The sequence below is a fragment of the Panthera pardus genome, unplaced genomic scaffold (genome assembly GCF_024362965.1).
Source record: "Panthera pardus isolate Hobbes unplaced genomic scaffold, ASM2436296v1 HiC_scaffold_11, whole genome shotgun sequence".
NCBI lineage: Eukaryota > Metazoa > Chordata > Mammalia > Carnivora > Felidae > Panthera > Panthera pardus.
Window position 1 is genome coordinate 84,534,805 of NW_026526666.1, and position 115,893 is coordinate 84,650,697.

The 115,893-nt window shown below is 44.2% G+C and overlaps 2 protein-coding genes and 1 pseudogene across 6 annotated transcripts; 2 read left to right on the top strand and 1 right to left on the bottom strand.

The window, feature by feature from the left end:
* The first annotated feature begins 19,575 nt into the window (after positions 1-19,575).
* KHDRBS1 (KH RNA binding domain containing, signal transduction associated 1) lies at positions 19,576-59,405 on the top strand. Of its 2 annotated transcripts, XR_002075164.2 has the most exons (11): positions 19,576-20,150; positions 31,956-32,080; positions 33,650-33,766; positions 36,264-36,410; positions 39,070-39,203; positions 39,921-40,122; positions 40,631-40,698; positions 41,460-41,518; positions 44,101-44,293; positions 46,918-46,977; positions 59,096-59,405. XR_002075164.2 is itself a non-coding variant. In XM_019429842.2 (9 exons), the coding sequence occupies exons 1-9, from the start codon at positions 19,769-19,771 to the stop codon at positions 44,196-44,198; spliced, it is 1,332 nt and encodes a 443-aa protein (XP_019285387.1). In that variant the 5' UTR covers positions 19,577-19,768; the 3' UTR covers positions 44,199-45,463. The 2 variants fall into 2 exon arrangements, 1 of the variants encoding a protein (XP_019285387.1); XM_019429842.2 differs by lacking the exons at positions 46,918-46,977; positions 59,096-59,405 and having other exon boundaries at positions 19,577-20,150; positions 44,101-45,463.
* Positions 59,406-68,320: 8,915 nt separating this feature from the next.
* On the top strand, positions 68,321-86,756 carry TMEM39B (transmembrane protein 39B). 4 transcript variants are annotated; one of them, XM_019429919.2, is made up of 9 exons: positions 68,321-68,484; positions 70,135-70,269; positions 70,779-70,998; positions 71,603-71,686; positions 72,006-72,160; positions 79,026-79,362; positions 80,299-80,486; positions 84,767-84,887; positions 86,304-86,756. In XM_019429919.2, the coding sequence occupies exons 1-9, from the start codon at positions 68,336-68,338 to the stop codon at positions 86,544-86,546; spliced, it is 1,632 nt and encodes a 543-aa protein (XP_019285464.1). In that variant the 5' UTR covers positions 68,321-68,335; the 3' UTR covers positions 86,547-86,756. The 4 variants fall into 4 exon arrangements, with proteins under 4 accessions (XP_019285464.1, XP_019285466.1, XP_019285465.1 ...); XM_019429920.2 differs by having other exon boundaries at positions 68,381-68,484; positions 70,143-70,269; XM_019429921.2 differs by lacking the exons at positions 70,779-70,998; positions 71,603-71,686; positions 72,006-72,160 and having other exon boundaries at positions 68,357-68,484.
* A 14,958-nt stretch (positions 86,757-101,714) lies between these two features.
* LOC128776043 (U2 spliceosomal RNA) lies at positions 101,715-101,862 on the bottom strand (annotated as a pseudogene).
* Between the last annotated feature and the right edge of the window lie 14,031 nt (positions 101,863-115,893).

The following is a 115,893-nucleotide window of genomic DNA, read 5'->3' on the forward strand; positions in this document are numbered from 1 at the left end:
GCACAGTACTTAGTGCCCAGGAAGTGCTCATTCAATGGTAGACGATCATACTACTACAATTATGGAGCCATCAGCGCTCACTCCAGCACAGACACTGTGGTGAGGCAGAAAGGGTGGGACCTTTAGGACCATGCAGACCTGATTTGAGATCCTAGTTCGATTACTTCCATTACGTGGCCTTGGGAGAGTTAATTAACTGCTCTGAGCTTCCGTCTCCCGCTCTAAGAAGACACTGATAATACTGGCCTGATCCACGGGATAGAGTCAGCCAACCCCCGAGCCCGAGCACACAGAAGGTCCTCAGGAAATATTAGCTGCATTGGTATAGACTCATCACCCTCTTCCAGCATCCTTCACCTTGTCTGGTAGTTTTTACTGAGAGGAAAGTCTGCTCAAAGTGATTTACTTTGGGAGAGCGTATTGATTTTCTCAAAGCCAGTGGTCTCTTGCCTGTTGTGATTCTTCTTGCCATCTGTGTACTACTTGACCCTGGTCTTCACCTCTGCCTTTTTTGAGACCTCCTCCCTCTCCCCAGTGGTCTTCTTCACTCTTTGATCCCCTGATTGATGGATCACTCGGCCTCTCTCTCTCCCCACCATCTGCCCCTCCCTCCCTCTCTCCCCCCTCTTTCCTAGGCTTTTCATCCTCCTCAGATTATTTCTCTGTCCTTTGCTCTCCACATTCTACCTGCTTGTCCCCAGAGAAAGGCCACAACACAGTCACCAAAAGCAAACTCAGTCTGTTCTGGCTCCCGATCTCAAAGCTCCTGGCCACCCACACACCAAATTCTAGATGCTGGTCTATTTCTTTCCCTCTCTTTCTGAGTCCAATCAATTGCCAAGCATCTCTATTTTTTTCTTCAAAACATTTCTCACTTCCGCCTCCTTCTTCTTTCCCATCTTTCCTCTCGTCACTCTAGACCAGGTCTGATCCAGGTTTAATGGCTAATTCCAATCCATGGTGAATACTGCAGCCCATGTAAAAAAAGATCACTTTTTAAGCATGCCAGATGTGCTCCTTCCACCCGCTCCCATCTCCTTCAAAGTCCCTTTAAGGCCTGTTCTGTGAGATGTTGAGGACATTCAAGGCCTTCCATCTCATTTTATTATTTATTTATTTTTTTTTTAAGTTTATTTATCTTTGAGAGAGACGGACAGACTGTAAGCGAGGGAGGGGCAGAGAGAGAGGGAGACACAGAATCCGAGGCAGCCTCCAGGCTCCGAGCTGTCAGCACAGAGCCTGACGCGAGCTGTCAGCACAGAGCCCAACGTGGGGCTCAAACCCACGAACCGTAAGATCATGACCTGAGCCGAAGTCAGATGCTTAACTGACTGAGCCACCCAGGCGCCCCCCCCCATCTCATTTTCTAGATTTGACTTTCATTCCGTGCATGCCTCACCCACACCCATCTCCTCTTTGCCTTTTCTGCTACCTCCCCCTGGAACACCATTTCCTCCGTTCCCTCCTCTATTCAGATTCAATCCATCCTCTAAGGTCTGGCTCAAAACTCAACTCATTCCTGAGGCCATCCCCGCCCACTCCGGTCCAAGGTTATCGCTTCCTCCAAGTTTCTTTGGATGATGATGTGGTGGTGGGCATGGAGGGCCGCGGGTGGGAGGAGCTGGTCAATTGCCTGCCACACTCCTGCCTATACCTTCTTCACCTTGGACCTAAGGGCTGATTTGCTATCTCCCACATCCTCCTGAATAACACAGCATAGTGTCACCGTGTCACAGTGGTTTGGAGTTGGACGGGCTTGTGTTCAAATCCTAATCTTTCCCACTGGTTGCAAGGCCTTAGCAGGTGACCCAACCTCTTCAAGTCTCGCTTTCCTCATCTGAAAAGCAGAGGTCACAGTGGCCTCATAGAGTTATCGGAGAGATTAAATGAGAATGTGTGCACATGGCTTTGCACAGTGCCTGGCACCGAGTCTACATTCAATAAAAGGTAGAGATTATTATAGTCCCTGGCACCCTGCAGTCCCAACATTACTTATGCAGCCCTGCTCATTTGCATAGCCAAACAGGAATTTCCATAGACTGTGATATTTTACTATAGGTATATCTGCTTTCAAAACAGCTCTCTTTTTCCAACTTTCCATTTTTATAAATGGCACCACTCTTCCAAAGTCTCTCCCAGACTCCAACGTTGGCAGTGGACTCAGCTTTTTCTGTGCTTTCATGGGCCAAACCCGTTGGCACTTAACCATGGGCTGTCTCTAGAATGTCTTAACTCCCCACCGGGACTGTAAATGCTCTGAGAACAGAAACTCTCTCCTGCTGCCTTGATATCTAGTACACTGGCAAAGAGCAAGGATTAGGTATATATTTGCTTTCTGACAAGATGCTATCAATGAGTTAATTTACAGGCGCAGGTGTGAAGGAAGAACTACAACAATCTGAAACAAGGATGAGATATTCTGTGATTATGTTTTTTTAAATGTTTATTTATTTTTGAGAGACAGAGCGTGAGAGGAGCAGAGAGAGAGGGAGACACAGAATCTAAAGCAGGGTCCAGGCTCTGAGCTGTCAGCACAGAGCCCGATGCGGGGTTCGAACCCACGAACCTGAGATCATGACCTGAGCCGAAGTCGGAGGCTTAACCAACTGACGCACCCAGGCGCCCCTGTGATTATGTTTTATTCTCTCTCTCCTCTTTCTCTACTCCATGAATTCCTCCTACTCATTCCTTAAGACCCAAATCAATATCCTCTTTTCTGAGATCTGCCATAACCGTTATATCCTCTCTTTCTTTCACTTATACTACGTATTTAATTGCATAGAGTTTTACCAATTTTTTAATCTAATGTTTAATTGAAAAACAATGTAAATGACATAGAAAGGAATAAAGTGACGATGAAATTTTATTCTCCTATTCCTATTTCCCAGAGGTAACAACTGGGAACACTTTGTTGGGTATCCCTCCAGATCTTTTCCTGTTGCACTGAGAATTAATATCCTAGCCTAAGACACAATATGAAAATAAGCTTTTAAAAATAAGTGTGTTTCGGGGCGCCTCTCATCTCCCATCCTTCTAATTGTGTTTTTTGGCTTGATTTTTTTTTGTGGTTTTTTTTTTTCAAAAATTTTAAATGTTTATTTACATTTGAGAGACAGAGAGAGACAGAGCGCAAGTTGGTGGGCGGGGACAGAGAGAGAGAGGGAGACACAGAATTGGAAGCAGGCTCCAGGCTCTGAGCTGTCAGCACAGAGCCCGACACACACGGGGCTCAAACTCACAAGCCATGAGATCATGACCTGAGCCGAAGTTGGGCTCTTAACCAACTGAGCCACCCAGGTGCCCCTGGCCTGATTTGCTTTAAAAAAAATTTTTTTTTAATTAATTTATTTATTTGGAGAGAGAGAGAGAGAGAGAGAGAGAGAGACAGCACAAGTTGGGGAGGGGCACAGAGAGAGGAAGACAGAAATCCCAAGCAGTCTCCGCACTGCCAGCATAGGGCCCCATGCCGGGCTCAATCCCACAAACTGCGAGATCATGACCTGAGCTGAAACCAAGAGTTGGAAACTTAACCGACTGAGCCATCCAGGCGCCCCTTAATTTATTGTTCAATAATAAACAGGTTTACTTTGAAAATTCTGCATCTCACCTTTAAATGGTTGATCTACCAGTCAGGGCCTCAGCAGAAAACTGAAACTCAGTTTCAGATGATTCAAGAAACTTCAATGAAGGGACTATTCATGAGATGTGGGCACAGTTGGGGGAAATGAAGAGGGGTGTTGAGGTCATTGGAAACTGCCAACAGAAGCAAGTTATTATCATGCTTGCTTAAAAAGACAAGGGGGGGGGGGTGTGCGGAAAAAGAGAAGAAAAGACAAGGGGAAGGAAATGGGAGTTTTGTGAACCCAGTGAGACCCTGCGCCATGGCAAAGGGGCTGCTGACAGGAGCTGTTGTCTTGGAAGGAAGCAGTCACTGCCAGAAAATAAGAAAATAGAGCACAGAGCGGAGGAAAACCTCAAACTCTCTCTCCCCCTGCATGCCAGTCTCTTGCCAGTGCCTCCCACCGGCAGAATCCAAGAGAGCAATGGGTCCAGGTGATATGGTCCACGGAGCTTACCTTCCCAGGGCACAGAGCAAACAAGGGCAGAGAATGAATGAGCGTGGGCCACACAGGCAAGGCACCAAGTCCGTCAGTTACCAACCACCTTGTAGTCAAGCCATGTCACCTCAGTTATCTCTCCAGCTGGAACCTCCACTGTGACGTTAGCCACCACCAGTGTTTTTCATGCGAGATGGTAAGGAAGTAGGGGAGAAGGAGAAACAATGAATGTCAGATATCCATAGTAGCTACAGACCCTGCCTCAGCAGGTGGCCAGGAGGGCTAAATGGTACTCACGGCTGCCTTCTTCCATTATCTATTCTATGTTCCTTACTTCTGCAAGCACATTGGCTGGAGGAGATTCTCTGCTTGATGGCATGACATACACCTTCATTTCCACGGGATTCAAGCGTTTAGTGTTCCTGTCTTTACCACTTTGCTATAATTTCACATTGATGGTTATTAGGAATGGAAGTACTAAGAGGTATTCTGGTGAATCCCCTGGGAGTGGACAGAGTTCGCCTTGCCCCTGTTGGTAGCAGCAACCTAATTCCCGCTAGATAATCAGGACCAATCACCCTAGCCAATACTGTAAACCCCTTTTCTGCCATTGGCTGAATAGATGAGGAACCCAAAATGAACAGGGGGAAGTCTCAGCTTCCAATTTAATGCAACCAGATTAATGTCTGTTCCCTGACAGAAGCATTCCTTGCGAAATAGGACCTCCAAACCCAGTGAATCCAAGTTGCAGGAACAAAAAGTAAAAATTCTTTTTTTTTTATGTTTATTTATTTTTGAGAGCGAAAGAGAGAGAGCACAAGCGGGACAAGGGCAGGGAGAGAGGGAGACACAGAATCTAAAGCAGGCTCCAGGCTCCGAGCTGTCAGCGCAGAGCCCGACGCGGGGCTCAAACCCACAAATTGTGAGATCGTGACCTAAGCCAAAGTCAGAGGCTTAACCGACTGAGCCACTCAGGCACCCCCAAAAAACAAAAATTCTATGGGTGAGTTGTTAAGTATAAATGTGAGAAAGCTCACTCCCATTTCCACTCTGGACCCCTGGATTCTGACCATAAAGAAGGTGGCACCATACATTCGTTGCTTATTTAAGGCATATACCATTTCCTTTGACATCACCTTAACTTCACAGGTTGCTATTCCTAGATGGCATTCCCAGAAGTCACCTGGCTGTGGTTTGCTAAGCTATTTCTATGCCATCCAGAATTTGTCTTAAGGTGTGACATCTGAATTGGACATTTTTGCTGGTGGGTGGTCTTACCATCTCTTGATGAAAAGGATATTTGGGTTGAGAACACCTTGTATCTTCCTCACCCAAACAAACAAAGCCAAGAAAATAAAAAATGCTCTTGTTCTATAAGGATCTTTTTAGATTCTCCAGGCAGATCCCACCTAAGATACTTGGCTTTTGCCACGCTCTTTAGTGCCTAATTGTCACTTATATCTCAGCTCTCATTGTCTCACCCCCTCTACTAGAGAACATGTCCACTATGCCTATATCAGCCATTTTCACAGAGATGTTTTAGATATGACAACCTGGTAATTCTGTGACAGTCATAAAGTGTGATATGCTCTGTAACACATCAAGAAGGTGTCAAGCAGGCCCGGGGTTGAAGTCAAGGAAGAAAGCTAATGACCCCCAGTGCTTCCCATTTCACATTTTGATCTGATAACTTAGATTAAACTGAGAAGTAGTTTGGGATGAAAGGAAGATTTGGATTTGTTCAAAATTGTAGGAGAAACACCCTCATTATAATAATCATTTCAGGGGCGCCTGGGTGGCTCAGTGGGTTGAGCATCCGACTTCAGCTCAGGTCACGATCTCGCAGTCCGTGAGTTCGAGCCCCGCGTCAGGCTCTGAGCTGATGGCTCAGAGCCTGGAGCCTGCTTCTGATTCTGTGTCTCCCTCTCTCTCTGCCCCTCCCCCATTCATGCTCTGTCTCTCTCTGTCTCAAAAATAAATAAATGTTAAAAAACATTTAAAAAAAAATTTATAAAAAAAAAATCATTTCATACATTTAAGTAAGTATCTGTTTCTTGGAGTCAGTCTCTACAGCTAGTTTATAAGTCTAAGAGCTTGGACTCCAAAATCAGACAACCCCAAGTTCCAAAACTTTAACTCACCACTTATGTAATCTGGACAAATTATTTAAACTCTCTAACCTCAGTTTCTTCCTCTCTGTAAAGTGAGCATAACTATACAGTCCTTTCTCTTAGACTTAAAGGCTTACACAGAGCCTGGCATATATTAAGTTATTCAGTAATTGTGATTTGTAGTAGGAATGTATTAGGTATTATATGCTAGGCCCTAGGGTGAATGAAATCTTTTAGAAGTCTCTGTGTGTAACAGGGAGATTTACCAAGAGGAAAAGACTCCAACCTAAGTTTCCTTTTGATTGGTTTTTTAGAAGATTAGGTCATTTCCCCTCCCTCCTCCTGCTATCCCCACTCCCAAAGACTTGATAAGCTTTAAGAAAGCAAGCACAGGGGTACCTGGGTGGCTCAGTTGGTTGAGCATCTGACTCTTGATTCTGGCTCAGGTCATGATTCCAGGGTCGTGGGATTGAGCCCCGTGTCTGGCTGGCATTGGGCTGAGGTGTGGAGCCCTCTCCCCCATGCACACTCTCTCTCTCTTTCTCAAGAAAAAAAAAAAAAAAAAAAGCAAGCACAATTGCTTAACGTGAGAGTTATCATGGCAACTTAATATCATAGCAATTTAAAATTAAAATTAGGGGCGCCTGGGTGGCTCAGTTGGTTAAGTCCCCAACTTCAGCTCAGGTCATGATCTCATGGTCTGTGAGTTCAAGCCTGCTGTCAGGCTCTGTGCTGACAGCTCAAAGCCTGGAGCCTGCTTCCGATTCTGTGTCTTCCTCTCTCTCTGCCCCACTCCTGCTCTCTCTCTCTCTGTGTCTCTCAAAAAAAAAAATAAAATAAACATTTAAAAAATTAAAATTTTCAAATTAAATTAAAATTAAAACTTAAAAAATATAATCGTTTGAAAACGAATTAACTCATTTAGGTCAACTTAATGACAGAAATAAATTCTGTTTTTATGGGTTGTAAATGTTTTTGTAGCCATTGATATATGATGGCTAATACCATCATATAATTACTGAATTAAATATAATTACGCCCAGGTCACCTGGCTGGCACAGTAGGTGGAGCGTGCGACTCTTGATCTCAGAGTCCTGAGTTCAAGCCCCACGTTGGGGGTAGAGATTCCTTTAAAACAAATAAAAACTTCAAAAAAGTAAGTATTCAATATAATTATGCCCAAGTTTATAGAACTAGAGGGCAAAATATAATTTTAGGGGCTTATGATCATATCCTTGTATTTTATTCCTAAATTAGTCCCACTTATGGTGTAGTGCTTAAAAATTTGAATCTAATTACCTGGGTTCGAATCCCTGAGAACCTTGAGGAAGTGGCATAACCTCCCTGTGCTTTTATTTTTTCAACTTTAACATAGGAATAACAACACCGGCTTCGTAGGACTGCTGTGAGAAAAAACTGAACACATGTATTGTTGGCTATCATGGTCTTTTTTTCTGTGATTCTGAGTCCCTAGTAAGAAGTTAATCGTGGAGAGAAGTAAAACAGTTTCTCCTATCAAAAAAGGTATCTGAAAGTCATAAGTGCTCTAGTGAGCTTGTGTCAAGGGAAAAATCTGATCGCACAGGTAGTAAACCACTACCCAAAGAAACAGAGACCAACTGTGCCACTCAGGAATCCGTTTTATTCACGACTACCCTAGAGGTTAGGGACAAACCTAGCAAGTCAGCTTATTGGAGCAGAGAATCAACTGACTGGTCCCATCCTTTGACTAATAGAATTTTTCAGGACTCCATAAAAAAGCTTAAGGTAGGGGCGCCTGCCTGGCTCAGTTGGTGGAGCATATGACTCTTGATCTTGGGGTTGTAAATTCAAGCCCCACGTTGGGTGTGGAGCCTACGGAAAAAAAAAAAAAATGCTTAAAGCAGGCACTAAGCTTCTTTAGCACACTGTCCCCCTGGGCTGTGGCCTCACGGATGGTTGGATCTAAGTTGTCTCAGTTTCCCAAGTAGGTCTTTTCCATTACTCAGGGAGTAGTGATTTTTCCCTCCACTGTGCCTTCTCAGCCAGTTAGAGGAGAACAGAGGTGTTCAACCAGCATGCTTTGTGCTTTTCGACACTGAATATATTATCAGGTTCAGAGTTACAGCTCAACAGATTATTATTAAGACTGATCCAAGGAGATTAGGGAGAGGCAGTTGAGAGTTGGACAGGCCCCTGAATTATGTTATTCTGTGCCGAAAAACTTTGAATACCTTACCCACACAAATCCAAAAAGCTTGTACTACAAAAAACAAAAACAAAACAAAAAACTGATTTATTTTTTACAGGACACATACCTCTAAGATCCAGCCATGCTGAACTCACTAAGTTTTCCCTCTCCTCTAAGCCTCTCAATGCCTGGGATGCCCTTCCATAGCCCTTCACCTAGTTGACTCCTAAGGTCCTTCAAGGTCAACTTAAATGACATCTCCTCCAGGAAGCATTCTTAACCCCTCAGACTGGGGACTGTCCTCTGCGTTCTCATGGCATCTTGTACTTACCTCAGTCTAGCATTTACCACACTGATAGGCAATCACCAGTTTTCTTGTTCGTCCCCCACTATCATCAGCAACCTGAGGACAGGAACCCAAATCTTATTCACCATTATATCCCTAACATCTAGCACAGTTCCTGACATATAGCAGATACTCAAAAACTATTTGTTGAATATTTAGGGTGATAGCCTCTTTGTCTTGCACTTCTGTTCTTCCCCAGTTTTTTTTTTCATTTTTTTAAATGTTTATTCATGTTTTGAGAGAGAGAGAGAGAGAGAGAGAGAGAGACAGCACAAACAGGGGAGTGGCAGAGAGAGAGGGAGACACACAATCAGAAGCAGGCTCCAGGCTCCGACCTGTCAGCACAGAGCCCGACGCGGGGCTTGAACCCACGAACTACGAGATCGTGACCTGGCCGAAGTCAGCAGCTGAACCGACTACGCCACCCAGGTGCCCCGACCCCCAGTTTTTCCACAACAGCCAGGGAAAATTCAGCTCCACAGCCTGCACAGCTATACAGGATTCTGATCCCACCCACCTCACCCCATCTCACTTCTATAACTACTCTCTGTGCCCACTTTATTCTCCAGCCATATGGCCTTTCTTCTGTTCCTAGAATTCACTCAACCAGCTCCTGACTCAGGGCCCCTGCACCTGCTGCTCCTTTTTTCCAGAGTGTTCTTCCTCCAGTACTTGCTATGGCCAGCTTCTTCTCTCTCATCAGGACCCTCTCAGAGAGACCTTCCTGAACTATCCCCACATAAAGTGTCCAACTCCACCCTTCTCAGTCACTCTTGCACAGTATCTGGTGCCATTGTCTTTCTAAAATGTATTTTGGGGCGTCTGGGTGGCTCAGTCAGTTAAGTATCTGATTCTTGATTTCAACTGAGGTCATGATCTCACGGTTCATGAGATCAAGCCCTGCATCGGGCTCTACACTGACAGCACAGAGCCTGCTTGGGATTCTCGCTCCCTCCCTCTCTCTCTGCCCCTCCCCTGCTGGTGCTCTCTCTCTCTCTCTCTCTCTCAAAATAAATAAATAAACATTTTTAAAAAAATTTTTTTAACGTTTATTTATTTTTGAGACAGAGAGAGACAGAGCATGAGCAGGGGAGGGTCAGAGAGAGAGGAAGACACAGAATCTGAAACAGGCTCCAGGCTCTGAGCTGTCAGCACAGAGCCCGACACGGGGCTCGAACTCACGGACCGTGAGATCATGACCTGAGCCGAAGTCGGCCGCTTAACCGACTGAGCCACCCAGGCGCCCCAATAAATAAACATTTTTTTAAAAAACCCTTATTTTGACCTGGTTAGTGTACTTGGTGATTATCTGCCTCCCCACTTTAGGAAGTACTACCGGAGGTCCCTGGGTGGCTCAGTAGGTTAAGTGTCTGAATCTTGATCTCAGCTCGTCATGGTCTCAGGGTCGTGAGTTCAAGCCTCACATTGGGCTCTGTGCTGGGCGTGAAGCCTACTAAAAAAAATAAATAAATAAGTACCACCAAAGCAGGGATCTGTCTATTTTGTTCACCACTTAACACAATGCTTGGCATCTATTAGGTAGGTATTTAATAAATATTTATTGAATGGATGAATGCATTTATGCACAAATTCCATACTTGAAGGAGTTGCTTTGGGTGGGTGTGTCTACCCTTGTTCTGACGAGCCATCATTACTCAAAAATATTGCAGATGTCATCTTTTAGAATTGACTTCAGGATCACTTTAAAAGTTATACACGAAAATCATATTCACTACTCTGTCTTTATACCTTTTTCTTTAAAAATCTTTCTCCCCAACTCAATTTCTTTTCTTTTTTTTTAGAGTTTAATTTATTTTTGAGAGATAGAGAGACAGAGTATGAGCAGGGGAGGGATGGAGAAAGAGGGAGACACAGAATCCACAAAGTAGGCTCCAGGCTGTGTGAGCTGTCAGCACAGAACCCAATGCAGGGCTCGAACTCAGGAACTGTGCGATCATGACCTGAGCCAAAGTCAGACACTTAACCAACTGAGCCACCCAGTTGCCCCTCTTCTCTTTTTTTTAAAGTAGGCTCCATACCCAAAGTGGGCTTGAACTCATGACCCTGAGATCCAGAGTCGCATGCTCTACTGACTGAGCCAGCCAGGGGCCCTTCCCCAACTTGATTTCTATCTTATTCGGTAACTTTGGCTCTGAATTATTTGTTTCCCCAAATTACAGTCATCCTCAAGAATAAAAAGTTGTCACCTTTGAAAATATTCCGAAGAATGGACTTTAGGCTCTGAAGACAAATTTGAAAAGAGGAATTCAAAACTTCTCATTTCAATGTGTAAGTTCTAGAATGTTGTGTTGGTCTCAAACGACGACCTTATTTTACATTGAAACTCTTTACACTGGGACAATAGTATTTTCACCCCTGGATTGGTTTTGCATTTTAGTTGTTTTTGAAACAGTTCCATTTTAAAGAATGTCTTTCTAGGGGGAAAAAAATCCAATGGGTTTTAGGTTAAAAGGCAGCCTAGGGTCTAAAAAAAATCACTTCCTTCTTTCCTACAAAAATCTCTCCAACCCAATATTTCACTATTCCTCAAACATCTCACACCTTCTCACCAGTGCTTCCTGTTCTTTCTTCTGACTAGAATGGACCTTTCGTGCCCCAAGCCAAGCCCTAGCAAAAAAATGTTTAATGTTTATTTTTTGAGAGAGACAGACAGAGTGGGAGCAGGGGAGGGGCAGAGAGAGAGGAAGACACAGAATCCAAAGCAGGCTCCAGGCTCTGAGCCGTCACCACAGAGCCCAATGTGGGACTTGAACTTGCAGACCATGAGATCATGACCTGAGCCAAAGTTGGACACTTAATCGACTGAGCCACACAGGCGCCCCAACCCTAGCAAAATTTTATTCTTTTTGGGCCCAATTCAAATGATTGCCTTCCAGATGTAAGACGCCTGTCAGATTTTTTATTTTTATTTTTTTAATGTTTATTTATTTTTGAGAGACAAGAGTGCGAGCAGGGGAGGGGCAGAGAGAGAGGGAGACACAGAATCCGAAGCAGGCTCCAGGCTCTGAGCTGTCAGCACAGAGCCCGACGCAGGGCTCGAACTCACGGACTGTGAGATCATGACCTGAGCCAAAGTCAGCCGCTCAACTGACTGAGCCACTCAGGCACCCTAGCCCCAGCAAAATTTTATTCTTTTTGGGCCCAACTCAAACGATTCTCTTCCAGATGTAAGACTCCTATCAGATTTAATCCCATCATCCTCTGATCTCCCAAACCACCTAGGTATAAGCTGAGTCAGAGCTTCTCCATAATTCTAACTCAGCACCTAGCACGGTGTCTGACACATGGTAGGTGCTGAAAATATATTAATTGAATGAGTGCTTCTCTACTATCTAGCACATAATATCTAGTTATTTCTCTCCCACAAGACTGTCAATTTCTTCAACAGTAAGGATCTTACTCTCCTTCGTCTTTTATCTCTTTGTTGACAGGAACAGGGCAAAGGTGAGCCCTGAAGAAGTTATCATTTATCTTGCTAAAATTCCAAAGTTTCCATTCACTTACTCCCAGCGCAGCCAGGATCAAGGTAGATTTCCTGCTTTGTTTTTATCTCCCCTTTGGTCCCCAAAAACTGCTGACGGCGCCGAAGAGAGTCTCTAGGTTCTGAAGCTTATTCCCCTCCCCCACCCCAAGCCTGGGCCAGACTGACTGGATCCGGACGTAATGTCCCTTAGGTCTAGGTGTCTCCAACTCCCATGTGAACTTCCTTCTCTCCCTCCTGTTCTTTCCCCACCTGTTTCAACCAATCAGTCCCTCTAGAACTGGGTCACGAACTCCAATGTTTAGTCTGGTGGGGAGCAAAAATGCCCAGGAAGTTAGAGGCAGTGCCCTCTAAAGGCAGAACCTAATTATTGCTTGAAGAAATACGAACCCAAGGTTCCTAGAACATCTGATGTTTCAAGAAAAACTAGAAACCCAGAAATTTTTTGTAAAATGTGGACTCTCCCAATGTTTAAGTACCGGCATCTCTTTCATTTGTCGTGGTGGTGGTGGTGGTGGTGCCGGAACCCGGGATCAAATTTCATTTTTTAAAATTAGGCAGGCCAATTAAAATATACGCACAGGCCAAATGTAACCTGTGAGTCACTGGTTTCCTTCTGGACTCTAGATCTGTGGCCACGTCACCTCACTGCTCTCTGTAGGCATTCTATTTCCTCACTTGAGCGTCAAGACACCTTTTGAGCCTCATCTGCCATTTTTCATGCACGCTCCCCCTCCCCCGCTCAGTCTAGGTCATAGGACGTGACTTTAAACCAGGGACCCATGCCAAGGTTTGTAATGCTTTAATGTCTCTGTATGTGCTGTTGCTATTTCTATTTATCGAGCCAACAAATCTTCATTGATCGGCCAGTCCAGCCCAGCACTCCGCTGGGTGCTAGGGACATAACCTTAAACACCACAGGCAAAATTCTTGCCGTCATAGGGCTTACATTCAAGCGGCAGAGGTAGACATTACTCAATCACACAAAGTAAATTTAAAACGTGACAGGTTTTAGGAATGAGCCATGAGAACATGTAACAACAAGGGCTAATCTGACCTGCCATGGGGATCTGGAAAGGCTTTCTTAAAGAAGTGATATTTTCATATATCTGGAATTATAGCACCCAAGGAAAAGAGGTAGTAGGGAAGGGAGGGGCTGGGTTGGGGGCAGGAGAGCAGTGACTGAAGTTTTAGGATAAGGAACCAGAAAGAGTGCATTCTGGGGAAGGCAGGAACTGAGGAACTGAAAAAGGCCAGGGTCACTGAGCACAGGAACTGAGGAGAAAGGCATGAGATGAGGCAAGAAAGCCAGGCGGCGTTAGCCATGTGGGCAGGGTGGAGCCAGGCGTGTTAAGGGTTCTGGTCTTTAATCCTGAGGGCAATGGGAAGTCGCTGAAAAGATTTTACAAAGGGGGGCAGGGGAGAGAGACAGACAGGCAGGCAGGCAGACATGATCAGATCCGCATTTTGAAAATATTATGCTGACTTCTGGGTAGAGAATAGAGAAAGGGTCTAGAAGTTCAAATGAGGGGGGCGCCTGGGTGGCTCAGTTGGTTGAGCGTCCGACTTTGGCTCAGGTCATGATCTCGCGGCTGGCTCGTGAGTTCGAGCCCGGTTCAAATGAGGCATTACAGCATCTCAGATGGAGACAGAGGTGGTGGAGATAGAGAAAAAAGGATGGGATTTGCAATATTTTTGAGGTAATATTTAGGCATGTGTATGGTGGGGGTGAGGCAGTGGAGAGCAGTTATGGATGGCTCCCAGATTTCCAGCTGTGCAGTAAGTTAGGGGCGCTGTTCTCGAAGATGGGGGGCACTGGAGGAGGAGCAGGTTGGTGGTAAAGAAAGGCAAGGGGAGAATGGCAGTTTAATTATTTTGCAGATATTTACTTTGTCAACATACATTTATCCAATGCCTGCTCTGTTCCAGCCCTGTCGGTGTATACAAAGACAGAAATGTTTCCTGCCCATAAGCTGCTAACCTTCTGGTTGGGGGGACAGGTAGGAAAAAAAAAAAGATGATTATAATTCAAATATCATATAGGCTTCACAAGCCTGTGGACTCCAACAAAGCCACAGGAACAGCAATCATCATCCTGAGTTCCCATTGTTGGCCCTGCAAAGTCCCCTTTAAGTATTCTTGGGACACTTCTAGGGACTTTTCACAAGTGGCTGTCAGATAAAGCAGTGGGTTAAGTTATGGGGCACACTAACCCTGCTCTGATCCCCCACTGTCCTTACCAAATGAGGCACCGTCTGTGGGAATGCCAAGAGCACCCTGGGACTAGAACGAGGCAAGCAAGGAGGAGCATGGCCTTGAGAAGGAATGCCTCCTTAAGATTTTCTGGCCCTGGGCTTCCAAGGTGCTGGATCAGGCCTGGTCCTGGAAAAAGGAGCTTATTAACATTAAGTCATCTGGGCCCTGAAGCAGAGCTGCTAGGAGCTGCGGTTTGAATTCTGTCGGGAACACGTGGGGTTGGAGGGGGTCTCTGACACAGCCAGACAAGGACGTGCCAGGGGTGCAACTGGCTATCTAGATTTGGAACTCACACGTTTGGGCTAGAGATCTACATTCCAGAACCATGAACGTGAAAAAAGGAGAATAGGCACAGGGACCAAGCTCTCCTAAACAACCAACATTTAAATGCCCTGCCCCCACTCCACCTGGCAACTTCCCAAAGAGCCAACTTCCTTAATTCATGTCTGTAGTTGGTCAATCACCCTTTCCTGTGCGTTCCTACAGCTCTTTGTAGTCCTCTACTGTAACACTTCTCACTCTACACAGTAACCTTGGTTTTATTTGTCTCCTTCACTCGGCAGCAAGCTCCTTGAGGGCATGGAATTCCTTTATTCCATGTTCAATCCCATGCCATTTTCATCTACCACAGGCAAAGGCCAAAAATATGGGGGGATGATACTCAGAATTGATTGAGGAGAAGGGAGAAGAGAATGCTGCCTCCCCTGCTGCTTGGTACAGTCTTTTTAGGCCATTTCTAGAAATATTGAGATTTCTAGATATATTGATACTAGTGCACAAAAATGCTGTCCAATGATGCTCGTTGCATTATGATTTGCCATACTGAAAAGGTGGAATCACCTTTCCACATTTCCAAATACAGGCACCAGACTTACATTTCTATCAGAAGGGAACTGGTTAAGGGCGCCAGGGTGGCTAAGTCAGTTAAGCGTCCAACTCTTGATTTCGACTGAGGTCATGATCTCATGGTTGTGAGATTGAACCCCACGTCATGCTCTGCACGGACAGCATGGAGCCTGCTTGGGATTCTCTCCCTCCCTCTCTCTCTTTCTGCCCCCCCCCTCCTGCTTTCTCTCTCTCAAAATAAATAAAACTTAACCAGTTCCAGTTCCTTTCTTCTTTTTTTTTTTTTTTAAGAGGTAATCGATGGTATACGAAGCAGCCATGAAAAGTGAAACAGATTTATATATGCTGAGAAGGGAAGATGACCAGAATATTTAAAATCAAGTACTAAAACTGTTCGTGTAGAATGCTGTAATTTGTGTTTAAAACAACAAATAGGGGTGCCTGGGTGGCTCAGTCGGTTGAGTGTCTGACTTCAGCTCAGGTCATGATCTCACAATTCATGAGTTCGAGCCCCGCGTCGGGCTCCATGCTGACAGCTCGGGGCCTGGAGCCTCCTTCAGATTCTGTGTCTACCTCTCTCTCTGCCCCTCCCCTGCTCATGGTCTCTCTCTCTCTCTCTCTCTCTCTCTCAAAAATAAATGAACATTTTTTTAAATTAAAAAAAATAAAAAAATATAGACTTGCATATAGCTGTATTAAAATGTCTAGAATGCTACACAAGCAACCATTGGACAATGCCCTTTGGAGACGGGGAGTCAAGGCAACAGGCAAGGTTATGGGGGGAATTTTACTTTTCACTATGCCTATCTTACGGTTGGATTAAATATATAAATTTAAATCTATATATTTCTATAAACACATATTTAAAAAATATATTTTTAAGATTTTAAGTAATCTCTACACCCATCATGGGGCTTCAACTCACAACCCTGAGATCAAGAGTCACATGCCCTAGCAACCGAGGCAACCAGGTGCTCCGAGCATGTATTTTTGTAGCAAAAAAAAAAAAAAAAAAAAAAAAAAAATCTTAGAAAAAAAGTTTTTTAATGTATCTTGGTCTTTCTTTCTCTTCCACTCTCCACATATTAGGCACCAAGTAAGGTGTTTAAGATTGAACAGATGAACTACACTCTTGGAAGAGAAACTCTCCTGTTCAGGGCTGGAGTCCTTCCCCCAGGCACTGGCTGCAAAGCAGGGGAGGTAGGCAGGGCTTGCAGATCCCCCATTGGTGGAGATTACACAGCAGGCAGCTACAGGCAAACTTCCATCTTTCCCAACCCATCTCCATTAGAGACTCACACAAAAGTGAAAGTCATCAATAAGGTACTCAATAAATGTGTGTAGTAATAATAACAATGGTCACTATCACCTCTCAAGCGCCTACTAATCGCCAGCAGGGGCTGAGTGCTTTAATCCTCACGGCCTGGAGGTAGGCATTGTTCAGACTCCCGTTTTATCAAAGAGGAGGGAACAGAGGCTGAGGAAAGGTAAGTAATGTGCTTTCAAGCATCCAGCAGTCAAGAAGAGCCTAAATCCATCTGAATCACTACGCTGTCAATTACTCCTGCATCCTACACCATAGTAACTGGATCAGGGGAGGCAATAGGGTAAAAGTTACTTGGTCTTTTTGGAAACTCCCCCTCCAAAACACAGTCTAGTTATACTCAGTGAAAATGAGACAAGATTCTAGAAAGCAGGCCTTTCAGATCCACAACCAACATGAAGCACCCCAAACTCTTCACTGGGCACTAAATGGCCATTAATTAGTTCTTTCGCTCGTAAGTTCTGCTGTCAGGAGGTTTACACTGGTATTTGCCCCCAACAATTCTGCAAGGTAGATATCCTTACCTCCACTTTACAGAGGAGGAAACTAAGACCCAGACAGGTTGTGCTTTTCCTAATGACATACAGTGAGGACAAGGCATTGCTGGGTTTGAATCTGTCTGCCTCACTCCAAAGTCAGTTCTTTCCACAAGGCTATACCGTTAGTACCTTCAGGTGAACCCGGGGGGGACGATGTGATATTGTGGTCGATACAAAATCAGCTCCAGACCTCTGGGCTTTCAAGACAGGAATTACCCTTCTGGCCCCCGGAGAACCCCACCCCCACCCCCCAAGCTCCTGCCACCAGCCCTACCCCCCACCCCAGTAGAAGGCTGCTGTTATCACTTACTTTGTAAGTACATCACAGCCTCACAACCTATTGCCTCAGAGATTACCTTTTGTATGTCTCACCTGGAAGAAGAGTTCAAATCTCCCTTCAACCCCACCCTTTTCAAGTTAAGTAAAGGTTTGGCAGCCATCTGGAAAGACTGGTGATTCTCGTCTTAGAAACCCACAGATACCACTACCCAGCTCCTTCTCAGACACTTCTTTATCAAAGTTTCATTAGCCTCAGCTCAAGGTACCTCCATCTGGGCATCTCATTACAGAGCAAGGACACTTCAGCCATTTGTAACACCACCCCCACCCAAGCAGGATTTTCAAGGACAGCAGCAGAAATGACTTTCAAGAGAGCTATAAATCCATCTTGCCCCCTCTCCCCTCCTCCATGCATTTGCTCTCTCAACCTATTTCTTCAGTCTGTAACTGGTTTACTCCTCTTCCTTAAACACATCTCTGACATTTTCATCTTGAATGTTCCATTTGTTCATACTTCCCTTTGCCTGGAACTCATTCTCTCCTGGCCGAAATCTATCTCCTGCCTTGAAGTCCAATCTCACTTAATAGTCACGTATCTTTTGGCACTGGTCACATTACATTCTTTATTACAATTACTCAAAAACATTTTTTCTCCTACCTATAAACTATACCTACGTGAATTCAAAGTAAAATACTGGCGGTAGAGGGAAATACAGAATACATACGTGATGGTTTATGGAGATATTTGTGTTTGTTCTCATTTCTGTGGATAATTTCTTTTCCCCACCCCCAAGAAAGTAGTCAGGCCTTAAATGCTCCCTACTTGAAGGTTTCTAAGTTTCAGACCCAAAAATCAACAGTTTTGAGCAACACAGAAGACAATGTTCAGAAATGGTTTTGAAAAGCACAGTCTTACTAGGGGAACTGATCCAAAAGGAAAAGGGAGGAGAGTCCTTTGAATGGGGGAAGCAAAAATCTGTGGAGGGAAAGAAAGGTTAGAGAAAGCACCAGGTTTTGAACCAGTTCATGTTAGAGACCTATGCTCATTTGCATATAGCATCCAAAGATGAGAAGACTGCTGTGGGAGACGGTGCACCATATATATATATATATATATATATATATATATATATATACACACACACACACATACACACACACACACACACCTTGGACTCGAGAACAGTGGCAAAGGTCTTTCTGAGCAAAGCTGGAACGATCCACTGTGAAGGGTCCAACAGAAGCAAGGGCATTAGCACTCATATCAATAGAAGGAGCCATCCTAGTGATACAACCATCACGGATTAAGGACCTGGCCTCTTGCTCACTTTTTTGCGGAAGAAACACTGAACTCAGCAGAAAGCAGCCCTATATGTAAAGAGTTAAAATGCTTCGTCTTTTAAGGCGACTTCTCAGACCAACAATGGCTAACGTTTTAGAGCCTACTATATTGGAAAACGGGACACGACTTCTGGGGTTCCGTTTCGGTCGGGCGCCCTTTTCCTTGCTAGATTTCAGTTTTCCAATCTAGTTCAAGTTCTCCAGTCTTCCCACTGACCCGTCCTTCCTGCAAGCCCCTCATCTCTGAGTCAGGACTCTTCCTGAATCGTCCCTTCTTCACCCCTAGTTTCCCCCGTGCCCTGTCTCTTCCCCCCCGCTGTCCCCGTTCCGGCAGTCTCTCCCCTCTCTTCCTGCCCAGACCGCCTCCATTCCCTCTCCTTTCCCTCCCGCGACCCCCCCACTCGGGTCTCCTTATATTTCAGTGAGCCCCCCTCTCCGCCCCACTTTCCCCTCCCTCCACCGCCACGGAGCACAACCCGCCCGCCCCCAGCTCAGCCGTTGGCGGGGGCGTGGCCCCGCGAGTAACAGGTCTCCCGCCCCACACTCCGCGGGCCCGCGCGCAGACAAAGACATTCCACAGCCCCCGCCCCTCCGCGCACTCGGCCAGAGGGGGAGGAGACACGTGTCCCGCTAGCGCCGAGTCACGTGGAAAAGAAAACGAACGAAGCCCGCGGCCACTTGCGCACGCGCACAAGGCTCTGGCCTGGCGGGCTCCGAGGGAAAAGGGGAGCGGGGAGGCGAGTTCTTCGGGCTCCGCGGCGGTGCGCAGGCGCCGTGGCCCGACTGGAGACTTTGTTCTCCGCGGAGAGACCCAAGGGCGGTGCCTGTGGCTGACTGCGCACGCGCGCCGCCTCATTTCCGGTGCTCTCTTTCGCTGGGTCGCTCGGGTCGGCTTCGGTCGCTGTCGCTCCCGCTCTCCCACCCCCGCCAACCGCCGCTTGGGCCTCTGCCGCTGCCGCGTTGCTTCCTCGATCCCTCGATCGTACATCCGCCCCAATGCAGCGCCGGGACGACCCCGCCGCGCGCATGAGCCGGTCCTCAGGCCGCAGCGGCTCCATGGACCCCTCCGGTGCCCACCCCTCAGTGCGTCAGGCGCCGTCTCGGCAGCCACCGCTGCCTCACCGATCCCGGGGAGGCGGAGGGGGATCCCGGGGGGGCGCCCGGGCCTCGCCCGCCACGCAGCCACCACCGCTGCTGCCGCCCTCGGCCACCGGTCCCGACGCGACAGTGGGCGGTCCAGCGCCGACCCCGCTGCTGCCCCCCTCAGCCACTGCCTCCGTCAAGATGGAGCCGGAGAACAAGTACCTGCCCGAACTCATGGCCGAGAAGGATTCGCTCGACCCGTCCTTCACTCACGCCATGCAGCTACTGACGGCAGGTAAGCCGGGTCCCTCTGGGTCGCCTGGCCACTCGGGGGCATGGGTGGCAGTGGCTTTGTTCCTCCCGCTTCCCGCCCCCTCGGGGCCAAGGCAGTCGTGAACTCCTCTTCTCTTATCCTCATCCTGGGGGGATGATGGGGATCCTGGATTCCGCACCTGTCCCGGCCCACGGTGTGAGGGAGAATTTCTAGGCTGCAGTGGAGGCCCGAAGGGGACTTGGCGATCTCTTAGCGCAAAGATCTTGATGGATAGCGCTGCGCTCCCCGCCCCTTTGCCGACCCTTCCCCCTCCCACTTCTTGCAGCTGCCCTGCCCTCCGAGTGTTCAGATTCTTCCAGAAATGAACCTTTACCTCCCCCTACCCTAAAGGGAAAGGTTTCTTCATTGCGGGTGGAGGTAGACGCCTCTACTGAGGGTGTAGGAGGCGAAGCCGGCCCGAGCGGGGAGGGACCGTGGGAGGGAGGGCCGAGGTGAAATGGGGTGAGGCCGGAGTGCCCTGTCCAGCGCGCCGCGGTCGCTGGGGCCGGGTGGGACTTAGCGGTAACAGGAGCTTAAGTTGCTCGGAGGCAGAAGCAACCTGTGGGAATCGGAGCTTGAGGTTTTCCGAATCAGATTTACCACTTCGGCCGGTAAAGTGGTGATGGCTACAGAGCCGGAAGGTCGGACCCCTTTATTTTACAACGTGGTGTCCACCAGAAGGGGGAAAAAATAACTCTCGTGAAATGGGATAGGAGGAGGTAAAGGGTGGTGTGCAGGACTTTCTCCAACAAGATGGACAAAATTGAGAGAAATGGCAGGATGCTTGTACCTGAAAGACTCGGGTCTTTTGTTTTATTTTTTACTTTTTGCTTCAGTAGTGAAATAGATTAGAAATAATAGTCTTTGTTCGCTGTCTGTAGACCCACGCTCCTTTCCTGCCCTGGCCAATCACCTGGTCCCTCTGGTTTCTCCCGAAAGCCGTCCGTTTCGCCCTCACTTCTAGTTACAACGTTGTTTTAATAAGTATTTCTTATGATACCTGAATTTTATTAATCAAGTAGAAAGTTGCAGTCTTCAACACTAAATGAGTAGGTGGACTCTTTGGCAAGGCTGATAGAATGAACAGATAGTTATGAAAAGATCATTTCCCTCCCCTTTGTTCTCTAGCACCCTACATTGGTGAGGGGTCCTTACTTTTTAACTCAATGAACAAAGCTGGCTGTGGTCAGGAATAACATTTAGATGAACTGCTTACATTTTCAACCTGATGCTTTGCTGTTTTTGTAACACAGATTGTTTGAAACATTACTGCTCATTGTGTGCCTCTGGCAATCTTTCTGAAGGCCAGGAATGCCTTTTTTTTATCTTTATATTTTTCATGCTGTCTTGCATATAACAAACACCAGGTGTTTGAATCGGAAAGCAAGCACATGGGCAGATTTCAGAATGTCAGGCTAAATTCTGAAAGGTTGACTGGTAGTCTAATTTTTATTTTCTCTAATCTTTAAGCAGTCCATATTAAATGCAAGAGAATAACAAACTTTAGAACTTTTAGGTGTTGGCTTGGGTTTGAAATTCTGACCCTTAACTAGTTACCTATTCTTGGGAAGCTTTCTGAACCTCGGTAACTTTATCTGTAAAGTGGGATGGTGAGTTGAGAGAATTAAATGACATGTAAAAGCACTAGCACCATTCCCTTTGGTCTGTAATCAGGTAATGACTTGTCACCACAGTTTTCTTCTAGTTGTAAATCCAGGGTACTGAATATGGTATGAAAGCAAGATATTTTTTGCTTAACCACACCAAATGTCTAGTACAATGTTTGTCTTTTAAGTAAAAGATGGTTTCTTAGGTTGATCATCAAAAACTGTTGATCATTAAAAGTTACTTACAGGGGTGCCTGGCTGGCTCAGTCGGTAGAGCATGGGAATCTGGATCTTGGGATTGTAAATTGGGTGTAGAGATTCCTGAAAAATAAAAATATTTTTAGAAACAGTTACAGTTTTCACTCTTCTCTCACTGCTTAAATTCTGTTACAAGAGAGTGCTCTTCAATCTTATTTTTCACTTGGACATTTTGGTGTCTTTCTTTCTTTCTTTCTTTCTTTCTTTCTTTCTTTCTTTCTTTCTTTCTTTCTTTCTTTCTTTCTTTCTTTCTTTCTGTTTTAAAATCAATTTGAAATTTTAATTGGAGAATTGGGGTTGAGGTAATGCCGGCTCATTGAAAGAACAGTCTTAGAACGGTATATGGATGCTTCTTAGCATGGGTAAGTCTTGATATATGTTGGACCTGGATCATTTTTGAATGATCTGGGAAAGGGAGTGTGAAGTCCACCAACTATGAGGAAGTGAGACTCTGAGAAGACAGAATAGTAGTATTTAAAGTCTGATAAGGATACATGTAAGAAAAATAATACTTAACACTTACTGTGCTAGGCACTGGTCTGAGCACTTTTTATATCAAATATTTAGTCTTTGTGACAATACTATGAGGAAGTTACTCTTATCCTCACTTTTACCAATGAGGAAATGAAGGCACACAGAGATTAATTTGCCTACAGCAACAAGATTTGTAAGCAGCATAAGTAGGATTTGAAGTCAATCTGAATCTGGATCCACACACCTAACCATCCCCACCCACCCCACCCCTTACTGTATATAGTACCTGCAAAAAATTGTACTTTGAAAATATTTTGTACTACTTGTACAAAATACTGTAATGTATTTGAACACATTGGAGTGGTAGCTAACATGACAGTAAAGATAATAAGGCCAGAAGAAAAAGAAGGAAACCCAGAGAGCAGAGCCTCGCTCTTGGGATTAACACTCCTCCAGGCACCTCTGCTCATTTCCGAGGAGGTGCCTCAAGATCCAGCCCACTCTTCCTTCAGCAGTCACATACCTCTTCCTGTCCCTTTCCCAGCTTTACTTTATTTTGCACTCACCAGCATCTGATGCCCCATTTATTGTAGTTATGTATTTAACCACACCTCTTTCACAGCTAGAATGTTAGCTCTACCAGGGCAGGGATCTTTTGTCTGCTTTGTTCACTGCTGTATCTCTTGTTCCTTGAAGACTGCCGCACAGAATGGCCTCTTACTAAATATTTGATGAATGAGTATTCATCTTCATTGCATAATGGAAAAATATCAACGTAGTTCTGAGGAATTTACATTTTGAATATAGACTTCTGTGTTAGCCAAGTTGACATTCAAGCTGTGATGACAATTAAATGCATTAGCAGACATGCAAGGAATCAGTTTACCCATGCTTGTTTTCTAAAACAAAAATAATTTATTTTGTGTTACATATTTATATAATAAACAAAATGCTTTTATGTGTCTCAGTGTTTTTTATTCTACTTTGTACAATTAGGAAAATATAAGTTAGTGTAAATGACTCAGAAGTAAGTAAACATTTTGAAGAGATTAACAGTCCCCAGAAGACCTTGAAAGTATACTTAGAAATCCATGTTTCAAAAGCACCCAGTGGACATTTAAAGACAAAGTCTGTTGAAACTTCGAAATACTTAATTCCTTTATTTCATTCACAATATGTCACAGAAATATATCCATTTCATTCTACAAGGCTAGCAAAACCTATTAAAATCAGAAAGTGGAATTGCAAAGGAATTCTAGACCGAATATGGGTGTAAGTATCAATAGTAGGATAAAAAGGCAGAGGTTACAACTATTTGCAACAACATTGTTGTTTACTTAGGAAAGTGGTCAGTGATGTGGCTGATTACAATATAGAGATGTACAAATCAGTAGGTTTCTGATACATGAGCAGGACCCAATTAGAAAAGAATTGACAAATCTCATTTTTAGAATAGTACCAAAAAATTAAAAAAAATTTTAAAAGAATATATCCATTGCTTTGAAATTAGCAAGAAAACACTCAAAATGTATGTAAATAATCATAAACAATAACATTAAATAACATTTAGAGCATGTAATATGTGCCATGAGATATGCTACTCATTAATTCTGTCTCCTGGCCATTCTGTAAGGCAAGAAGAATTTTTTTTCTCAATATTACAGAAGAAGAATATTGTGATCACTTATTGTCAACTTAAAATTTTACTGAAGGTGATAAAGGAAGATCTGAATGAAAAGACAAATAAGCCTTATGTCCTGGGAAGCTTGTGGGAATGGGGGGAACTAGTGTTATGATAGGACTTTTAAGTGGACATGTTGATTTTTAACTAGGTCAAACAAGACTTAGGGCTTGAGAGGATGAGAATTAAAAGGAACTCTTTTTTTTTTTTTTTTTTAATGTTTATTTATTTTTGAGAGAGACAGAGAAAGAATGCGAGTGGGTTAGGGGCAGAGAGAGAGGGAGACGCAGAAGCAGGGTCCAGGCTCTGAGCTGTCAGCACAGAGCTCGAACTCACGAGCTGTGACCTGAGCCGAAGTCGGATGCTCAACCGACTGAGCCATGCAGGCGCCCCTAATTAGAAGGAACTCTTAAACATTGTTGGTGGAAGTGTGAATTGATACAGACACTCTGGATAACAGTTTAGCATTTCGTCTGAAAGTTGAACTTTTAAATTTCTTAAAATTCAGTAACACCATTCCTAGGAATATGCCCATAGAAACTTTTGCACATGAATGCCTCATTCATAAAGTGGTGCACCTTGTTCACAAAATGGTGCGACTTGTTTCACCATTGATTGAATACTGTGAGATTTTCAAAACAAGATCATTACAAGGCAGTGAAAATGAAAACTTACAGCTACAAGCAACAACATGGAGAAATGTTGGAAATCTAATGTTAGAAAAGTAAGTCCCATAAGGCTAGATACATACACAGTACAATACTATTTTTACAGAACATAATACTAGCAAGATTAAGCAAAATATTGTTAGCATACATTTTTTTCTGATAAAGCAACTTTCTGCAAAACTAAGCATATGTTTACCATACTAAGCAGTTGCAGTTTCTTGGGCATTTATCCCAGAAAAATTAAAACTTAGTTTCACACAGACCTGTGCCTGAATGTTCATAGCAGCTCTATTCATAATAGCCAAAAACTGAAAACCATATGCCTCCAATAGGTGAATAAACTGGTGCATTCCTACCATGGAATACTACTCAGTAGTAAAAAGAGATAAATGTTAACAACTTGAGTGGCTCTCAAGAGAATTAGGCTGAGTAAAAAGAGCTAATCTCTAAAGGAAACATAATTCCATTAATTAAACATTCTTGAAAATACAAAACAGTAGAGATGGAGAACAGACAAGTGGTTGCCAGTGGTGAGAGACAGTTGGCTACAAAAGGGTGGCATGAGGAATCCCTGTGATAGACATGCTTTGCATCTTGACTGTGGTGGTGTTCACGTGACTGATTAAAATTCATAGAACTAAACACACAAAAGTAGGTGTAAAACTGATGACCTGAACAAAGTCAGTAGATTGTATTAATGTTAATTTTCTAATTATGATGCTGTCTTGTGTATATGCAGAGTATTATCATGGAGAAAACTGGGTGAAGGGTATATGAGATCTTTTATTTCTCACAACTGCTTATAAATCTATAATTATCTCAAAAAGCTTTTTTAAAAAAGAATTTAGAAATTCTAAAATGTATCCTAAGAAAGAGATTCAGGAGACCATGGTCAATATACCATAATAGGGTTTGCCACTATCTTGGAGTGTGAGAATTGAGCCCCTTAGAGGGCTCTTAACTCAGGCTTTGGGGGATTTTTCTGAACCAGTACCCACCCTCAGTCTGTACTGTATGTGAAATACTGTGTTATCTTTTCCTAAGGAGATAATCTGTAGCTTTCATCAGATTCTCAAAGGGGCCCATGACCCCAAAAAAGATTAAGAACCTATTGGTCTGTGCTCTTGCTTAATATAGTAAGTAATTTGATAAATAAAAAGAACAGATTTTTTTTTTTTTTTAATACAAAGGTAGTAAGCATATACTGGAATTGGGATTCCAAAAGGTGGTACCAACAAAAAAGGTATAGGGCAGAGAATTATAAAGTTGGGAATAATAAAGTCATGAATCTCTAAGGAAAGTGGAGGGTGTTAACATATGTTTCTTTCAGTAAATATTTATAGATGCCTATTGTGTATTAAGTAATTTACTAAAAATGGCAGGTACACAGTTTAGTGATGGAAGTGGTCTGGAAATCATTAACAAGAGAAGGAGTAGTGTGGTTAGAAGAGCAGAAATTGAGAGCAGGGCATGACCCCTGACCTTTTGGAGCAGATATTCTATGAATCTTGCCCTCTTAGAAACACTATCATTGGATGCCTTAGAAAATGTTGACCATTGTCGTTGCTTATGCAGCCTTTATCAAATGTTCAATTAATGAAATGTACATGGTAATCTGTTTTTACTTAAGCCAATCCAGATGATAAAGTTTGTGTATAATTTCCCCAAACTTCTCTAGTATTAACATTTTTGCATTTATTAAATCTCTTTTTTCTTTTTTTATTTTCCTCCTTTTTAAAAGTAAGCAGGGAAGACTAAGAGAGAGGTTGGCTTTAAAAAAAAAATTTTAACGTTTATTTATTTTTGAGAGAGATAGAGACAGAGTGCGAGAGGGGAAGGGCCAGAGAGAGAGGGAGACACATAATCTGAAGCAGGCTGCAGGCTGTTAGGACAGAGCCCAATGCAGGGCTCGAACTCACAGACTGTGAGATCATGACCTGAGCCGAAGTCAGACGCTGAACTGACTGAGCCACCCAGGTGCCCTCAAGAGAGAGGTTTAATGACTTGCTCAAGGTCACATTCCAAGCGTATAGCAGAACTGGGAATCAAACCCAGTTCTGTCTGGCTTTAAAACTCTTGCTCATTCCTCTGAGGCATACGTTTAAGAAACAGTTCTCATCCTTTAGAGTTTACAATCTGATTGTGGTAAGATCTACCAAAAAAGGAATGGTTAAGTTAGAGTAAGAGAAATGCCACAAGATTTTGAATTTGCTTCAAGTGTTGGAAGGGAGTAACCTGGATTTAAGTACCTGCTCTGTCCCTAACTAGTTTTGTGATCTTGGACAAGTTACATAACTTTTCTGAGCCCAGGTTCTTTTCACCTGCTAAATAGGGATAGTCCTGGCTGAAAGACAATGAAACAATACAGAATTTCTGATGTGTAGAGGCACTAGGTGGAATGTGATTATTGTAAGCACCTGGCTAAAAAACAAGTGGGTCACCTCTCTGTGTTGTTTACATTTTCACTTTTCTCTCTTTGGCTCTGGGGACATCCAAGGTCTCCAGAGGCACAAGTGAAGATCACTTAAATGAGTTAGTTTCAGAAAGGTTGTCTAGAAAGTACTTATGCCTGAGGGTTAAACCATTTTTAGGAAGCTTCTTGACTTTTTTTTCCTTCCCAATACGGCCTACTCCCAGCTCTCCAAGAGAAGTGAAGCCAAGGAGAGAAATACAGAATTGGAAAAGAAAAGCAAGATCAGGCTACTGTACATCTGAAGCACCTACAGAGTCTTTTCATTGCCTTTAACCTCATGACCGTCTCTGAGGGTAGAACTGTACTTCCCAACATTTTACACAATCAACTCTTCCTTGCGGAAAAAAAGTGCCCCGCTCCCTCCAGAAACTCCTCATTGAGAGGCAGTAATAAAAGTATGAGGTTTGAAGTTAGACAAAGCCTGGGTTTTGAACTATATTCTGATACTTTAATAGCTTTGTGACTTAGAGACTCTTCTCTGAGTTTGTTTCCTCATTTGTAAAATGGGGATAGTACCAGCTACATCACTGAGTTATTCTGTAGGATAAATGAGATAGTATTTGTACAGTATTTGATACATAGTAGACAGTGAACTAATATTCAGTCCTTCCCCTTCTAAACATGGAAGATGGCCCCTCTTAAAGACATAAAGTTGCCTCTTTGTGTTTTTCTTTCAAGGCTAAACTTCCCTGACTCTTTTATCTTTTCAGTTCTCAGTTTTATGTAAATAACTTATACTCTCTTATAAAGAATTCTTAGAATTCTCTAAAAATGCCTTAATATTCTTTTTTTTTTAATTTTTTTTAACGTTTATTTAGTTTTGAGACCGAGAGAGACAGAGCATGAACGGGGGAGGGGCAGAGAGAGAGGGAGACACAGAATCGGAAGCAGGCTCCAGGCTCTGAGCCATCAGCCCAGAGCCCGACGCGGGGCTCGAACTCCCGGACCGCGAGATCATGACCTGAGCTGAAGTCAGACGCTTAACCGACTGAGCCACCCAGGCACCCCCTTAATATTCTTTTTTTTTTTTTTTTTTTTTTAATTTTTTTTTAACGTTTTATTTATTTTTGAGACAGGGAGAGACAGAGCATGAACAGGGGAGGGTCAGAGAGAGGGAGACACAGAATCTGAAACAGGCTCCAGGCTCTGAGCTGTCAGCACAGAGCCCGACGCGGGGCTCGAACTCACGGACCGCGAGATCATGACCTGAGCCGAAGTCAGCCACTTAACCGACTGAGCCACCCAGGCGCCCCCCCCTTAATATTCTTTTAAAAACTGTGAGATAAACCGGACAAAGAGATTCTAATTAAGATATGGCTATTACAAAATAAAACAGAAAGATCCTGTTAGAAATTCTCAGGGTGCATTACATTGCATAAGAACAAATCTTTCTACTGGTTTCAATTTTTGCAACCTTGCTTCCTATAGGAATACAACAGATCAACAGGCTTTGAGTCTTATCTTCTTGCACTGGCCAAGTAAAGTTTCTGGAAAGTAGTATAAAATACAGCAGAAGGGCCTTACTAGAGGGTAGCAATTAGGACATAGACAAAATGAGGCGTGTAATTTGTTCCACGTTTTTAGAAGCTCCTCGGTGATGTTTTCAGATCACAAATATGGCGTCTTTGTTCCTAGGACTTTTGAGGATTGAGTACCCAGTTTTTCAGTTTTGGAAATTCAAGAAGAGAAGTATTCAAAGATGGTAGGCTCAAAACTAGTGGCTAGAAAAAGCTAATATTAGCAGTAAGTGGGAGGAGGGAATAGAGGTCAGGATATATCAGCAGCAAAACAACAAACAAATAGGGTGTTGAATGAAGCATTTAGCCTGTTAATTGTAAGGCCAAATTTGTTTTCTCTTCCAAGCAATGGAACATAGGAGTGTGAAGAGCACTGTTGTCTATAGTTCTTCCCATAGGAGTAAAGGTTTACTTAATATTTATAGTATGGGGGTGCCTGGGTATCTCAGTCAGTTAAGCGTCCAACTCTTGATCTCAGCTCAGGTCTTGATCCTCAGGGTCGTGAGTTCAAGTCCCATGTTGGGCTCCATGTTGAGCATGGAGCCTACTTTAAAAAAAAAAAAAAAAAGATTCACAACATGATTAACAGTTTTAATTGTCAGAAAGCAAGAGAGTATGTGTTCTTGGGCATAAGCAGGTTAGCTCACCCCATACTATAACATCTGAAATTAGGCTTTTTAATAAACGGAATACTTTAGTTTGAAATTCTGAATTCTTACGAAGTCTGTCAAAGTGACTTTTCTTCATCTATATACTTCACAGCTGGACTTAGTGTAAACAGTATTTTTCTTTTTTTTTTTTTTTTTTTTTTTTTTAATTTTTTTTTTCAACGTTTTTTATTTTTTTATTTTTGGGACAGAGAGAGACAGAGCATGAACGGGGGAGGGGCAGAGAGAGGGAGACACAGAATCGGAAACAGGCTCCAGGCTCCGAGCCATCAGCCCAGAGCCTGACGCGGGGCATGAACCCACGGACCGCGAGATCGTGACCTGGCTGAAGTCGGACGCTTAACCGACTGCGCCACCCAGGCGCCCCAACAGTATTTTTCAAAACTGTTAAAGGTATGGGTTTGAATAATGTGTTTGAGGTAGTATATCTTTTTTTTTTCCTTGAGTAATCTCCACACCCAATGTGGAATTTGAACTTAGAACCCGGAGATCAAGAGCCCCACACTCCACTGACTGAGCCAGCCAGGTGCCCTGAAGTAGTAGTCTTTATATTTTAAACCAGTGACTTTCAAAGTGTGGTCCCTAGGTCAGTAATACCAGCATCACCTGGTAACTTGCTAAAAATGCACATTCCTAACACAAATCCTAGACTGGGGTTGGGGCCTAGCAATCTAGTTTAATAAGCCCTCTGAAGCCATTCTGATGCATACTGAAGTTTGAGAACCCTTACCTTAAAATTATGGAAGATAGAAACACAGTGTTAGAATAGTATATAAGGAGAACATTATGTGTTATTTAGAATTTTCTAATAATTTTAGGGAGTATAATTTTTTTTTCTTACTCTTTTCAGTGGGCCACATAACTTTTTAGTTGCCTGTGCGTACCACTCCATCTCTGTTAGTACTCCTGTCATAGCACTTTATCTGTCCTTCATTGCCAACTTCACAGACTGTACTAACATCAGCGTATAAATATAGTGGAGGTGGGGATCATATCTGACTTGTTCTGTTGTATCTCCTATATTTTGTAGGATAGATGTCTGGCCCTTATTAAGTCTTCCATAGTGGTTAATGATCATCCTGTATTTCTCCCTTCATCTGCCTCTCTATAGGAAGCACTCAGACACTTCCAGTGAGTGAGTGAGTGAATGAATGAATGAGTGAATGAATGAAGTTCCCTAATGATAGGAAATCCTTTTGAACGCTAAGGTCATATCTGATGAAACTATCTTGACCTGTGAATTGAAAGTGCCTTGGTGCATTTTTTCTTTTAGGACATTGAATTTGGACTAATGTTGACTGTATATTAAGCACTTCCTAGGAAATGTTTTTTTGTTTTAACGTTTATTTTAGAGAGGGAGACAGAACGTGAGCAGGGGAGGGTCAGAGAGAGAGGGAGACACAGAATCCGAAGCAGGCTCCAGGCTCTGAGCTGTCAGCACAGAGAGCCCGACCTGGGGCTTGAACTCACAAACCGCAAGATCACCACCTGAGCCGAAGTTGGATGGATGCTCAAAGTTGGATGGATGCTCGACCTCTGAGCCACCCAGGCACCCTCCTCCCTGCCCCCCCAAAGGGTTTTTGTTTTTTTTTTTTTAATTTTTTTTTTTCAACGTTTTTTATTTATTTTTGGGACAGAGAGAGACAGAGCATGAACGGGGGAGGGGCAGAGAGAGAGGGAGACACAGAATCGGAAACAGGCTCCAGGCTCCGAGCCATCAGCCCAGAGCCCGACGCGGGGCTCGAACTCACGGACCGCAAGATCGTGACCTGGCTGAAGTTGGACGCTTAACCGACTGCGCCACCCAGGCGCCCCCCCACCAAGGGTTTTAATTAGCATATGTACATATGTTATTTTACTCTGTCTTTATAGCAACCTCATGAGGTGGATATTGCTTCTGTTTTACAGATGAAGGAGCCAAAAATTACAGCAATTGAATAACTTTTCAAAGTTCACAAAACTAGTGAGTGGTAGACTAAGAACTGTGTCTTTCAAACTCCTAAGGACTATCATCCAAAGAACTACTTACTGTCACAATGAAACTTTAACAGCGCTCTCCATTGTATGTTTAAATTACTGACTTTTGTATTTTCATCAAGATACGACTTTGTGCTTTTTCTTGATGCAGACTTTTTTTCGTTCATTTATCCCTTTTTCCCCATCTCTGTGCATTGGTTTTGTTAAATCCATTTATTCTAAGGAAACATTTGAACAGCTCTGATGTAGCAGTTTCAGGTGGGGGTGGAAAAGCAAACTGCTTTCATGCGAAGCAGGCTTTGGGTTTCCTAGTCAACTCCACACAGCTTTGGTGCTCTCAGCCAGTCTCTGAAATTAACACATTCATCTGAACTGTTTGGTCTTCGACTGTTACTGCTTTATGCAGACTCGGAAACTTGCCTTTAGTTACCAGAACAAAACTAAATTGTGTTTGTCTTATTCAGAAATTGAGAAGATTCAGAAAGGAGATTCAAAAAAGGATGACGAGGAGAATTACTTGGATTTATTTTCTCACAAGAACATGAAGCTGAAGGAGCGGGTACTGATACCTGTCAAGCAGTATCCCAAGGTAAGGCAGAAAAGGCCTCACTTCATCATCTTTGTAGGTGTAAGAGTCACGGGCTGCAATAAAGACTTCTGGAGATTATGACACATCAGATACTTGAGCCTGTGAAGCTTCTCTTCCAAATACTGCTTTTGGTAGTATTTGTTCCTGGCAGTTGAAACATCTACATCCATAAACTAACAGCATACCTATAGCCAGGAAGGAAATATAATCAACTTTATTATCAAAAAGAGTTTCTTTCTGAAATGTTTGTTCATCCTCCAAGTTCAAAGAGAAAAACTGAAGAGTTGTCCTCTGTCAAAAAATTGACATAGGGGATACGACATGAAATCTAAGTATAGGAAATTTAACACAAATCCTTGACAAGATGAAGTTAATTTTATTTCTTAACATTTTGCTTTTATATAAATGCTTTCTTGTTTTTCTCCTCCTCTTTCCCTTTTTAAAATTTTTTTATTTTTTAATTTATTTATTGTTTAATTTACATCCAAGTTAGTTAGCATATGGTGCAACAATGATTTCAAGAGTAGATTCCTTAATGCCCCTTACCCACTTAGACCATCTCCCCTCCCACAACCCCTCAGCAACCCTCTGTTCTCTATATTTAAGAATCTTGTGTGTTTTGTCTGCCTCCCTGTTTTTATATTATTTTTGCTTCCCTTCCCTTATGTTCATCTGTTTTGTGTCTTAAATTCCTCATATGAGTGAAGTCATATATTTGTCTTTCTCTGACTAATTTCGCTTAGCATAATACTCTCCAGTTCCATCCACATAGTTGCAAATGGCAAGATTTCATTCTTTTTGATTGCCAAGTAGTACTCCATTGTACATACATACCACATCTTCTCCTCCCCCCCCCCCCGCTTTTTTTTTTTAATTTTTTTTTTTCAACGTTTTTTATTTATTTTTGGGACAGAGAGAGACAGAGCATGAACGGGGGAGGGGCAGAGAGAGAGGGAGACACAGAATCCGAAACAGGCTCCAGGCTCCGAGCCATCAGCACAGAGCCCGACGCGGGGCTCGAACTCACGGACCGCGAGATCGTGACCTGGCTGAAGTCGGACGCTTAACCGACTGCGCCACCCAGGCGCCCCTCCCCCCCCCCCCCCCCCCCCCCCGCTTTTTAAGGAAAAAGATTAGTTATATTTAGTTTACCTAACAAGTACTACAAAAGAATGTCATTTGTCTGTTCTGAGGTTAGTCACTGCATTACCAATATTTATGTGTGTTAAAATACTAAGTGTTGTAGTGTGATAATATGGAAAGAGCACCAGATTACATTAGGAAACCCAAGTTCAAGTCTAGGAACTGCTACTTCCTAGTTGTATAATCTTAGATTATTCACCTTTTCAGTATATCCTCAGTATATCTTTCAGTAAAACGGGAATGGTAACTCCCTATTTTACAGGGTTGTTGAAGACCAAATGAGATAACATATATGGAAATGCTTTATAGGAACATGGGTATTTAGAAGTCTTTTTTTTTTTTTTTTTTTTTTTTTTTCAAATTTTTATTTAAATTCTAGTTAGTTAACATATAGTATAATAGAAATCTGTTTTTATTTTCTGTCAGTTCAATTTTGTGGGGAAGATCCTTGGACCACAAGGGAATACAATCAAAAGACTGCAAGAAGAGACAGGTGCCAAGATCTCTGTTCTGGGCAAGGGCTCAATGAGAGACAAAGCCAAGGTAAGCTCACGTGAGTGAGGCAAGAAAACATACCTTCTGGAAGCCAACACTTGTATATGTACAGGATGCAAATCCTTTAAATTTGCCTTGGATATAAGAGATTATAGACCAGGTTAATTTACTTGTTTGGCAACCCAGAAGAGCCTAGGTGTGCCCTGCTGGTTGCGTGGTTTTTTTTTCCTTCTGGTTCTTAACTGTATAGTGGTAATAGAAGCAGCAGTAGCAGTTTTCATGTTAGTAAGCTTGTCTGTGAAAACTTGGAAGGGGGACTGGATGTACTAAAACTTATCCAGACTAAACACACTAAAATGTGAACAGCACATTCCCTTTCCGGTAATATGGAAAAGTGACAGCAATAACGTTGTGTCTGCAGGCGAGTCTGAGGACTGGTTGTTTGGGTTTGCTGTTGTGTTTTTTTTTTTTTTTTTTTTTTTTTTTAGCCAGCTGGAATGTGAAGCCCACTAAAAGAATTTGGAAAGGAACCATGAGTAATCCTGACAACAGAACCTAATGCTTATATGTTTTTCCATGTTCTAGCCCCATAGGCTTTGTGTTTGTAAGTGCTAAAAAAAATTCCCACTAAAACGGTATTATCTTCTAGGGTCAGCTGTTTGGATGAGACATAACCAGGGTACAGCCTAAAACTTAGTTATTCAGGGCTCCTTTTATGTAGCCTGAATTGACAAACATTGTTTTCTCAGAGCCTCTTTTTGTCCCCTCACATTTCTCACTAGATGAATACAGTTACGGTTGAAGTGTGTTATTCTAGCTAATGAGATTTACATGAAATTTCTTCACTCTATCCTGATTTCCTTCCTCCCTTAGAACTCCCCAGACCATATAAGCAAATAAGAAGAGCTTGTGCTGGGACACCTGGTTTGCTTAGTCAGTAGAGCTTGCTACTCTTGATCTCAGGGTTGTGAGTTCAATCCCCACATTGGGGCTACAGATGACTTAATAAATAAAAAAAGTTAGGGGCACCTGGGTGGCTCAACCAGTTAAGCATCCGACTCTTGGTTTTAACTCAGGTCATGATCTCATGGTTTGTGAGTTTGAGTCCTGCATCAGGCTCTGAGCTGATAGTGTAGAGCCTGGCAGCATGGAGCCTGGTTGGGATCCCCCCGCCCCTTCCTTGCTTGTGCTGTCTTTCAAAAATAGATAAATAAACATTAAAAAACAGAGCGGGGGGAGGGGGTGGTGCTGGGTGGCTCAGTTGATTAAGCATCCGATTTTTTTTTTTTAATGTGTATTTGTTTTTGAGAGGGAGAGACCCAGAGCTTGAGTGGGGGAGGGGCAGAGAGAGAGGGAGATGCAGAATCTGAAGCAGGCTCTAGGCTCTAAGCTGTCAGCACAGAGCCAGGTGTGGGGCTCGAATGTATGAACGGTGAGATCATGACCTGAGCCAAAGTCAGATGCTCAACCGACTGAACCACCCAGGTGCCCCAAGCATCCGACTCTTGATCTTAGCCCAGGTCATGATCTCATGGTTTCATGAGATCAAGCCCAACATTGGGCTCTGTGCTGACAGCGTGGAGCCTGCCTGGGATTCTCTCTCACCTCTCTCTCTGCCCCTCCCCCACTTGCACTGTATCTCTTTTTCTCAAAATAAATAAACATTAAAAAAACTTTTTTTTTTTATAGAGAGAGGTAAATTTTTTTTTTTTTTAATTTTTTTTTAACGTTTATTTATTTTTGAGACAGAGAGAGACAGCGCGTGAACAGGGGAGGGGCAGAGAGAGAGGGAGACACAGGATCTGAAACAGGCTCCAGGCTCTGAGCTGTCAGCACAGAGCCCGACACGGGGCTCAAACTCACAGACCGTGAGATCATGACCTGAGCCGAAGTCAGACGCCCAACCGACCGAGCCACCCAGGCGCCCCGAAAACTTTTTTTTTTTAAATAAAAGTTAAAAAATGAAAAGCTGGTGTTTAACGGCTCTACTTGGGATTTAAGAGCAAATGCTTGGCAATGAATGGATGAATGAATGCATGCATGCTTGGCAAACTGCTATATCTGAATGGAGACTGGAATTAAGTGAGTCTCTTCTATACATCTAATAAGAGCTCCAGTGAATGCACCGAATTCATGACCAAATATTGAAAAGATATGCAAATGGCATTTGACTCAGTTCTTCTCTCTTGTGAAGACAAAAAAGTGACCCTATTTTTGCATCCATGACCAGAGCCTCCGTTTTCCCCTTAGAACCACTAACTGTACCAGAGAGGCTTCCTGGTACAGTAGGAAGAGCACTGGACTGGGACCTTTATCTGTGTCATCTTGGACAATGCACCGAATTCAGTTAACTGTTTAGCAGACCGATTATAGGTTTAGTATGTTGTGTGAATTACTGTTCTCCAGACCTTGTTTTGCTTTCTTCTTACACTTTTACTATTTCTCTCACCTGTTTAGGTTATTTTTTGCCGTCTCATTGGACTGGAGGTAACGGCATCATTTTCTCGCATTCACGTGATGATGTTTTTCTGCATTTTTTCCATAGGAAGAAGAGCTGCGCAAAGGTGGAGATCCCAAATATGCCCACTTGAATATGGATCTGCATGTCTTCATTGAAGTCTTTGGACCCCCATGTGAGGCTTATGCTCTTATGGCCCATGCTATGGAGGAAGTCAAGAAGTTCCTAGTACCAGTAAGGAATCCCACATTCTATATCTTTGAGCAAGAGAGAACTGGGATCTAGTGTTGTTGCTAAGGCAGGGGTTCTTAATCATGATCTCTGCATAATCATGATCTCTGAAATTGCATATCAAATTCTACATTTATGTTCACTTTTCTGCGGTAGTCTGTTAGTTGTACCTAGTTCTTAAAGCACTGTGCCCCAAACCCACTCTATTCTTTAATATGGTTTTAGTTATATAGCCGTATCTGTTGTCAGTATTTTGAGTCCACAGTGTGTCTGGCATTTTAACATCTGGTTAAAAAAGATTGAACAGAGTCTTCACTGAGCTAAGTGTATTGATACTAGTGTGGAACTGGGAGGTGATGATGATAAAATGGCTAAGATAGTCGTAAACCCCCCTGTACTCAAGGAATTATGTTCTAGACTCTAGAGGGTTAACTAACAGCAAGAAGCTTCTAACATCCAGTGTTAGTGGATTAAATTTTGACCTAGGTACATTCAGGACTCTTTCTCCTGGAGGAATTTACTTACATAGAGTTTGATTTGAAAGAGGCATGATTGTTAACAGGCTCGACTATCGATGATATTAAACACATGGGTGTGCATCTCCTTCTGGAATGTAACTGAGGCCCAGGAAGAGTTGGGACAGACCAAGTTACCTGTCTTGGATAATTATTACCACCTGGTCAGAGGGTCCATTCTTTGAATAAGTAGAAAATGGTGTGATTCTTGCCTTTCAGCAAGTCCTGCTAGTTGTCAGAGTTAACATACTACAGTTGAATATTTAATGACCAAGGATGAATCTGGAACCTTAGGAAGCATTGAAATACTATTAACTAGAATTGGGTAAGCATCACGTTTGCATCACTAAAACTAAGAGGAGTTGGAGATACAGTTCTTGGTTTTCTTGTGTACGTAAAGTGAGGAGTTGGAACTAAACGTGGTGTCAGCAGATGTGAGAATAAGTAGAGCAAAAATTTACAGGCAGTGTGTACCTATAATGTTGAGCTCCACGAAGTCCAGCCCCGTCTCAGATGTCACAGCAGCGGCTTTGCTTCCAAGTACCTCCTCTTCGTTAGAATGTTTAAACACGAAACAGCTGATTTAAAATATCTGAGAGAAAAAAGAGCCGGTAAATTTTCCCTTGATGGAGTTCTTTTTACTCGTTTTGAGGTGTTCTATTGAAGCATCCTAGCCACCCGGTTTCTGAAGGAATAGGGGGAATGCCCGTCTCCTCTTGATCCTTAGTCTCAGCATATTTCTCAAAAGGGGTAGCTTTACAAGGCTTTCGTGTAAGTGGATCTTCTGAAAAGATGCCTGCCAGGCAGATCTGGGTTTCCTCAGCCAGAAGAATCTAGGCACGTGGGCTGTCATTGGTCATTTGACTCTCCTCTGTGGGTCTCAAGCGTCAGTAATGTGTAAGGTAGGAAGGAGGTGAAGATTAAGCGGGGGGCATCTCTGTGGTAACTAGAATCATCTATTCTTGAAGCTCTGTCCACCTGGGATATATAAAAAAGCATGGAGTGTTAAAACTGAATGGCTCTCATCAGGAAATATTGAAAAGATATGCAAATGGCATTTGACTCAGTTCTTCTCTCTTGTGAAGACAAAAAAAGTGACCCTATTTTTGCATCCATGACCAGAGCCTCCGTTTTCCCCTTAGAACCATTAACTGTACCAGAGAGGCTTCCTGGTACAGTAGGAAGAGCACTGGACTGGGACCTTTATCTGCATCATCTTGGACAAGTTATTATTTCACTTTTCTGAGCCTCAGGTTCCTTGTTCATCCCAAACATTTGTTAAGTATCTGGTAGGTGCCTAATACTATGCTTGGGTCTGAAGTTACAAAAATGGCTCCTTTCTCACAATCTAGTGAGAAAGACAGACAATTCTAAAATGACGTGGTAAGTGCTTGGGTAGGGAAAATACACAGTGCTCTAGAAAAAGAGGAGGGAGTGGGGGTAGCATCAAAGAAAGTTTTTCAAAAGAGGTAGTATTTTAGATTAAGTCTTGTAAGAGTAAGTTTGAGTGTTTCAGGTGGACAAAAAAAGGCAATATAGTCTGATGATTCAAAGCCTAGATTTGGGAGACAGGTAATTTCTGAATTCATATTGAGTCTGCCACTTACTAGCTCTATATCCTTAGGCTGGTGGCTTTATATGCCCTGATTCTGTTTCCCAACTGTAAAATGGGAAGATCTGCCTACTTAATTCAGGGTTACCTTGAAGATTAAACTGCAGAATCTATAGAGAGCTTATTATAAAGTGCCCAATGCATAGAGCCTATCTAATGGTAGTGGCTTTTACTGTTCCAGGAAGAGGAAGCTATTTGTATGGATGGATGTACAAGTATGCCAGGTTCTGAACTACAAGTTATTTTACATGGCTTGAAAGGAGGTTGTCCATGGAGAGTGGATGGAAGTGATCTTGAGAGCTAGGTAGGGACTGATGATGAAGAGCTTCAGCTGAATAATGAGGGGGTCTGCCATCAGGACTTTCCTCAAAGAGGTGACAGGTAGGGTGCCATTTGACTTCAGAGAGTGCATGACCTGAGTCTTCATCCAGGCATTCAGATCTGGTCTTAGGATCCAAGGCTTATGTGGGCTGGACGACTTCTCAGCAGAAGGTGGAGATGTAGCACAGTACTCCTCATTATCTTTCATTTGCAGGATATGATGGATGATATCTGCCAGGAGCAGTTTCTAGAGCTCTCCTACTTGAACGGAGTACCGGAGCCCTCTCGCGGACGTGGGGTGCCAGTGAGAGGCCGAGGAGCGGCACCTCCTCCTCCACCTGTTCCCAGGTAAAAATAATGGAGGTGACTAGAAACAGGATGTAAATTTGACTGCCAGTAGCATCTCTCTCTTAGTGGTGCTCCAGCTTAGAAGGGGGCCTCAGGATTTGTACCATCAAGAGTGGAATAGTAGATGTTGGCACTTTGGTCACAGTCAAGTGCAGCTGTCCTGTTGAAACTTCTGCTTTTTTAATTTTGGACAGTTCTAGCATTTTCAAAATGGTCTCTGACTTTAGAATTTTACCTGTGACTGACCTTTAATAGAGTGTTCAGACTTCCCAAAGTGGTAGTCCGCTGATGAGACATTCACAGGTCCACAGTGGGACTGGGTCCTTTACCCACCCATACATTCCTGTGTGTTGTAATAATAGTTGATTTAAGGCATCGTGAAATCTGAACATTAAACTAACCTATGTTTTAAAAGCTCTATTTAAAGTAAATTTTCCAGGGCGCCTGGGTGGTTCAGTCCAACTGAATGTCCATTGAATGTCTGACTCTTGATTTCGGCTCAGGTCATGATCTCACAGTTTGTGAGCTTGAACCCCATGTGGCCCCATATTGTGCTGTCAGCACAGACCCTGCTTTGGGATTCTCTTTCTCAGTCTCTCTGCTCCTCTCGTGCCCTCACGTGTGCGCTCGCTCGCTCTCTCTTTCTCTCTCAAAATAAATCCTTTTTTTTTTTTAAGTTTATCCTTTAAAAACATAAAAATAAATTCTCCTTTGCAGGGGCCGTGGTGTTGGACCACCTCGGGGGGCTCTGGTGCGTGGTACACCAGTGAGAGGAGCCATCACCAGAGGTGCCACCGTGACTCGAGGAGTGCCACCTCCACCTACAGTGAGGGGTGCGCCAGCACCAAGAGCGCGGACAGCAGGCATCCAGAGAATACCTTTGCCTCCACCCCCTGCACCAGAAACATATGAAGAATATGTAAGAAGTTTGAACAATGTGCCATTTCCCAATACCTAGAAGGTTGCCAAAGGCAGTTGAATGACAGGACCTAGGCCCTTAACATAGGTGGCAGGGACTGCCTGTAAGATCTGGAGTCTGCTCTCTTGTAGTGACTGTTACACTACGAGAAGATTTTTCCATTTTAAGCATGGTTTACTATGTGTGAATAGATTAAACAGGAAATAGGCTGTGCCTTGATATATACAGTGTTTTACTAAGGGGTTTTTTCACTAGTTACTACTGATAATGCTGAAGTTCAACTTTTTACCTTGTTTCCTGCCCACATGTTTGGTTGGTTGGTGGTCCAGTTTTGTTTCATTTAAAAAGAAAATAACCCTTCCTCTCTCAGCCATTCCACAGTGGGTGTTAATTTTGGAGGGAAATTCCGCATTCTATTAATCCAGAAGCCTGCCATACTCCCATGGGATGTAATTACCTCCCCTACTCTGTGTGATTCTGACTTTCGGTATCCTTTTATTTGTTCTAGGGATATGATGATACATATGCAGAACAGAGTTATGAAGGCTACGAAGGCTATTACAGCCAGAGCCAAGGGTGAGTCAGGCAACAGAAGTGCCATTTCGTGTCCTAGGGATGGATGGAGGGAGCTGGAGCAACAGAGATTTAGGAAGCACACATCTAGGGAGCGATGTGGCTTCTCGTTGGAGGGTATCTCCTTTGCTTTCCATGTCAGTAAGGCACACGGATATGTTTCATTTAGATAACTGTGAATCTTATGGTGTAGAATCTGGAAATAGCAGATGGAAAATTCCTGAGCCGTGACCACATGGAAATAAAGGGAAAATGCCTTTAAAATTGTTTTGATTTATTATTTAAAACTATCACAGCCACATTAAAGGTGCATTAAAGTTTAAAAGGAAGCTAGAATCCCACTACCATAAGTGAGGTTATTTTCTGCACTTTTCTTAAATAACGTTTTTTTGTGTATATGCATCGTATCTGTGATTGATTGTAAGTGTCTCATAATTCTACAGTGGGGACAGAACAGCATGTTTGTGTATTCTTTTCCAGCGAGCCCTATAAATGTGTGTTTGTGTGCACTGTGATTAAGATGGTCAGTTTAGAATTTTGGTTTTTCACTTTAAATTATGTGGTATCCATTTTTCTCTGCTATTGTCATTTTTTTATAAATGCATAGCGCATACATGTTTTGGAAGTATTTTCTGGTTTGGTGATGGAGCAGAATTAGCGTTTTCCTGTATTATACATGTAGTAGAATGACTGAGATGTGGGGGAAGTGAAACCAAAACAGACTTAACTCTCGAGCTCTCTAACACTCTGTCTTTGACTTTCAGGGATTCAGAATATTATGACTATGGACATGGGGAGGTTCAAGATTCTTATGAAGCTTATGGTATGTCTTTATTTCCATGGTGGGCAGAATGTGCAAGTAAGTGCCAGGGAGAGTGCTGGTGACTGGATTATTGGGGGTCCGCCAGTCACCCACCTAAGGAGAAGACTTCAGAAAGCTGAGATGTTGGAGATGTGACAATAGCAGTGCTGCTCTTACTTAAATTGTGTGGTGTGCCATAGAAAGAGGAGCTCTTAAGGTGAGATGGGGTTACTGTTACTCTTGGAAAGCTAAGCGGATGTCTTTTTTTTTTTTTTTTTTTTTAATTTTTTTTTTTCAACGTTTTTTATTTATTTTTGGGACAGAGAGAGACAGAGCATGAACGGGGGAGGGGCAGAGAGAGAGGGAGACACAGAATCGGAAACAGGCTCCAGGCTCCGAGCCATCAGCCCAGAGCCTGACGCGGGGCTCGAACTCACAGACCGCGAGATCGTGACCTGGCTGAAGTCGGACGCTTAACCGACTGCGCCACCCAGGCGCCCCTAAGCGGATGTCTTAAACTAGGGCCCAGGTCCAGCTTGGCCTGGTTGGAACAGCAGACTTTTAAGCCAGTGTTGATCGTTTTCTACTTCAGGTCAGGAGAGATGGCTAGGCCTAAGTCATGTTGCAGGGCCTTTGCTGCTGGTGCTTAGGCCACATTGGTAGATAACAAGAACTTCATCGTATCTAGCTTTATTCTCCAGCCCCGCTTTGTTTTTTAAGAACAGTTTTAGCTCTCATCAAAAAGAATCTATGTAGAGGAAATGTTAGTTGAAGGGGAGCTAGATGGCAAGTAGCTGGCCAGGGCAGGTTGGATGCAAGAATAGTGCCTGTCAGTCTCAGATCTGAGGCCTTATGGGCTGGAGCCAGGTCAGGGCAGTACTGGCACCAAGCTCCTTACTGGCTTGGAGACATGTCAGGTCAGTCCTTGATCCCAAGAGAGCTATAGAGGCTGGAATGGCAGCAGGACCAAGCTGTCTTCCCTGAGGTTTAGTTGAAAACACATTGCTCAAGAGTGTCCTCAAGAGCCAGTTATGGCCCTGGGTTAATGGGCCCCATAGGGAGTGCCATGTGGCAGTGGGTGCAGAGAGAGCAGCCTTTGAAATGCATGTATTTTCAGCATACCTGAGGGAATTCCAGAGTCCTTGGCAAGGGGCTCCTCAGTTGACAGGTCATCTTAACAGACTAGTTAACAGTCTCCCCTTACCCCTGGTTGAAAAGAAGGGGTGGGGAGCCTTTTCGAGCTGAGACCAGCTGAGCTTAATTCCTCAGCACAGTATGTAGTAGCCAGTCAGCTGCTTGCCCAGGGAAATAGTTTTTTACCAGTTCTCGTTAAATGGTACTGGACAGTTGCCATCGGTAACACTGCACCGCTCTGCTCGCATGCCACTATTTAGAAGGGCGGTGGGATTGCCCTAGGGTATTTCCCTCCATCGGCGAGACAGTACAATGGGGCCTCTGTATGTGTTTGACTAAATTACATTTCTGTTTTGCCAGAGAAGAGACTGGACTGAAAGAGGCAGGCTGCCTCTTTTGCTCCTGGTATGATGTTGCCACAGTTAATCTGTTACGATTTCTGCGTTTATAAACAGAATTAGAAAAATAAACCGTCTTGTTGGTACCAGAAGCCACTTGGAAAGTGATGGATGTAATATACCTATTACACTAAGGGTATAAACAAGCTTAGATAGGATTCTTTGGGACTTTAGATCCACATAGAGGTTTGAGACCTATAGTGATGGAGGCTCTTATTTGTGAATGCAGGCAGCTGGAGAAATACTTCAGGGATGAACTGGCTTGGGTAAAGTATGGGGGCGAGTGGGAAGAATAAGCTCATAAACACAACTCTTTTTCCTGAAAGGTCAGCTATAGAAGTAAGTGATACCTCCCTCGGGCTTTTCCCTGTGACAAAGGAAAACCATTTGAGGATGTCAACCATGGTGTCTGGCTTGTCTGGGCTATTGCCTAAGAAAGAAAATAGTGAATTCTCTTCATCAGTGCTATAAACGCATTCTGTTGTATTTCCCTCCACCAGAGCAGTGGACCAGCTCTGTTGGTGAGGAGGCCTCATGAAATGTGGCCCTTGTTTGCTTCTCCCAGAGAGCCAGAGGACACGCCTCAACAGGGAAACCTGACTTGCTGTTGGAAAGGGAGCTGCCTACTTCCATTCTGAAAGACTTCCCAAAGTTGCCACGTTACCTGAGGCTTTCTGCCAAATTCCTTTGGGAACAGGAAAAAGGGCGTCGTGGACCCACTGAGACTGATTTTTGTTTTACTGTCTTGAGTAAGGTGTCGGGTTTATCCAGGTATTGGGTTATCCTGGAGTAGAGATCATGTTGCCTGTGGAGAACCTCTTTGCTGTAGATGACTCCAGGTCTTTTCTGAGCTGTTTCTCGTCTGCCCACTCCAAATTGCCCTACAGCTGGAAAATGAACTAAACTGTTCAGGAGGTCCAAGCAGAGCAAAAAAGCAAGGACCACTGGGAGGTGGCATGACACTGGAAGCGAAGCAGTGTTTCTGGTGATCTTTACCATATACTCTACTCCTGCTCATCCCAAGATGCCAGCGGCACGTGGTTTATTAAACTGTTCTTGCTTTCCCCACAGGCCAAGACGACTGGAATGGGACCAGGCCGTCGCTGAAGGCCCCTCCAGCTAGGCCAGTGAAGGGAGCATACAGAGAGCACCCATATGGACGTTATTAAAAACACACATGAGGGGAAAATATCAGTTATGAGCAAAGTTGTTACTGATTTCTTGTATCTCCCAGGATTCCTGTTGCTTTACCCACAACAGACAAGTAATTGTCTAAGTGTTTTTCTTCGTGGTCCCCTTCTTCTCCCCACCTTACTCCATTCTTAACTCTGCATTCTGGCTTCTGTATGTAGTATTTTAAAATGAGTTAAAATAGATTTAGGAATATCGAATTAATTTTTTAAGTGTGTAGATGCTTTTTTTCTTTGTTGTTTAAATATAAACAGAAATGTACCTTTTATAATAAAAAAAAGAAGTTGAGTAAAAAAAAAAAAAAAACACCACAAACCTGTTAGTTTCAAAAGTGACATTGCTTGCTTTAAAGGTTCTGAAGTTTAAGGCTTGTTAACTTTCTCTTAGTTTTGATTTGAGGCATCCCGTAAAGTTGTAGTTGCAGAATCCCAAACTAGGCTACATTTCAAAATTCAGGGCTGTTTAAGATTTAAAATCACAAACGTTAACGGCAGTAGGTGCCACCATGTAAAAGTGAGCTCAGACGTCTCTAAAAATGTTTCCTTTAAAAGCACATGGCGGTTGAATCTTAAGGTTAAATTTTAATATGAAAGATCCTCATGAATTAAATAGTTGATGCAATTTTTAACGTTAATTGATTTAAAACAACAGCAACAACAAAATTAGGTTTGTAAAACTGACTTTTTCATTATGTGGGTTTTGAAATCTAGCCCCAGACATACAGTGTTGAGAGATACTTAGCGGGGAGTACGATTTGAAGAGGTTGATTTGGGGAGAGGGGCTGGCCACCTGGATTGAATTTGATGCAGAGCTTTTTAGCCATGAAAAACCTTTCAATAGTAATACTAATAATTAAAATTTCAGTATTTAAAAAGACAAAGTGTTTTGTCCATCTGAGATTCTGCACTCCATGTAAAGCTCACTTGGACACTTAGAGCCACAAGCTGATGATTTTTTTTAAGTTGACAGTTGTCAATATTGAACTGTTCCCAAGGTAGTTAGTGAAGTATGTCTCAACACTAGCATGATATAAAAAGGGACACTGCAGCTGAATGAAAAAGGAATCAAAATCCACTTTGTACATAAGTTAAAGTCCTAATTGGATTTGTACCGTCCTCCCATTTTGTTCTTGGAAGATTAAATGCTACATGTGTAAGTCTGCCTAAATAGGTAGCTTAAACTTATGTCAAAATGTCTGCAGCAGTTTGTCAATAAAGTTTAGTCCTTTTTTAATCAAAGTAAATGTGATGAATTGTCATTTTTTTTTGGGTGGACAATAAAATAGTTTTCTCTTTCAAATAAACTTAAATTAATTCTAAAGTTAATGGGCTTGTTAAAAATTTGGAGACATTCTTAAAAGTGGTGGGGGGGATTTTATTTTAAGTTTACCAAAAAAAAGTTTATCGAGTTGTTAAGTTTTAGTTTAAAAATAACCAAAGCTTTTTCACCCCCTGGAAGTTGTTGACAGCAGTTTTATCCGTCCTATATCACAAGCTCTAATTTCTGGAGAGAAAAAACCCAACTGAGCCGAAACTTGGATTGGTTTCCACACATAGGCCTCAGTATTTAAAGTGCCAGCCACCCTCGCTTGCACCTTCTGTAGAGCCCCCAGGTGGCCCTAAGAGTGACACCAAATAACCTCTGTGAGCTTGGAAAGAGATAGCACCTGCCTTTAGATACGACAGTTCAGCAAACCCTGGGTGCCCTTAAGGGTTTCCCTTCCAGTCCCAGAAATGCTGTTGACAAATCAGCTGGGCTGGGGCAGGATCTGGCATGTTAGGCTGGCTCTGAACTCCCTCCTGAGAGACCAAGAGAGGAAATGATGGAATTGGTTGGCCCTGTTTCCACTCCTCTGTTAATTCTCGGGGTTCTCATGCCTTCCCTAAGGGAGCCACCTAAACTGCTCGGGGGTGAAAAATCCTCTTGTATGAAGTGCCAAGCTGCCTGCAGCAGTGCATGATGGACATTTTTTTTTTTCTTTTTAAAACACACCAACAAAAAAATGTATTTGTAGATTGTGATAAAGTGTAAATAACTGAATTTTCAACCATGGTTTGAAGTCAGCTTTCAGGGCATTATGTCTTGTTTTGATGAAAAGAGATCACTCTATACCCCCCTTTTTAAAGGAAAATTATCGCAAGAGAATCAGGATGTGTAAAGCTAACATGCATCGCAAAAAACCAAAGGTAACCTAAATGTCTGATTTTAATAGCACATATTTCTCTTTTACATAAACTGTGACAGCAACTTGCATAAACAATTCTTTAGCTGTTAATTTTAATGTTAAAACTTTGCAAAACTTGTTTAATAAAAATAGCTGTAAAAAGAAAAACCATATGCTGCCGCATAAATTAGCCATAACTCTTAATAATCCTGCCCATCACAAGTGAACTGTAATGTAACCTGGGCACAAAGTCTGACATCTTAAATGACACATTGTAAAATTTCAATGAATGTAGATTAGACCTGCTGCTCCCCAAAGTCAAGCTTTCTGCTCAGCTATTTAAAAATGTACAAGGATGAGCCCCTATAGGTCCCCATATTGATATTCACAATGAAATGTTACTTAAAATTTCTTTAAAGTTGCATGTTTCTCTCCTGTAATGTGTAAACTGCATGCAGGATCTCTATCTTTTATTTTGTATGTCTTGAAAACTTCCTCTTCAAAAGACTGACCTCTTACTTCTCCATTTTCAGGTGATTGAAAACTCCTGAGGCATTTCCTGGAGTAGAATGGGTAGTGAAGACCCATGTCAGGTAGGTTAAGGTGATTTCTGCTAAGGATGTGGGACTTTTATCCTAAGTATAAAATAGTTTTGCCAGGCGGTGGCCTGGAAGGTGATCAGTGGGCACACTTTTCTTGCCTGTCATCCGTACGTATCCTATTTACAACACAACTATGTTTAAATGTTGGTTTACGATCCATACTGAATTTACTTGTTATGATCGTAGTGTCAGCTTCTATTTATTAAATCCCACTCTATCCTGTCAATAACTTACGAGGTGGGGCACTGTTTCATTTGGAGTTCATTGGTTATAAGCAACAAAGTGACTAGATAATGTAAATAAAAGGGCACTTATTAGAAATGTGTTAGGGGCTCCAGATTTAGTGTGAAGGCTAGAAAATCTGGCATGGGAACCAGATTGCAGAGAACTGGGACAGCAGTGGTAGATCATTGGAATGTTCTTGAAGACAGGACTAGCTATTTAGGTGCTATTGCAAGAATGAATGAACTCTAGCTGTGTTTGTTTGCTTTCTCCCTTGAGATTCAAGTTCTAGGGAGGGAATGTCAGACTGTATTAGCTTGAGTCACATGTTCATTCTTTACCAGGATGTGGGAAGAAAAAACTAATTATGCAAAAGGAAGCCAGAATGTTATTAGGAAAAAGGAACGGGTACTGGGAAGCCAAAAAACAATTGTCCAGTAATATTTGTATATTACAGAAGTAACTGAGACTTAATGAGGTTAAGTACTTCCCAGAGTCATATAATTAGTATGGCTAGTAATCGAGCCCAAGTTTGTTGCCAGAACCTAACATCTTAACTCTCTATATTATACTGCTTTTAATCTAAGGAAAGAGGTATTTCTCACCCTGAGGTATCCCTCAGAAGGGATAGTGTGGCATAGTAGAAAGGGCATGAGACAATGACAAAGAGAGTTGAATCTCCAAGCTTTGTTAAGTGACCTGACACAAACCACTTATTTCCAAATCTAGGGAGGAAGATGGTGATAACGTACACCTTAGAGTGGTTGGCAAACTGAATGAGTTTTGGTATGTATAAGGCCAATCAATTTGGTGTCCTATATATAGTAAATATTGGTGTTCTGGAAGAAAGGTTAACCCCCTGATTTGGGTAGGCGAGGGCTCCGGCAACTGAGCAAGCCTTCCTGCGGATTGAAGCTATCGAGGAGCTAGGTGGATGATTCATCCCTCTGCTCCCAAGAGAGTTGTTAAGGTTAAGAGGGCACTGAAGGGAAAGGACCAAACTAGTAGGCCAAAGGCATGTACAGCCTTTGACGGTGATATCTGCCTTCTTGGGAGATCACGTCTTCCTGACCTGCTTCTCCCAGGAGCCTCTGAGATCTGGAGACTCCAGAAGACCGTGTGTGTTGGTCATGGTTCTGGGCACCTAGGAAGTCCTAAGTCTGATATTGATTATATGAACGGCAAGGCAATTTTAGGGGAAAGTCCCTGAATACAGAGAATTAGTCTTGACTCTTCCCTGGGGTAGTCTTAAGAGCAGAATTGGGGGGATGCTTCTTTCTTCATTTGGCCTACAATTTGTGCCTGGAAAAACAGGTTTTTATTGTTGGCAGATCTGGATCTGCAGCAAGTGGTCTGCTTTTTCTGAGTCTGTAGCTTAGTCAGTTAGTCCCAGTGTTTTCTATAGCTTTCTGTCACTACCTGTGAATTTTTATTATTACAGTCCTGTAAGCTTTAGATAAGCCAGGCAGGATTGGGGACCTGTCCTGACTCTGCTTCATCATTTGTCTCTGTTTTGACGAAAACAAAACCTTTAATCCCTCTCTGGGCCTCAATAAAGTTGATAATAGTAGTTAACATCACTGTGTGATAATATCCTAAGCAGTTAATAAGAATTATCTCATTTGGTCTTTTTTTTTTTTTTTTTTTTTAACGTTTATTTATTTTTGAGACAGAGACAGAGCATGAATGAGGGAGGGTCAGAGAGAGGGAGACACAGAATCTGAAACAGGCTCCAGGCTCTGAGCCGTCAGCACAGAGCCCGACGCGGGGCTCGAACTCCCGGACCGCGAGATCATGACCTGAGCCGAAGTTGGCCGCTTAACCGACTGAGCCACCCAGGCGCCCCACATTTGGTCTTCTTTACCTTTCTCTCTTAACTGTTATAAAACTTGAGTAACACAAAATTTATTTTAACCGTTTTTTTTTTTAAGTTTATTTCTTTATTTTGAGATAGGGGAAGAGTGCATGTGTGCGCACATGTGCAAGGGAGGGGCAGAGAGAGAGAGAGGAAGGGAGAAAATCCCAAGCAGGCACCACGCTGTATGCATGGAGCTGGACATGGTGCTTGATCCCACAAACTGTGAGATCATGACCTGAGTTGAAATCAAGAGTCAGTCGCTTAATTGACTGAACCACCCAGGCGTCCCATTTTAACCATTTTGAAGTGTACAGGTTGGTGGTTTTTAGAATATCCACAATGCCGTGCAACCATCACCACTATTTGATTCCAGAAAATTTCCATTACCCCAAAAAGAAATCCCATACCTGTTAGCAGTCACTCCCAATTCTCCTCTCTCCCCAGCCCCTGGCAACCACTAACCTACTTTTTGTTTCTATGGATTTGCTTCTTCTGGATGTTTCACATAAATGGAATTACATAATATGTGCCTTTTGTGATAGGCTTCTTTCACTTTGCATAATGTTTTCAGGGATCATCCACGTATCATTACAGCATGTATCATTACTCTTTTTTTTTAATGTTTTTATTTATTTTTGAGACAGAGAGAGACAGAGCATGAGCACAGGAGGGGCAGAGAGAGAGGGAGACACAGAATCTGAAGCAGGCTCCAGGCTCTGAGCTGTCAGCACAGAGTCCGACGTGGGGCTCGAGCTCACAGACTGTGAGATCATGACCTGAGCTGAAGTCCGATGCTTAACCGACTGAGCCACCCAGGTGCCCCTGTATCATTACTTTGTACTAGTGATAGGAAGCATACTACTTCCAAAAGCAACCCGTTTCATTTAAGACCGCTGCAAGTATTAGAAGTGTTCCCTCACTTTGAATGAGTCACTCCGATAACTTATACTGGTTCTACCTTGGACACCTGAAGAAATAGCCTGTCAAGCACTTGAAGATCCTTTTCATTCGTGTTTCTTTTCCAGTTCCAGAAGGTTTTTTTGTTAGACTTCCTAGATCTGATTTTCAAGAACTAGTAATTTGGATTTTATGTGCTGGCAGTTGTTGGGTTTTTTCATTTTGTTTTTGTTTTTTTGTTTTAATGTTTATCTTTGAAAGAGAGAGAGAGAACGTGAGTAGGGGAGGGGCCGAGAAAGAGGAAGACACAGAAACCGAAGCAGGCTCCAGGCTCTGATCTGTCAGCACAGAGCCTGATGCGGGGCTCAAACTCACGAACATTGAGATCATGACCTGAGCTGAAGTCAGACACTTAACCGACTGAGCCACCCAGGCACCCCTATACTGGCAGTTAATGTTTACTCAGATCAGTATTAGCCCCTGTAAAACCTCTGCTGCAAGCCAAATGCTGCCCGTAAGCCTACCAGCTTACAGCCTCTGGTTAGCTTCTATTAATACAAATTAAAAGACATGTTAGGATTATTGAGATACCATATGGAGATGTGATCCCCTATTGAGAATCACATGGTTGTGATTCATCCATTTAAAGTGTACAATTCAGTGGTTTTTAGTATATACAGGATTGTACAGTCATCACCACATTCAGTTTTAGAGCATGTTTATCACCCCCCAAAAAGAATTCCCATGCCTCTTAGCCATCTCCCCCATCCACTTGCCTTCCCAGCCCTAACCAACCACTCATGTACTTCCTACCTCTGTTGACTTGCCTGTTCTGGACATTTCGTGTAAATGGAATCATACAACATGGGATCTTTTTTGACTGGCTTCTTTCACTTAGCATAATGTCTTCAAGCTCCATCCATGTCGTAACACGTATTAGTACTTTATTCCTTCTAATGTCAAATACTGTTTCATTGGATGTATATTGCACTTGTTATTTATCCGTTCACCCACCGATGGACATCTAGGTTGTTTCTGTTTTTTGGCCATAGTGAAAAATTCTGTGGGGCTCCTGGGTGGCTCAGTCGGTTATGTGTCCGACTTTGGCTCAAGTCATATCACAGTTCATGAGTTTGGGCCCCGCATTGGGCTTTGGCAGCATGTGGAGCATGCTTGGGATTCCTTCTCTCTCTTTGTCTCTGTCTCTGTCTCTCTCTTTCTTTCTCTCTGTCCCTACCCTGCTTGTGTACTCTCTTTCAACATAAATAAACTTTAGGGGCACCTGGGTGACGCAATAGGTTAAGCATCCACTTTAGCTCAGGTCATGATCTTCCATTCATGGGTTCGAGTCCCGCTTTGGGCTCTGTGCTGACAGCTCAGAGCCTAGAGCCTGCTTTGGATTCATTCATTCTCTCTCTCTCAAAAATAAGCATTTAAAAATAATAAATAAACAAACTTCAAAAAAATACTGGGCACCTGTGTGGCTCTGTTGGTTGAGCATTGGACCAGCTCAGGTCATGATCTCATGGTTCATAAGTTCGAGCCCTGCATCAGGCTCACTGCTGTCAGCACTAAGCCCACTTCAAATCATGTGTCCTCTTCTCTCTCTGCCCCTCCCCAGCTCGTGCTCTCTCTTTCAAAACTAAGCATTTTTTAAAAAAAATACTGTTCTGGGCATTAATGTACAAGTTCTGATGTGGACATATGTTTTCAGTTTCTTGCACGTACACCTAGGAGAGGAATTGCTGGGTCAGACGGCAGCCCTTTGCTTAACTGTTGGAGGGACTGCCAGAGGCTGCACCATGTTCCCACCAGCAATGTATGAAGTTTCAAATTTCTCCACCTACACTTGTTATTTTCTGCTCTGTTTATTGTAACTATCCTGCTCGCCGTAAATTGGTATCTCATTGTGGTTTTGATTTGTACCTTCCTTAATGACTAATGTTGTTGAGCATCTTTTCATGTGCTGATCCCCTATTTGTAGGTCTTTTGTGGAGAAATGTCTATTGAAATCTTCTATCAATTTTCACATGGGACTATCTTTTTATTATTAAATTGTAAGTTCTTTATATGGTCTGGTGCTAGACCCTTGTCAGATAGGTGATTTGCAAGTATTTTTCTCCCATTTCATGGGTTATCTTTTTATTTTCTTTGGTTGTTTTTGTTTTATTCTGTTTTAAGTAGGCTCCATGCCCAACGTGGGGCTTGAACTCACAACCCTGAGATCAAGAGTCTCATGCTCTACAAAATGAGCCAGCCACGCACCCTTCTCTTTACATTCTCTGAACCACAAAAGTACCATTTTGATGGAAGTCCGAATTATCTATTTTCTTTTGTTGCTTGTGCTTTTGCTGTCATAGATACCACTGTCTCATTCAAAGTTCCAAAGATTTATACCTATTTCCATCTAGTTTTATTTCATACGTTTAGGTCTGTCGCCCATTTTGCATTAACTTTTGCATATGGTGTGAGGTGGGAGTTTCATATTCATTCTTTTGCATGTGGATATCCAGTTGTCCCAGCATCATTTATTCAAAAGACTGTTTTTCCCCGTTGGATGATCTTGGCACCCTTGTCCATACTGGCACACCAATGGACCACAGCGATATAGATCTACTACCTTTTAAAATATGTATTACTAAAAGTTACTGATATAACTGGAGTAATTTCTGACAAATAGTAGCTACTCAATAAATAATAGCTGACTGGATTATTTTGGCATCACTAAAGGCTAATAGTCATGGGGCTAGGATTTGATCCCACATATGGATATCTCCAAACCCTGTCTTTACCCTGCGTTTATACTTCTGGCTGCTAAAGGGGAAAGGAGGCTAGCTATTCTAGCTGCCATGCTTGGCCATATGTAGTTCTTCCGAGGCTTAGAGGCTGTGCTCTGCGTGCCCTTTCTTCCACTATCAACATCCTTTGCTCCTGTCCCCATCTCTCTCCAGGGTTTCTATCAAACCTGCAGGGTGTTCATGGCAATGACTGTTGCTGCTAAAGGAACACTCTCACCCTTTCTTACCTAGGGATACTACAGTTATTCAAGTAGCCTTAGGGTTTGTCCCTTCTTGCTTTCTCTCCCACCCCCTTCCACCCTGTGTCCCAAGCCAAGAATGAAGGTAAGGATGCCTCAGCAGCTGCTAGGGCTCTCTGGCTGCTAAACATGAAACAGACTCAGACTGTGTTTTGTTTTAGGAACAGCAGCCTGAGAGTCAAGACCCAAAAGCCTCTTGCCTGCACATACACAGAGTTGCACTGTACCATGTGAATAGGGGAGTAGGGGTGGTGTGGTAGTAGATGTTTACACTGAGGTTTTTGAAACTTAAATACTCCCTGCCTGGTCTCAAACCCCAAAGCTCTATGTCCCTCAAGGCTCACGGGCTCCGTCTTTCTATGTTCTTGTGCCTTGTGAGAGCCTGTACAGGCTGCTATGTGCTGGCAGTGTTACTGTTAAGTAGTCATTTAAATTTTTCCTTGGTCTGGGGCACCTGGGTGGCCCAAGGGTCCGACCTTGGCTCAGGTTATGATCTTGCAGTTTGTGGGTTCGAACCCCACGTTGGACTCTGCTGACAGCTTGGAGCCTGGAACCTGCTTCAGATTCTGTGTCTGCCTCGCTCTCTGCCCCTCCCCCACTCATGCTCTCTTTCTCAAAAATAAACATTAAATTTTTCCTTGGTCTGTTTCCATGCAGTGATCTTGACCCCACTTGGTAAGGGAAGGAGAAAGTGACATAGGGAAAATAAGCAGCTCTTCCTGGCTAAGGGAGGAGCTCTTAATTCTAATTTGAATGCCTCCTGTGTGTCCCTATTTGGTAAATGAGGCAGCTGATACTAGGAGAGGTGAAGTAATTTACCATCATTGCGTAGCAAGTTGTGGGGTGTGCCTCTCAGGATTTTTATATACTGAAGTCAATTCTCTATGCTGAGAGCACACTGCTTCTGTAGGATGACACCATATTTCATTGATACTGAGGCCATTTTTTATAAGCTGTATCAAGTACTGCAAAGAAAGAAAAAATACTGCCAATTAAACCAACACAGTAGTTTGTTTTCATATCAAGTGTAAGATGCATCCTGATTTCAGCTGTTAAAATCCGAAAAGAAAATGTATCTTAACTATTGCATTTTGTCAGTTCTAACATTTATTCTTTGCTATGTGTATGTATTACCTTATCTACCTATAAAGTAGCTATTATTGTCCCATTTTTACACAATGGTGAAACTGAGGCCCAGAAAAATTAGGTAACTTGTCCAAGGTCATGGAGCTGTTAAGTAGCAGAACTGGAATTCAAGCTCAAGCCGTCTGATTTCAGAGTCCGTGATCAGTTTCAACTACTAGATTGTGCTGGAGTTTTAAAAAGAGTTTTACTTGTCAGCTAGAACCATCTCGGCCTATACAGTATTCTCTACTCTGGAAGGAGGCTGCTTCTGCAGGTATATTATTGCTGCTGCAGTGAACATTGCTGAGACCACGTAGGTCCTTATTCTGGCTGTTACAGGTCACCGGTCTCCATCAGTTTATGGTGTCTACCTTTCAGAAGCTCAGTCTAATGAAAGAGAATAAGTCTTCAGTAGTCACGTAGTGTGTGGTTGTGCTCTGTTGCTGAACTGAATATCAAGGAGGCTGGGGGAGCTGTCCGAGGAGTCTTAGGGAGCATCGGAGAAGGGGAGTGACATTTAAGTCGAGTCTTAAAGGATAACCAAGAATTTGCCAGGCAGACAGATTCACCTAGCACCTTATTATGGCTTTAAACAGACTAATGTCAGTGCCTGCTGCCTCGAGAGGTAGTTTCACTAGCTTTGGAGCCTTAGGTGAGCTAGCCTCCCTGAGTCTCACTTTCATCATCTGCAAAATGAGAGGTTATCGTTTATCGAATAACATTGTTGTAAAGATTGAGTGAATGCCTGCAGAACGGTCAACGTGACCTGTAGCAAGCACTCAGTAAATGTTAACTATAAATAGAGGCTGCGCGAGTAGGTTGCTGCCCATTTTGAAAAGCTAAATGTTAGGCAAAGAATTTGGTCTTCATCCTAAAGGTTAGGGAGCTGTTAAAGGCCTTGAGCATGAAAGTGACTTGAACACACCTGTGTTTGCAGTTGAGCCCAAGGTAGGTAAGAAAGGAAAGCAGAAGGGCAGAGTTTGGTAAAGTGGCACCATTTCTTTGCCAGAGAGTGAAGGGATGTTGTCCCCTCACCTTGCCTTCCTTCTGCTCTCCTCCTACCAGAAGCCTTTTGGTTCTTAACCTTTTTCAGAAAGAATAATCCTGTCTCCTCTCAGACGTTTGGGCTATTTGAGGGTGGGATGTTAGGCCTTTGCCACATGTCATGGGAGGCTTCCCACATCCTGTCCCTTTAACCCACCCTGTGAATTGGAGACGAGAACTCAGTCCCTCTGATAGAAACTTCACTCTTAAGGAATGTTGCTTCCTCACTCTGGGACCTGAATGCGTGAAGTCTCTGCCTCCATTTTAAGCTCTTAATTCTAGGCTAACTCCACTGGAATTATCATATGCAGCGACCCACTTAATTCTCACAGACAACCCTGTGAAGCAGGGATTAGGCTGGGAAACTGATGAGTCCGGGCTAGGATGACCAAAGGGCCCAAGAGCTGGAGTTCAGACCCATGTCTCTGCTCTTACTTAACTGCCTCCTGGTCTCTTCTCTGTACCTACAGTGGCCACCAGAAGATCCGCTTACACTGAAAGTAGTTCCCAGCTTTGGTGTACAGGATGGATACCCCGTGCTGTGTTTCCAGATTCGTGAAATTAAAAGAATTGAATATTTCTAAGCCTTCCCTTTCTCTCTCCACAACCTTCATGTATCTCTTGCTCTCTGGATTAATAGTCATTGCATGTTTAAAGCTAGCAAGCATCTGATGAATATTTAATAGCCTGAGCAGACAGGCTGGATACAGCTGTCTGAGACAGCAGCTGTTGGGGGGAAGGGGAGGAAGTGCACTGCCCTGCCTAACTACTTGTTCTTTTGTTCCCTGGGCTAGCTCTCGTAGGCTCCTTAGGAACAAAGGCCTATCTATGGTGGGCACTGCACCCTAGTCCTGTTGTGACCTGATTGCTCCCTGAGCTTCCAAGGAGGCTGCATTCAGGCAGCAGACCAAACCTTGTGGGGACTGGGGAGGTGGGGGGTGGGTAGTGAGCAGATAAGTTCACTGACCTCTAAAAGCAATTTTCTGACCCCTGGGCTGAAAGTCGTCTCCTCTGTAACCTGTGCTGGCATGAGGGCGGAGGCCATGTTCTCATCCAGTGTTCCGCCAGCTGCAGCTCTCCATTCTGAGAGGAGGGAGACTGTCTCTGGAAGGGACTTGGATTTCATAACCATGCTGCTGAGGGTCAGCTCCTTGACATTCCCTGACCGCACATAGCAGCTTCTCAGCAGTGGGTATGCTGCTGTGGTGAGAGTCTTTGGCTGCTGTCTCAGGCAGGAGATGGGCAGCTAGGAACTTCTCAGACAGGGACACAAGCTATCCCAGTGCTTCTCCCCACCTACCCCCAGGGAGCTTGTTGCTACAAGGAGGCCTCGTCATTTCCAGGGCAAACTTGGGGAGGATATGGAGACTCCTGAAAAAAGCCAGCTCATTTGAGACGTGTCCAGGCAGAGTCTGAGACACAGCCAGGCCATCAACCCGGATCAATCACCTAAGTAGAACACGTTGCTAAGAAATTGGACATCCTCCTGTTCTCAATACCGCATTAAGAAGTCTGTATGAGCTGTTGTTCCCTTGTTAACCTCTGGAGCCCACTTAGCACCTCAGTCCCTTCTCTCCAGGCACTGTGGTGTGAGAACTTGAGATAGAAGAGTTTGGGTTTCAGATACAACTAATTCCTCTCAGGCTTTTGGCTCCTGCAGCCTTCATGCTTCCCATTCATGGCCAAGCTTTAGGTACAGAATGGACGCTCTCCGTTTCTTAGGCTCTCTGGGGTTGGAGTTCAGAAAAAAAGTTCTGCATCTGCCTTTGAGAAAGAGAAATACCTTGTGCTCTGATAGGATTCTTCATAAGCTTCTTTCCAGAGGTCAGTATAAATGGCCACCCCTTTCATTCATTTTATTAAAGGCATTAGCTGGGGTGCCTGGGTGGCTCAGTTGGTTGAACCTCCGTCCAACTCTTGATAATCGATTCAGGTCATGATGTGGGGTCATGAGATCAAACCGTGTGTCGGGATCCTCTCTCTCTCTCTCTCCCTCTGCCCCTCTCCTGCCTTGTGTGCACTCACTCTCACTCTCTCTCAAATAAAAATAAAATAAGTGCATTGGCTGATATATATTATTAGAACACCTACTATGTGCTAGACACTGGAGATTCAGTGGCAAGTAAATAGGATAAAATAGGTCCCTGCCTTCACGGAGCTTATATTTCTCAAATATGTCTTGAGTGTCCTCAAGACAGACACTAAACAAATATTAACCTCCTAAATAACATACATCATCTCAGTTTTGACAAGGGCTATGAAAGGAAAGAAGAAGGTGCTGTAAGGACAGACAACAGGCGCACTAGCCTAGCTTGGGGGTTCTCTTTAAAGAAACGATGTTTAAGCTGACATCTAAAGGAAGGGTTAGCTAAGCAGACGGTTTGGGTTTGCGAGATGGTTTGGGGAAAGGATACACAGCACAGTCTACCCAGAGGGCAGGTTTGAGGCGAGGTAGGAACCTGGACCTTATTCTGAGGCCGTCACTGAAGACCACTGAATCCAGGAGTGAGGTGTGGGGAGCAACATGATTAAATTTAAACATCACTTGCTGGGGCGCCTGGGTGGCTCAGTCAGTTAAGCATCTGACTTTGGCTCAGGTCATGACCTCACGGTTCATGGGTTTGAGCCCCGTGTCGGGCTCTGTGCTGACAGCTCAGAGCCTAGAGCCTGTTGTGGATTCTGTCTCTCCCTCTGTGCCCCTGTTCTGCTCGCACTCTGTCTCTATCTCTCAAAAATAATAAATAAACATTAAAAAAAAAAAAAACTTGCTCCTAAGTGGAAAGTGGATTATGGATTTTAAGGACCTGTTAGGAAACCTTATTTTAGTCCAGACAAGAAATGAGGAAGACCTATAATAGGGTGATAACTGAAAATGTAGAGAAGCGAATGGATCCAAGGACTTTCCAGAGCTACAATAAACATAGTTTGGTGCCTGATCAGATGTGGGAGAAGAGGACGTGATTAAGGAGGGTTCCTACTTGCTGGCTGGAACGACCAACAGAGCGGGGGGTGCCATTTTTTTTAAAAGAACAGCAGCGCTGCTAACAGGCTTTGGCATGAGAGCAGGGCCCTGCCCTGTGGCCCAGGCTTAGGATGTGTCTCTCCTGCAGATAACTCTGGGTATTTGGGGCTGTGAGGCCAGAAGAGATGGACCCCTGAGCTTAGGACCGAGGTGCTAACAATAGCTGTAAGAAGATGCCTATTTTCCTCATTCTCTTTCCTCCAAAGTCTTTAAAGAAAGCTCTTTAGGGGCGCCTGGGTGGCGCAGTCGGTTAAGCGTCCGACTTCAGCCAGGTCACGATCTCGCGGTCCGTGAGTTCGAGCCCCGCGTCAGGCTCTGGGCTGATGGCTCGGAGCCTGGAGCCTGTTTCCGATTCTGTGTCTCCCTCTCTCTCTGCCCCTCCCCCGTTCATGCTCTGTCTCTCTCTGTCCCAAAAATAAATAAAAAACGTTGAAAAAAAAATTTTTTTTTAAAATAAAAAAAATAAAAAAAAAAAAGAAAGCTCTTTATCATTTTCACATCTCTGGGAAAGCAAAACCCATTTTCCCCTCTGTATAGCTGGAGGCCCCAAAGCTTGTATAGCTAAAGGCCTAGTGGTTTCAAAGCTTGTATAGCTAAAGGCCCTAGTGGTTTAGTTGATTCTGCCCTGAATCGCTCAGCTTAGGCGTAGCCAAGGATGGGAGGTACATGAAGTGAGGCTCCATTTTTCATTGCCTGACTAACAGCAAAAAGACAGTTCTTAGAAGCTGTGGGCTCCTACTGCCTACCCATCTGTGCACCTAGAAACCTGTACTGAATGAAGTAACTAGAGTTGCGCTGTGGGATGAGGAGATTGTAAGGGAGGCAGCCTGGCCGAATGGGAGGCCAAGAAGCCCCCTGATAGGGTAGCTTCATGTCTCTTAATTTTCTACTTGTGTCTTTGCAGCGATCAGAGGACTCCGGAAACCAAGAGAGCTGCCTGCTGTGTCATGGCTGGCCTGAGGGCATTTGCTGAGCACAGAGAAACCCAGGAGAGATCACCAGTCTTTTCCCACTCCACCTCTTGATCTGTCTGATTTGCCCACAGAAAGCCAGCCAGGATCCCCTAAGAGAGTCTATAGGCCCAGAATGGAGTCCTCAGGGCTGCAGGGAACTGTGATGCTAACAAACCTGCTTAGGACTTTAAAGAGCTGAAGGGCACTAACAGTATCCCAAGCACAGCTTCCTAGATCTGAATAAACTGGTCACTCCCACTGTGTCCGTTCCCAGATTGCCTGCTTCCCCCTTAGCCTCCAGCAAAACTGGATGGAACCACCTCCTGTTTCCCGCCATACCACACCTGCGCTATGGGTGCCAGCCTGGGAGCCCTCTGGAGGTGCCCAAGGCTGGTTGTCACCTCTGTTACAGTCTGAGGAAAGCCAAGTGAGAAGGTTCATTTACTTTGAGCAAGTTATTTAACTTCTGGGCCTGTTTTTCTCTTCATTGCTGATTACTAACCTTGTCCAAAAGGCTCTTAGAAGGCAGGGCTTTTCCTACTTCACTTCTGTACTGTCTAGCCCTTCCCCGACACGTCTCTGGCACCGAGGAGCTCAATAAAGTTTGGTCAAGTGAAGAATGGTCCCACTCTGGTAGCTTCTGTCAGCTCTGGGAGAGAGCCAAGGCACCTTGTCTAGCTCCCGCTCTTCCTCCAGCTATATTGAGCTAGCTCTTTGGCCTAACACTTGCTCTTGAAGGATTAGAAAGTCAGCCTTTGATAGCCTTCTAGTTTCCAGTGGCCTGTGTCTAGGCCGATTTTATCCTGAGCTACCTCAGAAGTTAGGGACCTCTAATACTACATCCTTCCTTTAATAAAATAACTCTTATGGTCATTTATCCTAACAAAGGAACTAGGAAGAGGGCTGGGTTTGGAAAGAGAGGCTGTCTGCGTTTTAATTGCCTAGGACATTCTAATGAGCTTGGATTCGTTCTTAGCGGGAAACAGACATTGAAATCAGTTGATTTACTTTGGGCAACTTATTAAACCTCTGAGCCCAGTTTTCTCTTCATTATTGATTACTATAAATAAGAGCTAATAATTTATTAAGTGCTTAGACTGTACCAGGCACCTTGTCAAGTATTTATATGCACAATTTCACTTAATCCTCTGATCCATTATACTCATTTTACAGATGAGGAAACAGAAGCTCACGGATAAATAACTTGTGTAAGGCTAAGAAAAAGGAGCTGTCAGACTTCATAGTCCCTGCTTTTCACCTGTTTGTACCTCTTAACCACCACAAGTACCTTGAAACAGTAAAGTATTGTGTTTGTGTGAGATATTTGTATAGGGCGGCCAACCTTATCCAGGTTTACCTAAGACTGAGAAGGTTCCTGGGATATTAGACTTTTAGTGCCCAAACAAGGAAAGTCCCAGGCAAACCAAGATGAGTTTGTCAACTTAGGTTTGCATTGAGACACCGTCCAGAGCTGGCCACTGAGGCTGCATTTTCCTTGGCTTCTGGGTCTCTTAGGCGTCACCTTGTGGCTAGAGTTCCTTTATCTAGCATTTGAGGACTTGTTTCAGTTCAGCAGGCAGAGGAGGAGTTTGGGGCAGGGAGTTAGGGATTCACTTGGCATCTGAATGATAAATGGAGGCACAGAGCCTGGGTCACTATCTGAAAAGCCAGCACCAGGTTCCTAGGAAGCCACGCCCTCAACCCCCCCCCCCCCCCCCCCCCCCCCAAAACACAGGATGTCTACCTGGGAGCTGTGGAATTGCAGTAAAGCTCACAAGAGCTAAAGCCAAATCCTACATTCAAATCCTAGCTCATCACTTGCAGTATATTTTTCTGGGCCTGTTTACTCCTAAAAGGATAGTAATCCCTGTCCACTGAGTGGGCTCTGAGAAGCAAACGGAATGTGTGTGAAATACCTAACATGGGGGTCTATACATAATACTGCTCAACACTTAAGTTTCCTTCCTCTTTCCCGGCTTGTGATTCTTACCAGAGTCCTGTCACCTGTCACGTCTGTCACATACAGCCTCCTCCCATTACCACTTACAGCCCTAGGGATCTTCCTTTGAGAGCCCTGACCTAGTGGCCTTGGCCCACCCACCCAGCTGCCCTTCATGTCAGTCACTTGCCCTGCAAGCAGAGAAGGGATGACATCAGCCTTCCTCCCTCCCCCCAGATGAAGCCTCTGAACTGTTTTGAGCCATAAATATTTTAGCTGGGCCTTTCTCTGGCTGTTGCCAGGGTGATGGGCTCTCAGGGGACTGGGGTGGGAGTGTGGAGGCAGGGCTGGCAGCCTGGGGCCTCGAAGCGGAGCTGGCCCTGGAGGGGCGGGTATGAAGTCTGGCCAAGAGCCAGTGCTTGCTACAGCAGTTCTGAAGGCTATGGCTCTGTCTGCCTGCCCTCCCTTTCCTGGGCCCCTCCAAGCTGCTCCTACTGCTTCCAGGCCCAGCTCTGCCCTTGAGAGCTATGTGATCTTGAGTAAATTGCTAAGTGTCTCTGGGCCTTCGTTTTAACATCCGTAACAGAAAAGTCCTTGCTTAACTCTCTGCAGCTTAAGTGGAGAAGACAAAGAAAAGGAGGTTTTATGAAAATCCTATGAAATATGAGGTTAGTTGTGATTGGAGAAGCTAGGCCTCTCTTGATAGACCTTAACAGCTGGAGTCCCAGAGCAGTGTGGATGCCACTCTGAAGACTGTTAGGGCAGGGGCGCCTGGGGGGCTCAGTCGGTTGAGCATCTGACTTCGGCTCAGGTCATGATCTCCGGTTCGTGAGTTCAAGCCCCGCGTCCAGCTCTGTGCTGACAGCTTGAAGCCTGGAGCCTGCTTCGGATTCTGTGTCTCCCTCTCTCCCTGCCCCTAACCCACTCGCATTCTGTCTCTGTCTCTGTCAAAAAGAAATAAACATTAAAGGCTGTCAGGGCACTGCCTCTCCTCCGCTTCCTCTCACTGCAGCTCCAGCTCCTTTTCTAAGGTTCCCAGGTCTAGCTGGGTTACCTGGCCTGCACGAGGTGTTCTAAGAAGGAGTTGGGCCCAGTGACTTAGGAGGAAAGTTGGTGAAAGCCTTTTTTTGTTTGAGATATAGATGCTCAGACCCCCAGATGAGATTAGGCCCTCATCCTCTACCCCCTGCTTACATCTGGCCAGCTGCTGAACTCTAGGTTGTGGATCGATCTTGTGATTGGTCTAAAGAAGAAAAGAGCCAGAGAGGGGGCACCTAGATCCATGGCCTGTTCATACCATTAAGCAGCTCTGGATAGGGTGCAGGATTCCACATGCCCTGCCCAGCGGGCCCCACCACAATTTTCCTGTGGAGTCCGGGGCTCTGATTCCTTTGTGCCAAGCTCCCCCTGGTGGTTAACAGGTGCATTGCGGCGAAATAAGCTCTCAATAGGCTAAATCGCAGGCCACCTGAGAGGTGGAATAGTTTGCTTTATACCAAGGAGAGAAGAATCCTTGTGCCCCACTCGTAATGACAATCGTTCCATTCCTTATATAGGATATCTCCCCTACATGTTTGCTTATGTCATTAATCATCACAACAATTCAATGACAGGAATCATCCTAATTTTACAGAAGAAACAGGCTTAGAAAAATATAATCAAGTCCAAACTCTTCACTGTATGTAGTTTTCAAGAACCTAACCTATTTTTCCACCTCCATCTTCAGTTAGTCCCGAGCTGAAATGGACTTGCTCTGCTGGAACATAGCTTACCTCTGGGCCTTTGCTCGTGCTGTTCTCTGTATCACATTGCACGCCCCACCCCCCTCCAAGTGCATTACCTCCCAAAACCCTATTCATTTTTGAAAACCTAAACAAGAAATACAGTATTGTCGGGAGCCTGGTGGCTCAGCCCGTTGAGCATCTGACTCTTAATTTCAGCTCAGGTCATGATCGCAGGGTCATGGGATCAAGTTCTGCATCAGGCTCTGTGCTGAGCATGGAGCCTGCTTGAGATTCTCTCTCTTTCTCTCTTTCTCTCTCTCTCTCTCTCTCTCTCTCTCTCTCTCCCTCCCTCCCTCTGCCCCTCTCCTCTTCCCTACTCATGCTCTGTCTCTAAAATAATTTTTAAAAGAAATGCAGTATTTTCTAAAGCTTGCATTTATTATCTTTCTAATACTATAAGACATGGGAAAGCAAATGTCTGGATGAGTACAGGTGCATGAGTAGCCCTGAGATGTGGAATGTTCGATGGAGAGACTAACATATACATGGAAGTAAGAGTGGCTCAGGAAATTAGAAGAACACGAAGACACATGGATTCTCTTGTGGAGCTTGTAATAAAAATCAGATGTAAGTATTCTTGCTGGCAGAAGAGAGAGCAAGTTCCTGGGAAACTGGGAGAGCTACAGGTGATATTTCTTCAAAGTCTTCAATCAAATTCACATTACTTTTCTTTGTACTTCATAATAGATCCGTGTTATAATAATAGTAACTAATACTTAAATAGCACGTACTGTGCACCACGCATTGTTCTAAGTACTTTACACAGACTAATCTTCATTATAATCTCAGAAGATAGGTACTAAGACTACCCTCATTTTTACACTGAAAAAACTGAGGCACAGAGAGGTTAAGTAACTTCCTAAGGTCATGCAGCTAATAAGTGGTGGAGCCAGGATTTGATTCTAAACTACAGCAGAGAAGGTGCTCGGAATAACTACACTTTAATATTGAAAACACTGCCTCACGTTTCCATGAATAAAACGGATACTCCAGAAAGCAGTATTGTGTTTTATCCTGTGGTTGCACACCCCCACTGAGTACCGCTAGAGGTCTGCATAGTCCAGGTAGAAAACTACTGATCCAGAGGACAGAATCGCCAGCCATGGCCCCAAAATAACGTGACCAAGGAAGAGATCCCAACTCTAGAGACTCAATGACACAGGACTGGCCTGGAGCCAGTGACATTTCCTCAAGAACCGAGACTCCTGGAGGAGCCAATAGAGAACAAGTTATTAGGAAATGAAGATGCAAAGAAGGGAAGCAAGGGCTTCAGGGTCACAAAACAGCTGGGACACGTGGCCACAGATCTGGAAAACAAGAACCTAAGCAACATCCTGCCATCTTACAATTCTTTCCCCCGGGGATCCTATAGGAGGCAGATGTGAAAAGACTAGGACCCTAGATGTTTCTGCTAGATGCTGGGATCGAAGTGTACGTTGTTCTGGATTATTTCAGTTGCAGTTGTCAGACCCCAAACACAAACTGGCTTTTTATAATAGAAAAGTCCATAAAGGATTCAGATATGGCTGGACCCAGGGGTTCAAATGATGCTATCAAGACAGTGTCAACTGATTTTTTTTTACTTTTCTGTGTTTCCTTCATTGCCTGAGTTCTCCCTCCCTAAAAGGTGGCAACGTAGCCACCAGAAGCTCCAAGTTCATATCCTATTTGCTTTGACATCCCTGGGGGGCAGGGGAAGGAAGTATTTCCCAGTTGTTCTAGCAAAAGTCCTAGGATAGCATCTCATTTGGCCTGAGTAGAGTCAGGAATCACCCCTGCTCCAAAATTGGTCACTGTAGCCTGGAGTGGCAGGATGGAATGCTTTGATTCACCAGGCAGGGTTATCTGCCCACACTGAACCTGCAGAGTAAGGCAGCCCCACCAGACCACATGGACTGAGAGAGTGGGAGGGAGGGTCGTTTCGCAAGGGAAAATCAAAGTGTTTTAAACAGAAGGAGAATGGATGTTGGGCAGGCAAAATCAACAGACAACTGATACAAGGTGGGCAGGAGACACGGGTAATGGGTTGCATGCAGAGCAGCCCATTTGAATGGCCTTCCCCTCTTACACTGGGTTACTGGGTCGTACGAATGCCCTCAAATCAATTAAGCAAACATTTCCTGAGCATTTGCCACGTACAAGGTCCAGCGCCCTTCCACGTAATAGACGGATAGCAAGACCTGCCCCTGCCACCAGCCCCAGTAAGGCAATTACTGTTACGCTTCCTCCCATAGGAGCATAACAGACAAACTCTTACTCGTCTCTCAGAAACCAGCTCTGATGTCATCTTTCAAGAAGCCTTCTCTTGACTACCTCCCCTGTCAGACTCAGTCACCTTCCCTCCACCTCTGAACTTGGTACATACTGCTATTGTTATCACACTGTGCCATAATTTATTGATTCTTCTGTCTTTCCCAAGGATGAGCGGCACTTCTGTATCCCTAGTGCCCACCGTATAATAGATGTTCAAAAACATTTTTTGACCTGAGTTAAAATGAGTTCCCAGGAATGGCTCAGCTTCAGTCTTTTATGGACCATTCCTGAAACCACTTAGCTTCCCTTCCCAACTGGCTTTCCTTTTATTTATTTTTTTATTTTTTTTAATTTTTTTTCACGTTTTTATTTATTTTTGAGACAGAGAGAGACAGAGCATGAATGGGGGAGGGGCAGAGAGAGAGGGAGACACAGAATCAGAAGCAGGCTCCAGGCTCTGAGCCATCAGCCCAGAGCCCGACGCGGGGCTCGAACTCACAGACTGTGAGATCGTGACCTGAGCCGAAGTCGGACGCTTAACCGAATGAACCACCCAGGCGCCCCGCGGCTTTCCTTTTAAGAACCAGTTTGCTACTACCTGAATTCAACTGAACTGATACACATTTGAATACCTATCAGGTGGGAGGTAGTTTAGGCTTTGGCAGTTCAGAAATTAACAAGATACATTTCAAACTCAGAACTCTAAAGCGATCAGAACCAGCTCTACTATCAGAATTTCTTTGGCCGAAGCAAGAAATCTCACTGATTCCTACTCTACTTTGTGAGCTGGTCATTCTCCCTCTCTTGGCCTCTTTTCCCCCAGATGGGAAGGCCTGACTTGGTGTAAAATTTGTAATTTAATAGATATCTATGAGTTGAATTAAACCACGTTTCCATTTTGCCTAGACTAAAACCCTTGGAGCAATAGGGGGCGCCTGAGTGTCTCAGTCACCAACTTCTGCTCAGGTTATGATCTCCTGGTTCATGTGCTGACAGCTCAGAGCTTGGAGCCTGCTTCGGATTCTCTGTCTCCCTCTCTCTCTCTGCCCCTCCCCCCCCCCCCCCCGTCTCGAAAATAAATAAACATTAAAATAAATCAGTAAAAATGTTGGAGTAATACTTGATCTTCTCTTTCTTCCACACACCTATCCAATCTGTCCACAAATCCTGCTCACTTTACCTTCACATCCAGAATCCAACATGTCTCACTCCCTCACTCAATCTGGTACATTCCATCAACATCTCTTGCTAATATCATTGCCCTATCTCTATCTGTTCTCCCTGCTTCCACCCTTGTGCCCCTACAGTCTATTCTCACACAGCAGCCAGAGTGATTCTTTAAAAATGTAAGTTCAGAGTTGCCTGGGTGGCTCAGTTGGTTGAGTGTCTGACTTCGGCTCGGGTCATGATCTCATGGTTCGTGGGTTCGAGCCCCATGTCGGGCTCTGTGCTGACAGCTCAGAGCCTGGAGCCTGCTTCAGATTCTGTGTCTCCCTCTCTCTCTGCCCCAACCCTGCTCATACTCTGTCTCTCTCAAAAATAAATAAACATTAAAAAAAATTTTTTTAATGTAAGTTCAGAGGAGCCTGGGTGGCTCAGTCAGTTAAGCATCCGACACTCAATTTCAGCTCAATTCATCCACGATCTCACCGTTCTTGAGATCAAGTCCTGTGTGGGGCTCTGTGCTGACAGCACGGAGCCTGCTTGGGATTCGCTCTCTTCCTCTCTCTCTGCTTCTCCCCTCCACGTGCACACACGCACCCTCATGCTCTCTCTCAAAATAAACTTAAAAAATAAAATGTAAGTTCAAACCCTCCATCTTCCCCATCCCATTCAGAGTAAGTAGGAGCCCTATAGTGTCCACCCCTTCTCACATCCCACTCTCATGTCTATTTCAGCCAAGCCAAACTGACCTTGCCATTTCTTAAGTTAAAAAAAAAAAAAAAAATTAATTTATTTTTGAGACAGAGAGAGACAGAGTGTGAGCAGGGGAGGGGCAGAAAGGGAGACAGAATCCAAAGCAGGCTCCAGGCTCTGAGCTGTCAGCACCAGAGCCCGATGCAGGGCTCAAACCCACAGACTGTGAGATCACGATCTGAACCGAAGCCAGATGCTCAACCAACTGAGCCACCCAGGTGCCCCTGACCTTGCCGCTTCTTAAACACATTAGCTGGGTTCATACCTGATTTTTTTTTTTTTTCCCCTCTGCCCAGCCCAGAATACCCGTTTTCTCTGGATGTCTACATGACTCACTCATTTCCTTCAAGTGTTTGGTCAAAAGTCACCTTCACAGTGAAGCCTACTCTGACTGTCCTGTTTAAAATTGCAACCTCCCATACCCCTCTCCTGTTTACCCCCACAATTATTCCCTCCTGATATACTACAGAATTTACTAATTTTATGTCCATCTCCTCCCAGTTAACTGTAAGTATGAATATCAAATATCTACTAATTCATTCAATTAATTGAATATTGATGTCTATTACGTGCCAAGCACTGTGCTAAGCCATGGAGCTACCAGGTGATTAAGACAGTTTACAGGTTTTGTGAGGGAAGAAATCATAACACTTGGTAACAGTACCTCATTTACTGAGTGTTTCCTGTGTTAAGTGCTTGCCATGCATCCTAATAATAATGGCTAACATTTTTAAAAACAGACCCTGTTCTGTGAGCGTTATCTCATTCAATCCTCACCAAGACCTATAAGGTGAATATTACGAGCCTCATTGTAAAGAGCAAGAAAAAAGATTTCAAGGCTCAGAATTGGCAGAAGCAGGATTTGAACTAAGGTGGTGGCAGGAGAAATATTTAGGATTTAGGGTCAGCAAAACTAAGTGAAAGAGTGGGTGTGGGGGGTCGAGGGAAACGACTCCCAGGTTTTCGCTAGGGTGGACCAGAGAACAATAAGGCTAAAGACAAATGAAAGCCCAATTTGGGACGCGTTGAATTTGAGCCGCCGGGGGGCCACTCAAGGATACAGTCCATCTCGCGCAGGAGCCGAGGGACGGTTCCGGTCCCCTCCCTCCGGCCTGAAGAGACGGTGGGAGAAGGCACGCAAGGGAAAAGCAGGAGGTGACTTCCCTCCCTCTGGGGTCTCCCGAGCAGCAGCTGCTGCAAGGGCGTAGGGGACCTGGAGACAAAGAGAGCGCGCAGGCACCGCCTTTGTCCGCGCGGCCCCTTTAAGAAGCGCGTTCCCAGCTTCCAGCCCGCCTTGTATGCAAATTTGGCGGCCAGGCGGGAGCGCGCGACTGATACCCGGGGACTGGGCTGCGGCGGTTAGTCCTCTCCCGGCCGCCGTCGCCTCCGACATATTGCCCGCAGGAGCTGCGGCGGCGGAGCGGAGAGCGCCGGGGGGAGGAGATGGGTGAGCGGAGCGGGTCCGGCTCGGCCGGGGAACGGGCAGACGTGGGGGTCGGGATGGCCAAGCTGCTGATTGCTCCCCCACGCGGACAAGATCCCGGCGAGGGAAGGGGGAGGGGATGCGGGGCACAGAGGGGCCCCGCCCCCTCCTGTCGCTTTGCAGGGTGGGGCCTCGGTTATAGGGGCGGGGCATTGGCGCGGTAGGCGGGGCTTCTAAAAGGGAGAGGGCCCGTGGGGGCTTGGGCTTTGGTGAAGACCCGCTCACCTGGGTTAGAAGCGGGGACGGGGCGTAGCGGTAGGCGGGGCCTTACTGCTGGGGCGGAGCTCCTGGGTTGTAGGCGTTTGTTCGGGGGCGAACTTTCTGGGTTTTCGGGCTTTGCACGAGGGGCGGCGGGGCGAGAAGACCTTCCGGACCTAGGGAGCCCATTCTGGAGCCGCGCTTCTGGGCAAAGAGAGCTTTTATTGGCTTGTGGGCGCGTATTCTGGGCTGACAACTGTGTGTAGGCGGGGCTTCTGGGCCTAGGGGCTTTACGTGGGTGTAGAGCTTCTAAAGAGAGGAGAGTGGGTGTGGGCAGAGCTTTTGGACTGAAGGTGCTTATGTGGGATGTTTTAAGCCAGGTGTAATAGTGTATGAACAGAGCTTCTGGGTTGGAGCCTGACTGGGGGCAGAGCTGAACAAGTACTTTTTGGAGACACGTGTGAGAAAACCTTCTGAGCTGGGAAGCTAGGCGAGTGCAGGCTCTGTTGCCATGAGGTGGTTTGAACAGGGATGTAATTTTGATTAGGACTGGGGTGGTGCTTAGGACCTTTGTGCAGGGCTTTTGTGCAGGATGGTGCCTGGGAGTTTGGGCTACACTGACAAGCTTAGAGAAATAGGGTTTGGGTCCACAACCACAGCATTCTCCCAGAACCCACATCCTTGACCCTGTGCTCAGGTCCTGGTCCTGACCATGAAACCCCAGGATGCCTACTGAGCTGGATCTTGGGCTCTTGAGAAAAAGACCTCAAGGGTGCCCAGCATCATAAGCCTAGAGAGGCTTGTAGTATCTGAACAGGACAGCGTACGCCAGAGCTAAGAGCTCAAGCCTCAGACCCACCAATTACCCGTGACACAGTGTAAACTCAGTTTCCTAATCTGTGGGAAACCTATTTTGCTGGGTTCAGCCACTCATCAAGACAGATTTATAGAGCACTTAACTTTATGCTGGGCTCTGTGGTAGGGGGAGGGGATACACAGTGAAAATGACAGCTAAAGTTAATGACCTCACTGACTTCCTGCTCTAGTGAGAAAGACGATACATATGTTAACAAGTGAATAAGATAAATTCTAAGACTGAATTGTGAAAAAAGTAGAAATAAGAGGGTTATGGGGGCAGATGCTTAAAAAATGGCAGTCAGGGGAGGGCTCTCCAGACATACAGCAAGGATAAGAGGTAGCAACAAGTTTGATTTGCTTAAGGAGAGAAAGGACAGGATGGCCGAAGCTTGGAGGCCAGGCAGGGAATGGGAGATGAGGTTGAAGCCGTAGGCAGGGGCCAGATCAGAGGTCTCTGTGATTGAATGATAAAACGAGACACCAGGTAACTGGTAGCCAGTATCATTGCTGTTATCCTTGATATATGCCCTCCGGCTTGAGGATCTATTTTATGTTGAGTCCCACAGGAGGACGAAGAGGTCCCAACAGGACATCCTACTGTCGAAATCCACTGTGTGAGCCAGGATCGTCAGGGGGCTCTGGTGGGGGCCATACTTCCAGCGCATCAGTCACCAGTGTCCGCTCCCGCACCAGGTAAACCACCTCTGTGTCTTGCCCCTCACTGTGGGCTCACAGGGGCAGTATGAACAAAGCTCTCTCTCACTGGGCTCTAGGATGTGATACCCCAGATCCCAGACGGGGGCTTAGAGTGCAGTGAGCAGCAAAAGACCCAGAGTGGTGGTCACTTGGGTAGATGCAGAGGGACATAGTATAGTAAGCCCAGTTACAGGATTCCACTTACAATTCTGCTCCTGATTTTCTGGTGGCTTCAGCAAGTTGTCTCCGTTCATTGGGCCTCCTTTTCCTCATCTGTAAAATGGATCTAGTAATTCTTTCCTTCCTGGGGAATGTTGGAAAGCCTGAATAAGATTAGGGATAGGAAAAGTGTCTGTCGGCTCCTTTGTCCGACAGGCAGGGTTAAGACTCCGTGTTTGCCTTGTGCTGCTTTTCTGACCCAACCTCACCATCCTTTGCCCCAGAAGCCCTTCTTGGTGGGGTTTTCAGGACAGCTCCTGATGTTTTTTTCCCTCCCCTCCTCCCAGGAGCAGTTCTGGGACGGGCCTCTCCAGCCCCCCTCTGGCCACCCAGACAGTCGTGCCCCTACAGCACTGCAAGATCCCCGAGCTGCCAGTCCAGGCCAGCATTCTGTTTGAGTTGCAGCTCTTCTTCTGCCAGCTCATAGCCCTCTTCGTCCACTACATCAACATCTACAAGACAGTGTGGTGGTATCCGCCTTCCCACCCGCCATCCCACACCTCCCTGGTAGGTGCCCAGCTAGGACCAGCTGTGTGTGTGTGTGTGTGTGTGTGTGTGTGTGTGTGTGTGTGTGTGTGACGTTTGGCTTCAGTTTAACACAGCTTACCGAGTGCCCTGTACATTTGGCCTCATGCCGGGCATAGAACATGTAGAAGGAACAGAAAATGAATGATTCCTGAACACTCACCCGAATTGCTCAGTACTGCATTAGGCGGTTCAAAGGTAGTGGAGATAAATTGGATAGATTTTGCCTAAAGGAAGGCAGAATCTTAAGTCCTGTGGGGGAGAAGAGCCACAGGCATACCTGAGTATTTTAAGGAGTGGAAAGATCTCCGTGTAGAAAGAGAGGTTCAGGGACCGGAGCATGGGTGATCAGAGCAACAGGGCTCACACACCACTCTCTTATCTCCAGGGACTGTCCCACTTCCCTCCTCTGGGTCCTGTTCTGCTCCTCTAGGTAATTTCCTGGCCTGACTCAGCTAGAGACTTGTGAAGGTCGGAGAGTGGGGATAGTCCCTGTGGAAAGGACCGGGCAGGGGGAGGTGGGTTTGAAAAAAGCCCGTATATGGGCAGGGGGCCCACGTGACCCCCAGCCTCTGCCCCCTGACAGAATTTCCACCTGATCGACTTCAACTTGCTGATGGTGACCACCATCGTTCTGGGCCGCCGCTTCATTGGGTCCATCGTGAAGGAGGTGATTGGGTCCTAGAGGATGACCGGGGACTTGGGGACTCGCCTTTCCCCTGGGGGTACCAAGGAAACACGCCTAGCCCTTCAAGCCCAAGGCATTTTCCTTGGGGCTCCCTTTGAACTTGGTTGAAGAACATTCCTCACATCCCGTTACTCTTGGAGTTTCCTGGGCGCCAAGGAAAAGCATTCACCTTGCCAGGTTCTGTCCGGCCTGCTGCCCCATGGTTCCCTGGGTGGGATCACAGGTCACGCTGGGTGGGATTTGGGCACAGTCCCCGTGGCCTATCCAAGGCCCCATCCTGTCCTATCTCGCCCTGACCCAGGCTTCTCAGAGGGGGAAGGTCTCCCTCTTTCGCTCCATCCTGCTGTTCCTCACCCGCTTCACCGTTCTCACGGCAACAGGCTGGAGTCTGTGCCGCTCCCTCATCCACCTCTTCAGGACCTACTCCTTCCTGAACCTCCTGTTCCTCTGCTATCCGTGAGTACCCCTCACTCCACCCCTCACTGCCTAGCACCTGGCTCCTGACCTCTGCCCTGAGTGTGGCTGGGTCAGCAGGCCCCCATGCCTGGAAGACTCATGGCAGGGCAGCAGCAATATCCTCTCACGTTGTCTGAGAACATCCCCCTGAGACTAAGGTGATTAGTTTTTTGCAGGAGCAGAAACTGAGACAGCAGGCCTAATTTACCCAAGGTGCCACCAAGGGGGAGGTCAGAATGGGACTCAGATCTGAGCCTATATGCCAAAGGAACAGTTCCTGATAGGGGTGCATGGGCTTTGTCCTCCTCTCTCTTTCTTCTCTCTCTGGTTCTTTCTCTTTCTCTGTCTTTTTTTGTATGTTAATGTTTATGTAATCTCTCGGTGCCTCCCCCAGGTCTGTGTGCATGCGAGCACCTGCGTGTGTGCATGTCTCTCTGTGTGGGTGTCTATGCATGAAGTGTGTGTGCATATCTACACGTCTGTGCGTGTATGTCAGTCTTTGTGTTTGTTTTGCTCACTCACTCCATCTCACCAGAGCCCAGATTATTGAGGACGGAAAGACAGTGTCTGGAAAGAGCCCAGGACTTCCCCCTTCTGACCTAGAACCAGGGAGAGCTTTGGCAAGATGTCCACGCTGGCTGTTCTTGGGGCAGGCTCCTGGCTGCCTGGGCATTTACAATCATTTCCCAACCCCTGGGCTTTCTGGTTCATGAACTTCCTCAGGCTGGGCCATTTCTGTGTCCCGGGAAGCTTCAGAGCTGGATACTCCTCCCTCTGTACCTTGCATGACCAAAAGGGCACTGTCATGGGAGGAGCCCCATCACACTTGTTTCAGTTATAACTAGTGTTTAATTACAAGAGTGACACATGTGTCATATAAAAACATTAAACTTTACAGAAGCTTTTAATGTAGAAAATGAAAGTCCTATAGAACACCAGTCCTCCAGAAAACCATTATTTGCAGCATATCCTTCCAAATTTTTCTGTCCGAGCATACACACGTATACTTTTTTTTTTTTTAACAAAAAGGAATTAAACTATGCATGATATTGTACAATTTACTGCATTTTTTTGCATCATCATATAACTTGGGTATTTTTCCATGGCGATGCATACAGGTTTGCCTCATTTTTTTTAAATAGCCTATAGTATTCCATTGTGTAGATTTTTCACAGTTGTACTTGTCTTCTATTGGTGCCCTTTTGAGGTGTTCCTAGCTTTCCCTATTGGAGACCGTGAGGTAGGGAACATTCTTTTGCATACATCTTTGCCCACTTGTCCAATATTTCTGTCAACAGGTTCCCAGAAGTAGAATGACTGTACTGAAAGGTGCAGTACATTTTTGATAGATGATAACAAATGGTTAGAGCTGTCAATAGTTGCCTTAATTTTCTCACTTTCTGGTTGCTATCCAGTGAATCCATTCTCTTTGGGGACAGGTATCATTTAGTATTCATACTTTGCCTTTTTTTTTTATTATTATTTAATGTTTAAATTTTTATTAGCATAAGACATACATAGCCTAACAAATCAGTCCAGTAGTGCTAAAAAGCTTATGATGAACAACAGCCTCCAACCCCACTTTTTCGCTTTTTATTTATTTATTTTTTAAGTGTACTCATTTTGAGAGAATGAGCACGAGCAGAAGAGAGGCAGAGAAAGAGGGAGAGAGAGAATCCCAAGCAGGCTGTGCACTGTCAGCACGGAGCCCGATGCGGGGCTTGAACTCCTGTACCATGAGATCATGAGTTGAGCTGAAATCAAGAGTCAGACACATTTAACTGACTGAGCCCCCCAGGCGCCCTACTTACTAGCTTTTTAGTCCCACTTCTCCAAAGCGATCTCTCTCACTGTTTCTGACTTTCAGTGTTTTTTGAGTTACCTCCATAATTCTAGTATCTTTATTCCTTTCAAAAAGGAGTTACCTCCATAATTCTAGTATCTTTATTCCTTTCAAAAATTTATCATTGATTTTATAGCTGGATAATAGGTTTACATAGTTAAAATTCAAAATGTATAAATATGTGTAAAAATGTATATAAGAACATAGAATGAAGAAGTCTCTCTTTGGCTCCTGTCTCTTAGCTACCCAGTTTCCCTTCCAAGAGGTAACCACCACCATTTCTGGTTTCTTGTATATCCTGGAAATAAATGTTTTATGCTTATACAAGCACACACAAATACATACATTGATTCCCTTCAATGACAGGTGAAGATTTACTTAATTCACCCTTCCATCCATACTATTCCCAGTATTTGATAACTTATTATTTTTATTTTTCTATTGATTATCTTTTCCAATAATATCACCATGCCTGTATTTTTTATCTCATCAACAATAGTATCTTAATCCCTTTAATGTAGACAATAATGTTAGGAACTCTACCCTTCCACTTTTCCTCCCCTCTTCCTCCTCTCACTTCCTGGCAGCTATACTCTTATGTTGTTAAGCTTGACATTCACATTCTCCTATATAACCACATTTAAGTCTTCCATTCTTTGTTTAAGGTTAATTCTAAAAGCTAAAAAGCAATAAGTAGCCTTGATGTTATTATGAATATGAAAATACCGTTCACTTCAGGACCAAGTAGTGTGCATAGATAACGTTCCTTCTCTGTGGTTACTGAGTTATAATCTTGGACCTCTTAAAAAAGAAAGTTCTTCATGTCAAAGTCAAATGGTTTCTCTTTTCTTACATTCCATCAATTGCTTAAAATCATGCCACATTTTAGTTTGCTTCGTATTTAGATTGTAACTGTCTAATACAGGCTCTTTTTTTTTCCTTGGAGTTCTAATTGCCTTTCTTTTTTCTTGTTGACAAAAGAGTGATGGGCCTTCAACATATCCTCAAGTTTATCCAGCCTCTCAATCATGCTACCTGTTGCCTGGAGTCCATTTTTCCCCCTAAAGACATCCTCCCTGGAGCCTTCCATCCTCCTGCTCCAGTCTGGAGTGGTTGCTCTTTAGGCCTGCTGTACAGCTCTCAGCCTGGGACTTCCCTTCGCTGCCCTCCTGGGTTGGATCCACTGTTTCCTGGATCCCATGTCTTCTTTCTTGGTTTTCTCCCTTATTTTGCTGGAGTGCGTTATCAGGTAATTTCCTTAACAATGGGTGTGGGAGGTATATACATTTAGAGGCCTTGCATGTCTAAAAATGTCTTTATTCTGCCTTCATACTTGATTGATGGTTCAGCTAAATGTAGATTTCTAAGTTCAAATTCATATTCTCCCAGAAGTCTGAAGATATTATTCCATTGTGTCTAGCATCCAGTGAGAAGTCTGATGCCAGTTTGATTCCAGTTACTTTGTAGATAACTTGTTTTTTCCTTTCTAAAAGCTTTTAGAGGTAGCCTGTTTGTCTTTTGATTAGTTGAAATTTTATAAGGAGGTGTCTGGTGTGGGACTTCGTCAGTCATCGTATCTGTACTCTAGGACTTTTTAACCTGGAGATTTGGCTATTTCTTCAGATCAGGGAAATTTTCTCCTATTATTTCTTTGATAATATCTTCCCTTCCATTTTTTCTATTCTGTCTAGGACTTCTGTTCTTAAGGTGGTAGACCTCATAGACTGATCATCTGTTTCTCTTATATTTTCCCTCATATTTTTCATCGCTCTCCCTTTCTCCACCCCCCCATCCCCGTCTTTCTTCCCCTCTGTCTCTCTCCCCCCTCTTTCTCCTCTCTCTCTTTTTTTACTTTGCCTTTAGGGAGATTTTCTCAACTTTATCTTCCAGCTTTTTTATTGAGTTTTTCAGCAAATTTTTTATCTCTCAGACCTCTTTCTTGTTTTCTGATTGTCCTTTTCTCATAGCATTCTGTTCTTGTTTTAAAAATCTCTCATGTTCCCTCAATTTTGTCTTTCCACTGGGGTCAATCTTTCCGTTTCCTGCTGCTAGGCTTCTAAGCATCGTTAGTTTCTTCAGTTGTCTCTTTACACTTACAAATGAAGGACTGAGTAGGTTGGAGCACACTTCCTCTCCCTCTGCCATTGTATATATGAGTGGGAGCTTTGGCCAGGGATTCTAACTATAAGAGCAGGACACGACAGACTGGCAGACTTTGCTTTAGGATAAGTGAGTTGTGCGCCCCCATAGGCCAGAAACCAGGGTGAGGGGGTTACCCTAGGATGCCCCCATTAGAGATATCAGTTCTCCCCAGGGTAGTTTATTCACATTCTTTACAGAAGAATCTTTCAGGGTAGATTGTGTGAGGTGAATAAGGGAATAAATGGACTGACTCTTATAAATAAATACAGATCTTTGTTTAATCCCATTTGTTCAGTCCTGCTGCTCACTTCTACCCTTTATCAGATGTGTCTGCTTCAAGCCAGAGTCTCTCTTGGGTCACTGGGCAGATAAGCTCCTACCCCCAGTACAGCCCTCGCACCATATTCTAGACCTACACCATCCAGTTGAGCAGCTTCTAGCTACCTGTTATTATTGAACATTTGAGAGAAGTTCGTTTGAATTGAAATGTGTTGTTGTAAGTGTGAAGTACACATCAGATTCTGAAGGCTTAGTACAAAAAAAGAAAGTAAGTAAAGATCTCATTGGTAAATCATGATGCCATGTTGAAATGATAATGTGTGGCATATATTGGGTTAAGCAGAGCATTCACATTAATTTCATTTTTTTTCAAAGTGGCTACCAGAAAATTTCAAATTACATATGTAATTCTCATTATATTTCTGTTGGACAGCGTCGCTCTGTTGATGGCTTCCTTCCTCCTCTGCCAACATGTTTCCCGCTGCTTTCTAAATTTGTCAAAATCGCTTGTGAACCAATAACCCCACTCCCATTCTTTTTGCTGATATGAATTTATTACCTACTTTTATACGGTCACGTCTTGAGTGGAGAAGGTGAGAGGGAATCTGCCATCTTGCAGTGAAGCTGCTTCTAACCTGTGACCCGCGGAGCAGTCGCTTGCTGTTGCCAAATAACGTAATTGTATCTGCAGTTCTCCTTAGAGGCAAAACCAGGGAGATTCTTGAGTACTTGCCCTTAAATTTGAGTCGGAATCCCTCGTATCACCCTGATCCTACCGGTGCTCCACTCCTTCGTTCCCACAGGGTATCCTGAAGAATATTTTGGGAGTCCCATTACAGTCTTCTTTTCTGTCCCACAGAATCCCTGGTCTCTCTTTTCTAAGCAAAATTTTACGGATCTTCTGCTTTGGGTCAAACACCATGCTGGGTGTTGTTACAAGGTTTGAAAGAGGGTATTTATGAAAACACTAGGTGTAATACCTGAGTGTAGAGGATCAGTACAAGCTATGTAATTTAAAGCAAATTAAGGAAACTGAGGCTCATAGAGATGAAATGACTTGCCCTAAATCAGAGTGCTAGTCAATAGCAGAGCTGGGATTTTAATCCTGGCCTGTTTGACCCTAACGGTTATGCTGCTGACCACAGTTCTCAAAGTAATCTTACTTAACCTTATACCAGGGAGAATGGTAGCATCCCCATTTTATAGACCAGAAAGCAAAAACCCAAAAAGGCCAACTGCTTACCCAAGGATACTCATGTATTCCTTCTTGGAACATCAGGGAAAAGGAAGAAAAACGCTACTCTGGGGAAGAAAATGTAGCATTCTCATTGGCCCTAACTCGTAGGGGCAGCCCAGGGACCTTTCTGGGGCTGTGTCTGAGGACCTGGGGAAATTGACAAGCCCCAAGCTGAAAAAAGGAACGCCTCGAAATAGCACCTACTACACTGTTCCATGGACACGTGCTAGGCTAACTTAGCTACTTTTCTCCCCCTACATATTTATTTATACTTAAAGTAATCTCTATGCCCAATGTGGTACTTGAACTCACAACCCCAAGATCAGGAGCTGCATGCTTTACCAACTGAGCCAGCCAGGCACCCTGGCACTTAGCTACTTTCTATAATTATCTATTCTCCTGGCCTTTAGGTCTATCTAGTTTTCTTCTCAAAAGATACCAGCCATACACTCAAAATACCCCACACTGAGTAGCACCAACCCTAAGGGTACTACTCAGGGAAAGGGATTTGTACTGTTCAAGGGCCCATTTCAGTGCTTGGCACATAATAGGCACACGGTAAATACTGTCCCTGAACTGCTTTCCTCCACAAGCTGAAGAGCTGCCTTTAATGTATGCAGCCATAACAACTTAGACCTCTTGTGGTACCGCGTCCGTTTTTTGTTTTGTTTTGTTTTGTTTTGTTTTGTTTTGTTTTGTTTTGTTTAAGTAAGCTCTGTGCTGAGTGCGGGGCTCGAACTCACATCCCTGAGATCAAGCGCTGCATGCTCCACCGACTGAGCCAGCCAGGCACCCCTTGTACCTTTTTTTTTAACTAATGAATTACTCTTAGTATTTGTTGATTATGCGTCTCGGTCTTTGGTACCAGACAGTTCTGGGTTTGAATCCCAGCTCTATTGCTTCCTTATCATTGGGTAAATTTTGGGAATCCGCTTCACTTCTCTGAGCCACAGCTTTCTCAAAAGGGTACAAAATAACCGTACCTAATGCATTGTGTTCTTAGGAGACACACAAGAAGAGAACGTGTGTGAGGCACTTAGTACAGTGTCTAGAGCATGGAGTGTGCCTAAGGAATGTGGGCTGTTAGGATCACTGTTGGTCAGCAATAGACTGTGAGGCAGGGCCTTGTCTCCTACTTCCTACTTTGTTCCCGACGCTCGGCACAATGCTTGGCCTGCACTCGATGCTAATACGTGTGTTGAATGTCTTACCGGAGGATGGCTGTATAGAAGGATGGGTAAATTCTCTCCTCTGAGCAGCCGGGAGAGCTAAGGCCCAGGGAGGAAAGAAGATTCCCTCCGTGGGTAAAGATTGGGATTGTGGCCCATGGGCAGGCCTACCCTCACCACTGTCTTCCCCAGCAGGTTTGGGATGTACATTCCGTTCCTGCAGCTGAACTGTGACCTGCGCAAGACAAACCTCTTCAGCCACATGGCCTCTGTGGGTCCCCGGGAGGCCGTCAGTGGCCTGGCACGGAGCCGGGACTACCTGCTGACGCTGCGGGAGACGTGGAAGCAGCACACACGACAGCTGTACGGCCCAGATGCCATGCCCACCCACGCCTGCTGCCTGTCCCCCAGCCTCATCCGCAGCGAGGTAGAATTCCTCAAGATGGACTTCAACTGGCGCATGAAGGAAGTGCTGGTCAGCTCCATGCTGAGTGCCTATTACGTGGCCTTTGTGCCTGTCTGGTTTGTGAAGGTACGTAGCTCAGCCCGTGGAGTGGGAGTGGGGGGGAGCTGCCCCGCAGGAGCCCTCCCCCTTGCGTAAATAACTGGACCGTTTTTGACAAGATTCCCATCTGTTCTCTTGAGGGCTAGAGTGACCGCTACCTCGATTTTAGAGTAGAGAGCACAAGGCTCCCTGAAAGGGAGTGGCCTGCGCAAGGTCACCCAGCCAATGATTGGGACATGATATTGCTGTTCATAATACTTGATTGATAACAAAAAGCAGTGATGTTGTATTTCACTGTGGCTGTTTTGGCACAGGCATGTCACAATGTCCAGCTTCATCAGTAAGTAGGAAAGCCAGGATTCATCCAGACGTGAATGACTCCAAAAGCCTGTGCCTTCTCTCTTGCTCGTCTGGCCTTCTGGGAAGGTACCTCCCCAGCTAACAGTAGGCTGGAAACATTTCTCCAGGGGTAGACTGCGCTGAATGATTTGAGGCTGAGAGGACATAATATTTCTTGAACACCTACAATGTGCTAGAGCTTTCAGGAGTGTGATAATCCCCCTAACGCCTCTCATAGGTGGTTGGTAGCTATTCTTATCCTCATTTAACAGATGAGGCAGCTAGAGCACAGAGAAGTGAAATGGTTTGCCCAGCATCACATAGTTAATAAAGCAGCAGAGTCAAGATTTGAACTGATGTCTGTTGGACCCCGGAGTCTATGCTCTGGCTCAGAGTCGTAGGCAGCGGGAGCAGTTTTTATGTAAGAGGAGCTTGTGGAGAACTGAGTAGTGGGCACAGGGTCTAAGCCCATGATTAAGCCTTCTTCGTTAGGTATTTGATCCTTGGTCTCAGGCCCCCACTGAGGGCTGTCCTGGTTTCCGAGGCAGACAGAATCAGGGAAGGGGGAGGGAGGGAGGCCATTATGGACATCCCAGGCCTTAACCCACCACCCCCTGCCCCCAGAACACGCATTATTATGACAAGCGCTGGTCCTGCGAGCTCTTCCTCCTGGTGTCCATCAGCACCTCAGTCATCCTCATGCAGCACCTGCTGCCTGCCAGCTACTGTGACCTACTGCACAAGGCCGCTGCCCACCTGGGCTGCTGGCAGAAGGTGGACCCAGCGCTGTGCTCCAACGTGCTACAGCACCCGTGAGTCGCCCTGCCCTTCTCTGCCCAACCCCGGCCCTCCTGGTCAGTGTCTGGAGTTAGTCCCCTCCTCCGTCACCAACTCATTCATTCAGTCAGCAGGTGGTTGTTGAGCACATCTGGTGTGCTGGGCCTTGTGGCCAGAGGAGGGTATGGCAGGACCCAAGGCAGACATGTCCTCTGTCCTTAGGTAACTTGCAGTGTGCTGGAGATGTCAGGAGGCCAGGCAGTAAATTCACAGACTCGTTGACTTTCTCATTCGCTGACTGTTCTTTATTCAGCTCGTTGACCAATATGCTCTTGCATTCATTCATTGCTTCTCTCCTTCTGTCCCTTGCTCACTCATCCATTCAATCATTAGGTCACCTCCTTTCCAGCAGGCATTTACCTCTACCGAAGCCATAAACAGCCTGGTGCTATGTATTGGACAGAGGAGCTTAGACTTTGACCTACAGGCAGAGGGGGGCTGGGGGGGTTTTGAACAGTGAAGGAACCCATTCCATCTGTCTGGTCAGAGGATATGTGCTGTGTTAGCCCTGACCGTGGTTATGGTGAGCCCTGGCCAGGGAAGCAGAGCCACGGGGAGGAAATGACTGAGACAAGGTCCTTGAGGTGTTCACAGTCTGGTGGGGGTGACAGCCGTACACAAATCGTTAGGATGATGGGCCGAAAGAAGCCCAGCTGCAGGACGGCCCTGCAGAGGCAGAAGTCACCTGCTCAGGAGCCCTGAGGTGCTGGGCCGGCCTCCCCTCAGCCTGGCTCGTCCTTCATGGTGCCTTTACCGCAGTACTTTTCGCCCAGGTTACCCTAATTTTCCTGCCTGCTTTCCCCCAGTAGACCAGAAGCTCCTTGAGGCTGGGCCCACCTGAATCCTATCTGAGCCGTGGGCCGAGCACAAGGTGTGGCAGAGAAGAGGCCCCCAGACAGATTTGTAGGGGTAGGCCCACCAAGAAGCAGAGATGCAAAGGAAGGCCACAGAAGCCAAGCTTCCTGATGTTGGCTGTCAATGCTAGTTAGGGACCCTCCCAGGCTCTGTCCAGGTGGTCCAGGAAAGGGGATGAAGATTGCCAAATGGGCTCAAAGGGGGCTCGGCTTAGCCATAGCCTCTGAGGGGAGCGAGGAGTAGAAAGATAGAATATAGCTAAGGGGCACCTGGGGGGCTCAGTCAGTTGAGTGTCTGACTCTTGATTTTGGCTCAGGTCATGATCTCAGTGGGGTCATGGGATGGAACCCAGCATTGGGCTCCATGCAGACCGTGGAGTGTGCTTAAGATGCTCTTTCTCTCTGCCCCCTCCCCTGCTTATGTGTGTGCGCGCGCTCTCTCTCTCTCTCTCTCTCTCTCTCTCTCCCCCCCCCCACTAATAAAAAAATAAAAAAATAAAATGAGAAAAATAAGAATATAGCTGAACATGAGGGAGGTACCTGTCTGTAGCTCACCGTGGTCCACAGAGAAGACCCAGGCTCCTGCACATGGCTTCCCAGCTGCTACACTGGGTCCTGCCAGCCTTTTCTGCCTCATCTCTTACCATGCCTCCACTCATACTCTGCCTTAGCCAGACCAAACTGCTTCAGATCCTCAAATTCTATATGCATGTGTGTATCCAGGGTTTTGCATATGATGCTTGTTTTGCCTGGAACACCCTTTCCAATTCTTTTCCTGATTAATTCTTATGCATTCCTTAGCACTTTGCTTCCTCCAGGAACACTTTCCTCACCACCCAGGATGGGTTTGGCGCCCCTCCCCTGTGTTCCCACAACCCCATAATATCATGATCATTGCACCTAACACTCTGCTGTGTTTGCTTAGTTACTTGGCTGTTATTCCAGGAGTAAAGCTCCCGGTCGTCAGGGTCCTTGCCTGTCAAGTACTCAGCCATCTCACTCCCAGAGTGCCTGGCTTATAATAGGGCCACAGTAAATTTTTGTGGTTCGTGTCTAGTCTTTTTATAAGGTAAAATTTACATATAGTGAAATGCATAGATCTTAAAGTGTATAATTCTTTGAGTTTTGATAGTCATATATACCCACATAGCCCACATCGAATCAAGATGTAGAACATTTACAGCCTCTGAAAATTTCCTCCTAGCTTTTGCCAATGACCGCCCCCTCACCACCACCACCCAGACAACTATTTTTCTACATTCTTTCAAAACTAACCATAGGGGGTTGCCTGAGTAGCTCAGTTGGTTGAGCATCCGACTCGTGATTTCTGCTCCAGTCATGATCCCAGGGTCGTGGGATCAAATCCCGCATCGGGCTCCGTGCTGAGCATGGAGCCTGCTTAAGATTCTCTCTCTTGGGGCATCTGAATAGCTCAGTTGGTTGAGCATCTGACTTCGGCTCAGGTCATGATCTCACGGCTCATGGGTTCGAATCCCCCATTGGGCTCACTGCTGTCAGCACAGAGCCCGCTTTGGATCTTCTGCCCTCCTCTTTGTCCTTCTCCGCTTGCCCTCTCTCTTTCAAAAGTAAATAAATCTCAAAAAAAAGATTCTCTCTCTCTCTCGGGGTGCCTGGATGGCTCAGTTGGTTAAGTGTCCCAACTCATGATTTTGGCTCAGGTCATGATCTCACGATTCGTGAGATCAGGCCCCACATGCTTGGGATTCTTTCTCTGCCCCTCCCCTGCACACACTTTCTCTCTCAAAATAAAAATAAATAAACATTTTAAAAAAAGATTCTCTCTCCCTCTGTCCTTCTCCCTCACTCATGCGTGTACACGTGCTCGTGTTCTCTCTCAAAAAAAAAAAATTTTTTTTTTAAATAAATAAATAAACTAACCACAGGTTAGTTTTGGCTGTTCTACAAGTTCATGTAAATGAAATCTTGGGTTCAGTTTCTTTTTCATTCAGCACATCCCTGTGAGTTTCATCTGTGTTATTAGGTATAATGTGATAGCTGGTTTTTCTTTTTTATTTTCTTTTTTTTAAGTTTTATTTTTTTATTTTGGGGGTGGGGGCAGAGAGAGAGAGGGAGACGCAGAATCTGAAGCAGGCTCAGACGCAGGGCTCAAACCCACAAGCCGTGAGATCATGACCTGAGCTGAAGTCAGACGTTTAATCAACTGAGCCACCCAGGTGCCCGTCTTTTTGTTTTTTTGTTTTGTTTTGGTTTGGTTTTTTTTGAGAGAGAGTACCATGCAAGCAGGGAAGGGACATAGGGAGAGGGAGAGAGAGCATCTCAAGCAGGCTCCATACCTAGCACGGAGCCTGATGCGGGGCTGGCTCTCACAACCCTGAGATCCTGACCTGAACTGAAATCAAGAGTCAGACGCTTAACTAACTGAGCCATCCAGGTGCCCTGATGACTGGTTTTTAAGTGAATGAATCAACAGGGTAGGAATGAGATAGAGTTTTTTGTAGACAGCAATTCTCTGTCCTCTGGCCCAGGACCCCGGGAGTCCCTGTGATATCTGGCAGAACACTGGAAGATTTGGAAGATCCCACCATCTCAATCACATGCTTATTGAAGTCCCTCTGTGCCGGGCCTTGTGTCATGCTCTGAGGTCGTAGAGATGAATTGGATACCATCTCTTCCGTCAAGGGTTCCCAGATTAGTGAGGGATACAGGGAAATACATAAGTGATAAAACACTGGGGAAAGTGGACCAGTAGCAGGAGATTCAGGGAGCAGTTGAAGAATGCTGAACTCTGTGGGGAGTTTGAGGAAGGGTTTCTGGAGGATCCTGAGTTTGGAAAGAGCCTGCCGGAAGGATACGGCATCAGGAAGTACAGTTCAGTCGGAGGGAGAGACTTGCGCAGAGACATGAAACGGTAAGCTGTGCTGGAGGAATTAGAGACCGTTCTGAATGGCTTGTGCCTGAGCTGTGCGGTGGGAGTCACGGAAGGGCCTCAGCGGCAACACCACATCCCTGGGGACTTGACTCTGAGAGCACTGAAAACACTTAAGGGGGTTCGAGCAGAGAATAGGCTCAGCTTGGTGTTTTACAAAGACCACTCGGGCAGCTGTGTAGTAGACCAGCTGGAGGCTAGAGGTTAAGAGCAGGTGAGGAAAATGCACCCAAAGAGGGAAAAGGGTTTTCTGGACGGTCTCTCAGACATGAATGACAACCCTAGGCCCTCTGCCTCCCAGTGCAGTGAATTTCTCATGATTGTTACCCCATTTTACAGAGGAGGCAGCTGAGACCCAGAAAAGGAAAGTCACTGTGTCTAAATGATAGAAATGGGAGTCGGGGGCCCTGGTGATCACGCCAGGCCCAGGCTTCTGGTACCCCCTTTTGTGGGTGAGCTGGGCATAAGGGGCACTGTTGGGCTGTGCCTCCAGGTGGACGGAAGAATGCATGTGGCCGCAGGGTGTGCTGGTGAAACACAGCAAGAACGTCTACAAGGCAGTGGGCCACTACAACGTGGCTATCCCCTCTGACGTCTCCCACTTCCGCTTCCACGTGAGTCTCCTCCCCTGGGAAGGAGGGGTGGGGCCTGATCTGGAGAGCAGGAGGATCTGGACGGGAAGGTGATGTCCTAGCAAGAGACAGCTATTTTCCGCATTTCCCAAATCCAGCGGAAACTACACACTGTGCAGCACAAGGACAGCCATACCAGTGGTGACTTCATAACTGCAGCTCACTTGGTGGCTGATCCTCGAAAACACCGGGTGGAGGCGGGGAGGATGATACAATAAAAGAAGAGGTTCTCAGTGGCGAAAATAAGAACTATCCCCATTCCATATGGTGCTCCAGGCACAGTGGTAAGCAGTTGCCATGTAGCCTCCGTGCAGTCTTCGCCTGTGTGTGAGAGAAACACCACGGCTCTCCCCATTTTCCGAGACTGAAATTGGCTCAGAGGGTCTAACTCGTTCAAGGGTGCCTTGCTCGGAAACTTGGGATCTGATGGTCATGACTCCTGGACTCAGCATTATGGAAAGGGTTGCTCAAAATCATTGAGGCTAGTGGTCTCCATTTTATTTACTTATTTTACTCTCAAAAGCCTTTTTTCCAACACAGTCATAGACTGAAGTCTGGTATATAGGACCTCCTGGCACTACTCTATTTGAAAGAGTTGGAACTCCCTTCAGTTCCCACTCACCACTGCTATAGCCCCTAAAAGACCTCCTCAGAACCCAGGGTTCCAAGGAACACAGTTTGAGGAATCATTGATCTGGGTCATCTCTTCACGGTAGAGAAACCCGAGGCCCCGACAGGAAAGGGACTTGCCCAAGGTCCTGTAGCCTGTCAGGTTCAGAACTGAGCCTGGCATGCTGGTTTCTTGGACTCCCATTTCCTGCCACTTCTCTTCCCATCCTTTAAGTAGCTCTTGAGGTCAGGTACCTTGGTCCCTGCAGAATTGAAATTCCCTAAGACGTTGATTGCACTTTGGAACGGATGAGAACATTTTTCTCAAGTCCCCACACTCTGTCTTCCTTTGTAAATACCAGGTCAGAGTGAGGTGTCGCCACATGCCCTAGAAGCTTCTGGCCTAGATCAGGATGCTACCCATGAAGAAGTGGGTTTCTCAGACTGTAGAGTCTATGATGACTTTCCATGCCTGTGTCGTAAGATTCTAATTTGTTCAGGCCTGACTATACCCAGGAGGATCACATATAAAAAGGTGTCGATTATAGACCAGAAAAAGTTTGAGGGAGTAAGCGAAACCTCTCAAGAAAAGCTTCCCGGAAAAGAAACACCACAGGCAGAGGCGGAGAGGTGGCAAAGTCCGTGTCCAACCTCACAGTCTTCCTCCCCACCCAAGTCTGCATGGGTCCCCCAGAGCCTGTCCCCTTCCCTGGCCCACCCCAAACCCCCATCTGGGAGGCAGGCTCCTCGAACATACTTTCCAGTCCCTGCCTACCCTTTCCTGGGCAGTTCTTTTTCAGCAAACCCCTGAGGATCCTCAACATCCTTCTGCTGCTGGAGGGTGCTGTCATTGTCTACCAGCTGTACTCCTTAATGTCCTCTGAAAAGTGGCACCAGACGATCTCCCTGGCGCTCATCCTCTTCAGCAACTACTATGCCTTCTTCAAGCTGCTGCGGGACCGCTTGGTATTGGGCAAGGCCTACTCCTACTCGGCCAGCCCCCAGAGGGACCTGGACCACCGGTTCTCCTAAGCCCCAGGGTGACCCCAGGGACAGCATCCAGGCTTCAGCCAGGAGCTCTCTGGGAAGGGGCTGTTGGGGAGGGTTGGGTGAGGGAGCAAAAAAACACAAAAACAGACAAAAAAATTGACCAGAGCTTTGTATTTTTGTTACATACTGTTTCTTTCTTTGATAATTGATGTGATTATGAGGGGGGAAAAAAGTCCTATTTTTATACTCCCATTAAGCCTGTGTGTCCTGTGTTTCTTTCCCTTCTTGCCTGTCAGGCAGAGAGCAGAGGTTAGGATTCTGGGCCAGGAAGCCCTGTGTGTGGCTTCTGGGGTCCTCATGGGTCCTGCCTGCTCCAGTGGAGAGGAAATGAGACACCAGAAGTCATGGTGTTTACCGCTGGCTGAATGCTGTGTATCAGACATTACTCTCATGTGTATTATAAGCCTTGTTTCAATCCAACTTTTATGTCAACCCTAGGAGGTAGGTACTGTCACTCTAACTCTATAGGTGAATAACAAGCTCAGAGAGCTATAGTGACTTGCCGAAGGTAACACAGCAGCCAAAAAACCCTCCCAAAAGACAACACCACTATCCTCTCAAAATGTGATGTCCTGATTCTCTCAGCATGCAGTCACTGAGACCCTGCTCTGTGTCAGGTGCTATGGTAGACAGGACGCCAAGACAGAAACAGACAGGTCACACTACACTGGGATGGGTGTTAACAGTTACAAGACAGCAGCGCAGGAGAGAGCATGTTTAATGCTCTAAGAATTTCTCGAAGGAGGGGACAGTCTGAGTTGTCAGGCACTTTCTAGGTGGGCAAACTGGGGGAAAGGCACTTCAAGCAGAGTAAAGGAGACATGTAATACAGAGATTTGGAACATTCTGGTGTATTTGGGGCAGGTAAGCAGAATGGTTCCTAGAGCAGGAAGGATAGGGAACAAGGGGTGGGGGTGGGGTAGAGCTGGAAAATTTTGCAGGAGGTGGATCAGGGTGGACCAATGGTTCTAGGCCAGGGAGGGTGTGTAAGCAAGGTCAAGCGCTAGAGTGGAAACAAAGCTGCTTGGAGGACCACCTGGCTCTTACTGGACAGGCTAGAGGGCTCACACTGGGAAAAAAGGACAGTCATAGCCACTCGTCTACTCTTGTTTCCTGAGCCCTTTTTGGCCACAGGATATGCAGATGAGTCTGTGGCGGTGTATGGGAGACAAATATTGCAACAAAAACTTTTTGGTGTCAAGGAAGGCATCATACTAGGTAAGCATGAGACAGATAAAACGAAAGATGTACCTTAGACAACCAGGAGACAGAAACATACCTTGTAAGCAAATCAGAGTGCTAAGTGCTGAGGAAAATGTGTGTCCAGGGCACTGGGGAGCAGAGGATAGGTACCCAGGCTCTGTCTGGAAAAATTGGGTTTTTTAGGGAGGGGAGAGTTGAACTGGATCTTGAAAGTGAATTTGGGGGCGCCTGGGTAGCTCGGTCGGTTAAGCGTCCGACTTCGGCTCAGGTCATGATCTCTCGGTCCGTGAGTTCGGTCCGTGAGTTCGAGCCCCGCGTCGGGCTCTGTGCTGACTGCTCAGAGCCTGGAGCCTGTTTCAGATTCTGTGTCTCCCTCTCTCTCTCTGCCCCTCCCCTGTTCACGCTCTGTCTCTCTGTCTCAAAAATAAACGTTAAAAAAAAAAAAAATTTAAAAAAAAAAAAAAAAGAAAGTGAATTTGTTCACCCTATGGTCAAGGGGGAAGGGAGGGCATTACATTCCAAGCAGGGGAAACAGCATATGCAAAGGCACAAAAGATGCATACTTGGGGAAAGGGGTTCCTCAAATATGAATGGAACCTGGGTGGCTTAGAGGAGAATAGCCCAAGAAGTGAATAAGGACCAGCCTGTGTGTCAGATTGAAATGTTTGAGCATTACCTAAGGGCAGACAAGTAACTAAGCTGAGGAACAATCTGACAAATTCTCTGCTTTTTTAAATCTGATTGTTTAATGTTTATTTTGTAAGTACCCATGCCACATATGCACACACATGTGGGGTAAGGGCAGAGAGAGGGGAAGAGAGAATCCCAAGCAGGCTCTGCGCTGCCAGCCTGGAGCCTGACACAGGGCTCAATCCCACGAACGGCGAGATCATTACCTGAGCCGAAATCAAGAGTTACAGACTTAACCAGCTGAGCTACACAGGTGCCCCATAAGGTCTCTGCATTTCGGAGATGGTGGGCACAAGTGGGAGAATCTGGACACAAGAGACCAGTGAGGATCTGGCAAAATAGACCAAGAGAAAATGAAGAGATCTGACCTTGAGGAGTGGAAGTAGGAAGAGAAAGATAATGCTCCCTTTCCTGACCCTGAGTTCCGGATTGGCTTTTTGAGTTATTTCCCTTAATGGCCCAGGCACAAGCCAGACACACATGTAGAAGAGGCAATATGTTGTGGCAGGACTTGGAAACCCAGGTCCCTCACTCTGCTTCCAAAAGACAGTTCCCTGTGGGCCTAGTGACTTGAAGATGTAGCCTTTCTCTGTTTGTTGAGGTGGGGGACAGGAGGGCTGGCCTGTCATGCAAAACGGAGGTCTGATGTGTACCAGCCATAAATTCCATGATTCAAAAGGCACGTGAACGCTCAGAGCCTCAATTTCCTCATCTCTAAAAAGGGAGATGATATCCCTCACTTTGTGTAAGTCTCAGGCCTGTTCATTTGTTTGTTTATTCACTAAACTATTTATGGAGCACATACCATGTGCCAGATACTGGGCTAGGCGCTGGAGGAGATACGATGATGAACAGTACAGAACCTACCACTGCCCTCAGCTTGCTGGTGGGGTGGGCGGGGGAGGATGAAATCCCACGGTCAGCTAGAAAGCCCTGCATCTGTCTCCTTATTTTTCCATTTGTCTCCCAATAAAGTCATGATCTGGTTTACTTTTGCTTTCTTAATTTCCTTATCTCCATATCCTTAAGCAAATCTCTTCCCCCTCTCCAGGTGATCCCTTACTCACATCCAGCTCAGGGTCTATGATTGGCTTTAACTACGGAGAGGAAGGAATGTGCTTCTGGGAAAAAATTTTTTCAAGGAGAGGTGGCTTCATTATACAGAGGAAATAGGAGCAGAAAAAGCTGAGAATTCCTGAACACACTTGACTTTCTTTAGTATCCCTCCTAGTTATCTCCCTCCACCACTCCTTTTATAGTCCATCCCTATTCCCCGCCTTCAGTAGCTGCGGTCTCTTTAAGTGCGCTCCTCCCCGTAAGCTAGGCTGGGGGGCGGAGAGCGCGTTTCTTCCCGGGGTTGAATGTTAAGTTGTTTGTCCGTTTCGGGCTGCCGTCCTGCAGATCCGCCATATTGTCTGCTGAAGCTACTGCTGAAGCTGCCGCTGCTGCCGCCGCCAAGTAGGAGCGAGCGGAGCCGCGATGGGTGAGTAAGGACACCAGGCAATTGGGGACTCGAGCTGAGACACTCCTGGGGCGTGGGGCCTAGCGGGAGCCTGTCTCCGGTCTGCGGAAAATGTCTGAGGCCCCTCCAAATAGGTGTGAGGGGAGAAGCCAGGCCGGGAGAGCAGCTCAGGCCAGTTTGGGGCCGGGCTAGGGCCCCTGCGGGAGCAGTCTTTGGGGGCTGATTCCGGGAGCACCTTGCCACGCCTGGAGCCCCCACGTGGTGGCCTTGGGCCGGAGCCCTCGCGTTCCCAGGGGCTGGAAAGGGGCCGACCCTCCGGCCTGCGCCGAGACCGCGGCTGGGGGGACGGGCGCCCGGCGGCAGGCCCGGGCGGCGCTCAGGGAGCCGTTTCCAGGCGTGTGTTTGACCGACGCGCATCTTGACTAGATTCGGGGCTCCTCCGAACTCGAGGGAAATCCTGCCTACGTCGCGAGTAGAGTCCTCTGGTGAGGGAACGCCAGGCGAGCTAGCTCCAGGCCCGTAACGAGGGGCAGCCATGCCGAAAGCAGCCTGGGCCGCTGAAGGCCGGCAGAACTTCCCGAGCCGCGGGCGGAAATGGGGTGGTTCGGTTGGACTCAGTGACAGCCTGGTAGTAGAAAATCACAGACCGAGACCTCGGGGCCATGTGTGGTAGATCGGGACTTCAGGTTTGTGGGTCTGGCACTGGTTAGGAGAAAAGGAGCGACCTGTTGCTGTCTCTCTGAAGGGACTCCGGCGGGCAAGGCCTGTGCTCAGGGATAATACGATGGCGAAGTCTTTGGACTTAGCTACAGAACCATCAGTGAAGAGATACTTCCTCTTAAGCGTTAAAATCGATTCATTTTGCTAAACTCTTCCTACGCGCGGGTATTGTTCTGACTGCTTTACATGTTACGTTTTTCTTAATATGCACAAGCTAGTGAGCCAGTTACTACTGTTACCCCTGTTTTACAGGTAAGGAAACTGAGGCTTAGAGAGAGGTAAAGTAACTTACCCAAGGTCATACAGTTAGTGGCTATACCCCGGTGATCCAGACCCCTAGGTTATAGCTGCAGTTCTTTATGGCTTGGCCCCCTAGTGGTTGGGCTGGAAAAGGGGGAAGAAAGCTTTTAACCCTAGGCAAAGTTGTAAAGGTGTTTTTGTGTGCTGGTGTGCCCACTTTGAAATCTTTAGTCTGAAGAAACTGAAAAACTACAAAGTAGATTGCTAACTCCAGAAGTTGTGTGTGGAAGGGAGTGCTCAATGAGGTTCTGGGATTTAGTTTTGTAAGATCCCAGATCCTGAAGAAACAAATTACTCCCTTGAGCAAGGCAATGACTTTTTTTTTTTTTTTTTTTTTTTTTTTTTTTGCAAGGCAGTGACTTTAGAATCAGATCTGGGATTATAATCCTGCCTGCCACTTTCTAGCTCTCATCAGTTAAATATCAGATAGTAAGAGAAGTCACTTAAATATCACATGCAACAGTGCACATAGGAAGCATGTAGCACAGTTCACAGTAAATGTTATTTCTCTTCCCTTCTGATCCTTCCTTTCCTCATCTCTAGAAGGAGGGGACAGAGTGTTATCAAGATGTTTGAAGACTAAATAAGATAACAAGTGTTTAGAAAACAGCCTAGTACGGGCTCTGCAGGCATCAGAACAGATTCTTTTCTACCTGCAGTAGCATTCCTTTCCCTTAAGCACTCTGGTTTTCAGAATCGAGTGTCAAGCCTGATAGGTTTGTCTAACTGCAGCTTTATGAAGTGAAACATTTGGGGGACTTTTATGTTATAGATTTCTGTCGGCCTTCAATTTTAGAAACACTTCCTTCAAAGGGAAGGAGCTAGTGTTTACTTTATTAAGCGCAGTGAAATAAGTTTACAGCTTGGGAAACTACCTTAGAGAAGATAACACAGCTAGTAAGCAGCAAAGCCAGACATGAGATTCTTACTCATTTTGCTGTACATAAACCTCTTAGAAGAGTTAAGGTGTGAACTAAAATTAGTCCTTTTCTGGTAGACTTTGAAATGAAAGTTATTTTTTTCTTTTTTCTTTTTTTTTAATGTTTTGTTTATTTTTGAGAGAGACAGAATACGAGTGGGGCGGAGGCAGAGAGAGGGAGACACAGAATCCGAAGCAGGCTCCAGGTTTTGAGCTGTCAGCACAGAACCCGACGCAAGGTTCGAACTCCCAAACCATGAGATCATGACCTGAGCCGAAGTCGGACGCTCAGCCATCTGAGCCACCCAGGCACCCCTGAAATGAAAGTTCTTATGTGGAGCAACAAAGCCTGACCAAGGTCCTGAAGGGGCTTTTTAGTATAGAGTCAGGTGGCCTCCTTTTTTCTTTCCGACTCCATTTCAGATACCTCTCTCCTATCCCACTTGGTCTTTCCGCACGTCCAGCTATTGGTGTGTGTGTTTCTGGCTGGTCTTTATACACATGATGGGAGTGAAACTAGCGTAAGGATACATTTAATCCTAACATGGGATCCGAGGTGGTTTGGGTTATCCCCATTTATAAGTGAGTAAACTGAGGCTCTGAGAAGATTAGGTGACTTGTCCAAGGCTGGTGGTCTAGGCCCTTTGTGTGCTTCGAACACTAACACAGCCTGTACCACACCTCCATGAATCTAGAACCTGCTGTGTTTCACTGCCTGTCAGGTGTGCTCCACTCAGGCCCTGGCCTGTATCCTATACTGTTTGTCCTGTGCCAAACTTTATTAGCTTTAACAGACTTCTGTAGTGACTTTCACTGCCATTAGGAGCCCTGTGGAGGTGATGCTTGCAGCTCTGGAAGTTACTTATTCTGACCCTCCCTAGCAGAGACCACAGTCTTTTAAGACTAAGTCTTGGCAGACACTGGTTGTTTTATCAACCATTCCTGCCATTTTGCTAACCAGGAATCTGGCAGCCCCTCCCCAGCCCCAGGGATAGGTCTTGATTAATATAAACTATAAACCAATCATTGTAATTCTGTCTCCCTAGGCAGTGATTGATTTAGGCTTGGCTATGTGATTCAGCTCTGGCTGTAATTAGATAGGAAGGGAAGCCTGAGGGATTTCTGGAAAAGCTTTCTTTATTTAAAAGAGATTTGTTAGTGGGGTGCCTGGGTGGCTCAGTCCTTTAAACGTCTGACTTTACCTCAGGTCACGACTTCATGGTTCTTGAGTTCAAGCACTGCATGGGGCCCTGTGCTGATAGCTCAGAGCCTGGAGCCTGCTTCGGATTCTGTGTCTCCCTCACTCTCTCTGCCCCTCCTGTGATTGCACACACGGCTCTCTTTCGCTCTCAAAAATAAACACTAAACATTTTTATTTTTTTTTAATGTTTTAATGTTTTTATTTTCTTTTCTTTCCTTTTTAAAAATTTTAATGTTTGTTTATTTTTGAGAGAGGAAGAGAGACAAAGCATGAGTGGGGAAGGGGCAGAGAGAGAGGGAGACACAGAACCCAAAGCAGCCTCCAGGCTCTGGGCTGAGAGCATAGAGCCCAGTGCAGGGCTCGAACTCACAAACTGTGAGATCATGACCTGAGCCGAAGTTGGATGCTTAACCAACTGAGCCACCCAGGCACCCCTTTATTTCTTTTAATGTTTATTTATTTTTAAGAGATAGAGTGAGACAGAGCGTGAGCAGGGGAGCGACAGAGAGAGAGGAAGACACAGAATCCAATGCAGGCTCCAGGTTGTGAGCTGTCAGCCCAGGGCCCGACGACACAGGGCTCAAACTCACGAACCACAAGATCATGACCTGAGCTGAAGTCTGACACAACTGACTGAACTATCCAGGCACCCCTGTTTTTATTTTATTTTTGAGAGACAGAGACAGAGTGTGAGCAGGGGAGGGGCAGAGAGAGAGGGAGACACAGAATCTGAAGCAGGCTCTAAGCTCTGAGCTGTCAGCACAGAGCCCAACACGGGGCTTGAACTCATGGACGGTGAGATCATGACCTGAGCTGAAGTCAGACGCTTAACTGACTGAGCCACCCAGGCGCCCACCCCAAATTTTTTTAAATAAAATAAAAGAGATTTGCCAGGGGGCTCATGGGTGGCTCAGTCCATTGAGCATCTGACTCTTGGTTTTGGCCCAGGTCATGATCCCAGGGTCCTGGGATTGGGCTCTACAAGGGGCTCCACGCTGAGAGTGGAGACTGCTTTGGATTCTCTCTCTCCCTCTGCCCCTCTCCTCAACTCACATGCTCTCGTTCTCTCTCAAAAAATGAAAAAAAAAAAAAAATTGCCAGGTTTTATTTTATTTTTTGCCAGCATATATTTTAACTCAAGTATCACCAAAGTGTGAGAGCCTCAAAAAAAAAAAAAAAAAAAAAGAGAGAGATGGAAAAGCTATAATAATAGCCAGCACTTAAATAGAACTTGCTATGTGCTAGGCACTAAGTACTATAATATTAACTCCTTTATGTCTCAGATTATCATGTTCTAGTTGATGAAACAAGCACAGAGAAGTTCAGTAACTTGTGCAAGGTCAGAGCTAATAAATAGAACCACTTAAGTTGTATGGTTCTAACCAACATATGGCAATTAAGGGCTATGTTCTGCCTCTAAAAAGGAAAGAGCCCTTTTCTGACTCTGAAATTGCCATTAGTAATGCTGGGGTGATGAGGCAGAATTTATAAATAAGAGCAGGCAGCTTGAAGAGTGAGAATAGAGAAGATGGGAAGAATCTGATGTTTTTAAGCTACTGAATTAGGCAACTTTGGAACTGTCTTATCTCTTGGTTTAACTAGGATACTGAAGGCCAATTCTTGTTTGTTTTTGGCTGCAAGTAACAAAACCTTTCTGATAACACTTCCAGGTCAGGAAGTAACTTAGCCCATTCTTCTTTTAGTTTCTCTCCAACCTTGTGCACCCACCCCACCATTTGTAACAGCTACTTGCAGAGATGGCACTGAACCATCAGTCACCACCTAAGTGTCCCACAAGCATCAAGCTCACTCCCCTTTCCTGACCTGCTTTTCCTGCATTTTTGTTAATGATAATGGTAGGACCACTGGCCCAGACACTAGGGCATCTATCCATCTTTGGTTCCTCACTCTTTTCTTCCATTTCTGTATTGGCAGTTGAAGACTATGTGATTGTGTTACTGAGGTCTCCTCTAAATTGCTTTGTGTAGGTTTTTCTCACAGCATAGACCCACAAAGAATATTCTGTGCTCTTTAACCTTACTGAGTCTCAGGCTCATCAAAGTGAAAATATGGATAACAGTATTTATTAAAATTAATGAAGATTTGTGAAATATTAGATGTAAGCAAATAGTGTAAATTGTAAAGGTATTAATTTAGAAGCCCTCCAGAACTTTTCCGTAGCCTCCTGTACCACTGCTGTAATTCTTCTGCAGCAGCGTCGCTAAAACACCCATTTGATCTGGTCACTCTAGTCCTTAGCTTAGGAACCTTCATGGACTTGCTGTTATCTACGGGATAAAATCATAACCCATACGATATGGTATTCAAGGCCTTCCTATTGATTTTACTAATCTTACTCTATTTAAAGATGTATCCACATATCCTGCATTCCAGTTAGACTACCTCCTTTGTAATTTAGCATTACTGGCAGAGAAGGTAACACAAGTAATTCTTTCCCCACCAATCTTTTCCTATGGAAATCTTGCCTGATTTTCAAGGACTAGTTTATTTTCATTTTATTTTTATTTTATTTTTAAATGTCTATTTATTTTATTTATTTTTGAGAGAGGGAGAGGGAAAGAATCCCAAGGAGGCTCCGTGCTGTCAGCAGAGAGCCCAGCATGTGGCTTGAACCCACAAAATCGAGATCATGACCTGAACTGAAATCAAGAGTCAGACGTTCAACTGACTGAGCCACCCAGGCACCCTTCAAGGTCTAATTTAAATGCTACCTCCTAGGGGCACTTGGGTGGCTCAGTTGGTTAAGTGTCTGACATGACATGGGTTCAGGTCATAATCTCAAGTCCATGATGAGTTCAAGCCCTGCCCCTGGCTCTGTGCTGACAGCTCAGAGCCTAGATCCTGCTTTGGATTCTGTGTCTTCCTCTCTCTGCCCCTCCCCAGCTCCTGCTCTGTCTGTCTGCCTCTCTCTCTCTCTCTCTCTCTCTCTCTCTCTCTCTCTCTCAAAAATAAATAAACATTATAAATAAATAAATAAACAAATAAATGCTACTTCATGAACTCTCAAATGCTTTTTGCCTTCCAAACTGGAAGTGGATTTCTGATTTCTGTAGCACTTTCTTCTTGCCTTTCCTGTAGCCCATTTCATATTCTTTTCCTGTGTTACAGTTAATCTGTAATATAATTCGTTCTTCAACCAGTAACTTAATTTCCAGTCTTAGAGTTCTCATGTCTAAAATGGGGATAATAATATCTATGTCATAGGATTGTTAGGGGGATTAAATAAGCTAATGAATGTAAACCATTTTAGCATGGTGTTTATTAGCACATAGTACTCAGTAATTTCTTTTAGTCAGTGAATAAATAAAGGGCTTACTATATTTCAGGCCGTATGCTAAATATAGATTAATAAGTTTGTCTTTGAGGGGAAGGCAGTAACATGAAAACTTGTCAGAAACATACTTTTAGGGGCCAGGCAGTTATTCAACAGTTATTCATCAATTTCAGCAGATGTTTATTGAATACCTAGTATGTGCCAGGGACTGTTCTGCTCCAGGCCCTGGAAATATAGTGGTAAACAAAAGAGACAAAAATCTATCTTGTCAAATGTCAGAATTTAAATTCTAATGGGTAATCAGCTACATGGAGACTAGCATGCGAGGACTATGGAGCTCCATGCAGTCTATGCAGCTCTAGCCAATTGTTGCCCTGGGGGACTGTAGGTCTAATATTGCTGTATTGCATAATTTCCCATTCCTTTCATCATCTCTCTCCTCTTAAAGTTAGAAATCCAGATTTTCATGATATTTCTGGATTAAACATTGATAAATGCTACAAGTTAACTCTTAAAATCTAGAAAGCTTAAGCTAACCAAACATAGGATATTTGAGGCCAAATATAGCCCAAGAACATCCGGTTTTACTTGTAAAATATTAGAAAATAATATTCCATGTATTTTATAAAATATTTCTTAGTTTATGTATTTTACCAAATTCTATGTGTTTAAAAAAAAGTTTTATTATTGTTTCTTTGGTTTTTTGTTTTTTTTTGTTTTTTTTTGTTTTTTTAAGTTTATTTTGAGAGAGAGAGAGAGCATGCTTGCCGGTGCAGAGAGAGAAGGAGGAGAGAAAATCCCAAGCAGGCTCTGCATCGGCATCACGCTGCCTGATCACAGGGCTCAAACTCATGAACCATGAGGCCATGACTCGAGCCGAAATCAAGAGTAGGATGCTCAACTGACTGAGCCACCCAGGTGCCCCTAAAAAAAACCAACAAAAAAAATTTTTAAAGGATGAAGACAGACATTTTTAGTCTTACGGATCGTGATTGCATTACATATTCAGTAGGGACTCTTTTTAAGCACAATATACATTTGGAGTAAGATGCACAAGAGATTGTAAGTCCATATTTTAACTAGTCTTCTAGATAATTTTAAAATTTTGGCTGGCTTAGATCTGACTAGCTGGCCATAATATTTTGTTTTGTTTTATTGTGATGTGGCAGGTGGAATTCTGATACTTGGGAGATCTTTCTTCCAGGGACGTCAGCTCTGCTGTTTTTTGTTCCTCTTGTGATAACATTATTAACATTATCTTCCATTAAGTTTCTTGATGGTACTCCATACCATTTATCCATTTTGCAAATATTTAGTTAAAACTAGATAGTTTGCAAATCCACTTAACTAGGCTCACAAACTACAGTATGAGGCACTGTCTTAAATGTGAATGAACTAGTATCCTCACCTTTTTGGTATAACTTTTAGTCTTCCTTCAGGAAAATTTGGCCATCTGACTGACAGATAAACATTGCCACATTGCCAGTATTAATAGGCTTATATGTGTATGTACACCCATGATAAAGGTAAACCTTACTAATGCATGTATTCGCATATATACATGTATGTATTTCTTCCTATCTCCTACTTAAACTTGCATCCCATACTTTGGAGAGCAGTATAAAATGGTAAATATTTGGATGAGGCAGTCCAGAATGCTATGGGCACATATAGTAAGGGGGTCCAGCCCAGCCCAGGGGAATCAGCGAAGGCCTTTAAGCTCAGTGAGATCTGACCTATCGATGAGAGTTGTCAGTGGGAGGGAGAGAATGATTATTTCAGAAACAAAAGATTGGTAGACTAAATGGATTGGTAGGATGGGGGGAATGATATTTGGACTTTATCTTGATAATAGGGAAATGCCATTGAATGGTTTTAATCTGTGATACCAAATTTACTTATTTCTATAACTTGGACAGCTCTAGAAGGATGAATCAGACTGCAGTAAGATTCCAACTAGGAGGTTCTTTAAAAATTTTTTTTAAAGTTTATTTATTTTTGAGAGAGAGAGCAGAAAAGGTGCAGAGAGAGAGGGATACACAGAATCCGAAGCAGGCTCCAGGCTCCGAGCTGTCAGCACAGAGCTCGACGCGGGGCTTGAGCTCACGAACTGTGAGATCATGACCTGAGCCGAAGTCAGACGCTTAACTGACCAAGCCACCCAGGTGCCCCTAGGAGGTTCTTCAAAAGTTGGTTCTTGGGGCGCCTGGGTGGTTCCGTCAGTTAAGCATCCGACTCTTGATTTTGCCTCAGGTCATGATCTCACTCTTCATGGGTTCAAGCCCCACTTCAGGCTATGCGCTGGCAGTGCAGAGCCTGCTTGGGATTCTCTCCCTCACTCTCTGCCCCTCCCCCACTCACTCTGTGAAAGGAAATAAATAAACTTAAAAAAAAAAAAGTAGTTGGTTCTTAAGTAGTGCAATAGTCCTGGCAAGAGAAGATGATGATGATTGAGGTGGTAATGGTAGGGAATAAGAGAGTTAGGAATTTGAATTAGCAGGACTTGGTTATCACCTGGAGGCTGATGGGGCCTGTGGGGGAATTAAAAATTGCAGGACTCCCTGGCCTCTTGCCTTAAACACCAGAGTGGATAGTGATGCTGTTAACTGAGATGAGTTTAAATTTCAATATTTTGAGGTATCTCTGTGATCTCCAGAGGAAGCTGTCTCAAAAGTGATTGGATATACAGTTCCGGAGCTCATGAGGGGTCTGGGGATGGAGTTAGGTGTTTGATCATCTATTTATCTGTATATGGTAACTAAAACCATGGAATCACTGATGTAATCATGGGAGGTGTACTGAAAAGAGAACATCAAGGTGCATCAGCCTTCACATGCAAGAAGAAGAGGATCAGCAGCCAGAATTGGAAGAAGAAACCAGTGATTAATGTTTCAAAAACCAAGGAAAAAGTATTTCAAGAAGGAAATGGTTGTCAGGGTTGAGTGCTGCCAAGAGCACCAGCAAAATAAGTACTTAAAAAGGTTGGTTGAATTTAGCATCATGCACCTGACAGTTGCTTTTACAAAACGAGTTCTGATGGTATGCAAGCAAATTGGAGCAGGCTAATGCAAGAGGAGAGGCAAACTGTTTCAGGAAGTTTGAAGTATATCGAGAAAGAAGAGGTTAATGAGGCTCTTAATAAAGTCTACCCAAGAAATCATGAAGACTGGAGTTAGGGCAATTGGCAGTAGGAATGGAGAAAAAGAATCCAAGAAATAATTAAAGAAATAAAACTGGCCATTCTTAGTGATTGGATGTGGGGATAAGGGAAAAGGGGTTATCAAGAGTAACTCCCACGTTTCTGGTTTGAAAAGCTGGGAAGATGTTGGTACAGACCCCTAATTCCTGTATGTGTTTTTCTTAGCCTTTTTTTTTTTCATTATCACCCTCCTAAGGAACCCTTTTAGACTTTTTCCTCCCCTGATGCATCCCTCCAATGAAATTTCTTTTTACATACAGTAAATATATCTGTGCTTTCTTTATGCATAAAGAGTAAGCATACAGTTGGCTTTTATTCAAAGTAAGGTTAAAATTTGGGGTTAAAAGGGGCTCCTGGGTGGCTCAATCGGTTAAACGTCCGAGTTTGGCTCAGGTCATGATCTCACAGTTCATGAGTTCAAGCCCTGCGTCGGGCTCTGTGCTGACAGCTCAGAGCCTGGACCCTGCTTCGGATTCTGTGTCTCCCTCTCTCTCTCTGCTGCTCCCCCCACGCACACTTTGTCTCTCTCTCAAAAATAAATAAACATTTAAAAAAAAAAATTGGGGGTTAAAAGTTAAAAAGCTGTTTGCATTTAACTAAGTTTTATAGCTGGTATTTGTTGAGTAACTTTTAATATACTTTACCTATACGAATTGTAAAGTATCAAATTACACATGCAAATTAACATTTATGAATACCCAACAAATGTAATTAAAAATTTTTTTAATGTTTATTTTTGAGAGAGAGAGAGAGTGCGCGGGTACGCATGAGACAGCATGAGCAGGGGAGGGGCAGAGAGCGAGGGAGACACAGAATCTGAACCAAGCTCCAGGCTCTGAGCTGTCAGTACAGAGCCCCATGCAGGGCTTGAACTCACGAACAGCAAGATCATGACCTGAGCCAAAGTCAGACGCTTAACTTAACCAACTGAGCCATCCAGGTGCCCCCAATATAATCAAATTTAAAAATCATTCACAGCTGTTCCTTTTCCCATGAAAGCTTCTTGTTTTCCAATAATAGAAAAAAATCACGGGGCACCTGGGTGACTCAGTCGGTTAAGCGTCCGATTTCGGCTCAGGTCATGATCTTGCAGTTTGTGGGTTCAAGCCCCGCGTCAGGCTCTCTGCTGACAGCTCAGAACCTGGAACCTGCTTCAGATTCTGTGTCTCCCTCTGTCTCTGCCCCTCCCCTGTTAGCACTCTGTATCTCTCTGTCTCTCAAAAGTGAATAAAAACATTTTAAAAAAAAATCACTTTCTTAAAATTATTTTTTGTCAAACTTTATTGTTATTATTACCTAACTTATTTTAGAGAGAGAGAGCACGAGCAGAGGGAGGAACAGAGGGAGAGAGAGAAAATCTTAAGCAGGCTCCATGCTCAGCACAGAGACTGAGGAGGGTCTCAATCCCACCACCCTGGGATCATGACCTCAGCCAAAACCATGAGTTGGATGCTCGGCTGACTGAGCCACCCAGGCTCCCTATTATTGGTGAACTTTTAAACTGCTTGATAGGAAAAACTTACAACTTAACTAGCTTTTCGACACTCCTTTAGCTATCGTTGACATTTCTCTTTTCAATACTTGGCATAATGAATCATGACAAATTTTAGTCTGTGGAATTAAATAACAAAGTATAAACTTTAATTACCACAACCTTTGTCACACACAAAAGCACTGAGTATCAAACATATTAAATAACATCCACAGGCATGACAGTCATGCATAAGCCACCTCTCATATGACTTCAGGACCCAGTGGTTAGTCAAGAGAAAGTGCCCCCGTCATAGCCATCTGTTCACCATAGATTTGTAGTACAGATCTTGCATACTTATTGTCTGCCTTTCATGAAATTAGTGTCAATACTGTTCATGTAATACTCAAGAAAATCCAATGAGAGAAATTAAATACTAAGAAATAAGACTTTATTGATAATGTTGCACTTTGGAGCACCACATACCATTGTAATATCTAGGTCCTTCCCACTCCCCATGAACCAGTTTCACCCTTCTGGGTGCAGTATTTACCCCATTGAGAATGCATGTCTTGAAGAAACCATTTAAGCCAGATATTTCAGAATTCTGATTATTTAGATTTTAAAAGGGATTATAGTGCATATAAGTTGGATAGCACGTCCAGCAGGGTGTGGGATAGAGTTCTATATATATAGTCAATTATTGTTAATATTTTGTAGCAAACCATTAAGTGAGATAAAGAAGGGCTGTCATCTTGTGTTTTGTTCAAGTTTTAGTAAATGTGTTTTGAAGCTATATTTACTACACTTGATCTTAGCCAAAAGGCCGAGAAGCAATGAAGCTATATTTACTAAAAACCTTATTTTCAGAGCTCTGTTGAATTCAGAATTTGAAATAAGGGATTGTGGATTGTGAATTAAGAGAAATGTATAAGGAGCAGATTTATGGGAAAAGTGATAACTTAAATTTTTTTTAATATATTTATTTTGAGAGAGCGTGCATATGTGCCAGTGGGCGAGGGGCAGAGAGAGAGGGAGAGAGAATGGCAAGCAGGCTCCACACTATCAGCACAGAGCCCAGTGTGGGGCTCGAACCCATGAACTGCAAGATCATGACCTGAGCTGAAATCAAGAGTTGGACGCTCAACTGACTGAGCCACCCAGGCACCCCTAAATTTTTTTTAAAACATGCTTTTTAAAAAGATGCTTATGGGTTATGGTTGGAAGGTACCTCTTGGGTATTAGGTGTGGACTGTAGATGTAAATTTGGAAATTATCACCATCTTCCAAAGAGGCAGTAATTGTCTAATGAGACGTGATTGGAGTTGCTTATTTTGGGGTGAAGTAAATGGTAGAGAATAGGCCCTTTTTTTAAAACTCTGGCTCATTGGTTCCTACAGCCTAGCTCTGGAGGGAGTGAAGGTGGAAGAATAAAGATTAAGAGAAAGGAGCTACAGTGTCAGGAGAAAGGAAAAGGAAAAACCACCTGTTATGGAAAGCAGGAGAATATAGCTGTCCTCTTTGACCATAACTTCCTAGGAATTCCCCTCCTGGGGAGGTGAGGCCTTTTTAGAGGAGGAGCTGAGAAGAAATCACCTGTCTCCCAAATTGGCCTTCTTTCCCACTACATCACATTGGAGGGCGTTGATAGGATTTGAGGGGCAACATTGGCAGAGAGGATTCCCTTTGTGTGGCCTCTCAATCTGGCACTCCGCTGTATTGTCCCGGGCCCTTTATATATGGGGCCTCAGAAGATTGCCTTCCAAAATTGGCTCCTCCTTTTTGGATTATTATATATAGGTTAGAGAAATCTCTGCTTTTAATTTGTCAGAAGGGCTCTTGGAAAAGCCCTTTCTCAGATTACTAAAAGTTAAAACAAAGAGCTAATCAGAGAGATTTGTGTAATCCAACCTACAGACTTGCAGAACCCTCCTTGTTCAGTGACTAAGGCTGGAGCAGCATAGTGCTGCAGAATAGAGGCCCAGGAGTCAGCAGTTCACTGTTATAACTCAGAGACATTTTGCTGTGGACCTTTGTTTTTATACCTCTCTAATCAAACTTCTTGTTCCTCAAACAAATCTTGGGCCTTCTAATCTTGTAGTCTTTGCTCCTGGTGAACTGCTTTCCCTCCCTACCCCTATTACCTTTAGAAATATTAACATCTAGGGGCACCTGGGTGGCTCTGTTGGTTAAACATTCGACTCTTGGTTTTGACTCAGGTCATGATCTCAAGGTCCTGAGATCAAGCCCTGCATCGGGCTCCACACTGAACATGGTTAAAATTCTCTCTCCCTGTTTCTTGCCCCCGGCCCCAAAATATTAACATCTAGCCTTCAAAGACCACTGTAGAGCTTACGCTCAGGACACAGTTCTCACTCCCACCTTCTGAACTCATTGAATGCTTAGATTCATTGTCTTTTTATATTCTTGATGCTATGACAGTTGTAAAGTAAGTTATAAAGCTTCCTAAAGGCAGACTCCTTTACACAGTGCCTGGCACACACATTTTTTAAAATGAATAATAAATTACTTTTCTATTTGAGTCAGTTTAGGGATTATTTGGATTTTATATATGTACATATATATGTATAATATATGTATACAATATGTGTATATGTAGATATATTTATAGAAATGTATAATATATTTATATAAATACACAATAAATTTATATATAAATTACAGTGTATAAATATATAATATATATTTATGTATACAATATGTGTATATGTAGATATGTTTATAGAAATGTATATTTATATAAATACACAATAAATTTATATATAAATTACAGTGTATAAATATATAATATATATTAAGTATTATATAAATATATGTAAATTATATAATTATATATAATGATTTTATTTTTACCATTTTTTTAATTTTTTTTTTTTTTTTTTTTTTTAGTGTTTATTTATTTATTTATTTATTTTATTTTTTTTTTTAAATTGGACGTGAGGTAGCATGTTCCTACCTTGGGTGTACACGTAGTTACACCCTGTAGTTAACACGTCTTTATTTATTTATTTATTTATTTATTTATTTTTTTTAACATTTTTTATTTATTTTTGGGACAGAGAGAGACAGAGCATGAACGGGGGAGGGGCAGAGAGAGAGGGAGACACAGAATCGGAAACAGGCTCCAGGCTCCGAGCCATCAGCCCAGAGCCTGACGCGGGGCTCGAACTCACGGACCGCGAGATCGTGACCTGGCTGAAGTCCGACGCTTAACCGACTGCGCCACCCAGGCGCCCCTAGTGTTTATTTATTTTTGAGACAGAGAGAGACAAAGCATGAACGGGGGGAGGGTCAGAGAGAGGGAGACACAGAATCTGAAACAGGCTCCGGGCTCTGAGCTGTCAGCACAGAGCCCGGCGTGGGGCTCGAACTCACGGACCGCGAGATCATGACCTGGGCCAAAGTCGGCCACCAAACTGACTGAGCCACCCAGGTGCCCCTAATTTTTTTTTTTTTTTTTTTTTTTTTTTTTAATTTACATCCAAGTCAGCATACAGTGCAGCAAGATTTCAGGAGTAGATTTTTTTTTTTTTAATGTTTATTTTTGACAGAGACAGAGCATGAGTGGGGGAGGGGCAGAGAGAGAAGGAGACACAATATCCGAAGCAGGCTCCAGGCTCTGAGCTGTCAGCAGAGAGCCCCACGCGGGGCTTGAACTCACAGACCGCAAGATCATGACCTGAGCCAAAGTCGGATGCTCAATCGACTGAGCCACCCAGGCGCCCCCAGGAGTAGATTTCTTAATACCCCTTACCCATTTGGCCCATCCCCCCCTTCCAAAACCCCTCCAATAATCCTCTGTTTGTTTTCATATTTAAGAGTCTCTTATGTTTTGTCCCCCTCCCTGTTTTTATATTATTTTTGCTTCCCTTATGTTCATCTGTTTTGTATCTTAAAGTCCTCATACGAGTGAAGTCATATATTTGTCTTTCTTTGACTAATTTCACTTAGCATAATACCCTCTAGTTCATCCACATAGTTGCAAATAGCAAGATGTCATTCTTTTTGATTGCTGAGTAATGCTCCATTGTATATATATACACCACATCTTCTTTATCCATTCATTCATCCATCGATGGACACTTGGACTCTTTCCATACTTTGGCTATTGTTGATAGTGCTGCTATGAACATTGGGGTGCATGTGCCCCTTTGAAACAGCATACCTGTATTAGTGCAATTGCTGGGTAGGGTAGTTCTATTTTTAGTTTTTTGAGGAACCTCCATACTGTTTTCCAGAGTGGCTGCACCAGTTGGCATTCTCACCAGCAGTGCAAAAGAGATCCTCTTTCTCCGCATCCTCGCCAACATCTGTTGTTGCCTGAGTTGTTAATGTTAGCCATTCTGACAGGCATGAGGTGTATCTCATTGTGGTTTTGATTTGTATTTCCCTGATGATGAGTGGTGTTGAGCAGTTTTTCATGTGTCGGTTGGCCATCTAGATGTCTTTGGAGAAGTGTCTATTCATGTCTTTTGCCCATTTCTTCACTGGATTGTTTGTTTTTTGAGTTTGATAAGTTCTTTATAGATTTTGGATACTAACCCTTCATCTGATATGTCGTTTGCAAATATCTTCTCCCATTCCATCAGTTGCCTTTTAGTTTTACTGATAGTTTCCTTCACTGTGCAGAAGCTGTTTCTTTTGATGAGGTCCCAATAGTTCATTTTTGCTTTTGTTTCCCTTGCCTCTGGTGACGTGTTGAGTAAGAAGCTGCTGTAGCCTAGATCAAAGAGGTTTTTGCCTGCTTTCTCCTCGGGGATTTTGATGGCTTCCTGTCTTACATTTAGGTCTTTCATCCATTTTGAGTTTATTTTTGTGTATGGTGTAAAAAAATGGTCCAGGTTCATTTTTCTGCATGTTGCTGTCCCGTTTTCCCAGCACCACTTGCTGAAGAGACTGTCTTTATTCCATTGGATATTCTTTCCTGCTTTGTCAAAGATTGGTTGGCCATATGTTTGTGGGTCCATTTCTGGGTTCCCTATTCTGTTCCATTGATCTGAATGTCTGTTTTTGTGCCATATAATGATTTTATTTTTAAGTAATCTCTATACCCAGTGTGGGGCTCAAACTTACAACCCCGAGATCAAGAGTTGCACGCTCTACTGGCTGAGCCAGCCAGGTACCCCTAATTTTTTCTTGATATTTTGAACAGTGTGAGTGCTTAGGAGATATTAAGTGAATATTTGGGGGTTGGCTTAAATGGAAGTTGAGCTCTTTGGTTTCTCTACTTTAATTCATCTTAGTTCCTTGTAGCACTTAGTGGTGTTGGCAGTTGGGTCTCTCTAAGAAGGTGAGAACTGCCATATTCTGCACAGTCTATAAAGGATAGTTGGAAGTTTTCTTTTGGAGAAAAAAATGTTTGGACTGTAGCTATCCTAGTCCTATCCTGTGTTTCTCATCACCCCTTACTTCCCACCCCTAGGTCTGACCATTGCACTTACGTATAGACTCAAGAGCCAAAAGGACTAATAAATTTATAGGAGAATCAGTATTAGAGAACTAGTATCTGGGACTGTCAACACCTTGTTGATTCACTACTTCAGTGTGCCATACTTCACTTAGACCTTGAGCTTTGAATACATAGTTGTGTATGTGGTCTTTTAGCCAAACCACCTAGTTTATAGACTCAACTTTGTTTCCTCGAGTGATGACTACTCAGCCCAGTCCTGTGAGGATCTGCCAGAATAGAAGTAGCCTTAGTATGGCCCCATTCTGGACTGACCCACTTGTCCTGTAGAGGAGCCTCTCCCATTGTCTTGATGACTAGCATTTTTGACAAGCTTGCAGATAACACCCTGAGAGCCTCATGCTGTCCTACCTGTTTCACACTGTTTCCTTGTTGGCCATATTTCCTGGTCATGAACTGCCGGGGAGAAATTTGAGAAGTTTGAAAAGCTATTACCAAACCTAATCCTAAATTATTTTCATGTATGTTCTCAATTATCTTCAACATAACTCTGAAGTAGACAGGGTAAGGGTAGGAAAATTGAGATACAGATAAATGACATCCAAGGTTGTACATTTATTAAGTAGCAAGACCAGAAATCCGTTTGTCTGGCTTTGTAGCCCCTTTCACCAGTACCACAGTGTTTCCAGTGTGCCTTTTGGTGGTCCATCCAGCACAGCTGCCTTTTCTCAGCCTAGCTATTTATTTACTTTTTTTTAAATGTTTATTTATTTTTGAGAGAGAGAGCACTTGCGGGCTTGTGCCCACGAGCACAGGGGAGGGGCAAGGAGAAGGAAACAGAGGATCCGAAGCAGGCTCTATGCTAACAGCATTGAGCCTCATGCGGGACTCAAATCCATGAACCATGAGATCATGACTTGAGCCGAAGTCAGATGCTTAACCAACTGAACCACGCAGGCGCCCTACTATATCTTTCTAATACAAACCCTTAAAGACATTCTGTCCATTTACGTAATGTTGAACTTCTTGAAAACATTTTCAAACCTTACACCATACTTAAATGACATTTATCTCCCTTCATCCTATTTCCCTCAACTTGATATCATCAATGCAGCTGCCGCCACCGTGACTCCCTCCTACACACACAAATAGGGTGGTGGGCTTCTAAAACAAGGATTAACTCAAATGGTTGTTTTCGGTTTTTCTTTGAGGTGGCAGACAGCCTTGAAATGACTGCCTAACCACTTGCCAGTCCCTACAGTTTTCTACTTCTGTTCATATCAGTGTTGTTATCTAATATTTTGTATTCCCTATTCCTGGCAAGAACCAGACCACACCTCATTTGAGGGATTGAGTCAGGCAATGATTAGGACAGAGGGAACATTTACACTTCTTCCAGAAAATAACAAGGGAGTCCCCTTGTGGCTAGTATGCTATTAAGTATATGTAATGGAGAGAGCATTGGCTTTAGAAATACCTGGATTAGACCCATTAAATTAGCTGGGTCCTTCTGTAAATAATGCCTTGGTCTCCCTACCTCTAAAATGGGGGTTCTGTATGAGTTTAGCCTTAGGAGCTAAGCAAATCATTACTAAATTATTACCAGTTAAATTTGAATTTCCTTGGAAAAATCTTGAATTTTCCTTCTATGGAGGTTAAACATTGACTTTGGGTTATTTCAAAGATCTTTCAAAAGGGAGATCTTGGCTTTTACTCTGGATTTAGTAGATAAAACCTTTTCATCATGGGTAGAGACTTTGGAAAGCATTCTGTGCTGAACTCAAGAAGATGGCTTCACATCTAGCAGTGAGGACACAGATGTATGATTTTCTTGGCAGGAGCATCATGATCTTTGTCTGCTTTGGGGAGTCTGACAGAGGTCTCCTAGTGGGACACAGAAGTAAGAAACTTGACACAGGAAATGAACTTGTATACTGCAGCAGTTTCTTGGTTTAATAGATTGGTTTAATCATAAAAATCATTAACTTTGAAGACATCGCAGTTAAAGATAAATTCATTAAGAAAGAACTTGTGTGGATCACTGGTTTATTTTTATTATCCTCATGTGCTAGGTATTATATCTAATGCCTAAATTATATACAGGTGTCCATTTGCAAAAGAATAAAGTTGGACCCCTCTGCCTTACATCATATACAAAATTAACTCAGTGGATCAAAGACAAATGTAAAGGGTCAAAGCCATAAAACTCTTTTAAGAAATTAGGAGTAAATCATGACCTTGGCTTAGACAGTAGTTTCTTAGATATGACGTCAGCAGCACCAGCAACCAAAAAAGGAAAAGTCAAAATTTTAAACTTTTGTGTTTTAAAAGTCACCATCACGGATAATGAAAATTATGTAAGTGTTTGCTCATTGCTTCGTTTTGGCTGCCAAGCAGCTGACATGTCAAAATTCAGATCAATTTTAATAATGGATTCTTTGGGTCATCCTTGTCTGTATTCATCTCTTCTGTTTTTTATACAGATTGGTATATTTCTATCCCAGATTTTTGTTTTTGTAATTTTATTTTGTTGAATTTATTGTAAACCACTTTGGATCCTTTGGAAAACTGAAGTTTAAGATGTTGAATGGAACATTTGAGAGCATGTTCGTGGTGTGCATTGTGCCATGGATTCTTGCTCTCAAAGATTTAATAGTTTAGAAGTGAAAGGTGGTGGGTTGTAAAGTACAACAGTTCATTGGAAGTTGTCATTTGGAACCATTTTGGGGTAACGACTCACAGATAAACAAAGCTGGATACTAGTTAATGTGACAAGGACAGATTTTAATCATTAACATACTATTGCAACAGGGAAAAGTGTGAATTAAATTCAACCTCGATTTGTACAGGGGTAACTGGGCATTTTGAAGGGAGGATGAGAGAATAGAGGGAGCAGAGAAAGGGGGCTCAGAAGAGTCAGGGAAGTGAAAAATTACAAAATGTGAGAAAGAGGGGTTGGCCTGTCTGAAACCCATCTGGGTTTGCTAACTGGTGCTTACTGACATTAGACTCTTACCCTCCCACAGAGCCTGGGAGACAGGGGCCCTGTTTTCAGGTGTTGGTGGAACAAATAGTAAACTCTTTTTGCAACCTTGAGATTTTCTTAAGCAGGCACTTTAAGGGCAGGGGGTCATCCTAGGAACCATGAGTGTTTTGTTCAACTATTATTAGGCCATGGTTGAGGCCTAGTTGAGAAAAGTTTCAAAGGAGGCTGGATAGAGTTTGGTTAAGGAGAGACTCTGGCACAGGTAAAAATCTGTTTATCTGTTGAAGCTTGGGGAGGAGGAAGTTCATGGCTGACTCTAAAGCCAGGTGAATGGTAATGGCGTTAACTGAACTAGGGAAGATACGAGAAGTAACTGGCTTAAAGAGAGGGTGAGGTGGAGATATAGCCAGTAGGCATTTGGAAATACACTTTCAGGCAGGAGGCTGAGACAGTAGGGATTTGGTTCTTGGTATAAAAGTGGAGGTTGAAGGGGCAACTGGGTGGCTCAGTCAGTTGAGCGTCCGACTTCAGCTCAGGTCATGATCTCACAGTTCGTCAGTTCGAGCCCCGCATAGGTCTCTGTGCTGACAGCTCAGAGCATGGAGCCTGCTTCAGATTCTGTGTCTCCCTCTCTCTCTACCCCTTCCCCGTTCATGTGCACTCTCTCTCTCTCTTTCAAAAATAAATAAACATTAGAAAAAAATTTTTTTTAAAAAGTGGAGGTTGAAGCTGGGGAAGATTACTTGCAGGAGCTGCTCCTGCTGTGATGAGGACCAAAGGTAGAACTTTGATGCACACTGAGTGAGAGAGGGGCATTGAAGAGGAACACAGTATGAAACCTGAGGATTGGTAGGAAAGGCAGAACTGGGATAGGGTGGAGCTGTCAGAATGATGGGTAGAGTTTCAAGAAGGCAAAGGTGATCATCAGTGGCAAATTAGAAAGTCAAACAGAATCAACATTGACAAGGTCACTGGATTTAGTAGTCTAAAATGTTTTTCTGAAGCGTGTGTGTCCTATTTTTTAATAGCTTCATTTTTTTGACTGAGATGAACATCATGGTATATTATCCTTTTTTTAAGTTTTTATTTATTTATTTATTTTGAGAGAGACACAGTGCGAGCAGGGGAGGGGCAGAGAGAGAGAATCCCAAGCAGGCTCCGCACTGTCAGCACAGAGCCCTACGTGGTGCTGGATCCCACAAACCATGAGACCATGACCTGAGCTTAAACCAAGAATCGGACATTTTAACCAACTGAGCCACCCAGGTCCCCGTGTCCTGCTGTTTTACAACTTTTTTTTTTTTTTTGCGTGGGGCGTAGGGGTGCTGTTTGTTCATTTATGTATAGAGAGAGCAGGGGAAAGGAGGAGAGAGAGAGGAGAGAGAATCCTAACCAGGCTTCACTATCAGACCTGAGCCAAAATCAAGAGTCAGGAGCTGACCACCCAGATGCCTCTACAACTCTTTTTTATTCGGTTTTCTGTCAATTCTGGAAGAAACCCTTCTAAAATCTGCCTTTGGAAATTCTGCTCACTCCAGTCACAGAAGATTTCTTTGCTGTACATTTCTTCACTAACCTTACACCTACTGGCAAACACTTATTATGCAACTCTTACAGCTAAGCCTTGTGTCTGGGGCAGTGTAGGTGTTCAGTAAATATTGAATAAATATTTGAACAGTGACTCATTAACAAATTCTTGTGTATCTATGATAACCATAGATGCTGGAGATACAACAAAGGTCCCTGCCTTTGCGGAACTTAAAACATCCTACGGAAGAGAAGAGACACAGACTGTAAATAGTGTAATAAAGGAAATAAAACAGGTGTTCTGACAAAAATAGAGTAGCTTACTTTGGGTTAGGGTAATGAGGAAAGGACCTAGCAATTCTAAGAGCTAGGGAAGAGCATTGTGGGCAGAAAGAAAACAGGAAATGTAAAGACTACACCCGGAAACAGCCTCTAAATACCTAGCAGTGGTCTCTCTGGTTTTATTGTGGTGACTTATTGTGGTGACGGATGGAGAGTAAGGGGGAAGAGAGGAAGAGGTAGGTTGTTTTTTAGTAGGCAGGTGAGATATGGTAGTGACCTGGATGGTGTGGGGGTCAGAAATTGATAGATATGTAAATACATTCAAGATACATTTAGAGATAAAACGGACAGGTTTTGTTAAGAGATTAGATGAAAGAGGAGAGAGAAGAGAAGGAATCAAGGATGGCTTGAGTACCTTGCAAATGCTGTTGCTGGCAGGGGGGTGAGTAGAAGTTATAAATGGAGCTAGTTTTGGATATCAAAGTAAAGATTTCGATACGTGGTTGAATATATGGGTCTGGAGCTCAAGGGAAAAGGCTGCACTTGGGACATAAATTTGGAAGTTATCATGGGAATGAATGAAATCGCCTAGAAAGAGAGTAAAGATAGAAACCAGTATCTAGATGTAGTGAAGACTGAGAAGACTGGGTGAAGTTGGAAGTGGTGCCGAGAGAGAACCTTCTCCAAGAGAAGGGATTAGTGATTAATATTGAGGGCTTAAGAAGAGAACAGAAATTTCTGTCTGTTAGATATGGCAGTGAGGTTGTTGGTGAACGTGATAAAAGCAGTTTCTGTGGAATAGAAGGAGTAGAAGTCAGGGTTGAAGAGTTAGAAGAATGAACAGCACACAGATTCAACAATAGTGGTAATAACTCTTTTAATAATGGTCGTTTCATTGTGCTTTATATCTTACACACAAAATATGTAATATTCAAGAAACATGTCAGAACAAAATCAAAGTGAATGTAGACTTAGGATATGTAGATGACCTTTTTTAAGTTTATTTACTTTTGAGAGAGAGAGAGAGTGTGGGCAAACAGGATAGGGACAGAGAGAGAGGGAGAGTCCCAGAGAGGGCATAGAGCCTGACGCTGGGCTTGAACCCAGGAAGCACAGCCTGAGCCAAAGTCAGATGCTTAACCAACTGAGGCACCCAGGAGCCCTGTAGATGACTTTCAGGAGAGATCTGGTTACCATCTTACCAAATTTATGATCATTTAGGCAGCCTACCATTACATGTCTCCTAATGTGATGAGTATGAAACACAAAGCATCGCCTATATGTGTTCTTGCCAAAAAAATATTGTGAACCTGAATCTGTTCTAGCCTCTAGACCTAACTTCCATTTTACAGGAAACACAGGAGATAGGCATAACTTAATGACAAAAAAATGAGAATGTGAGGCATTCATTAAGACAACTGACCTAGTCTTCACAAAGTCAGTATCACAAGTAAATAAAGGGATTGAGGGAGGGGTGCCTGGGTGGCTCAGTCGGTTGAGCATCCGACTTCAGCTCAGGTCATGATCTTGGGTTTGTGAGTTTGAGCCCGCGTTGGGCTCTGTGCTGACAGTTCAGAGCCTGGAACCTGCTTCAGATTCTGTCTCCCTCTCTCTCTGCTCCTGCGCTTGCGCATGCGCTCTCTCAAAAATAAACATTAAAAAAAAATTTTTTTTTTAAAGGATTGAGGGAGAGGATGGGGATTTTGTAGATTAAAAGCGACCAAATGTTGGAATAATGATAATGTAATTTTTTTTTTAATTTTTTAAAAATTTTACATCCAAGTTAGTTAGTATATCATGCAACAGTGATTTCAGGAGGAGTAGATTCCTTAATGTCCCTTACCCATTTAACTCATCCACCCTCCCACAACCCCTCCAGTAATCCTCTGTTTGTTTTCCATATTTAAGAGTCTCTTATGTTTTGTCTCCCTCCCTGTTTTTATACTAGTTTTGCTTCCCTTCCCTTATGTTCATCTGTTTTGTATCTTAAAGTCCTCATATGAGTGAAGCCATGATATTTGTCTTTCTCTGACTGACTAATTTCACTTAGCGTAATATCCTCCAGTTCTGTCCACATAGTTGCAAATGGTAAGATTTCATTCTTTTTGATGGCCGAGTAATGAATGCTTCATTGTATGTATGTGCGTGTGTATGTGTGTGTACATACACACACACACCACATCTTCTGTATCCATTCATCCATTGATGGACATTTGGACTCTTTCCATACTTTGGCTATTGTCGATAGTGCTGCTATAAACATTGGGGTACATGTGCCCCTTCGAAACAGCGTACCTGTATCCCTTGGATAAATGCCTAGTAGTGCAATTGCTGGGTCGTAGGGTAGTTCTATTTTTAATTTTTTGAGGAACCTCCATGCTGTTTTCCAAAGTGGCTGCACCAGTTTGCATCCCCACCAGCAATGCAAGAGATCCTCTTTCTCCCGCATCCTCGCCAACATCTGTTGTTGCCTGAGTTGTTAATGTTAGCCACGTTGACAGACGTTGAGATGGTATCTCATTGTGGTTTTGATTTGTATTTCCCTGATGATGAGTGATGTTGAGCAGTTTTTCATGTGTCGGTTGGCCATCTAGATGTCTTTGGAGAAGTGTCTATTCATGTCTTTTGCCCATTTCTTCACTGGATTGTTTGTTTTCTGAGTTTGATAAGTTCTTTAGATTTTGGATACTAACCCTTTATCTGATATGTCATTTGCAAATACTGTCTCCCATTCCGTCAGTTGTTGCTTTTTAGTTTTGCTGATTGTTTCCTTCACTGTGCAGAAGCTTTTTCTTTTGATGAGTTCCCAATGTTTTTTTTTTTGCTTTTGTTTCTCTTGCCTCTGGTGACATGTTGAGTAAAAAGTTGCTGTGGCCTAGATCAAACAGGTTTTTGCCTGCTTTCTCCTCGAGGATTTTGATGGCTTCCTGTCTTACATTTAGGTCTTTCATCCATTTTGAGTTTATTTTTGTGTATGGTGTAAGAAAGTGGTCCAGGTTCATTTTTCTGCATGTTGCTGTCCAGTTTTCCCAGCACCACTCTCTGAAGAGACTGTCCTTATTCTATTGGATATTCTTCCTGCTTTGTCAAAGATTGGTTAGCCATATGTTTGTGGGTCCATTTCTGGGTTCTCTATTCTGTTCCATTGATCTGAGTGTTTTGCCAATGATAATGTAATTAAAAATATATATTGTTTGAAGCTACATATTGAAGTATATATAGATGAGATGTCAGGAATTTGCTTAAGTGATTCAGGATCTGGGTGTAGATAGAAACAGAGATTAATGGCTACTAGTTGATGATTGGATCTGAATGATTGCATTGAGATTCACTTTATTTACTCTTCTGTCTACTTTTGTACATATTTGAAATTCTCCATAATAAAATTTAGAAGACTAAATACAGTGGGGTGAACCTTTGACTGGATTCTGGTTTGGGTTGAAAAAAAGCCAACTAGCTATAACAATCATTTTGAAATAAGAAAAATTGAGTATGGACTAGATAATAGGTGTTTTGATAATTTTCTTAGGTTTGAAATTGTGGTTATGTACGAAGGTCCTTATTATGAGGCACATACTAAAGTAATAAGGGTGAAGTGCCAAGTTGTGCCATTTACAACTTTGGTATATTCAGTTTGGGGTGCCTGGCTGGCTCAGTCAGAAGAGCATGTGACTCTTGATCTCAGGGTCATGAGCTTGAGCCCCACTTTGGGTGTAGAGATTAAATAAACTTTAAAAAATATAAAACAAAATGTGTATAATATTTGTAAAATATCATTTGTACATCTGATGGAGTAAAACAAATAGGGCATCGTTAAAAAGTATTGGATCTTAGGGGTGCCTGGGTGGCTCAGTTAAGTGTCTGACTTCAGCTCAGGTCGTGATCTTACAGTTCATGAGTTCAAGCCCTGCTTTGGGGTCTGTACTGACAGCAAGGACCCTTGGGGGATTCTGTCTCCCTCTCTGTCTCCACCTCTTGCCCGCTCATACCCTCTCTCTCAAAATGAATGAATAAACATTTAAAAAAACTTTTGAATCTTAAAGGAGAGTTTATAGATGTTTATTATGCTATTTCAATTTTTCAGTGCTTAAATAATTCATAATAAAAAGGGAGCAGAAAAATTATTTTGGGTCTTCATGAGAATAGAGAAATGGGGCAGTAGTTTGGATGGGGGGTGGTAAATGAAAAGATACACTCACAAGTGACTGGCTGATTCTCAGGATAAAGAATTGCAGGTGGTGTGGCACCTGTCTGGCTCGGTCGGTGGAGCATGTGACTCTTGATCTCTGGACTGTAATTCCCAGCCCCATGTTGGGTGTAGAGATTACCTAAAATAAAATCTTTAGGGGCGCCTGGGTGGCTCAGTTGGTTGAGCCTCTGATTCTTGATTTTGGCTCAGGTCATGATCCCAAGGTTGTGGGTCACGCCCCATAATCTGGCTCTATACTGTGCATGGAGTCTGCTTAAGATTCTCTCCCCTCTCTCTCTCTGCTCTACTCTCTCCCCCACCCACCCCAAAATAAAGAAATAAAACATTTTTAAAAATAAATACGGGGTACCTGGGTGGCTCAGTCAGTAAGCCTCTGACTTTGGCTCAGGTCATTATCTCGCGGTTTGTGGGTCAGACAGAACCCAACTGGGGCCGT

What these genes read in the sequence shown, in the direction of transcription:
- KHDRBS1 (XM_019429842.2), top strand. Translation starts at nt 19,769, where the DNA reads ATGCAGCGCCGGGACGACCCCGCCGCGCGCATGAGCCGGTCCTCAGGC. An exon ending in CAGAAACATATGAAGAATAT is followed by an intron (nt 40,123 to 40,630) that starts GTAAGAAGTTTG and finishes TATTTGTTCTAG; the next exon opens with GGATATGATGATACATATGC. An exon ending in TATTACAGCCAGAGCCAAGG is followed by an intron (nt 40,699 to 41,459) that starts GTGAGTCAGGCA and finishes TTTGACTTTCAG; the next exon opens with GGATTCAGAATATTATGACT.
- TMEM39B (XM_019429919.2), top strand. Translation starts at nt 68,336, where the DNA reads ATGCAAATTTGGCGGCCAGGCGGGAGCGCGCGACTGATACCCGGGGAC. An exon ending in CTCCTGTTCCTCTGCTATCC is followed by an intron (nt 72,161 to 79,025) that starts GTGAGTACCCCT and finishes CTTCCCCAGCAG; the next exon opens with GTTTGGGATGTACATTCCGT. An exon ending in TCTCCCACTTCCGCTTCCAC is followed by an intron (nt 84,888 to 86,303) that starts GTGAGTCTCCTC and finishes TTTCCTGGGCAG; the next exon opens with TTCTTTTTCAGCAAACCCCT.